The sequence below is a fragment of the Eumetopias jubatus genome, unplaced genomic scaffold (genome assembly GCF_037043125.1).
Source record: "Eumetopias jubatus isolate StellerSeaLion01/CBP00866 unplaced genomic scaffold, mEumJub1_p1.0 scaffold_8, whole genome shotgun sequence".
NCBI classification, from domain to species: Eukaryota; Metazoa; Chordata; class Mammalia; order Carnivora; family Otariidae; genus Eumetopias; species Eumetopias jubatus.
Window position 1 is genome coordinate 6,438,204 of NW_028274814.1, and position 125,270 is coordinate 6,563,473.

Here is a 125,270-nt window from a genome sequence, read left to right on the forward strand (position 1 = left end):
CACAGGAGACTGGTCCCAGCTCCTCTGGTAGTGGCCTGGCTCACCTCTCAGTCCTCAGGGAGCCCAAGGCAAGAAGCTGTCCCCCAGAACCCTTCCTGCCACTGGCCTGTTTCCATAAGCTTCATTCTGGCTCTTTCTGAAAGCAAATGTGACCCTGGAGTATTTTCCTTACTAGAGTCAAGTAAGCCACACGTCAACAATTCAAGAGGGCGCCACAAGGCCGGACTGTGAATGCAGCAAGAGGAATGTGGGTCATGAGCCTGAAATGAGCTACTGGTGAGTGTCCACTCCCAGAAAATGAGAACTTTGCTAAACTGCTGCCAAATTCAGAGCTTGTTTCCTTCCCAAGTGGCTGCTAACTGAAAATATACTGGCTATCAGAAAGGACACACACTTGAGGAGAAACAAAACAAATGCCCAGCATAGGTGTTAAACATAAGACCACTCAGGGCAGAAGACGGCCACTCTATGCCAGATGGTCGGAACACACACAACTCCAACTCACAAACCCAAGGCTTGCCTGGGTTGAGGGACCTGGGCCTGAAAACTACTCCCACCTTCATGAAAAGTTGGGGGCAGGAGTGGGAGAGCTGGGAGGGGAAGGGAGTAGGCCTCTGAGGCCACAGGCCGAAAGGGAGCCTGGCCCTTGCCAGGTTTGGCTGGGAGACTCATGTTTAAAATTTACTACATCATTGATATGCTTGGATAGTAAATTTATCTCTCTCCTTCTTTTTTTCAGGGTGTGGGAGATAGAGAAGGGAGGCCAATAACAAATAATGATGTCCTGATAATATTTGACAACACTTGAATTAGGTGTCTGCACTGTATTGGAAGAAAATATTTGGCTATTGGATTAAGACCTAAAAACCCTTAGAATAACAATAAATAAAGTACAATGCCGACAACACAAAGCTCAGTGAATGAGTACCCCAGGGGAGGTCTGAGCACTTGATCCAAAACTGCAAATGTAAGCTTGAAATCTCTTTGAAGTCTTATGCTTGGTCTTTGAAATTCATCCAATGGGCATTCTGCCCATTAATGTTTATTTTAATATGAAAATAATATTTTCTCCTCCAAAATTTTCAAGTAAAACCCAGTGCCCCAGGAAAGTGTGGCAGGGGAACACATGGCCCAGTTTCATATGCCCAGGGATATAAATAATCAGGTATCCAGAATCCATGTGCATTTAGAGCAACTGTTGGCTGACAATCTGGCTGCCCTGGGTGACAGAGACAGCATGTGCAGATCCAGGGCTCTGGGTGAAAAAGGGACTGCAGAGAACCCCTCTTCAAAAAAGTACGGTCAGAGACACTGCAGAATACCTTTCATAAGTCACACTAGAAAAAAGCATTCTATCTGGGGGTACACACACAGGGGTCTCCTGGGGTGCTAATAACCTTGGGGTCCTTGTTACGGTCTGCATTAGTTCAGGTAGGCTAGGCTATGCTAACAAAACAGACACAAACATGCAATGGCTCCACACAATAGAAATAGAACAGTCCCAAAGGTTCAGGTAGGTGGTTCTATTCTGTGTAGTTGTACAAGAACCCAGGCTGAGGGTGGCTCTGCCATCTTTAACATGTGACTTCCAAGGTCACCTGGGGGTTGCTGCCTCAGTCACCCAGAAGAGGAAAAGAACACACCAGAAAAATGAATGCAAAGTTTTTATAGGGCCAGGTCTGGTAGAACAGCCCCATGCTCCTGCTCATATTCCACTCATTGCCCCTCAGTCACATGATCACACTGAATTGCAAGGAGCCTGGGAAAGGGAACCTATGTATATGTTCAGGAAGAAAAAGGAAACACAGACTTTGTAGAATAGCAGTTTTTGCCACAACATCTGAGGCCAGAAAATCCCATGAAGCTCTGTACATTAATTTCAGATAGATTAAATAATGAGATAGTTCTACGTGGGACACCAGCCCATTTCTGGGGGATTCTAGGCCCTCTTCAATATTCTAGTTATGTTAAAGAGATTCTGCTCCAAATCAATGAGCTATTGGAAAGTTTACTGGCACTTTTTCTGAATATTAATTTGTTCCAAGCTTTGATCTTGTTCAGTCAATTCCAGGCCTTCTGTATTTCAATTAATAAAAATACTTGTTACTTTAAGACCTAATTTTTTTTCCTAAAACTGTCTCCATTTTAACCTTTTGAAATTAAGTATTAATAAGCGTTTCTCTGGAGCACAGGAAGTACCAATGAGACTAATTCAAAATAGCAAATAATCCCATGGTCCTTTACTTATGATCTTTTCTCATACTAAGTTTGCCTTCCTCACTTCATTGGTTGGAGTAGCATAAATGTGGCTTGTGGTTTTGCAAGTTAGAATAATTATTTGCAAAAACTTTTTTTCTTTTTGCAAAATACAGTTGACCCTTGAACAACACAAGTTTGAACCCGTGTGGGTTCACTTATACGTGGATTTCAGTAAATGCAGTGCAATATTGTAAATACATTTTCTCTTCCTTATAATTTTCTTGACATTTTCTTTTCTCTAGCTTGCTTTGTTGTAAGAAAACAGTGTATAATACATATAACATAAAAATATGTGTTAATCACTGTTTATATTATCCGTAAGACTTCTGATCAACAATAGGCTATTAGTAGTTAAGTTTGGGGGGAGGCAAAAGTTATACTGGATTTTCAACTTCAAGGGTGGTCAGTGTCCCTAACCTCCATGTTGTTCAAGGGTCAACTGTATAACAACAGTATGACAAAGTAATAACCAATGTTTCTCTGAACTGAAACACTTCATACTCAGGCTCAGAGCCAGGACTGATGTGACCTGTTAGGGCAACTTCTGCCTAGAAGGTGCATGTCCTGTACCTGCATCTCTCAAGCAGTGTCCTTCACTAGGCAGATTATAAAACCTCCCCTGTCCAAAGCCGAGGGACACCTTGGATTTGTAGTTTCCTCACAGTACTTTTGTTCAAAGCACTGGAGCTCAGAAAAGTTTGTCTGTCAATGCCTTTTCCTTCCTCCTAGTGACTTCGCAGCCCCACATAAAGTCCTGAGCTGCACCTTTTGATCTTTACCCAAGGCCACCACATTCCACAACTCCAGAGCACATAACTGTGCTTTCTGTGCAATGTGAAGGTCCCCTTTCTCATACAAATTCAAAAAGACAGCAGGTGAATTCAGGCCCCCAGGTCTTTGGAGAGCATGCACAAGTAGTTCTTCAAGCTCCAGTTACATCCTACAGGTTAAGTTATAACAGCTGCAATTGAACAAAAAGTGAGGGGACTTTGATTTTTAGGTAAATGGTTGAGAAAGCAAGCCATTTCAAATATTTGGTAATGCAAGATAAAATAGGACAAATACGATTTTAAATGCAGCTTGAAAAAAAAGTAAAGGAAATCCCAGATGTCAAAAATAAAGAATAAGCTAACACCAGAGCAGGGAGCATGTGAACTGACACTGTGACTACCCCAGAGGAAGGGTTGTCAGTCTCCATAATCTTGAGGCTTGAATTTCAATACTCCTGCCAAGAAAGGAGGCAGAGTTTTGGTCCCATATGAGTAAGGAAGTTCAAGATTCCCATAGCAAGTGGTGGCCCTTAAAGAACAACACCTTCAATAAAAAATTAAACTAGATAAATATCCACATAAGATCACAGAGACAGGAAAAACAAAAACAAAAAAAAAAGCTCATATGTTACTTACTGCCCTTGTAGTCAGAAGAAAAAAGAAATCTTTCCTGGGAAAATATATTACTTACATCATGCAGATTTTGGATTCTATTTCATACTAACAACATGGTTCAGGAAAACCTGATTTAAGAAAAGAATATGAAAATTGTTCCAGCCAATAAAACCCCCCAGAGGACTGAGGTCAGGCTGCACAATATTTTCAGAGGATGAGCTCACCATCAAAAGCCTTAAAATGTCTGACGAAATAACCTGCTCTAATCAAGAGCCAGCAGACATGATGAACACAAGACATTTGACATGAACAAAACATGATCAAAAATGAAAACCAAATAAAAGTTTCAGACATAAAAATCTAGTAACTGAAATTAAAAACTCAGTGGATAGGTTTCATCTGATTAGACACAGCTGATCAGAGAATCTGTGAACTGGAGAGAAAATGTAAGGAAATTATACAAATGTAATACACAGATCAAGAGGTGAAAAATATCAAAGAGAAGTTAAGAGATATTCAAATAAAATGAAAACATCCAAACATATCTAACAGAAGTTGCAGAATCAATAGACTGCAAAGAGCCAGTATTTGTGGAGAATGGCTGAATATTTTCTAGAATTCATTAAAAACATGAATCTGCAGATTCAAGAAGTACAACATACTCTAAGCAAAATAGGTAAAACAAGTCCACACCTGAAGACATCATGGTAAAACTGCAAATCAGAAGGCAAAGAGAAAACCTTAAAATGACCAGTGAGAGCATCCTTTAGACTGATAGCAGATATACTATAATAAGAGCAATAAAAACCAAGACGATGGAATAATATCTTCAAAATACTGATAAAATAGAACTCTCAATGTCGATTTTTACATCTGTTGATACTGTTGAAGAGTGAGAAAAAATTCAAAATATTTTCAGACAAACCAAGACTGAGAGCAGTTAGTTCATTAAAATCTCACTGAAAGAATCACTAAAGGATTTTCTTCAAGAAGAAGCAATCAAATCCAGAAGAAACGAATATGATATAAGAAGTAATGATAAGCAATGACATTGGTAAGCTTTCAGGTAAACCTAAACAAGACTCAGCGGTATAAAAAACAATGACAGATTTTAGGAAGGAGGCATAGTGGGATAAAATGCTAGACAACAATGACGTTTGATTGAGATGAGGGATAAAAAGTAAAGCATTCCAAGGACGGAGCATGGTGCAAGAAGGCAGAAAGAATAAGCACCAGACTTTGTTAACTGAGGTACAAGTTAAAAATTGGAAGGTAAGTGCTAAAAGAACAGAAATAAAATATATTACTTCTAAAGGAATAGCAGCAAAATAAGAAAGGGAACTAAGAAAACTCAATCATTCCAGCAGAAAGCAGGAAAAATTTTTAAAAATAAATTTACATATAATATGTATATATTATAAACAGAAAACACAATATGGTAGGAAAAAAGTTTTTAAATCACAGTAAATATGGGATATATAAAATATGTATTAAAATATAACAATAAGTAAATATGAATGGATTAAACTAATGTTAGATTTAATTCGACCCATGAAAAAGAATGTGACCTACAAAAGATTCAATACAACTAACTATAAACATATGGAAATAATTCTCAGCTTCACTAGTAAAGAAAAAATGAATTCACATATGGATTTTAAAATGACAATCCTTAGTGCGAAAGGGAGTGGGTAAATTGGCATTCTTTTAAAATGTTGACTGTAAGTGAATTGGTACAAATCTTCTGGAGTAGTTTGTAACATAGAGCAAAAGGCTTAAGATATGCATACCTAGCAATTACACTTTGAGGAAATAATCAGATGTGTGCAAAAATTTATCAATAAGGATATTCTAATGAATTATGTATAATATCAAAAACCTGAAATCTAAATATCCAGTAATTATTAAAAGTTGTTAAATTACTACCAGTGCAGCTACTACTACTAATAATAAAAGATCAAATTTAGGGGCGCCTGGGTGGCTCAGTCGTTAAGCATCTGCCTTCGGCTCAGGTCGTGATCCCGGAGTCCTGGGACCGAGCCCCACATTGGGCTCCCTGCTCAGCAGGAAGCCTGCTTCTCCCTCTCCCACTCTCCCTGGTTGTGTTCCCTCTCTTGCTGTGTCTCTCTCTATCAAATTAAAAAAAAAAAGATTTAAAAAACAAAAAGATCAAACTTATTAAGAGTTTACCATGTAGCAAGCATTGTTCTAAATGCTTTACTGACACATTTTAATCTTCATTATAACTATATAAGCTAGGCATTGTTATCATCCTCATTTTACAGATAAGGAAACTCAGGCACAGCAAATTTAGTGACTTGCCTAAAGTCACTCAGCAATCAAAGAGCCTCCCGTTTTTTTCTTTTTCTTTTCTTTTTAAGAAGGTTTTATTTTTAGTGGTTTGTCTCTTCCAATTTCAAAATATTTTTTTGGGACACTCATCACAGTTGAGAGCCAAAGGCCATGGGAACAGATGATGGTGCTGAAAATTTGGTAATAACCACCATAGTATGTACGCAGCCTCTCTGATTTTCCTCCCTCAATCTGAACTCAGCTGCTCTATTTTCATCGCCTGTGTTTAATCTTACACCATTCTGCTGATTAACCTTTCATAGAAGACAGAAGGAACTTGGAAAACAGGTTAAGATTATGTAGCAGGGGGCGCCTGGGTGGCTCAGATGGTTAAGCGTCTGCCTTTGGCTCAGGTCATGATCCCAGGGTCCTGGGATTGAGTCCCGCATCAGGCTCCCTGCTCCTTGGGAGCCTGCTTCTCCCTCTGCCTCTCTCTCTCTCTCTCTCTGTCTCTCATGAATAAATAAATAAAATCTTAAAAAAAAAAAAAGATTATGTAGCAGGTATGATAGCTAATCTAAACAGTGAACACTGAGTGGGGCAGATTTTCCATAAATGACCACCACAAGGTTTTCCCACTTCGTGCATTCTTCCAGAACCTTGCCACTCCCCCATCAAGAGAAGAAATCCATGTCCTCTCTTCATGACTTTGGCTGAGTTCTCCAAAACCACCATGGTATACATGTTTGTTACATTATGCGGTCAGCAAAAAAAAACATGTTCTAGGGAGTATTGTATTTTAATAACACTAACCATATGAAACAGCATGTATCCTAATATTGTAAACACACACGTATGTATAGTAGTATAAAAATCTTATTTATACAGAGGCATATTTAGATGCAGGAACAAGCCGGGATGCATCATATGCTGAAATACTAACAATCTATAATCCCAGGATTATAGAAGGCTTTTTCTGCTTTCTCTTCATATTTCTACAAGGAACATATATTTCTCATGCAATTTGAAACAAAGAAATTGTAATTTCAAAGATGAAGAAATCGATGTGGCTGATGGGGTGGGTGGGGGGAGGAGAAGACATCTTCCGCCTGCCCTGCCTGGTAGGAAGCTTCTTTGTTTCTGAGGCTTCCTGGTCCCTCCTAACCTGCGGCCACACTTCCCCAGCACCCAAGCTAGCCAGGTTCTTTTCCGTCAACCCCCGGTGTGTCCAGCTGTGTCTCTTGGCAGCTGTTATCCTGGGTCAGCTGCCTAGCCTCTTGCCCTTGATCTAATCCAAGAAGACACTAAATTACTTGGGGGGGGGGTCACATGGGTATTTCCTTTATGTCATGGGAGGAAATGGGCCCAGGTGTACAGCCCACAGCGGGAGACAATAGCAATTCATTAAATACATCAACAAATGTTTATTGAACTCCTATCATGTGACAGACACCATCTTTCAGGTCAAGCAACCTTGAATTCAAGGAAGTCCACTAAATAAGCCTCTTCCAATACACTCCTCTGGTGCCTTTTTTTTTTTTTTTAAATAAAGATCACAACAATAAAGTTCCTTTGACATAGATAAAATCATAATCTCCTCTGGCAAGATATAAAAGTTTTATGTCTGAGAGTAAGACTTCTCTGATCCATAGATAAGCTCATGCATACTAACAAATGTTCAAGTAATTATTTGATTGCAACTCATTTAGATTCTTAATTAAGTTCCTCAGTCTTTAATTAAACTCTCCAACATCCGTTCCTTCACTAAAATGAAATTAAGGCTGGGGCTCATTGGAACTGTTCACCTACAATATTACTTTCTAGTCTCACTTTTTAAGCAGCGAACTATCAGTGTCATTCGGATGGAAATATCCAGTATAATGGAAGTTTAGAAAATGCTTCCTGCTGAAAGCACATTTTTCATCTCCAAGTCACCCAAGTCTGAAGGAGGCTGACAGCCCTTTCAGGTTCAACCACACCCTCAGGAAATACCCTCAGCCTTTTTGGATGCAAACCTGAGGACATTCTCAGAGCATCCCCTTTTTTTCACCTTTTCAGGCTCATCTAGGACCTTGTAGCAGTTCTTACAAAAGCAGTAGATAGATCAAGAGCATCCAAAACTCTACAACAGGTGTGCTTTTCCTTGAATTAAAATGCTGCTCTGAAAATGGAGTTTAGCTTTTTATCTGTTATGAATTCTAGTCTATTTAATTGTTGAGATGCTCAGCAGACCTCACTTAGTAAAGCAGGGAAGCATTTCAACGAGAAATCGATCTGAGAAGATGCAAATAAAATGTATTAAATGATTTTTTTTCCTTTTCCCTGGGCCTGTGTTCTACATTTATCCTTTAATATTATTATATTTATTGACTGATTTCATTTAAGCAATTTAGAAAACATTGACATCATCATAAACTCTACTTTCTTAGAACCCGTACATTGGTCTAAACTGAGCTCTGAGTAGATTATTGCTTTTCTGGTTTTTTGTTTTTGTTTTTCTTTTGTGGGGGGGGCGAGGTGGGTAGTTCCCTATAATTATTAAGGATTCATATAAAGTGATTTTAACTAAAATAAAATTGGTTTTCTTACACAGCAAATACTGAAAGAAGCCCCATGAAGCCAAGTCCTGTGTGGTGTTTAACTGGGCTAAAGGATCAGGAAGCATGATCCTTGCTGACCCCTGTCTCCCTGTCTCCATTTCTCTCTCATATAAAGAAATGAACGGGCATCTGGAAATCAGACCCAGGCCTCCTGCTCGCAGTGGTCTAAGGGTCCACTCACTCAAAGCTAGAAGACAAACAGAAAACAGGTCACAATTGTCACGGGACTGGGAGGCTTCTGCATGTACTTCAATTCTCACCAGGAGACCACAAGGCTCAATTCTTTTCTAACCTCTAGTTTCCCTGAGGAAAAGAAATATCTCCTCCCTGAGAAAAGTGTGGGCAACAAGTTTTTGAACAATTCACATTTTTCTCCCTGGAGACATTAGCGAGTGCTAGCGGTATGGTCTCCACCCTGCTTACCTCCTCTACACAAGAGTGGACAGGCGGTATGGCACCGTGGGCAGTTGTGGTGGGTTGTGTCCAATGTACAGTTCCCAATGCAACATCTGTTGCCTCAAAAGTTAGGTGTGTCCTGCCATGTCACGTGGAACCTCAGGGTTGTGGCCAACACTGTGCTTTGCCATCATACAGACAGCATAAAGATCAAGAACTGGATTTCCAACATCTGGGTAGGACAGGCTGGGAAACTGAGCCACAGGCATCCCTAGAGCAAACCACTCAAACTCAGATCGTCGGCTGAATTCAGGGCACTGAGAGAGAAGGTTTTTTATTTTCAGTTAAGCTGAGTTCCAGAACCTTCTTGTGGATGCCACGCCATTCTTGCCCTGACCCTCCCCAGCTCAGGAAGTTTTCCTGACATGGATTTCAGTGGGAAAATGCTCATGATTTTTCAAGTAAAATTGCTCAGCCTAAAATGTTTTAGGCAGTAAGGCTTCTATAACGAGACTAGAACGAACTACATTAACAGGAGGTAGCTTTGGTTTGGATATTAAGAGTGACTCTTTTTCTTCTTCTGTAATGTGTTTTCAATTTTCAAAATTGTCTACAGCAAACATGTATTACATGTATAATTTTTAAAAACTAATTTAAAGGGCAGATGGCAAACTATACAGAAAGGGCAATGGCTCTTCTTAGAGACCCCAAAAATACTGAGGTCTCTGCAAGCCAGACTTCCTGTGGCCTATCCCTAGAAGAGAGATTTTCCAGAGCCTTTCAGAAGCTCTGGAAGCCTCTGGAGCACATTTGACTAAAACCCCGCTATGCGCTAACGCCCACTCCCAGGGTGGTAATCCATTACATAGGGAAGCAATAGGTGAAGCAAAAACTACCTTGACTCTCTAAAAATATATAGTTCATAAGTCACAGTGTGATGGATACACAGCTCTAAAATCTCCTACATTAACCAATAACAAGGGAGAAAAAAAAAAAAAAAAAACCACTGAGCTCCCTCTGCAGGTCAATGATAGAATTAGCTGGCCCGCTTTCCATTCTCGGTCTCCTTGAAAGAATAGGAGACCCTCATCAACAAAACTGCAGTTATTTTAAAATGAAATGAAATGTACTGATACCAAAATAATAGCAATAACAATAAAATTAAAAACCTTTCTCTTGTGCATTCTACAGTAGCAGAGCAAAACAGCATATAAACAGGTATAGGAAATAGAAACAGCCCTTATAATTTCAGTTCCATGTAAAAAAATTCAGCAGGGGGTGATTAAAATAGCATTACTAATTAGAAAGCCAAAATCAGGGCTGCAAGACATTATTTCCAGCTCTGACGGACAAAGGCCTCCCTCATGTTCTCAAGCTGCTTCACAGAGAAGGAACTGGTAAAACAGAAGTGACAGAATCATGTGGAATCTATTTTTTCTTCTTTCACCTATAAATTTTAGTCACCTCTTTGATAGCCCTGCATCATTCTCCTCATCGATAGAATGAGAGTGTGTTCGGTCATGCCTTGAGATTCTGGTAAGCCCTAACAGAAAAAAGCCAGATCTATGGTAATAATATATGTTACTAAGGTATATACTAAAGAATTGAATTATATTAAAAGGGGTAGATCTTTGAGCTCATTTCAGGAGCAGCGTGAGAGGTGGTAATTTTATATAAAATACATAACACACAGCAGGTGCTCAACAAAGGGTTGTTGAAGAATGAGTGAGCACTGCCATCTGGGATGGGGACTCTGCCCCTGGTCACAGAAGCGAGGCCTCTGCCTGTCTTTAATGGATGAAGAAAGTTCTTGAAGCTCTTTATGAGTAGCATTGGTGATATCTTGTTGTTCTTTGTCTAATTCATCACTCCAGGGATCATCTCCTTGCCTAGTCTTCTTATTTTAACTAGCTAAATCCTTTACATCTAAACCTTGATACTTTACCAAAAGCATATTCTGATCCTCTGGGATTTTCCTATTTGGAAGAGCAGTGATCTGTGGGACACATCTGGTTGCATGGAGGATACTGTAGGTTGAGAACTGAAACAGGACTCAGTGTGAGGTGCAGAATAAGAGCAGAATCTTCTTGCAAGTCCTTGACCTTTCTACTAGTTCCAGAGGTAGAAGAAGTTGAAGACATGAACACTGAACATACCATCTTGAGATGAGTTTTACTAAGAGATTTTATTAAGTACTCAGCAAGTTCAGAAATAAACTCAGGGGCATCTTGTACGTGTTTTCTTAAAAAAAATTCTCCAATCTCATCCTGGAACATAAAAGTGATCTCTGGTTTCTTCTTACCAGTGTGAGATGACTCATCATCGCTAGCATCATCTTTTCTTCTAGATGTTTTAAGTTTTGTACCCTCTGGCCCTGCCCCCACCATCTCCTCCCACACTTCCACAGCCCTCTGTTGCTTTTCTCCTTCATTCATCTTTTTTATTCCTTTTACTTGTATTAATGCCTTCTTTTTTTTTTTAAGATTTTATTTATTTATTTATTTGAGAGAGAGAATGAGAGAGAGAGAGCATGAGAGGGGGGAGGGTCACAGGGAGAAGCAAACTCCCCGCTGAGCGGGGCCCCGATGTGGGACTCGATCCTGGGACTCCGGGATCATGACCTGAACCGAAGGCAGTCGCTTAACCAACTGAGCCACCCAGGCGCCCGTATTAATGCCTTCTAAAATGGAGACCCGTTTCAGATCTTCTTCGGTGATTAAATGAACAGGATTATTTTTCATTTCCTTTTCAGTGTTTTGGTGCATCAATTCACTGACCAGTTCGTGCAGTTATTTTTAAGTTTTCCGCTGATGACAATGATGTCACTAACGGCCACCACCAAAGCCAGTTTGCTGAAGGCTCTCATCACCTGTGGAAGCGATGCTGCTGCTTCTTCAGCTGATAAAGAACTGGGCAACAGAGGTGCAATATTAACCATGTTCCGGAGCTGATGGCTTCCTCTGCTGATGTTTTTCTCGTGATCCGCAGGTCCATGACCAATACAAGCTGCTTTCAAAAAACAAGAGTTGTGTAGTCTTTTATCTTTTCTTTATGTAGCTCGTAGCACCTGGGAATCCAAGCTGAACAAAGCATCAAATTCTAGATGGCCATTCGGCCTGAAAAAGGACTCCACCCAAGTACTCTCTGTCCTGGAGTAAATGTCAGGGACAAACACTGCCGTGGCCTGTCTCTCACCTACCACACTGCCTCGTAAGCGTCCACTGTTAACAAGTTCCTCAAGCAGAGGGTAGAACAGCTGTTCCTGACATCATATTTTGAAATCAGAGAGTTCACTGCTCTACCCAGGTAAAAACACTGAATAGTCCACGGATGCACCTACAAAAGCTTCAATAAATATTACTCCTGTTATTAGGATTGCTGTGTCCATTAATTCTACCTAGTCATGGAGTTAGTGCCTGTGTCAGAAAGTTTCCAGGAAGATCATAGATTTTACACAGTTCTGACATGGTGACCTGACCACTTTCTTGCAACTTATCATTTACCTTTTTTGCTAACTGATCCAAATAGTTCTCATCTACCAGCTGTCCCAACACTAGCTGAACATGCTTTTCTGATTTAACAATGTCACCAGCTGTATTTTCACTATGAGTCAGATCCACATGGATCACCTGTTGCAGATCAACAATGCTTACTCAACCACCTCAGACATAGAGTTCATCCCTCATTTCTTCACTAATTTGTGCTGGAGTAATATATTCCTTGCCATCAAGCATGTGAACTACTTCTAGCTGTTTCTGAGCAATCAACTCATTCACAATCTCAATGCAGTTCCGCGCTGACAACCTCCGCAAGCTGCGTCCAAGGGACGGCAGCCACCAACCACCAGATCTCCTCACAGGTGTCCTTTCCCTACTCACCCAGCTGCTGAAGAACTAACCACATGTCAGCCTAAAAAATAAACCATTCCAATTAATGAGCAGTGTTATCAATATGTTTTTAAGTTTGCATTTCCCTAGTGATTCAGGATGCTGAGCATCTTACTTGGCAAGTGTATACCTTCTTTGATGAAAAGTCCATTCAAATCTTTTGCCAATTTGTTTTATGAGTTGTTTTCTTATTGTCGAGTTTTGAGAGTTCTTCATATATTCTGGATACTATTTATCTGTCAAATTTGGGATTTGCAAATATTTCTTCCAGTCTGTGGCTTGTCTTTTCTTCCTCTTGATAGCGTGGCTTTCAATTTTGTTAAAGTCTGATTCATCCTATTTTCCTGTGGATCATGTTTTTGTTGTCTTATCTAAGAACTCTTTCCCTAACTCAAAGTCATAAAGATTTTCTTATATGCTTTCTTCTAGAACTGTTATAATTTTATGTTTTACATTTAGGTTGATGATCCATTCTGAATTAACTTTCGTATGAGGTATGAATTATGGGCTTTTTTTTTTGTATATGGACATCCAATTTTTTGAGCCCCATTTGTTGAAAAGACTATCCTTTCTTTAACTGTTTTTGCATCTTTTTCAAAGATAGGTCTATATTGGGCTCTCTATTCTGTTCCATCGATCTATTTGCCTATCCTTTCATCAATACAACACTGTCTTAATGAAGTAGTAGTTTTTCTTGGATTTTAGAATTGTTTTGACTCCTCCCATTTATTTGCCTGTCAGCTTGTCAAAAAAAAAAAATCCTAATGGGATTTTGACTGGGATTATATTGGATCTGTCAGTCAAATTGGGGAGAACTGACTTTGTAACACGGTGAGACTCCCAATCCGTGAACAAGGTCCATGTCTCCATTTGTTTATGTTTTCTTTGGGTTTCTTTCATCAGTATTTGTAGTTTTCAGCATATATCCCCTGAACATTTTGATTCCAATTGCTAGGATAGAGAAATACAGGTAACTTTTACATGTCAACCTTGTATCCTGTGTTCTTGGTAAACTCACTTATTCTAGGGTTTTTTTTTTTTTGTAGATTTTTTTGTATTTTGCATATAGACAATTGTATTATCTGTGAATAGAGAGTTCTATTACTGCCCTTTTAATCTATAAGCCTTTTATTTCTTTTTCTTGCCTTATTGTACTGGTAAAAACTTCTAGTTAATGGTGAGAGGGGGATATCCTTGCCTCATGTCAGGTCTTATGGGAAAAGCATTCAGTCTCTGACTATTAAGGATGGTATTAGCCTCTGTAGATACCCTTCATCAGGTTAAGGAAATTCCATGCTATTCCTGGTGTGCTGAGAGTTTTTATCATGAATGAATGTTGAATTTGACAAGCGCTTTTTCTGCATCTACTGAGATGATCATCTGGTTTCTTTCTTCAGTCTGTTAATACAATGAATTATACTGATTTTTTTAAATGTTGCATCAACCTTGCATTCCCAGGACAAACCCCACTTGGAACGCTGTGTTTTATTTTTATTGAGTGGTTTTACATTTCTGTTTATGAGGGATATTGGTCTATAGCTTTCTTTACTTGTAACAACTTTGGTTTTAGTATCAGGGTAATGCTGGCCTCATATAATGAATAGGAAAGTGTTTTGTTTCTTAAATATTTAAAGAATTCACCAGTTAAATCACTTAGACTGGAGTCTTTTTTGCTGGAAGTTTTTAACTATGAATTCAACTTCTTTGATAGGATATTCAGGTTATCGATTGCTTCTTCAGTAAATTTTGGTAGATCGTGTCTTTCAAGGAATTGTCAAAATTATGGGCATAGACTTGTTCGTAGAATTCCCTCAATGGGATTCTATTGCCCCTTTCATTCCTGATATTGGTGATTAGTGTCTTCTATCCTTTTTTCATGGTTTGCAGGTTTATCAATTTTAATGACTTTTAAGGAATCATATTTTTTGAAAAGTGTCTTAACAGGTATATTATTTTGAGTTAACAGGTTTTTTTCTTTGAGCACTTTAAAGATTTCCATTCCATCGTCTTCCAGCTGGAGTGGTTCTGATGAGAAGTCCTGGGATTCATTGCATGGTCCTCTATACTAATGCATCTTTTTTCTCTAGCTGTCTTTAAGAATTTTTTCTTTGTCTTTGGTTTTCCGCAGTTTGAATATGAGAGGCCACAAGTGAGTGTGTATGTGGTGTGTTGGTATCTATCCTGCTTGATATTTTCTGAGCTTCTTGATCTGATATTTGTATCTGTCATTAATTTTAGAAAATTCTCAACCAAATATTTCTCTCATCCTTCTTGCATTCCAGTTACACATTTTAGATTGTTTGTTTCTGTCCCACAACTTCTGAATGCTCTGTTTTATTTTCCACTCTTCTTGTTTTAGTTTGGATAATTTCTATTGACCCATATTCATATTCACCTCTTCTTTCCTGAGCTGCATAAGTGTATTGGCAAGTCCACTGAATGTTTTCTTCATTTCTTTTACTGTTTTTTCACTTTTAGCATTTTCACTTAATTCTTTTTTATTGTAGCTCTTTCATAAAATTGTCCATCTGATCTTGAATGGTGTTAACCTTTTCCTTTCAGCCTTCAACATATTAATTATGGTCATTTTATTTTATTTTTAAATTTCTTGCTTCATTTCCTTAATTTATTTTTTAATTTTTTTAAATTTAAATTCAATTAATTAACATATGAAATATTATTAGTTTCAGAGGTAGAGATCAGTCATTCATCAGTTCTTATATATACTCAGTGCTCATTATATCACATGCCCTCCTTAATGTCTATCACTCAGTTACCTCATCCCCAACCCCCCTCACCTCCAGGAAAACTCAATTTGTTTTCTATGATTAAGAGTCTCGAGCGCCTGGGTGGCTCAGATGGTTAAGCGTCTGCCTTCGGCTCAGGTCGTGATCCCAGGGTCCTGGGATCGAGTCCCGTATCGGGCTCCCTGCTCCTTGGGAGCCTGCTTCTCCCTCTGCTTCTCTCTCTCTCTCTCTCTCCCTCTGTCTCTCATGAATGAATAAATAAAATCTTTAAAAAAAAAAAAGAGTCTCTTACGATTTGTCTCCCACTCTGATTTTGTCTTGTTTTATTTTTTCCTCTCTTTCCCTATGATCCTCTGTTTTGTTTCTTAAATTCCACATATGAGTAAGATCATACAATAATTGTCTTTCTCTGATTGACTTATTGCACTTAGCATAATACAGTCTAGTTCCATCCACATTATTTCAAATGGTAAGGTTTCATTTTCTGATGGCTGAGTAGTATCCCATTGTGTATATATATATATATATATATATATATATATATATATATATATATCACATCTTCTTTATTCATTCATCTGTTGTTGGACATCTGGGCAATTTCCATAGTTTGACTATTGTGGACATTGCTGCTATAAACATTGTGGTGCAAGTGCCCCTTTCAATCACTACATTTGTATCTTTGGGGTAAATCCCTAGTAGTGCAATTGCTGGGTCATAGGGTAGCTCTATTTTCAACTTTTTGAGGAACTGGCATACTGTTTCCCAGAGTGGCAACACCAGTTTGCATTCCCACCAACAGTAAGAGGGCTCCCCTTTCTCTGCACCCTCACCAACATCTGTTGTTTCTGAGTGGTTAATTTTAGTCATTCTGACAGGTGTGAGGTGGTATCTCATTGTGGCTTTGATTTGTATTTCCCTGATGTCAGGTGATGTTGAACATTTTTTCATGTGTCTGTTGGCCATTTGGATGTCTTCTTTGGAAAAATGTCTGTTCACATCTTCTGCCCATTTCTTGATTGGATTATTTGTTCTTTGGGTCTTGAGTTTGATAAGTTCTTTATAGATTTTTGGATACTAACCCTTTATCTGATATGTCATTTGCAAATATCTTCTCCCATTCTGTCAGTTGTCTTTTGCATTTGTTGGCTGTTTCCTTTGCTGTGCAAAAGCTTTTTATCTTGATGAAGTCCCAATAGTTCATTTTTGCCCTTGCTTCCCTTGCCTTTGGCGATGTTTCTAGCAAGAAGTTGCTGTGGCCGAGGTCAAAGTGGTTGTGCCTGTGTTCTCTTCCAGGATTTTGATGGATTCCTGTCTCACATTTAGGTCTTTCATCCATTTTGAGTCTATTTTTTTGTATGGTGTAAGGAAATGGTCCAGTTTCATTCTTCTGCATGTGGCTGTCCAATTTTCCCCACACCATTTGTTGAAGAGACTGCCTTTTTTTCCACCGGATGTTCTTTCCTGGCTTTGTTGAAGATTAGATTTGAGGGTCCATTTCTGGGTTCTCTATTCTGTTCCATTGATCTATGTGTCTGTTTTTGTGCCAGTACCATACTGTCTTGATGATGACAGCTTTGTAATATAGCATGAAGTCTGGAATTGTGATGCCACCAGCTTGGTTTTCTTTTTCAACATTCCTTTGGCTATTTGGGGTCTTTTATGGTTCCATACAAATTTTAGGATTATTTGTTCCAGCTCTGTAAAAAAAGTTGATGGTATTTTGATAGGGATTGCATTAATGTGTAGATTGCTTTAAGTAGCATAGACATTTTCACAGTATTTGTTCTTCCAATCCATGAGCATGGAACGTTTTTCCATTTCTTTGTGTCTTCCTCAGTTTCTTTCATGAGTGTTCTAGTGTTTTCTGAGCACAGATCCTTTGCCTCTTTGGTTAGGTTTATTCCTAGGTATCTTACGGTTTTTGGTGCAATTGTAATTGGGATCGACTCCTTATTTTCTCTTTCTTCTGTGTCATTGTTAGTGTATAGAAATGCAACTGATTTCTGTGCATTGATTTTATATCCTGCCACTTTGCTAAATTCCTGTATGAGTTCTAGTGATTTGGGGGTGGAGTTTCTTGGGTTTTCCATGTAGAGTATGATGTCATCTGCGAAGAGTGAGAATTTGACTTCTTTGCTGATTTGGAGGCATGTTATTTCTTTTTGTTTTCTGATTGCTGAGGCCAGGACTTCTAGTGCTATGTTGAACAACAATGGTGATAGAGGACATCCCTGCCATGTTCCCGACCTTAGGGAAAACCTCTCAGTTTTTCCTCATTGAGAATGATACTGCTGTGTGCTTTTCATAAATGGCTTTTATGATATTGAGGTATGTCCCTCTATCCCTACACTGTGAAGAGTTTTAATCAAGAAAGGATGTTGTACTTTCTCAAGCTTTTTCTGCATCTATTGAGAGAATCATATGGTTCTTGTCCTTTCTTTTATTAATGTATTGTATCACATTGATTGACTTGTGGATGTTGAACCACCCTTGAAGCCTAGGAATAAATCCCCCTTGGTCGTGGTGAATAATCCTTTTAATGTACTGTTGGATCCTATTGGCTGGAATCTTGGTGAGAATTTTTGCATTCATGTTCATCAGGGCTATTGATCTGTAATTTTTCTTTTTGGTGGGTCTTTGTCTGTTTTTGTGATCAAGGTAATGCTGGCCTTATAGAAAGAGTTTGGACATTTTCCTTCCATTTCTATTTTTTGAAACAGCTTCAGAAGAATAGGTATTAATTCTTCTTTAAATGTTTGGTAGAATTCTCCTGGGAAACCATCCAGCCCTGGACTCTTGTTTGTTGGGAGATTTTTGATTAGTGCTTCAAGTTCCTTGCTGGTTATGGGTTGGTTGGTATGTTCAGGTTTTCTACTTCTTTCTGATTCAGTTTTGGAAGTTTATACATTTCTAGGAATGCATCCATTTCTCTCAGATTGCCTAATTTGTTGGCATGTAGTTGCTCATAATATGTTCTTATAATTGTTTGTAATTCTTCTGTGTTGGTTGTGATCTCTCCGCTTTCATTCAGGATTTTATTTATTTTGGTCCTTTCTCTTTTGTTTTGAATAAGTCTGGACAGGGGTTTATCAGTCTTATTAATTCTTTCAAAGAACCAGCTCCTAGTTTCGTTGATCTGCTCTACTGTTCTTTTGGTTTCTATTTCATTGATTTCTGCTCTAATCTTTATTAATTCTCTTCTCCTGCTGGGTTTAGGCTTTATTTGCTGTTCTTTCTCCAGCATCTTTAGATATAAGGTTAGTTTGTGTATTTAAGATCTTTCTTGTTTCTTGAGAAGGGCTTGTAGTGCTATATACTTCCCTCACAGGACTGCCTTTGCTGCATCCCAAAGGTTTTGAACAGTTGTGTTTTCATTTTCTTTTGTTTCCATGAATTTTTTAAAATTCTTCCTTAATTTCCTGGTTGACCCATTCATTCTTTAGTAGGATGCTCCTTAGCTTCCATGTATTTGAGTTCTTTCCAAATGTCCTCTTGTGATTGAGTTTAACTTTCAAAGCATTGTGGTCTGAAAATTTGCAGGGCATGATCCCAATCTTTTGGTACTGGTTGATTTGTGGTCCAGTATGTGATCTATTCTGGAGAATGTTCCTTCCATGTGTACTCGAGAAGAATGTGTATTCTGTTGCTTTAGGACAGAATGCTCTGAATATATCTGTGAAGTCCATCTGGTCCAGTCTGTCATTCAAAGCCCTTGTTTCCTTGTTGATGTGTTTCCTGCTTAGATGATGTGTCCATTGCAGTGAGTGGGGGATTAAATTCCCCTATACTATTATTGTATTATTATTGATGTGTTTCTTTAATTTTGTTATTAATTGGTTTATATAATTGGCTCTTCCCATGTTAGGGGCACAAATATTTATAATTGGTAGATCTTCTTTTTGGATAGACCCTTTAATTATGATATAGTGTCCTTCCTCATCTCTTATTACAGTCTTTGGTTTAAAATTTGTTTTTTCTAGGGGCCTGGGTGGCTCAGTCATTAAGCATCTGCCTTTGGCTCAGGTCATGATCCCAGGGTCCTGGGATCAAGGATCAAGCCCTGCATCAGGCTCCTTGCTCAGCAGGAAGTCTGCTACTCCCTCTCCCACTACCCCTGTTTGTATTCCCTCTCTCATTGTCTCTCTCTCTGTCAGATAAATAGATAAAATCTTTAAAAAATTTTTTTGGTTTTTCTCATATAAGGATTGTCACCCCAGCTTTCTTTTGATGTCCATTAGCATGATAAATGGTTTTCTACCTCCTCACTTTCAATCTAGAGGTGTCTTTGGGTCTCAAATGAGTCTCTTGCAGACAGCATATCGATGGGTCTTACTTTTTTTATGCAATCTGATACCCTGTGTCTTTTGACTGGGGCATTTAGCCCATTTACATTCAAAGTAACTATTGAAAGATATGAATTTAGTGCCATTGTATTTCCTGTAAAGTCACTGTTTCTGTACTTTTGGGCTCTCTCTTCGCTTAAAGGATCTCTTTTAATATTTCTTGCAGGGCTGGTTTAGTGATCACAAATTCTTTTGGTTTCTGTGTCCTGAAAGCTTTTTATCTCTCTTATTTTGAATGACAGCCTAGCTGGATAAAGTATTCTTGGCTGCATATTTTTTCTCGTTTAGCACCCTGAATATATCATGCCAGTCTTTTCTGGCCTGCCAGGTATCTGTCGATAAGTCTCCTGCCAGTCTACTGTTTCTACTCTTGTAGGCTACGAACCTCTTGGCCTGAGCTGCTTTCAGATTCTTCTCTTTGCCTCTGAGATTTGCAAGTTTCACTATTATATATCGGGGTGTTAACCTATTTTTACTGATTTTGAGGGGGGTTCTCTGTGCCTCCTGGACTGGATTGTCTGTTTCCTTCCCCAGATCAGGGAAGCTCTCCTCTATAATTTGCTCCAATATACCTTCTACCTCCCCCTTTTCCTCTTCTTCTGGGATCCCAATTATTCTAAAGTTGTTTCGCTTTATGGTATCACTTATCTCTTGAATTCTCCCCTTGTGGTCCAGTAGTTGTTTATCAATCTTTCTCAGCTTCTTTATTCTCCACCATTTGGTCTTCTATATCACTAATTCTCTCTTCTCCCTTATTTATCCTAGTAGTTAGAGCCTCCATTATTTATTGCATCTCATTAGTAACCTTTTTTATTTTGACTTGATTAGGTTTTAGCTCTTTTATTTCTCCAAAATGGGGTTCTCTAGTGTCTTCTATGCTTTTTTCCCAAGTCCAGCTAGTATCTTTATAATCGTTATTCTGAACTCTAGTTCTGACATTTTACTTATATCCATACTGATTAGGTGCCTGGCAGTTGGTACTGTCTCTTGTTCTCTTTTTTGAGGTGAGTTTTTCCATCTTGTCATTCTGTCCAGAGAAGAATAGATGAATGAGAGAACAAAATATGAAAATGGCAACAACAAACCCAGAGAAATATACACTAAGCAAATCAGAAAAGACCCAAAACTGGAAAAAAAAATTAAAAAAAAAAAAAACAGAGAGAATATAATCAGACAGGTGAACAGAACAGAGCAATACACTGGATCCTGTGTGTATTTTGGTCTGTTTGTTAGAAAACCAGACCTCAAAATTGTAAAGAAAGAAAAACTTATTTATGTACAAAAATAAAATTAAATACAGTGAAGGGATAACATGTAACTGTAAAAATATGAAAATTAAAAAAAAAATGAAGGAATATAAACTGACAGGGGAACAGAATAAAGCAATCCACTATATCCTGAGTGTATTTTGGTCAGTTTGTTAGAAGAAACTGCATCCCAGAATTGTAGAGAAAGAAAAACTTATATATATACAAAAATAAAATTAAATACATTGAAAGGATAGAATGTAACTGTAAAGAGGAAAACTAAAAAAGACTTTAACAAAAAAAAAAGAAAGAAAGAAAGAAAGAGAGAGAGAGAATATAATCAGACAGGTGAAGAGAACAGAGCCATATACTAGATTCTGGGTGTGTTTTGGTCTGTTAGACAAAACTGCATCCCAAAATTGTAAAGAAAGAAAAACTTATATATGTACAAAAATAAAATTAAATACAATGAAAACACAGAATGTACCTGCAAAAATGAAAATTAAAAAATAAAGAGTTGATAAAATAAGAAATTTGTTGAAAAAGGAAAGAGAAAAAAATTAAAATTTAAAAACTAAGGAATCATGGGGGAAAGAACCATGAATTCTATATACTATTTTCCCTTAGTGCCAGAGTTTTACAGTTCTCTATGATCAGTAAACTTGTTCTTAGCCGATGTTCTTGCTGATCTTCTGGGGATAGGCCTATTGCACCAATTCTCAGGTGTCTTCACCCCAGGCAGATTTGCACTGCCCTTGCCAGGGGACCAGGCTAAGTAAGCTGCCTTGGATTGTTCTATGTGGCTTTTGTTCCCTGAAGGCTTTCTGTACAGCTTTAGAGGATGGGAATGAAAATGGTGACCTCCCAATCTCCAGCCCTGGAGCCAAAAGCTCAGGATCCCATTCTTTAGTGCACCCTCAGGGAAAAGCAGTCAATCACTCCTGTCTCCCTGGTCTCCTCTGCCCTCCATACTCACCCAGCCTGTGATCGAGCACTTCTAACTCAGGCATACAACCCTGTTTTGAGTCTCCAAAGCTTACAAACTCCTACAGCATGCACCCATGCCACTTCTCCCCAAGGAGGAAGGGGGGTTGGTCTCTCACAGTATATGGCAACCAAGCTGAGAGCCCACTCCTGGGCTCAATGATTGCAGCTGGCTTCCCTGTTCTGATGCCTGGGAACTCTGCCATACTCAGGCACCTCTGGTCTCCCTGTGACCCCAGGGATCCTGAGACCACACTGTCCCACCTAAGATTCTGCCCTGCTTCACCACCCAAGCGCCTTTCAGGCAGGGATGTCCCTTACCAGAGCAGACTTCTAAAAGTTCCGATTTTGTGTTCCCCTGCTATATCACTTTCTGGTAGCCGGCTTACAGAGGCTCCCTCTCCCTGGAATCTATCTTCCCGTATATTGTCTCAGATTCACTTCCGCACCTCCTACCTTGCAGAAGGTGGTTGCTTTCCTATTTGTAGAGTTGCAGCTATTCTTTTCTGAGATCTCAGGTTGAGTTTACAGGTGTTTAGAATGATTTGATAATTATCAAGTTTAATTCCTGGGACCAGATGAAATTAAGGTCTCCTACTGCTCCACCATCTTGGGCTCACTCCAATTATGGTTATTTTAAATTACCTGTCTGGCAGTTCCAACATCTGTGTCATATCTGAATCTGGTCTGTTGTTCGCTTTGTTTATTGACAGTGTGTTGTTTTTTACTTCTTGTTTTTCCACATGCTTTGTAGTTTTTCTTCTTATATTAGTAATGATTCAGATAAATTGTTTTTATGCCTGGAAATGGACGTGACTTTCCTTCCTCTAATCCTTTAGTGTGGGGTTTTGAGTCAATCTAGTCAGCAATTGAGCTGGATTTAGGGTTTGTTGTGCACCATAGTCTTCAAATTCTTCCATAAATACTTTGTTTTTAGGGTGGAGATCACTTGCCAATGTCTGTTCTTCCTCCAACTTTAAGCTATCCTTTTGGGCTGCACCTCTTGCTCCATATTCTTACAATTCTTCCAGCAATATTTCACTATTACTTGTAACTTGATACTTTTTAGCCATGTGGCAGAGGTCTAAGGGGAAGAAGCATTCTCTGTTGCTCTGATTAAGCTGCAGTCTTAGGCATGCACTATATCTCTGGGTCAAGGGATATGGTCTTCTCAGTGCTTCTCTGTCCCCACAGCTTAAAGTTTTGGGCCCAGCATGTATTACTGCCCTCCCAATGGGGAGATGTTTTTTTCTTTTCCCTTTCCCCAGCTGCAGTGAAGTTTCATCAATACCCCAAGAGTGAATATTTGTCTTCTTTCCTCTGTAGTTTAGGGTTCTGTTTAAGTGGGAACAGATCTTGGTAGGGTTTTAAACCATTCCCACATTGGCTGCTATTCCCATACTCCAGGCTGACACAATGAGGGATTCATTCTCAGAACTCTCATGTATCCTTTCTGTGAACACTTAATGAAGTTTGTGAAGAAAAGTATACAAATGGATACAATTTTCCCTTGTATCTGCACACCCAAATTCTCTCCCCAGCTCACACTTGGCCTCTACCAACTCTAAGAATTCTGGCTAAATTTTTCTTACTGATGTTTGGTTGCATCTTCCTCTCATAGGCAAGTGCTCACATCTTGTCTCTCCCTACATGCACTTGCTTCTCTTTAGATTTTGGTCTAGTTGGTTGTCCTTCAATCTCAACTCTCTAATGAGTTCAAAAAAGTTGTGAACTTGAAATTTGTCAAGTTTCTTGTTGTTGATGTGTTGTAATGGTGAGAGTAAAGATCTTTCTAGATCTCTATATCCTAGAATAGACCCAGTAGAACCTGGGTCATAGATTAAGCATATGTTTGGCCTTAGTTAATATTGTCAACTAGATTTCCAAAGTGGGCTATATCATTTTATACTCGCACCAAAAATATATGCGAGTTTTAGTTGTTCTACATTCTTGTCAACTCTTGGTAATGTCAATCTTTAGTTTTAGCCAGCACCTGATTATCTCTATTCTTTCTGTCTCTATGAATTGGCCTATTTTAGGCCAATAGGTAGAATCATAGAATATGTGACTTTTTGTGTTGGGTTTATATTACTTTGCATAATGCTTGTAACATACATCATAATTTCTTTTCTTTTAAGACTGAGTAATATTTCATTGCATATATATATCACTTTTGGTTTGTCCATTCAACTATTCATGGACACCTTGATTGTTCTGACCTTTTGGTTATTGTGAATAACGCTTTTGTAAACATTGGTATACAAATACCTGTTTAAGTCTCTGTTTTCATTTCTTTTGAGTATATACCAAGGAATGGAATTGCTGGTCATATGGTATAATCATCTTATATTTACTTTCTTAGAAACCACTAAACTCTTTTCCATAGTGCCATTCCATTTTCTTTTCCCACCAGCATCGTACCATTGTAACAAATTTCTCCACATCCTTACAAATACATGTTTCCCATTTTTTAAAAAATATAATAGCCATCCTAATGGGTTTGAAGTAGTATCTCATTGTGGTTTTGATTTGCATTTCCTTAATGACTAGTGATGTTGAGCATCTTTTTATCTGCCTATTGAAAATTTGCATAACTTCTTTGGAGAAATGTACATTCAAGTGCTTTGCCCATTTCTTAAGCTGTAGCAGTTTAGCAGTTCTTTATATGATCTGCATATGAAATCTTTATCACATATATGGTTTGCAAATTTTTTTTTCACATTCTGTGGGATGCCTTTTCACTCTGTTGATACTGTCCTATGATGCATAAAAGTTGTGGTTTTTTTTTTTAATTTTGATGAGGTCCAATTTATCTGGATTGTTGTTGTTGCCTATGCTTTGGTTGTCATTTCAAGAAATCATTGCCAAATATGATTTCATGAAGGTTTTCTCCTATGTTTTCTTCTCAGAGTTTTATGAATTTAGTCTTACATTTAGGTCTTTATTTGCTTTGAGTTAATGTTTGTAAATGGTATAGGTAAGGGTCCAACTTCATTTTTTTTTTTTTTTTTTTTGCATGTGGATATCCAGTTGTCCCAACATTTGCTGAAAAGACTCTCCTTTCCCCATACACTGGTCATGGCACTCTTGTCAAAAATAAATCGACCATATATGTGAGGGTTTATTTTCAGACTCTATTCCATTCCATAGCTGTATATGTCTGTCTTCATGCCACTGTTTTGATGACTGTAGCTTTGCAATAAGTTTTGAAATCAGGAAGTGTAAGTCCTCCAATTTTGTTCTTTTTCAAGATGTTTTAGCGATTCAGGGTCACTTGAGATTCCCTATGAAAGTTTAGAATAGATCTTTCAATTTCTACAAAAACAAAACAAAACAAAACAAAACAAAACAAACCAACAACCTCCCCCTGCCCAAACCCAACATCATTGGGATTTTGATAGGGTTCGAACTGAAGCTGTAGATTTCTTTGAGTAGTACTGACATCTTAACTATATGAAGTCTTCCACTCCATGAACATAGGATGTTTTTCCACTTATTTGTGTCTTTAATTTCTGTCAGCAACATTTTATAGTTTTTGGTGTAAAATACTTTTACTTCCTTGGTTAGATTTTTACTTAAATATTTTATTCTTTTTGATGCTATTATAAATGGAATTTTCTTAATTTCCTTTCAGATTGTTCATTGTTAGTGTATAGAAATCCAACTGGTTATTATGATGTCTATCTATAATGTCCTTGCTTCTTCTGTAAGCCTCTGCCTATGATGCTGTGTACCTAGACAAATCAGGGTGTTTTTGATACAAATTCTTCTCAAATTTGAGCAGCTTATCAAGATTCTACTTCTTTAACTAGTTTGTCCCCAAGGTTTTCAAAATTTTATTATCTTGCCTAATTACACTGGATAGGACTTTTAGGGTAATGTTTTAAGAGATTTTAATAGTCTACATTCTTGATTTGCTCTATAATGGGGGGGGCATATTCAATATTTCACCTAAGGATGATGTTGGATGTAGTTTGTTGTATCTATTGAGATAACCATACATTTTTTTTTCTTCTTTACTCTGATTTTTAAATGTAAAACCAACCTTGCATTTCTGGTATAAATACCACTTAGCCATAGTGCATTATAGTCACTTTTTTTTAAGATTTTATTTATTTATTCATGAGAGACAGAGAGAGAGAGAGAGAGAGAGGCAGAGGGAGAAGCAGGCTCCCTGCTGAGCAGGGAGCCCGATGCAGGACTCGATCTCAGAACCCTGGGATCATGACCTGAGCCGAAGGCAGACGCTTAACCATCTGAGCCACCCAGGCGCCCTATAGTCACTTATTATATTATACTTTTTATTTATTACTGAATTCAATTTGCCAATATTTGTTTATTAGTTTTTATATGGGAAATTTTTATGTACAGGAAGGGCTTATTTCACTGCTTTATCTAAACTCATTGGCCAGAACTCAGACCAAACTTAATAACAAGGGAAAGTGAGAAAATGGAACAAGTGGCTAGTTCTACCACAGAAATTAAGAGATATGGAGGATGGAAATGAGAATGTCCATTGTATATCTAAAAAATCTCATTAGAAGGAAGGGGCATACAAGGATAACAAAGAGAGACTATTTGGCTAGAAGTTGTTGAGAATTTTCCAGAATTGATAAAAATACATGAATCCACAGATTTGAGAAATACAATATATTCCAAAAGAGAATAAATTTAGGAAAAATTCATGCATAAAACTGTTATAATGGATCCATCTAAAACATCCATCTAAAACATCCATCCATATAATCCATCTAAAACAAATGGAAAGACAGGGAAAAACAAATCAATCAGTAAGGATTGGAAATATGACAAACAAATTTTTCAGTAGTAACACCAGATACTAGAATACCGTGGGATGTCTTCAAAATGCTGAGAGAATATAATCATAATACTCCAGAATTAAGCAAAATGATCCTTTCAGAATTAAGGTAAAATAGAGATACTTTCAGATAGTCAAACACTGATAGAATTCTATCAAGAGGTCTAGATTATGAAAGATGGAAAATTATAGCATTTCTGAAGTGCAAGCAGGAATGTAGAATAAGTAAAATAATAAACATGTTTTATAAATAAATGCCACCTATCTAAAATGATAAGAATTCATTTGTAGGGTTAAATAAGAATGAGACCTAAAATACTGGGTAACAAGAGTATAAGTTGGAGAAGAATAAACTAAGTTAAAGAGTTTGTGTATTTATATCCTATTTCTATTTTTTTAAGTTTACCCTTTTATATATTTATATATATAATATGTTTAATATTATATATATAAATATATATAATAAATATATTATATATATAAATATATAATATGAAATTACATTCCTAACTAAATTATACCTTATCAGGTAAGATAATGCTCCTTATCAGGTTAAGGAAGTTGCCTTGTATTCCTAGTTTGCTAAGAATATATATAAATATTAATATATATAATATATATATAATATATTTATATAAAAATATATTTATATATATAATATATATTAATTATAAATTAATATATATATTAATTTATTTTTATTTTATTATAAAATAAAATAAAATTTTATTTTAGCCAAAGCTAAACTTTGGGCAAGTTTAGATTTTGGCAAATTAAATATATGTGGCAAAACTGAAAGGGTAAACTTAAAAAAATAGAAATAGGATATAAATGCCAGAGTAGATAAAAGCAAATTATATTTAAAAACAAAGAACAAATACTCAATTTTTTAAGGGGAAAAGTAAAAAGAGCAGAAGAAATACAAAAACAAAATAATAGAAACAAGTTTAAATATATAACTAATCACAATAAATGCCTATGGACTAACTAAACTCATCAGTCAATAAACAGACAACAAGGTTCGAAAAAAATACAGCTGTCTACGGGTAATGTACTTAAAATACAGGGACACAGGAATATGGAAAATAAAAGAATGGAAAATTATATCCCAGTATAACACTGTTCAAAAAAAATTAAAAATTAATTAATTTTTTAAAAAAGAAAGAAACCCGAGGTGGCTATACTAACATTAGACAAAATACACTAGAACAGGAAGTATCATTAGGGACAAAAGCGAGTCACTACATAAAGGTAAATTTTGTATAATAATTCTAAAGTTTAAGCAAACTAAAAAGTGGAATCAAAATACATAAACAGCTTCTGTTTTCCAGTCTGTCATATAAGGAACTTGGAAGTCAGTGCCTCAATCTAATGACAAGTAAAAGATAGACAAACTAAAAAATCAACAACACTTCTTAGATCTGTCTGAAAAGTGAGGTCACACCAAACTGTTGCTCCCAAAAACTGAAGAGGAAGATAGGTGAATATAGAAAATTACAACTTACTGGAGCAGAAACATCCACAAGAACCAGTACTAGGGTACAAAAAAAATCTAAACTATAATTGATGAATTGCTGGAGGCTCAGTGTGGACAAGTCTGAGAATTTAAAACTCCATCGGGACCCAGTCAGCAAAGGGGCCCCCACACCTTGGTGATTTTTTACCTCCAGAAGCCCTACCAAGTTCCCATACTGAATATAAGAGAAAGAAAAAAAAAAAAAACTCCCTGTTTCTGACAGGGAGAAAGGAAAAATAATCATTTTGAAATACACCAGAGCATTTTATTTTTCATAATAAGGCCTGCCCTCAAAAGAAACTATTTTACCAAAGGCCAACCTTTTGGGGATTTCATCTCAGCCTAACTAACCTGGGGAAGGGAAATATTCAACTTCACCTGGCTCTAGCCTTCCTATGTGAGACAAGAGAAAAATCCAAATTGAGCCCCCCTATACTATTCCAAGTAGGGGATGCAAAATACACACCTTCAGACGTCTCAAACCAGCCTGTCCCTTCTAAGATGGGAAGGGAAATCTGAGAACTACTTGTAAATTTCACAGCCCAGGGTCACAAGCTGAGATCTAATCACAGGACTCTAGAACACCTTTCCTCCTATACTTTATCACTATATTGCTAAAAGACTATTTGCCAGAGTTCTTTTTACTCAGTACATCATGTCTGGCTTTCAGCAAAAAAAGTACTAAGTATAGTAATATGCAAAAAAACAGTTTTGATAAGTTCACACCTATCCTTGATAAAAATTCTTAGCAAACTAGGAATACAAGGCAACTTCCTTAACCTGATAAGGAGCATTATCTTACCTGATAAGGTATAATTTAGTTAGGAATGTAATTTCATATAAAACAATTTTATAAAAGCAACAAAAAATGTAACACACACATGAGTAAATATTACAAAAACCCTGAATGGAGAAAATTATTTATTTTTATTGAAATATTAAAGAAAACTTAAATAGATACACACTGTTCTTGGATGGAAAGGCTCAATATCCTAAAGATGTCAATGATTCTCCAAACTCATACATAGATTCATTGCAATTCTAATAAAAAATCCTCACAGGGCTTTTTATGGGATTTGACATGATTCTTAAAATCATATGCAAGAGCAAAGGGCCAAAAAGAGTCAAAACCTCTTGAAGAACAAGAAGCTAGGAAAGTATAATTCTTACTGATTTTTGGTATTTGATTGCTGAGAGCCTCACTCCACCTTCTTCCCTTGTGTTCGATATCTGGACAAGCTGATAACAAAAGAGCTGGGCACTCCCTCCTTTGTTGCTGGCAGGAGATTCAAACACGGCATGCCCCTTTCCTAGCTACTGCAGCCTTACCCCTTTCCATAATAAAAAAAATCCAGGCCAATCTCCTTTCCTTGCTCTTGAAAGCCACTTCAGATCTGCCTGAGAGGCTTGCCCTGCTCCCCTCAAAATCTCAGATAGGTAAGTGATAAACCCTGTTATACCTTCTTAGGATGTGTGTGTGTGTGTGTGTGTGTGTGTGTGTGTGTGTGTGTGTGTGTGGCATCATCTATTTGGACATGTGAACTGAATTTAGGGTGAGGAAGGTCTAGCGGCCTCTGCAGGTGACCAAACAGGGAGGATGCCTGATGATACATCAAGATGTACTGAAAGGAGTACAGATGAGGGTCTCTGCATTATTGATTCTCTCATGCAGGAACCATGACTCCTGGAGTGGTGCAATGTGGCCCTGGGTGAGAGGGGTAGACAAGGGGACATGATTATATAGAGTTTTGAAAGTCAAAGTAAGGAGTTTCAATTTTATTTTCAAAGTGATGAGAAGCCATTGGGAAGTTTTAAATAGGGAGAAACATGATCTGCTTTTAACTTTTTAAAGATTCATCTGTTATGGACTGAATTGTGTTCCCCCTCAAATTCATATATTGAAGCCCTGACCCTCAAGGTGACTATAGTTGGAGATAGGGCCCTCTAATTAGGATTAAATTAAATGAGGTCATGAGGGTGGGGCCCTAAACTGATAGGACTGTTGTCCTTATAAAAAGAGGGAAAAACACCAGATCTCTTTCTCTCTCTCTCTCTCTCTCTCTCCCCCCAAAATGTGAGGATGGAGTGAGAAGGCAGCCACCTACAAGCCAGGAAGAGAGCTCTCATTGGAAACCAATCCTGATGGCATCTTGATCTTGGACTTCAGAACTATGAGAAAAAAAATTTCTGTTGCCTAAGCTGCCTGGTCTGTGGTATTATGTTATGGCAGTCCTAGTAGACTGTTGTGGTAAGTGGAAAGGGGAAATCAATACTGGAAGTAAGGAGAAGAGTAAGATGATGGCAGCTTGAGCTAGGGCATAACAGTAGGGATCATGGGAAGCACACACATCTGGGCTAGCCTCTGCAGAGTAGCCCACAGGACATGCCAATGGATTGGAGCAAGAGGATGAGAAAACTAAAGGAAATCAAATTCTAGATATATATACAATCAAATAAATCGGGCCAACTTTCCATTTTTAGTTTGGACTTTAAGAAAAAAATCACTTGGCTAGAAAATAGAAATAAGCTTGAAGAGGCATTAGAAGATATTTTCAGATAGAAACAAAATTGAGGTTATATAGGTACTAAATTATCATTTTATAGTATTATGTGATATATTTTTTTATAATATAACAGGATCCTACAATCTCAAAGTACATTAGGGTAACAACACCTAAAAGATATATAAGCCATCTCCCCCTAACTCCCAAAATAAGGTCTCACCTACGTTTCCTCCACACAGTAACAAGTGTTTTATTACCTCAGAAGTTACATTCTGACATAGGTCTATATTGCTCTTAACTCACTTGGGCACATATGAGAATAATTATCATTTTAATGAACTCCCAGAAATCTCTGTGAAGCTATTACTTGGGAGCCTAATGACACCCCTAATTTTGCCATTGTATTTTCAGGGAATACCAGCCCTTTTAAGAATAAGATTTCTTGGGGTGCCTGGGTGGCCCAGTCAGTTAAGTGTCCAACTCCTGGTTTCAGCTCAGGTCATGATCTCTCAGTCATGAGATGGAGCCTTGCACTGGGCTCTGTACTCAGTGCAGAGTCTGCTTCAGATTCTCTCTCCCTCCACTTCTGCTTCTCCCCTCCTCATGCGCACTCTCTCTCACTCTCTAAAATAAATAAATAAATAAATAAATAAATAAATAAATAAATAAATAAATCAAATCTTAAAAAAAAACACACACACACGATAAGATTTCCAGTCCACAGAAGTACCACCAGCTTTAACAGCAGAGAAAAACAGAAGTAATTTTTTTATACAGAATTTTTCTATTATCAGAAGTTTGCTTTTGTTTTGGTCATGTTGAATAACTTTTGTAATGTAACACAACACAATTAACCTTCCAGATGCATTCTGACTTGCCTTCTCTGCCCAGAAAAAGATGTGTCCTTTTAAGTCTAATTCTCTTTCCTCCTGGCTAGGAGGTAGAAAGCCAAGACAGAAGAGTATCAAGGTTGGGGGAAGAGATGTACTAAGACACTCTTAAATGAAGCAATCTGCTATTCTCCTGTTATATGTCTGATTTGGCTCAAAATTCATTCACTCATCCATCCACGCACCATTCTAAAACTACCTAATCAAAACTGGAATAATAGCTTCAATTTGTCCATAAACTGACATTATGGATTCTGATCTATTGACCAATATCCAACCTTACTGTCTGCCCCAAAAGTAAGCTGTCAAAAAGCATAAAATACCATTCTGCAGGGATTTACTACATTATAACTCTTATTTGCAAATACTCTATTAAATTCATTTCTAAAATTTTCCTATCAAAGACTAATTATGTAAGTCATTTTCTTAATCACACCAAAAATTCTTCATAGTTTAATATTTATGTCAGGAAATATACATCACAATAAATATTATGTCAAAAATGTATTATGGCTGATTGATACAGGACCAAGTACTATTACTTTATAATGTACGAAGCATTATTTTTTTCTGGTATCACATCTAGAGTATATATAATCTTGTTATTCATCCTAACTGTAACTTCTACTGGCAAAATGAAAACAATATCCACCGTTGTTCTTGTATTCTTTTTCCATATCAACATTAGTTAGCCATCAAATTTCTACTTTGCCATCACTGAAGGCTAAAGATTTCATTTAAATGAACAGAGTATTCTAATCTAAAGCAACTTTCAGAGGGAGAGGTCAAGCATAGACATAGATGCACAAAATTACTTTGATTAAACCTAAAAATATATATAAAATTTCCAAATTTGGGAGTTTCCTGTTACCTAAATTAATGCTTTTAGATCAAAGCATTTTATTTTTTAAAGTGAACTTAGAACCACATTTCCAGCTGTACTGTTTCCAGGTCAGTAATTAGAATGCCTGATGAAGCTTTCTTTCCTTCCCACTGTAACTGCTGTAGTTAATATAAGTTAGAAGTCCATAATAGACAAGCACACACAATAGGTATTTTCTTGAGACATGAGAAACAGCTTATTGGCAATGAATACTTATCAAGACATCCAAATTAATTTTTTTCCTCTTATTCTTAAAGAGAAAAAAGACAGGGGCACCTGGGTGGCTCAGTCAGTTAAGCATTCAACTCTTGATCTCAGTTCAGGTCTTGACCTCAGGACTGTGAGTTCAAGCCCTGCATGAGCTTCATGCTAGGCATGGAGCCTACTTAAAAAATGAGAGAGAGAAAATGATAAAAAATGACTTTATTTATTAAGATCAGTTAAAGCACTGTTATTTTATATTATACCAAAAAAAAGACTGCGATGTCTTTTCAATTAACATATTTCTCATCATTAGAATGATTTTTAAAGGCCAAAGAAATACTTTTGTCTTGAACAATTATATGGTTATCAATATTAGTCTAGTTTGTAGAGTAATTGTTAAAAACCCAAGTTTACTAATAAAATCCAAATTTAATAGGTAAAAAAATTATAACCCTAACCCATTATGTGACTTTTATAAATGAATAAATTTTAATTAATAATGGCCTCTGCTTCCAGCCAAGGCAGAGTAACAAGGATAGGACTTTTTCCTCCCACTTAGAATAACTAAAATACCAGACAAACTATATGGGGAAAAACAAAAACAACAATGAAAAAAATAGTTTTTATGACTTCAGACCTAAAGGAAAAAAGAAGTGAGCTCTGAGAGATGGGAAGGATATGAAGTGAGCCCTAAGTTTTTCCCAGCTTACTGCCTTGAGAGTTTCCAGCCGAAGTTCTAGGAAAGGGAAGTCAGGCAGAAACATGAGGACCTCTTGAATCAAGGCACTACAGTTTACAGGGCAGAATACTTAGGTTGTTGGTGCACAGACAGCATATAGTTGGATCTTGTTTCTTAACTCATTCTGCCATCCCTGCCTTTTAATTTTCATTTAAAGCATTACTGATAAAGTACTTACTTCTGCCATTTTGGTATTTGTTTTATATGTCATATCTTTTTTTCAATTCCTCCATTACTGCCTTCTTTTGTGTTTATTTGTTCTAGGATACAATTTTTATTGTAGTCTTACTGACTTTTCTGTATACCTTTTAGTTGTTTTCTTAGTGGTTATCCTGAAGTTTAAAATTAGCATCTTAAAAATATAACTAGTTTGAATTAATACCAGTTTAGCTTCAATAGTAGAAGAGTAGCTTCAATCTCTGCTCTTATATAGCTTTGTCCCTTACATATTGTAATTGTCACAAATTATATCTTTAAATACTGTGTGCCCATGACATAGATTTATAATTATTATTTTATGCATTTGTCTCAAATCATACATAAAATAAAATCAAAATTACAAACAAAAAATATAATAACTCTGGCTTTTCTATTGCCCATCTAGTTAATCTATATTGGTGTTCTTTATTTCTTCATATGGCTCTGAATTATGTCTGGTATCCTTTCATTTAAGCCTTAAGTTTCCCCTTAGCATTTCTTGTAGGGCAGGTCTACAGGTGACTACCTGAGCTTTTATTTATCTAGGCAAGTGATATTTCTCCTTCTTCTTGAAGGATAGTTTTGCCAGATTTAGTATTCTTGTTTAACAGGTTTTTTTCTTTCAACACTTTAAATTAATTATCCACTACCTCTGGGTCTCCATGGTTTCTGATAAGAAATTAGCTGTTAACCTGATTGAGGGTTCCATCTACACAATAGGTCACATTTTTCTTGGTGCTTTCAAGACTGTCTTGGGCTTTGGCTGTTTAATTGTAATATGTCTTGGTGTGAATCTCTTTTGAGTTTATCCTACCCAAAGTTTGTTGACCTTCTTGGATGTATAGATTCATATCTTTTACCAATTTGAGGAAATCTTCAGTCATTATTTCTTCACATAATCTTTGTGCCCCCCCCCCCCTTTTTGGATTTCTATTATGTGTAGGTTGGCAATCATGGTAAGTTTCCACAAGTCAGTCAGATTCTGTCTCCTTTTCTTCTTCTTTTTTTTTTTTTTCTGCTCTCCAGACTGGATAATCGCAACTGAACCATCTTCAAGTTCACTGATTCTTTCTTCTACCTGATCAAATCTATCGTTATGCCCCTCTGGATAATTTTTATTTTAATTGTTATAATTTTTAAGCTCCATTTATTTGATTCCTATTTATGGTTTTTATCTCTTTGATATTCTCTACTTGGTAAGACACTTCTTCTGATTCCCTTTACTTCTTTGTTTATGATTTCCTTTATCTCTTTCAGCAGTATAAGGTGATTTAAAGTATTTGGTAAGTACAATTTCTACTTCCCTGGGGACACTTGCTGTTAATTTCTTTTCTTTCTAATAATGGGTGCTACTTTGTTTCTTTACATGCCTCATAATTTTTTGAACATGGACACTTTGAACATTATAATGAGGTAACTGGAAATCAGGTCCTTCTCCCTCCCCATGATTTTATTGGCTTGTTTAGTGACTTTTCTAAACTAATTTTGTAAAGACCTATATTCTTTGTCATTAATGGCCACTTTAGTCTCTGTTATATAAGCTTATTGGCCAGCTAGTGACTTGTCAGAGATTTCTGTAAGTGACTTTAGCCAGTAATCATCATCCCCATCCTCCTCATTTCCCAGTCTTTGCAGATTGGCTCCACTTGGGCACTCCTTCAATTCTTAGCCAAGCTGTATATAACTCTTCATTTTCTGCTTCTATGGAGCCTAAAGGTCAGCCAGAGATGAAAGTTCAGGATCTGCTCAGGTCTTTTATGAGCAAGCCTCCAGTCCTGTGCATGTGTGTGACTTTCTGTATACCTGAGAGCTTTCCATAGCTCTTATATACCTACATATCCCCTTTCCCAGTCTTTCCCCCAGGATTTTTCAGTATATCTACTGTTTGCCCTGACTGTTATCTCCTGCGCCAGGCAATTGTAGCTAGTATATTTGCTATTAAGTGTTTTGACAAATGCTTCCCAGATAAAGCTCTCAGGAGAATGAATGAAAGCCAAGCCCTTGAGATGATTCTTCAGGTAGTCACCAAACAAGGCTAAACACATAACACCACTCTTTGAGAGTAGGGTCCATAACACTCCCCCTGAACCAGGAAGCTACACTAAGAATGCAGGCTGCTGTTTTCATAGCCACTGCCAAGCTGAAGACTACAGAATGGCAAGCAGGTGAATTAAAATGTCACAGAGCTCTCTTACTGAAATTGATCAGCTTCCTTCTTTATTATGCATCCTTCAGTACATTGTATAAAATTTTTGTTAGATTGCAAACTTCCAGAAAAGTTGATTCTGAAAGTTTTCTCTAGCTTAATCACTGTTTCAGGAAAGGGATGGAGTTTTGGATTTCTTTACTAAACCATTTTAATGATGGTTGACCAGGAGTAATGTCACTCATGGACAACTGATTTTTGACAAAGGCACAAAGTCAATTTGATGGATATCGTAATGCAAAACAGTGAATTTCAATCCATACTCTATACCATAAATAAAAATTAAGTCAAAATGAAAGATAAACCAAGTTTAAAATGTAAAATAATAAAATATCTAAAAGAAAACAAATGAGAAAATCTGTTTCCTTGGATTAGGCAAAGATTACTTACCTATGACTCCAAAAGCATGATCCATAAAGGAAATATTTGTAAACTGGACTTCATCAAAATGTAAAACTTTGGCTCTTCAAAAGATAGTGTTACATAGTATAGGGAGTGATGTCAGCAACATGGTGGGATAAGATATTCCTGCTTTTTATCACCCTTTTAAATTAAAGACTTAAACATCCATACACCAACAAAAGTACTTTTGTGGGTATTTTTGGACCCAGTACTTTACCCCAAGAGACTCTTTAGGAATCTTGCCCCTGAGTACAGCCCAGCCTGTAAGATACAGACAAACCTCTGTAAGGGCTGCAGAACCATGGAGCCAGTGAGATGGCATAGACCCCTCTCATTGCTGTCAGGACAAAAACCAGGTTAGTGCCATCCTGGACAGGCACTGATGCATGAGAGAGAATCTACAGAAGTCCAGGCTTCCCAAAGGGAGACTGTAGGACACCACTGGGCAGAGGGTGGTTGTGGGGAGAAAGAAAAATACAAATTTGGTTGCAGTGGAGACAGTAAGAGAAACTTTCCCAGTGCCACCCCTCTCTCAAGGAAACTCTGACACGGACTGATTAATCAGGAAGTAACCTCTCCCACAGGGAAATAGGAAAGTGCTGAGTGACAGCTTAACTATACCAGTTGGGTGGAACTCAGCTGAAGAAACCCATTTCTCCCCCATCAATACCCACAGTACTAAGGTGGAAGCTCTAAAACGGCGGCGGGGGGGAGGGGAGGTGGAAGGGGAAGAGGGGTGGGGGGGAGAGAGCATATTGAGAAAGAGGCAGATATGAATTTCAAACAGTGTTAGAATTGTGCTCAGCAGAAAGTCCACCCACAAGCCTCTGGGAGTACCACCTCTGGAGATCTCTCTATTAGGTCCAGGGGTACCCCAATGCATGAAGTGCTGAAGTGCTAAACTCACACCTCCCCCTGCTCTGCTACCAGCTCTTTGTGCATGATCAGGAGTCCACCTGGGAGAACAAGGGCGATGGCTAAGAAAACAGGCCAAGGTTGGTGGGCAAGGGGCAGACCACAAACTGGAACTATAGTGCCACCTGATGGAAAAGACGAGAGGTTTCCAATATCCAGCAGGGTGAATTATAAGAACCAGAGTAGACATAAAAGCTTAAAAATTCGTCCACAAGAGGGGACAAGAAAAGTGAGGCAGATACCCTTTCACAGAGATAGAGAAGAAAGAAAAAAAAAAAAAAAACTCAGATAATAACAACACCATAGAACATAACACTCCATCTGCCAAAGGAAAAGGGCAAAGAGTTAAAGGTGTCTGCTACTTCCAATGCAAAAGCATAAGCACATAACTACAAAGAATATGAAAAATCAAGGTAATATGGCATCACAAAAAGAAAATGATAATTCTTAAGCAAACAAATTCAATGACACAAAATATTGTGATCTAACTGATTAAAAATTCAAAATAGTTGTTATGGTCTTGAATGAAACACTCCCACTTAGATATTTGGACTTTTTTCTGTTGTAAACCTTCAATTAATGTCTATCTTCTCCCCAAAAATTGTAAGTTCTATGACAGCAGAAGCCATGTTGCTTTTGTCACCCTTATATCACCCAGCACCTACAAGGTATGTGATGCATAACTATCTAAAAATGAAATAAAAATTCAATTATCTTTAAAATATGTATATGAATATATTATTAAAATTAATTTCACTTTTTCCCTCTTATCTTTTTAATGTGGCTATTAGAAAATATTAAGGGGAGTTAGGTAGGGGAGATGGGTGAAATAGGTGATGAGCACTGAGTGATGTATGGAAGTGTTGAATCATTATATTGTACACCTGAAACTAATATAATACTGTATGTTAGCTATACTGGAATTAAGATTAAAAAAATAAAAATAAATTTAAAAAAGAAAATTAAATAACCTTAATTATTTTTAAAGGTTGTTATGAAGAAACTCAACAAGCTACAAGAAAACTCCAAAAAACAATTCAATGAAATCAGGAATAAAGTATATTAACAAAATGAGTTCTTAAACAAAGATATTGAAATTATTTGAAAGAATCACACAGCAATTCTGGAGCTGAAGAATTCAATGAATGAGAAGACAAATATAATACAAAGTGCCTGTAGCAGGGCAGACCAGGAGGAAGAAAAAATTAAATGACTTGGAGAATAGGAATTTTGAAATAACACAAATAGAAGAAAAAAGGGAACTAAGATTTTAAAAGAGTAAAGAAAGCCTACAAGAGCTATGGAATTCCATCAGAAAGACAAAATAATAATAATTTGGGTTCCAGAAGGAGAAGAGCGGGGAAGTGGGCAGAGAGTCTATTTAAAGAAATAACAGCTGAGGGGACTTCCGGGAAAGATGGCAGAGTAGGAGGATTCTAAGCTCACCTCCTCCCACAAATACAACTAGATAACACCCGCATCAGTGTAAATAACCCAGAAAACAACCTAAAGACTGGCAGAACAGATTCTCCACAGCTAAATGTAGAGAATAGGCCACATCTCAGAGGGTAGGAAAGGTGGAGATGTGGTGGGGAGCTAAACAGTCCCATAGGACTGTCTGCAGGAGGGAGGGATGCTGTAGGCTCAGAGAGGGGAGAAGAGTAACCCCACAGGGGGCCCACACGGGGAAGATGAATCCCCATAACATTTGCCTTTGAAAACCAAAGGGGCCTAATAATCAGTGGGGCTTAACACCTGGAACTTTAAAAAATCAGTGAGTTCAGCTCTGAGAGAGCTGGGAAGTCAGAGTCCCTGCCCTTGAAGAGAGAGCACGACAAACAGCCCCACTAAGATGCAGCAGACCTGCCCCCCCTTCAATATGCCTTTGGCTAGAGCCCATCCGAAGCAGTGCCATAAGCCTGGCAGTGTGCAAATAGCCCTGACAGGGGCCAGCTCCAAAGTGACTCCTGCCCTGGGGAGAGGGAAAGATAATCACACGGCAATCCAACTTTGGCCCCAGCAGTGGGTTGGGGGCAGACATCTGGTCTGACTACAGGACCTGCCCAAAAACAAATGCTTCTCAAGGTACAATACAGGGAAAGCGCCTTGCAGTTCAGTGCTACTGCAACATTGGCAAACGCCTAGTCTGACACAGCTCAAGCCCAAGGTGGACCAGACTGACCCACTGATGACATAGGGACCAAACACTGCCCACAACAGGCAAAGAGAGCCATTGCAGATGACTGAACTGAAGGCAAATGCAGCTCAGCCACACACTGGGCACACACTACACACATAGGAGACACCCTTGAAGCACCAAGTTCTGGTGAAGGGGACATTCCACTGTAGGGCACTACAGGAACTCTTCATAGAGCCGCTACTTTCAAGAGCAGGAGACATTGCTGACTTTCCTAACACATAAAAACAGACACAGAGATTTAGACAGAATGAGGAGACAAAAGAATATGTCCCAAATGAAAGAACAGGACAAAAATCACAGCAAGAAAGCTAAATGAAATGGAGATAATAATATGCTTGATAGGAAATTTAAAATAATGGTCATAAAGATATTTACTGGACTTGAGAAGAGAGTGAAGACCTCAGTGAGACCCTCAACAAAGACATAGAAAACATTTAAACAAATCAAAGATGAAGAACTCAATAACTGAAATTAAAAACACACTAGATGGAATAAATAGTAGACTAGAGAAAGCGGAAGAACCAATCAGTGAACCTGGAGGACAGAGTAATAGAAAGCAATCAAGTTGAGCAAGAGAGAGAAAAAGTAATAATAAAAAATGAAAACAGACTAAGGGAACTCTGTGACGCCATCAAGCATAATAACATTCACATTACAGGGGTCCCAGAAGGAGAAGAGACAGAAAAGGGGGCAATTTATTTGAAGAAATAATAACTGAAAATTTCCCTAAACTGGGGAAGAAAACAGAAATCCAGATACAGGAGGCACAGAGAGCCCCCAACAAAATCCATACCAAGAAACATAGTAATTAAAATGGCAGAAAGTAGTGATAGAGAATTTTAAAGGCAGCAAGAGAAAAGAAAACAGTTACATACAAGGGAAACCCCATAAAGCTATCAGCTGATTTTTCAGCCAAAACTTTGCAGGCCAGAGAGAGTGCCATGATACATTCAAAATGCTGAAAGGGAAAAACCTGAAGTCAAGAATACTCTAACCAGTAAAGCTAGCATTCAGAATAGAAGGAGAGATAAAGAGTTTCCTAGACAAAAAAAGTTAAAGGAGTTCATCACCACTAAACCAGCCCTATAAGAAATGTTGAAGGGAACGCTTTGAGTGAAAAGGAAAGACCATAAGTAGAAGTAAGAAAAGTAGAAAGCACAAAAGCAGTAAAAGGCAGTAAAAAAAAAAAAAAAAAAGTAAGTATATCTATAAAAATCAGTCAAGGGATTCACAAAATAAAAGGATGTAAAATATGACACCATATACCTAAAATGTTGGGGGAGAGGAGTAAAGAATGGGTTTGAACTAAAGCAACAATCAACTTAATATAGACTGTTATATGCATAAGATGTTATATATAAACCTAATGATAACCACAAATGAAAAACTGGCAATAGATATGCAAAAAATAAAGAGAAAGGAATCCAAGTATATCACTAAAGAAAGCCAGCAAACTGTGAGAGAAGAAAGCAAGAGAATGAAGGAACAGAGAAAAAATACAAAAACAACCATAAAACAAGTAACAAAATGGCAATAAGTACATACCTATCAATAATTATTTTGAATGTAAATGGACTAAATTCTCCCATCACAAGATATAAGGTGACTGAATGGATACAAAAGCAAGATCCATCTATATGCTGCCTACAAGAGACTCATTTCAGAAACTAAAGACACACGCATATTGAAAGTGAAGGGGTAGAAAAGCACTTACATGCAAGTGGAAGTGAAAAGAAAGCCAGGGTAGCAATACTTATATCAGACAAAACAGATTTTAAACAAAGACAGTAACAAGAGACAAAGAAGGACAGTATATATCATAAAGGGAACAATCCAACAAGAAGATATAACAATTGTAAATATTTATTCACCCAACATGGGAGCTCCCAAATACATAAAGCAGCTAATAACAAACATAAAGGAAGTAATCAATAGTAATATAATAATAATAGGGAACTGTAACACCCTACTTACATCAATAAATAGATCATCCAAACAGAAAATCAACAAGGAAACAGTGGCTTTGAATAACACATTATTTAACAGACATATTCAGAATATTCCATCCTAAAACAGCAGTATACAAACTCTTTTCAAGGACACATGGAACATTCTCCAGAATGGATCACATAATAGGCCACAAAACAAGTCTTAACAAATTCAAAAAGATCTTAGTTATACCATGCATCTTTTCTGACCACAACCCTATGAAGCTAGAAATCAACCACAAGAAGAAATCTGGAAAGAATACAAATATATGAAGGTTAAATAACATGCTACTAAACAATGAATGAGTCAACCAATAATCAAAGAGGAAATCCAAAAACACATGGAGAAAATGAAAAAGGAAAACACAACAGTCTCAAATCTTTGGGATGCAACAAAAGCTGTTCTAAGAGGCAATTTTATGGCAATACAGGCCTACCTCAAGAAGCAAGAAAAATCTCAAATAAACAACCTAAACTTACACCTAAGGGAGTGAGGAAAAGAGGAACAAACAAAACCCAAAACCAGTAGAAGAAAATAATAAAGACTAGAGCAGAAATAAATGAAATAAAAACTAAAAAAACAATAGAGCAGATCAATGGAAAGAGGAGCTGGTTCTTTAAAAAGATCAACAAAGTTGATAAATATTTAGTCAGACTCATCAAAAAAAGAGAGACAGAGAGACTCAAATAAAATCAGAAACGAAAGAGAAGAAATAACAACCAACACCACATAAATACAAAGGATTATAAGAGAATATTATGAAAAATTATATGGCAACAAATTGGACAAACTAGAAAAAAAAAAAAAACAGACAAATCCTCCCAAAACTGAATCGGGAATAATTAGAAAATTTGAACAGACCAATTATCAGCAATGAAATTAAATCAATAATCAGAAAACTCATGACAAACAAAAGTCCAGGACCAGACGGCTTCACAGGTGAATTTTACCAAACATTTAAAGAAGAGTTAATACCGACTCTTTTCAAACTATTCTAAAAAATAGAAGAGGAAGGAAAGCTTTCAAATTCATTCTATGAGGTTGGCCTGATATCAAAACCAGATAAAGACACTACAAAACAAAACAAAACAAAACCTACAGGCCAATATCTCTCATAAACATAGATGCAAAACTCCTCAACAAAATATTAGCAAACCAAATCTAAGAATACATTACAAAAACCATTACCATGAACAAGTTGGATATTGAGATATATTACAAAGCTGTAATAATCAAAACAGTATGGTACTGGCACAAAAATAAACACATGTATCAATGCAACAGAATAAAGAGCTCATAAATAAAACCATGATTATATGGTCAATTATTCTTTGATAAAGGAGGCAAGAATATAAAATGGGGAAAGACAGTCTCTTCAACAAATGGTGTTGGAGAACTGGACAGCGACATGCAATAGAACAAAACTGGAGGGCGCCTGGGTGGCTCAGTTTGTTAAGCAACTGCCTTCAGCTCAGGTCATGATCCTGGAGTCCAGGGATCGAGTCCCACATCAGGCTCCCTGCTTGGCAGGGAGTCTGCTTCTCCCTCTGACCCTCCTCCCTCTCATGCTCTCTGTCTCTCATTTTCTCTCTCGCGAATAAATAAAAAATCTTTAAAAAATTTTAATTTAATTTAATTTAATTTTAAAAAAAGAACAAAACCTGAAAACATAAAAATCCTAGAAGAGGGCACAGACAGTAATTTCTCTGACACCAGCTGTAGCAACCAACATTTTTCTAGATATGTTTTCCTGAGGCAAGGGGGGGGGGGAAGTAAAAATAAACTATTGGGACTACATCAAAATAAAAAGCTTCTGCATAACAAAGGAAACAATCATTAAAACTAAAAGACAACCTACTTAATGGGAGAAAATATTTGCAAATGTCATATCTGATAAAGGGTTAGTATCCAAATACATAAAGAATTTATAAAACTCTACACCAAAAATAAAACAAATAATTGCATTTAAAAATGGGCAGAAGACATGAACAGACATTTCTCCAAAGAAGAAATCCAAATGGCCAACAGACACATGAAAAGATGTTCGACATCCCTCATCATCAGGGAAATGCAAATCACAACCACAATGAGATATCACCTCATACCTGTCAGAATGGCTAAAATCTAAAACACAAGAAACAACAAGCACTGGAGAGGATGTGGAGAAAAAGGAACACTTGTGCACTGTTGTTGGAAGTGCAAACTGGTACAGCCACTCTGGAAAACAGTATGAAGATTCCTCAAATAATTAAAAACAGAAATGCCACATGATCCAGCAATTTCACTACAGGGTATTTACCCAAAGAATACAGAAACACTAATTCAAAAAGATATATGCACCCCTATGATTATTGTAACGTTATTTACAATAGCAAATTATAGAAGCAACCCACGTGTCCATCCATAGATGAATAGTAAAGATGTGGTATATATACACAATGGAATATTACTCAGCCATAAAAAAAAGAATGAAATCTTGCTATTTGCAACAACACAGAGAAAACATATGAAAGTACACAACACACAGGTAAAGGTGAAAAATATACAGTCAGACTTAGAAAAATGTAACTCTTTATTAGGATAGTGTATTACCCACTCAACTATAGTTCAAATATTAAAAGAAAATAGTAGTAAAATTAACTATAGCTACTATAAGTTATTAACAAAAACACAACATAAGAAGAGGTAAATTGTGACATCATTAATACAAACACAAAGAGTAAAAGGCTGAAGCCTTTATAGGTGACTGAAGATAAGTTGTTATCAGTCTAAAATGTTATCAGTCTTTTCTATAAGATGCTTTATGTAAATTCCATGGTAACCACAAAACAAAAACTTAGAGTAGATTCACAAAAGACAAAGAAAGGGGAAACAGTATACCACCATGAAAACCAATTGACAAAAGTGGGCAGAAACAAAGAAAAAGAAACAATGGAAATATAAAACACTCAGAAAGTAGTTAATAAAATGGCATTAGTAAGTGCTTATATATCAGTAATTACTCTAAATGTAAATGGATTGAATTCACTAATCAAAAGACACAAAGTGACTGGATGTATTTAAAGAAAGCAAGACCCAACTATAAACTACTAACTGTAAGAGACCCACTTCAGAATTAAGGATGCATTTAGACTCAAAGTGAAAAAATAGAAAAAGATATTCCATGAACAAAAGAATCAAAACAATAAAATACCTAGGACTAAATTTAACCAGGGGAGTGAAGTATCTGTAGAATGAAAACTGTAACACTTTACTGAAGAAACTGAAGAAGACAAAACAAATGCAAGGACATCATGTGTTCGTGGACTGGAAAAATTAATATTGTTAAAATGTCCAGGCCAGCCAGAGCCAACTACAGATTCAGTACAATCCCTATAAAAATCCCAATGGCAATGTTCACAGAGAAAAAAAATCCTAAAATTCATATGGAACCACAAAAGACCCCAAAGAGCAAAAACAATCATAAGAAGAAGAAGAAAAAAAAAAAAAACCCACCTGGAAACATCACACTTCCTGCTTTCAAACTGTACTACAAAGCTATAATAATTAAAACATTATGGTTCTGGCATAAAAACAGACAGACCAGTGGAACCAAATAGAGACCTCAGAATTAAACCCCTACATAGACAGTCAACTAATATTGATAAGGGAATCAAGTACACTAATGAAGAAAAGATAGCCTCTTCAACAAATGGTGCTGGGAAACCTGGAAAACCACATACAGAAAAATGAAATTAGACTCCCACCATCACCATTCACAAAAATTAACTCAAAATGAATCACAGACTTAAATATAAGACTTGAAACTAAACCTCTAGAAGAAAACATGAGGAAGAAGATCCTTGACACTGGTCTTGGTAATGATTTTTTGGATGAGAAACAAAGAAGACAGGCAACAGGGACAGAAAAAAATTAATGAAGTGGGATTGCATCAAATTTAAAAGTTTCTGCACTGCAAAAGAGACAATGGATAAAATGAAAAGGTAACCTACAAAACAGAAGAAAATATTTGCAAACCATGTATCAGATAAAGGGTTAATATCCAAAATTCATAAAGAAATCTTATATTTCAATAACAAAAATATAAAAAAATCCAATTAAAAAATGGGGGAAGGAACTAAATAAACATTTTTCCAAAGAAGACATCCAAATGGCCAACATATACCTGAAAAATGCTCAACATCACTAATCATTAGGGAAATGCAAATCAAAACCACAATAAGCTCACCTCACACCTCTAAATATAGCTATCATCAAGAAGACACGAGATAACAAGTGTTGGTAAAGATGTGGAGAAAAGAAAACCCTTGTGCACTGTTAGTAGGATTATAAACTGGTTCAACCACTATAGAAAATAGTATGGAGTTTCCTCAAAAATTAGAAATATCATATGATCCAGTGATTCCTCTACTGGATATTTACCCAAAGAAAACAAAACCACTAACTCAAAAAGATATATGCACTCCATTACTGACAATAGCCAAGATATGGAAGCAACCCCAGTGTCCATCAATAGACAAATAGATTGAAAAGATGTGGTATGTGTGTACACACACACACACACACACACACACACACACAATGGATATTAGCCATAAAAAAGAATGGGATTCTTCATCTCAGGAAACAAACTGAGGGTTGCTGGAGTGGTGGGGGTTGGGAGGGATGGGGTGGCTGGGGTGGCTGGGTGGTAGACATTGGGGAGGGTATGTGCTATGGTGAGCGCTGTGAATTGTGTAACACTGATGAATCACAGACCTGTACCTCTGAAAAAAATAATACATTATATGTTAAAAAAAAAAAGATAGTAGGAAGGGAAAAATGAAGGGGGGAAGTCGGAGGGGGAGAAGAACCATGAGAGACTATGGACTCTGAGAAACACACTGAGGGTTCTAGAGGGGAGGGGGTTGGGGGGATGGGTTAGCCTAGTGATGGGTATTAAAGAGGGCACGTATTGAATGGAGCACTGGGTGTTATACGCAAACAATGAATCATGGAACACTACATCAAAAACTAATGATGTAATGTATGGTGATTAACATAACATAATAAAAGAAAATTTAAAAAATGTTTTGGGGAATTCAGATGTAAGCTAGAAATCTTCATACAGTAGTTTGTCAGGAAGTTTTTAGTGAGTGAAATAAACATTTTAATCCAAATGGTTCTGCCTTGGTTTCATTATTATTTTAAACTGATTTGAGGTTTACCTGTTTCCTTATCTATGGTGAAGGTACTGCACCAGAAGACCTTAAGAGTTCATCTACATTAATAAGCTATGAATCTGTACCTATTTTCAGTCATCATCGAGTGAACATTCTTAACTACTCAACTACTGTATAATAAAAACTAAGAGCAAACTGGTTATGGAATACAATTACTTTATTTGATTAGTGAATCAGAAGACATTTTGGATATTATAATAAGCTTTCCAATGAAAACAACCCCCCCCCCCCCAAAAAAAAAGAATGGGATCTTGCCATTTGCAAGAACATGGATGGACCTAGAGGGTATTATACTAAGTGAAATAAGTGAGACAGAGAAAGACAAATACCATATGATTTCACTTATATGTTGAATCTAAAAAACAAAACAAACAAAACAGAAACAGATCCATAAGGACAGAGAACAAATTGGTGGTTGCCAGGGAGGAGGGCAGTGGAGAGATGGGCAAAATGGATGAATGGGAATGGGACATACCTCATGGAGATAAAATGTACAGCATAGGGAATATAGTCAGTGGTAATGTAATAACACTGTAGGGTGACAGGGCAGATGGTAACTACATTTGTGGTGAACATAGCACAACATATAGAGTTGTCGATTCACTACGTTGTACACCTAAAGCTAATGTAACATTTAAAAAGATACTGTTAAAATAATGCAAACATAAGGTACAGAATGGGAGAAAATATCAGAAGCTCATGTATCTGATAAAGGACTATCCAGAACCCAAAAATAAAATACTTAAAACTCAATAATATGAAAACAAAAGGTTGAAGGTTGCTAAGAGTATATCTTAAAAGTTCTCATCACAGAAAAAAAATTGTAAGTATGTTTGGTGACAGATGTTGACTAGACTTACTGTAGCAGTCATTTTGCAATATACACAAATATCAAATCATTGTGTGGTACACTTGAAACTCACATATTATAGGTCAATTATACCCCAACTTTTTAAAATGTAAAGAACTTAATTTTTTAATTGTAAAATATTTGGCCAAACACTTTAATAAAGAATATATATATAAAAATAAAACAGATATAAAGATAAACTAAGTATAATTTACATAATAATAAGAATAAAGAAGATAGAACTAGGATATCAGCAACATGGTGGACTAGGAGGTCCAACCCAAACTCCTCACACAAACAGTCATTTAACAACTACTCACAGATTAATGAAGATCTGGGAGGGATCTGGAGTACAATTAAGAAGCTGCAGTAACCCAGTGAAACACAAAAACACAGGTTGGCTGCATAGTAAAGTGTAGAAGGAATTTTACCTGGCCACTTCATCCCCCAAGCCAGTATAACTTGGCACCAAGAGATTGCCTCAGCCATGACTTTCCTCTGCAGGAGAAAGGGAGAACAGGAGAACTCAAGCAGCCTTAGCCACTGAGGACCCTGGCAGCTTTTGATGTTGCTATACCGGTCTGAAATCTTCATTGTCAAATAATCCCTCAGTCTTTACTGATGCTGACCCCAGCTGACAGAGCTACCCAGAGCCAGAACCACTACTGCACTCCTGAACCCAGGGCCAGAGACACTGCTATGCATCCCCAGGGTCAGAGATGTTATATCCCATACCTCAGCTCTGGTGCTTCATACACACACTATGGACCTGGAAATACTGCACTTACCCCTGAAACAGACAACTTCCCCCTCACCCCCCACCTCCAGGACTGGTGCCCTCATGCACTCCTGGAAGCAGTGTCTTCAGACCTAATACTGGACCCGGTACTGACCCACTGTCATGCACACCACCTAGCCAAGTCCCTCATGCTCACTTGCAGGGGGTCTTTTTCCTACCAATGTCAGTCCGTAAAGTCTGAAAGAGGTGACTGTTACTTCAAAAGTAGAGACACCAACACAAGGCTACAGAAACATGAAAAGACATTAAAAGGAAACATGATGTCACCAAAAAAACACAATAAATTTCCAGTAATTGACCCTAGAGAAATAGATTGCCTGACTAAGAATTCAAAAAATTGATTTAAAGAAGCTCAGTGAGCTACAAGGGTACATGGAAAGACAACTGAATGAAATCAGGAAAACAATACATGAACAAAATAAGTTCAGCAAAGAGAGAGAAGTCCTAAAAAGGAACTAAACAAAAATTCTAGAGATGAATGAAACAAAAATGCAATAGAGCTCTTCAACAGCAGAGTGAATCAAACAGAAGAGAGAATCAGTGAACTCAAGGATATATTTGAAATTATCCAGTCAGAGGAGAAAAAAAAATTAAAAGAGGGAAGAAAGCCTATAGGATTTATCAGACATTAGTAACAAACACAATATACAAATTATGGGAGTCCCATAATGAGAAGGGAGAAAAAGGGCAGCTGCTTATTATAGAAATAATGACCCCCCCCCAAAAAAGTCCCAAATCTGGGGAAGACAGCATACATCCAGATTTAATAAGCCCAAAAGATGCCAAGTAGGTTGAACACAAAGAGGTCTGTAATGAAACATATTGTAATTACATTGTCAAAAGTCAAAGACAAAGAGAATGTTAAAATCAGCAAGAAAAGAAATGGCTCATCACATATAAGGGACCCCTGTCCCCATAAGACTATCAGCAGGTCTCTCAACAGAAATTTTGCAGGCCAGGAGAGGGGAGGAAGATATATTCAGAGTACTTGGCAAAGCCATCTTTTAAAAATGAAGAAGAAGGGCCCCTGGGTGGCTCAGATGGTTGGGCGTCTGCCTTCGGCTCAGGTCGTGGTCCCAGGGTCCTGGGATCGAGTCCTGCATCGGGCTCCCTGCTCAGCAGGGAGTCTGCTTCTCCCTCTCCCTCTGCCTCTCCCCCTGCTTGTGCTCTCTCTGTCTTTCTTGTAAATGAATAAATAAAATCTTTAAATAAATAAATAAATAAATAAATAAATAAATAAAAATAAAAATGAAGAAGAGATAAAGTCTTGCCCAAACCAACAAAACTGAGGAAGTTTGTCACCATTAGATCTGCCTTACAAGAAATGCTTAAGAGAGGTCTTCAAATTGAAGTGAAAACACACTAAAGAGCAATGCAAAAACATATGAAAGCATAAATCTCACTGGTAAGGTAATTATATGAACAAACACAGAATACTGTAATTGTGTAATGATAGTATGTAAATTACTTTTAACCCAAATATAAAAATTAAAGGATAAAAATATATTAATGAATACACAATATAAAAAGAAGGAATCTCTGAGTAGAAGAACACAAAATGTGTTGGGAAGAGAGTAAAAAATGTAGTGTTTTTCTACAAAAATTAAAATAGGTGGTTATAATGACAAGATTTTTATGCAAATCTTGAGGTAACCACTAAGAAAAAAACCTATAATATATACCCAAAAGATACAGAGAAAAGAATCAAAGCAAATCACCACACAAAAAATATCATCAAACAACAAAGGAAGCTAGTAAGAGAGGAAGAGAAGAACAAAACCTCTCTAAAACAGACAGAAAACAATTAATAAAATGGCAATAGTAAGTTTCTACCTAACAAAAATTCCTTTGAATGTAAATAGATTAAAATCTTCAACCAGAAGACAATGGATAAAAAACAAACAAATAAACAAAAAAAGATCCAGTGCTATGCTATCAGAGACTCATTTCAGACTTAAGGACACATATAAGCTAAGAGTAAAGAGGTGGCTTAAGATATCCTATGCAACTGGTAACCAAAAGAAAGCAGGGGTTGCTATATTTATATTAGACAAAATAGACAGTTAAAAACTGTCTCTAGGGGCAAAAGGGTCAATTCAATAAGAAGATATAACAAATACACACACACACACACACACACACACACACACACAACATCAGAGCTCCTAAATACATAAAGCAAATATTGATAGATCTGAAGGGAGAAATGAACAGCACACAGTAACAGTAGGCAACAAAATCACCTACTTTCAATAATGAAGAGAACATCCCTACAGAAAATTAATTATTAAACAGTTGATTTGAATAACATTATAGACCAAATAGACCTAAGAGACATATATAGAACCTTCTACCCCAAACCAGCAGAACACACAGACTTCTCAAGTGCACAAAGAACATTCTCCAGGACAGATCACACATTAGGTCACAAAACAAGTTTTAACAAATTTAAGAACATCAACATCATTCCAAGTATATTTTCTGACCACAATTTAATAAAACTAGAAATAAAGAAAATAGGAAAATTTTAAAATGTGTGGACACTAAACAACATACTGTCAAACAACCATTAGGTCAAAGAGGAAATCAAAAAGGAATTTTAAATATATCTCAAGATCGATGCAAATTAAAGCACAACATACCAAAATATGGGGTGTGCATCAAATGCAGTATTAAGAGGACGTTATATAACAATAAATGCCTACATTAAAAAAGAAATATCTTGAATAAATAATCTAACCCTATACCTCAAGGAACTAGAAAAAAACAACTAAGCCCAAAATTAGAAGAAAGAAGGAAATCATAAACAGTAGAGCAGAAATAAAAGAGAATGGAAAAACAATAGAAAAAAATAACAGAAATAAGAATTCGTTTTTTGAAAAAATAAACTCAAAGATCTTTTAGCCCTGTAGGTTAAAAAAGAGAGAAGGCGCAAATAAAATCAGAAAAGAAAGAGGAGACATTATAATAGATGCCTTGGGGGGGGGGAATGATCATAAAGGACTATTATAAACAATTATATGCCAACCAATTAGATATTCTAGAAGAGATGGATATATTCCTAGACACATACGACCTATCAAAAATGAACCAAGAACCAAGAAGAAATAAGAAAGTCTGAGAAGACCAATAACAAATAAGGAAATTGAATCAGTAATCAAAAAAACCTCCCCAAAAAGAAAAGCCTAGGACCAGATGGTTGCACATGTGAATTCTACCAGATATTCAAAGAATTAATACCAATCCTTCTTCAATTCTTCCAAAATATAGAAAGAGAGAACACCCAGCTCATTTTATAAGGCCCAATCAACCTGACACAAAAGTCAAACAAAAAAATCACAAGAAAACTAGAGGCCAATATCCCTGATGAACACAGATGCAAAAATCCTTAATAAAATACTAGCAAACGAAATTCAGTAGTACATTAAAAGGACCATATACGATGACCAAACGGGATTTATGCCTGGGATTCAAGATTGATTCAACGTATGCAATCAATCAATGAGATATACCACATTAATAGAATGAAAGAAAAAGGCTATACGATCATCTCAATAGACATAGTATTTGACAAAATTCAACATCCATTCATGATAAAAACTCTCAACAAAATAGGTATATAAGGAATTTACCTGAACACAATAAAGCCATATATGAAAATCCCACAATGAATATAATCAATGTGGAAAAACGGAAAACTCTTCCTCTAAGATATCCCCTCTTACTACTTCATAGCACTGAAAGTCCTAGACAGAACAATTAGACAAGAAAAAGAAAGAAAAGTTATCTGAATCTAAAAAGAAGTAAAATTATGTTTGCAGATGACACAATCATAGATGTAGGAAACCCTAAAGACAACAATAATAACAATAACAGGAGCTCCTGGGTGGCTCAGTCAGTTAAGCATCTGACTCCAGGTTTCAGCTCAGGTCATGATCTCAGGTGAGTTAGATTAAGCCCTGCCTTGGATCCGCACTCAGTGCAGAGTCTGCTTGAGATTCTCTCTCCCTCTGCCCCTCCCCCCACTATTGCTTGCTCTCTCTTCCTCTAAAAATAAGTAAAATCTTTTTAAAAAATAACAACAAAAACTGTTAGAACGAATAAAGCAATTCAGTAAAGTTGTGGACTACAAAATCAGCATACCGAAATCAGTCACATTTCTATATACAAACAATGAATTGTCTGAAAAGAAAATTAAGAAAATCTCATTACAATAGCAACACAAATAATAAAATACTTAGAAATAAACTTAGAGGTGAGAGACTTGTACACTGAAAATTATAAAACACTGATGAAGAAAATTAAAGAAGACACAGATAAATGGAAAGACATCCTATGTTCTTGGATTGAAAGAATACTATTAAAATGTCCATAGTACACAAAGTGATCTAAAGATTCAATGAATTCCTACCAAAATGCCAATGCCACTCTTTACAGAAGTAGAAAAAAAAAATCCTAAAATTCATATGAAACCACAAAAGACCTTGGATAGCCAAAGCAATCTTGGAGGAAAACAAAACAAAACAATAACAGCAACAACAACAATGTTGTTGTGTCCCCCCACTTCCAGATTTCAAAATATATTACAAAGCTACCGTGATCAAAACAGTATTGCACTGGCATGAAAACAAGAAAACAGACCAATGGAACAGAATAGAGAGCCCAGAAATCAATTCCTAGTTACTAGGAAAATACAAACTAGCACCAAAATATCATTGCATGATCATTTGTAATCCACACATATGGTCAACTGATCTTCAGTAAGTGTGCCAAAAACACACAATGGGGAAAGGATAGTTACTTCAATAAACAGTGCTGGGAAAACTGGATATCCACATGCAGAAGGATGGAAGTGGTTCCTTATATCACACCATACACAAGAAATGAAATCAAAATGGATTAAAGATTTAAATGTAAGACCTGAAGCCAAAAAACCAGAATAAAACAAAGGGGAAAAGCTTCCTGACTTTGGTCTGGCAATGGTTTTTTTGGATATGACACCAAAAGCAAAGGAAACAAAAGCAAAAAGAGACAAGTGGGATTACATCAAACTAAATATCTTCTGTACAGAATAGGAAACAATCAACAAAGTGAAAGGCAACCTACGGAATGGGAGACAGTATATGCCTACCATATATCCAATAAGGAGTTAATGTCCAAATTTTATAAGAACTCATAAAATTCAATAGCAAAATTAAAAAGGGCAAAGGACCTGAATAGGCATTTCTCAAAAGAAGACATACAAATAGTCAATAGGTATATAAAAAGGTGCTCAACATCAATAATCATCAGAGAAATGCAAGTCAAAACCACAGTGAGATATCTCACACCTGTTAGAATGGCTGTTAACAAAAACAAAACATAATAAGTGTTGGAGATGACGTGGAGAAAGAGAATCCCTTGTACACTGATGGGAATATAAACTCATACAGCCATTATGTAAAACAGTATGGAGAGTCCTCAAAAAATTAAATAGAATTACCATATGATCCAGCAATCCCACTTCTGGATATATATTCAAAGAAAGACAAATACTGCATGATCTCATGTATATGTGAAATCTAATATAGTCCAACTCATAGAAGCAGAGAGTAGAATGGTGGTTCTCAAGAGCTGGAGGGAGGTGAAAATGGGGAGATGTTCAAGGGGTGCAAAGTTTTGGTTATGCAAGATCAGTAAGTTTTGAAGATATATCTTCAAAGCGACTATAATTAATACTGAACAGTATACTTGAAATCTGCTAAAAGAGTAGATCTTAAATATCCTCACCACAAAAAAGGAAGGAAGAATGGAAAGGAAGGAAGGACAAGAAGGAAGGAAAGAAGAAAAGAAGGGAGGGAGGGAGGCAGGAAATAGTAACTATGTGAGGGGATGGATATGTTAACTAGCTTGATTGTGGTGATTATTTTGCAATGTATATGCTTATCAAAACATCAAATTGCACACCTTAAATATATACAATTTCTATTTGTCAAATATATCTCAATAAAGCTGAAGGGGGGAATAAAACGAGTTGTAAAGAAAAAAAAACTGTTTAAAAAGAAGAAAATAAAGAGGTTGTATTAAAGGAACTTCACCAGGGGTGCAACTTCAAGCATAAAACCTAATTGTAAATTCAAATGGCTCACCAATTTTTTTTAACTATAAATATGGAATGTAAGCTCAAGTTAAACATCATTAGTTACTAGGAAAATACAAACTAGCACCAAAATATCATTGCATGATCATTTGTAATAAAACACCTGACTCCAATTTTGATGTTTGATTGCTAAGAGCTTTCAAGCCCATCCTTTCCTCTTCCCTTTCTGCCCCACAACTGGGAAAGTGAATTTAAAGACAAAAACCCAAACAAAACAGGTGTTCCCAGAATTAGTGCCAGCAGGAAGTTTAAACCACACAGCCACAGCCCATCTAGAGAAACGTTCACCCCAACCCCACCCTTTAACATGCACTAAAACCCCAAGCCACTCTCCTTTTTTTGCTCTCTCAAGCTAATTTTAAAGCAGCTTAGGAAGCCTGCCCTGGTCTCCTCAGAAAAGTCTTATTATGTGATAAACCTTTTCCTACCTCCTTGGTCTGTCTGTGTGTGACACCATCAATCATGAAATCCAAACCAAACTTTAGCTGGGGGTCCATCCTACCAGTACAGGTGACCAAAACACCATTAGAGTGGCTAAAATTAGAAAGCCTGACTATATTAAATGTTGGTGGGGATGAGGAAGAAGTGGAGCCAACACATATGAGAAAGGAATATACAACTGCTTCAGAAAATAATTTGTCAGTTTTTTACAAAGCCAAATAGATATTGACCATATGACCCAGCAACTCTATTCTTAGGTATTTGCTCAAGAGAAAAGAAAGCATGCATTCAAATAAAGACTTGTACATGGAATGTTCATAGCAGCTTTATTTATAATAGTCCCAAACTGGAAATGACCCAAATAGTTCATAACATGGAATACTAGTGGGAGCAGCCAATTATATAAGGCAATTAATAACAAAAGCAAAGAAACACATTGACAACAATACAATAATAGTGGGGGACTTTGACAACCCCTGACTGAAATGGACAGATCATCTAAGCAAAAGATCAACAAGGAAATAAAGACTTTAAATGACACACTGGATCAAATGGACTTCACAGACATACTCAGAACATTCCATCCCAAAGCAACGGAATACACATTCTTCTCTAGTGCCCATGGAACATTCTCCAGAATTGATCACATCCTAAGTCACAAATCAGGTCTCAACCGCTACCAAAAGATTGGGATCATTCCCTGCATATTTTCAGACCACAATGCTTTGAAACTAGAACTCAATCACAAGAGGAAAGTCGGAAAGAACTCAAATACATGGAGGCTAAAGAGCATCCTACTAAAGAATGAATGGGTCAACCAGGAAATTAAAGAATAATTAAAAAAATTCATGGAAACCAATGAAAATGAAAACGCAACTGTCCAAAATCTTTCGGATACAGCAAAGGCAGTCCTGAGAGGAAAGGATATAGCAATACAAGCCTTTCTCAAGAAACAAGAAAGGTCTCAAATACACAACTTAACCCTACACCTAAAGGAGCTAGAGAAAAAACAGGAAATAAAGCCTAAACCCAGCAGGAGAAGAGAAATCATAAAGATCAGAGCAGAAATCAATGAAATAGAAACCAAAAGAACACTAGAACAGATCAACGAAACTAGGAGCTGGTTCGTTGAAAGAATTAACAAGATTGATAAACCCCTGGCCAGACTGATCAAAAAGAAAAGAGAAATGACCCAAATCCACAAAATCATGAACGAAAGAGGAGAGATCACAACCAACACCAAAGAAATACAAACAATTATAAGAACATATTATGAGCAACTCTATGCCAGCAAATTAGATAACCTGGAAGAAATGGGTGCATTCCTAGAGATGTATCAAACTACCAAAACTGAACCAGGAAGAAATAGAAAACCTGAACAGACCTATAACCACTAAGGAAATGGAAGCAGTCATCAAAAATCTCCCAACAAACAAAAGCCCAGGGCCAGATGGCTTCCCAGGGGAATTCTACCAGACATTTAAAGAAGAATTAAAACCTATTCTCCTGAAACTATTCCAAATAAATAGAAATGGAAGGAAAACTTCCAAATTCATTTTATGAGGCCACCATTACCTTGATCCCAAAACCAGACAAAGACCCCATCAAAAAGAATTACAGACCAATATCCTTGATGAACATGGATGCAAAAATTCTCACCAAAATACTAGCCAATAGGATCCAACAGTACATTAAAAGGATTATTCACCACGACCAAGTGGGATTTATCCCTGGGCTGCAAGGCTGGTTCAACATCCGCAAATCAATCAACGTGATACAATACATTAACAAAAGAAAGAACAAGAATCATATGATCCTCTCAATAGATGCAGAAAAAGCATTTGACAAAGTACAGCATCCTTTCTTGATCAAAACTCTTCAGAGTATAGGGATAGAGGGTACATACCTCAATATCATAAAAGCCATCTACGAAAAACCTACAGCGAATATCATTCTCAGTGGGGAAAAGCTGAGAGCTTTTCCCCTAAGGTCAGGAACGCGGCAGGGATGTCCACTATCACCACTGCTATTCAACATAGTACTAGAAGTCCTAGCCACAGCAATCAGACAACAAAAAGAAATCAAAGGCATCCAAATCGGCAAAGAGGAAGTCAAACTCTCATTCTTTGCAGATGATATGATACTTTATGTGGAAAACCCAAAAGACTCCACCCCAAAACTGCTAGAACTCATACAGGAATTCAGTCAAGTGGCAGGATATAAAATCAATGCAAAGAAATCAGTGGCATTCCTATACACTAACAACAAGACAGAAGAGAGACAAATCAAGGAGTCGATCCCATTTACAATTGCACCCAAAACCAGAAGATACCTAGGAATAAATTTAACCAAAGAGGCAAAGGATCTGTACTCAGAAAACTATAAAAGACTCATGAAAGAAATTGAGGAAGACACAAAGAAATGGAAAAACGTTCCATGCTCGTGGATTGGAAGAACAAACATTGTGAAGATGTCAATGCTACCTAGAGCAATCTACACATTCAATGCAATCCCCATCAAAATACCAACCACTTTTTTCAAAGAAATGGAACAAATAATCCTAAAATTTGTATGGAACCAGAAGAGACCCCGAATAGCCAGAGGAATATTGAAAAAGAAAAGCAAAGCTGGTGGCATCACAATTCCGGACTTCCAGCTCTATTACAAAGCTGTCATCATCAAGACAGTATGGTATTGGCACAATGACAGACTCATAGATCAATGGAACAGAATCGAGAGCCCAGAAATGGACCCTCAACTCTATGGTCAACTTATCTTTGACAAAGCAGGAAAGAATGTCCAATGGAAAAAAGACAGTCTCTTCAACAAATGGTGTTGGGAAAATTGGACAGCCACATGCAGAAGAATGAAACTGGACCATTTCCTTACACCACACACAAAAATAGATTCCAAATGGTTGAAAGACCTAAACGTGAGACAGGAGTCCGTCAAAATCCTAAAGGAGAACACAGGTAGCAACCTCTTTGACCTCAGCCGCAGCAACTTCTTCCTAGAAACATCACCAAAGGCACGGGAAGCCAGGGCAAAATGAACTATTGGGATTTCATCAAGATAAAAAGCTTTTGCACAGCAAAAGAAACAGTCCACAAAACCAAAAGACAACCGACAGAATGGGAGAAAATATTTGCAAATGACATATCAGATAAAGGGCTAGTATCCAAAATCTATAAAGAACTTATCAAACTCAACACCCAAAGAACAAATAATCCAATCAAGAAATGGGCAGAAGACATGAACAGACATTTTTCCAAAGAAGACATCCAAATGGCCAACAGGCACATGAAAAAGTGCTCAACATCGCTCGGCATCAGGGAAATCCAAATCAAAACCTCAATGAGATACCACCTCACACCAGTCAGAATGGCTAAAATTAACAAGTCAGGGAATGACAGATGTTGGCGGGGATGTGGAGAAAGGGGAACCCTCCCACACTGTTGGTGGGAATGCAAGCTGGTGCAACCCCTCTGGAAAACAGTATGGAGGTTCCTCAAACAGTTGAAACTAGAGCTACCATTCGATCCAGCAATTGAACTACTGGGTATTTACCCCAAAGGTACAAATGTAGGGACCCGAAGGGTACGTGCACCCCAATGTTTATAGCAGCAATGTCCACAATAGCCAAACTGTGGAAAGAGCCAAGATGTCCATCGACAGATGAATGGATAAAGAAGAGGTGGTATATATACACAATGGAATATTACGCAGCCATCAAAAGGAATGAGATCTTGCCATTTGCAACGACGTGGATGGAACTGGAGGGTGTTATGCTGAGTGAAATAAGTCAATCAGAGAAAGACATGTATCATATGACCTCACTGATATGAGGAATTCTTAATCTCATGAACAAACTGAGTGTTACTGGAGTGGTTGGGGGTGGGAGGGATGGGGTGGCTGGGTGATAGACATTGGGGAGCGTATGTGCTACGGTGAGCGCTGTGAATTGTGCAAGACTGTTGAATCACAGATCTGTACTTCTGAAACAAATAACGCAACATATTTTAAGAAAAAAGAAAAAGAAGAAGATAGCAGGAGAGGAAGAATGAAGGGGAGTAAGTCAGAGGGGGAGACGAACCAGGAGAGATGATGGACTCTGAAAACCAAACTGAGGGTTCTAGAGGGGAGGAGCGTAGGGGAATGGGTTAGCCTGGTGATGGGTATTAAAGAGGGCACATTCTGCGTGTAGCACTGGGTGTTATGAACAAACAAAAAATCATGGAACACTACACCAAAACAAATGATGTAATATATGGTGATTAACATAACAATAAAAAATTTAAAAAAATAAAAGGGAAAAAAAAATGGGCAGACGACATGAACAGACATTTTTCCAAAGAAGACATCCAAATGGCCAACAAACACATGAAAAAGTGCTCAACTTCGCTCGGCATCAGGGAAATCCAAATCAAAACTTCAATGAGATACCACCTCACAGCAATCAGTATGGCTAAAATTAACAAGTCAGGAAACGACAGATGTTGGCGGGGATGCGGAGAAAGGGGAACCCTCCCACACTGTTGGTGGGAATGCAAGCTGGTGCAACCACTCTGGAAAACAGTATGGAGGTTCCTTAAACAGTTGGAAGTAGAGCTACCATACGATCCAGCAATTGCACTACTGGGTATTTACCCCAAAGATACAAATGTAGGGATCCGAAGGGGTACGTGCACCCCAATGTTTATAGCAGCAATGTCCACAATAGCTAAACTGTGGAAAGAGCCAAGATGTCCATCGACAGATGAATGGATAAAGAAGAGGTTGTATATATACACAATGGAATATTATGCAGCCATCAAAAGGAATGAGGTCTTGCCATTTGCAACGACGTGGATGGAACTGGAGGGTGTTATGCTGAGTGAAATAAGTCAATCAGAGAAAGACATGTATCATATGACCTCACTGATATGAGGAATTCTTAATCTCAGGAAACAAACTGAGGGTTGCTGGAGTGCTGGGGGGGGGGTAGGAGGGATGGGGTGGCTGGGTGATAGACATTGGGGAGGGTATGTGCTATGGTGAGCGCTGTGAATTGTGCAAGACTGTTGAATCACAGATCTGTACTTCTGAAACAAATAATGCAATATATGTTAAGAAAAAAAAAAGAAGAAGAAGATAGCAGGAGGGAAAGAATGAAGGGGAGTAAATCGGAGGGGGAGACGAACCATGAGAGACGATGGACTCTGAACAACAAACTGAGGGTTCTAGAGGGGAGGGGGGTAGGGGGATGGGTTAGCCTTGTGATGGGTATTAAAGAGGGCACATTCTGTGTGGAGCACTGGGTGTTATGCACAAACAATGAATCATGGAACACTACATCAAAAACTAGTGATGTAATGTATGGTGATTAACATAACAATAAAACAATTTAAAAAAATTAAAAAGGGGAAACCCTCTTACACTGTTGGTGGGAATGCAAGCTGGTACAGCCACTCTGGAAAACATATGGAGGTTCCTCAAGAAGTTAAAAATAGAGCTACCCTATGACCCAGCAATTGCACTACTGGGTATTTACCCCAAAGACACAGATGTAGTGAAAAGGAGGGCCATACGCACCCCGATGTTCATAGCAGCAATGTCCACAATAGCCAAACTGTGGAAAGAGCCGAGATGCCCATGAACAGATGAATGGATAAAGAAGATGCGGTCCATATATACAATGAAATACTACTCAGCCATCAGAAAGGATGAATACCCAACTTTCACATCCACATGGTTGGGAGTGGAGGAGATTATGCTAAGTGAAATAAGTCAAGCAGAGAAAGTCAATTATCATACGGTTTCACTTATTTGTGGAACATAAGGAATAGCAGGGAGGACATTAGGAGAAGGAAGGGAACAATGAAGGGGGGTAATCGGAGGGAGAGACGAACCATGAGAGACTATGGATTCTGGGAAACAATCTGAGGGTTTTAGAGGGGAGGGGGTGGGGACATGGGTGAGCCCGGTGATGGGTATCAAGGAGGGCACGTACTGCATGGAGCACTGGGTGTTATACAAAAACAATGAATCATGGAACACTACATCAAAACTAATGATGTACTGTATGGTGACTAACGTAACATAATAAAAAAAGGTTTATGAAAAAAATAAAAAACTGAACAGATAATAAATGTTAAAATATGGATGAATGTCAAAAAAATTATGCAGATTAAAAGATGAGTACATACTGTAATTTCCCATTTATATAATTTCTACTTGCAAATATCTACAGTGATAGAAAGCAGGAAATGGTTGCCTGGAGACCAGTTTGGGAATGGAACAAAGGTGCTATTTGGGTGAGGGGGGGGGGAGACACAGGAGGAAAGGATTGCAAGGATGCAACGTGGAACTTTTGGAAATGATAAATATATCCAGCATCTTGATTTTGGTGATGGGTATATGTCTATATCAAAACTTATGAAAATTTACACTTAAGATGTGTGCAGTGTTTTATATGGAAATTGTTCAAATAAAAAAATAAAAAGATTGAAAATTTCACCTTGAATACTTGTTGACAGAAAAGAGTTCTAAGCTGTTGAATCACAGATCTGTACCTCTGAAACAAATAATGCAATATATGTTAAGAAAAAAAAAGAAGAAGATAGCAGGAGGGGAAGAATGAAGGGGAGTAAATCGGAGAGGGAGACCAACCATGAGAGACGATGGACTCTGAAAAACAAACTGAGGGTTCTAGAGGGGAGGGGGGTGGGGGATGGGTTAGCCTGGTGATGGGTATTAAGGAGGGCACGTTCTGCGTGGAGCACTGGGTGTTATGCACAAACAATGAATCATGGAACACTACGTCAAAAACTAACGATGTATGGTGATTAACAAAACAATAAAAAAATTTAAAAAAAAAGAGTTCTAAGGATTGTGCTTTGGGGCATTTCGTGGACGTCCCCCAACAATCATTCCAGGTATTCTCTTCAATTTTCTCCTGTTTTCGTTCTTTTTCTGAATCCTGTCTTCCTCTTTCTTGGTTTGCTCCCTCAGGTTATGGAAGACATACTTCAGGGGTACTGTGAGAAGGGACAGTTCCGTAAAATTACCTCAACAATATGTAGATGACAGCTTGGGTAGGCACAGAATCCGGGTCAGAATTCCTTTTCCATCAAAACTTGGAAGGCATTGGCTATTACCTTCCCTTTTTGCTGTTAAAAATATCAAAGCTATTCTTATTCCTGATAATATTCCTTTGTAGGGATACATTGTTTTTTGTACTGATCTTCCCTTTTCTTCACTCCCTCCATCTCTCTGGAGGCCTGTAGGATTTTCTAATTGCTTCCATCAAAGTTTATGATAATGTGCTTTAGGATGAGATTGAGTTTATCCATTTTGTAAACACCTTCAACCTGAAAACTCATGTCCTTCAACTTTGGCAAATTTTCCTAATGATTTTTTTCCCTCTTTTTTTTCCTCTCAATGGACGTTCTACTCTTCAGGTTTTGGACCTACAGCTTTAGCTCCTTTAATTTTCTTACGCTTTCTTTCTTGTTTTCTATTTTTTTTTAAATCTTTCTGAGCAATTTCCTTAACTCTACCTACCAACCCTTATATTGAGTTTTAAAATTCTATTATATTTCAATTTTTAAGATTTTTTTTTTGAGTGTTTATATGTATGTGTATCATTTTGTTCTTTCATGGATGTACACATACACTTGTTTCTAAAGGCCTGTTAGGGAAAGTTTCTATCTTTGAGGTGTCCTTCCTCCTGGATAGGGGTATGTTCTATAAATCACTGTTTTGGTTTCTCCCACTAGGAAGTATTTCTCAGATACCTTGTGTATTACTTTCCTATTGCCGAACAAATTACTGCAAACTTCCTGGCTTAAAACAGCACAATTGTGGAGGTCAGAAGTCCTAAAACAAGGGTGGCAGCAGGACTGCATTCCTTGTGGAGCTCTAGAAGAAAATGTTTCCTTGTCTTTTCCAGCTTCCTACCACACACCTTGGCTACCTACACACCTTGGCTCACGGCCCCGTTCCTCTATCCTCAAAGCCAGCAGTGTATCATCTTTAAATACCTCTGATTGCATCATCACATCTTCTTCCCTCCATCTGGCCCTTCTGTCTCCCTTTGGTAAGTGATTATATTGGACCAACCTTGTGATTTTATTAGACCCAACCAGATAATCCAGAGTAATCTTACCATCTCAAGACCTTTAACCACATCAGCAAAGTCCCTTTACCATGTAAAGGAACATAATTAGTTTCTGGAGATTAGAATGTAGACACAGTTGCGGCCATTATTCGGCCTACCACATCTAATAACCTTTGTTTACTGATGAGACCACCCATTCAATCTTCATCTTTTCACTGCTGGTCCTGAACATAGATATTTACAATGTTAAGATAATGATTCAACTTTCACACACACATACACACACACACAAAAGAGAGAGAGAGATTTTTCTAAATATATTAATTTTCTGTTACTGTATAACAAATGACCACCAATTTAGCAGTTTAAAACAATGTGTTTATTTTCTCACAATTTCTGTGGCTCGGGGCTCAGAGACTGATTTAACCAGTCTTCTGCTCAGGGTCTCGGAAGGCTCAGTAAAGTCAAGGTGTTGTCCGGGATGTGGTCTCACCTGAGGCTTGGGTATCCCCTTAAAATCTTATTCATTCATTATCTCACAGTCTCTTCTTGTCTGGAACTGAGGTCCCTGATTTCTTGCTGGTTGTTGGCAGGGATAGCTTTCAGCCCTCAGAAGTAATTTTTAGGTCCCAGCCATGTGGCCCTCCACAACATAGCAGCTTACTTCTTCAAAGCCAACAGGAATCTCTCTCCAGTCGGCTAAAGGATCTTAGATCATATAATAACAGGCACAATGCAACCATCACCTTTGGCATGTAATGTAACCCAACCAATTCACAGGTCTGATCACACTCAAGGACACAGGGTAATACAGGGTGTATACTCCAGGGGGTGGGAGTCCTGGGAGCCACAAAAGAATTCTGCCTACAACATCATGTATTAATTTTGAATCTTTCTTTTAGAAAAAGAAGTTTAAAGATTTAAATGGAAGCTGAGCTCTTCAATTCTTCTTGGTACCGTTTTTATATCTTAACACATTTAAAACCAGGGCTAAAATGTGTGTGTGATGGGGGCTGGGGGGAGAAAGTAATTTACCGATTACCAAATACATGCCAAGTAGGGTGCTAGATTCCTTTACTTTATAGCTTACTTCCTGTCTGAGAAAAGAACAGCATTTGAACCACAGAGGCACTAAAAAAAGCATGTAGTCAAATCAATTATTAGCATGTTCTTAAGGCTTTTAAGTACAGAGAAGAAAATTAGACAATGATAGTAACTGTCATTAAGTTGAAAGTTCCAAATTTTCCTAAATGAGGAACTGAGCATGCTTTTGATGGTTTGGAAAACAAATACTCCACATTTCCCAGCAAATGAACTTTTTTTTTTTAAAGCAAAACAGATTTTAGTTGCACAGAATTTAAAACAGACTGTAGCTTATGTAACGAAATTTAATGGCCTAAAATATCTTCTCCTAAATCATGCCAGACAGATTTTATTAATCTATGAATTAAATTTACTCTAGGATGGCACTGCACATATTTAATCATAGTCAAATCTTTCTTCATCTAGAAGATCAAATACAGCTAATATTGCTTCGAAAATAAAAACTACAAAGGACCACAGAATTAAGAAACATTTTAAACCACATTTAAACTCAAATATTGCTTAACCCGACTTTCATCCTGAAGCATCAAGGGGAAGTATGAAGTATGGTCTTTGTGCAGAGCAATCAAGATAAAAACATCAAATAATTTCAGTTTTCAAAATGGTTTTATTAAATATTTAAAGACCTGTATGAAAGTCTTTGGTAATATAGTAATGTTAGAACATACGCAGCAAATCATAAACACAAGTTGAAAACCAACTCAAAATAATAATGGCTATTTTTAATAGCTAGTTCTGTTACTACACAAACACAGGCTGATATGATAGTTGAAAAACAACAAATATGAAATGGCCAAACATCAGAGAAATAACTGACTCATAATAATATAGAACACCTAAATTATTTCACTGATATAAAAATGCACTGAAATGTTTGTGTTCACGAATAAGATATCATGATAATAACATATGCTTGAAGGTCAAAAGAAAATTTCTTCTTATAAAATCATAAAAATTTTAAGAAGCCTTTTGGCCAAAAATGCCTCATTGTTGGTCTCAACCCAGAGAAATATTTTGGAAAACTGGAAGAAAAACTATTTCATAGTTGTTGAGGTGTCTCAAGACGGTTGAAAAAGAAGATATTTTCCCCATTCTTATTTGGGCATTTTTCACGCATTCACACATGGCATAAATTTAAACTTTGAACTGGCATGTAGAAAATCCTGTATGAGGAAATCACAATCCAGATATAATCACAGTCCAGAAATAAAAGCAATTTCTGAACACAGCACAAAAGAATATTTGCAGTGCCCTGTCTCCTTACTGGTGAATTAGGCATTCACTGCAGAGAGGTGTTCACACTGTGACCCAAAGACCAAATCAACACATGTTGGTAAGTGAGACAGCATTTGGAAGCTCCTTACAAGGAAGCAAATGAAATGAAGAGTATATATCATTTCTATAAGTTAAATATATATATATATATTATATATGTACATATATGGGGATGGGAAGCTGGAATCACAAAGAAGTCAATGTAATGGCACACTAGGTAATAAACACCAACTCTGAACACTAAAAAAAGGTGGGTGAAACCGAGGGCAATTACTTGAAAGCATCCAAATGCCAACAAGCCAGTGAAAAATTACAGGACAGCGAAAAAGTAAACATACACAGGTAAGCCCAGCATCTGGGGCTACTATTCTCATAGGGACATCTGCTGAGGAGGCAAGCTGAGCAGGGCTTTCAAAAGACTCACAGGAGGGCGCCTGGGTGGCTCAGATGGTTAGGCGTCTGCTTTCGGCTCGGGTCATGATCCCAGGGTCCTGGGATCGAGTCCCGCATCGGGCTCCCTGCTCCTTGGGAGCCTGCTTCTCCCTCTGCTTCTCTCTCCCTCTGTCTCTCTCATGAATAAATGAATAAAATCTTTAAAAAAAAAAAAAAAAAGACTCACAGGAAAGGGGACAAAAAGTTCAGGGCTTATCAAAGAGAAAGGACTCTGGTAAAGGCTTCTGGCTTTGGATGGGGACTGAATCCAACTTCAAAATCTCAAGCCCTTGATTTAAGGTAATTCAAGATCCTAATTACCCCTACCTGCCTTCTGAAAGCAAAACTAAATCAATTCTGAATCTCCCGGAAATAACCTCTGCTCTCTCTCACATACATTCAATGTCAACACACAAAATAACAAGTAGGTGTACTAGGAGAGAAATCAACATCACGAAAAACAGAACCACAGGGCAGCAGATATCCAATTATCACACACAGACTTTAAAGTGACTGTTTATACAAGAAAATCAGACAAGACTGAGAATTTTGTCAGAAAATTTTTCCAAGTACCAAGTGGATATTCTAGAACTGGGAAAAAAAAAAAACCTACTAAAGATGATAATTTAGTGAATGGGTTTAAAAAATTAGACATAGCTTAAGAAAAAAAATAGTAAACTGTAACACAGTTTCAGAAAGAAATATCCAGAATGAAGATAGGGAAAAGGATAGAAAATACAGAATTAAATATGGTTGAAAGTTTTCGAAAACTGACAAAAATTATTTTTAGGTCATTAGTTAATGCTGAACAACTCCATAGCACATAAGTATATGTGCTGACATATCCACACAATCCATGATGTGGGAAACTTCTTAAGACAAACCATTATCTTCAATAAATTGCAAGTAAGAAGAGAGATGAAACAGAAACCCAAAGGTTAAAGAGACTTCAGAACCAGAGCAACCAATCACAGTATGTGGACAGTAACTGGATCCTGACTCAAACAATTGTCCTAGGGAAAAAAACAACTGTGAGATCTGCCAGACAACCTGAACACTAATTGGATGTGATGATATCAGAAAAAGTATCTTTTGGAGATACGTATTTACAGATGAAACAGAATGACTGAAATCTGCTAAATACAAACAGGGCAAGTAACAGGGTTATAAATTAAACACAATTTGCCGTAAGTATTGAAATAAGTGATAGATTCATGCAAATTCATTGTACTTTTCAGTTTACTTTGTTCAAAATTCACCATAATAAAGTTTTATAGACTTATTTTGGTACTCTTGATCATCTTTACTATTTACATGTGCATTTTAGTTGGTTCTGTGATCTTTGTCTTTGTTTTTGCCTATTACTTAGAGATTTGTAGATCTTATTATGTATTAGAAAAACTAGCCCTTTCTCATTAGTTGCCAGAATTCTTCATTTTGTTTATGGTTGTTTTGTGGCATAGCTTTCTATTTTAAAGTGGTGAGATTTACCAAAAGAATACTTTTATCAGTGTATGTCATACTTGAAAAGACATACTTTCCTACTTCACATTTATAATGTTCATCCACGGTTTCTTTTGGTACTTTGATTTCACTTTTTCCGCCTCTACATTTAAAGTCTAACTCAACTGGAATTTATAAGAGTGAAAATGGGACCAAACTATTCTTTTTCCCAATAGCTATCAGCTGTCCCAACACAAATTACTGAATAATCCATGTTTCTACTGATTTGAAATGCTGCGCTTGGGTTACTGAATTCCCACATACATCCTAAATGTTTCTGGGCTATTTCATTGACTTGTCTATTGCAAACCAGTAGCATTCTGTTTCACTTACTTATGTCTTATATTGTAATAAGTTATTTACCAAATTAAAAAATTTCTCCTAGCTATTCTTGTATGATTATTCGAGATATACTTCTGATGATTTTCACATTTAAAAATCCTCATAGGATAAATATGAATAAAACTGCTACCCTTATACTAAGCCTTTCTAGTCAAGAACAAAAATCATTTTTTCCAGTAATTCAAACCTCTCATATCTCTTAGTAAGCAGTGTGTCTTGATTTATGGTGTCTGGTACATAGTAAACATGGTTACTGAATGAATGACTCTATTGAACCAGTATTTGGGGATTAAGTATCATTATTCGAAAAGTCTGAAAACTTTAAGAAATCAGTGGAGCTTATAAACAGAGTACCTTTTGGATGTTACAGAAAAAAATCCTAACTAATTAAAACCTTTAATCAGTATCTTTTTTGTACACCTGTACAAAAATTTTCATGGATATTCAGAATGACCTTAAAGCTCTGTACAATTCCAAGGTATCCTCAAAATCACAACAAACACACACACACATAATTTCATATTCACTTACCATAACATGTACTCTCTTAAATCCTACTCATTTGAAAATTAACAGTTTAACTGGGTAGCTAAAGAAGGAAATCATTAGGTTAAAAAACAAGCTAATAGATTATTGCATTAAATTAGGAGAGGTAATCAAGACATGAACTAAGCTAATGGCAACAGAACTAGAAAAAGATTAACCAAATAAAGGGGAAAAAACAGAGTCTAAAAGGATCCCAGCATTTGAGCTGTGGTGGCAGAGAATAATGGCACTAACCACAGAAATAGGCAAATTATGAGGTTAGTCAATTTTAAGGAAGATGATAATTTTAACTTAACGCAGGCTGAATTGGAGGCGAGGAGCGACAGGGCAAAGTCCAGTGCACAATCAAGATCAAGTACTAGCGGGTGGGGCTGAGACAATGATTTGACAGTCATAAGCCCAGAAGTGATGATGAAGCTATGGAAATCAATGTTATCTGAAAACTGTTTATTTGAACCCATCTTACTGGTTAACAAAAGATAAATGAAGTGCTACAGCTCACCCTTATTCTAAGCGTAGTTACTTCTTAAAAAAAAAAAAAAAAAAGGTAAATGATGATGTGTCTGGGTGGCTCCGTCGGTTAAGCGTCTGCCTTCGGCTCAGGTCATGATCCCAGGGTCCCAGGATCAAGTCAGGCATCTGGCCACTCGTGTGCTCTCTCTCTCAAATAGTCTTTTTTTTTTTTTTTTTTTTTTAAAGTGAATGAGTAAAATAGAAAAATATGCAAAAGGTATTATGGTTCTCTTTTTAAAAAACTCAATTACATAAAGTTAAAAAGGAAACCAGTCAATATTGATAACTGAATTTTATAATCAGTAATGCCTAGCAATCAAGCAGGGAAACTCCAAAGATATTTACTGTTGGGTCTATTAGAGAATGGGAAAGAAGGGGATGTGAAGGGACATTACCACATAAATCATTAATTAACAAACAGCCCTTCTAAATCACCAAAATTAATCGTTAACAAAGAATAGCAAGTTGAAGCTTGGCTTAAATGCTGGGATCCTTTTAGACTCTGTTTTTCCCCCCCTTTGTTTGGTTTAATCTTTTTCTATTTCTGTTGCCATTAGCTTAGTTCATGTCTTGATTACCTCTCCCAATTTAGGTGAAGCTTGTGTGAGTTTTACATTGATATGTGTATTTATAGAGTTACAATACACATTTTAGATGGAATAAAAAAAACAAAAAACAAAAAAGAGTCTTTGAGTTTCAGATTCCATCTCATGACATCAGTCGGCTTCATAATCCACCTTTTACTGTTAAACTTTGGGACAGAGAACATGTCAATATGCTATTTTACACCACGCTCCAAGTCCAGGTGTAAACTCAGCAAAGATTAATTAAAACCCTAATCATTAAGCTGCATTAATCTAAGCCAAATACCAGTAACTCTGTAACAGGAAAAGCTTCAAAAATGTAAGACTTTCATTGTACCTAACAATTTAATAAGTTAAAAGAATTCTGGTAACCCAGAACATAATACAGACATGATCTGTAATCTTTTTGTTAATTGGAAGCCATTTTATTTGACAGCATCCATCACAGTAAGTTTTCAATTTATAACCTGTATTTTTTTGTTAATTTTGCCTTGGCCTATTCCAAATTAGGTATTTTGCCATGTTATACTGGCTTCAAAGTGTAACATTTACTATTCAAGTTGAATCTTTCCAATACCCTCATTTAAAATGTTTTAGCACTACATGTTAACAGCTTCGAAACTTTACCAAAGGGGGACGGTAAGTTTAAGTGCATTTATCTAAGAGTAGACAGAAAAAGTGAATAATGCCTTTAATCTAGCTTTGACTCCACTGAGTTCTTAAAGGTGGGTGGGATACACATACCACAGATAACATATGAACAGTATATTTTTAAATAATTTGTGGTGATTTTATATATCCTGTATTATACATATTACAGATTAAAGATTCTATCTAAAATAGACATTTTCTGGGAGTTGCTCCATGGGAATTCCAGAGGAGCATTGTAATGTTTATATTGTTTGGAATATATATCCACAAGTAACTGAACTCTGCATGAAACCAAAATAAGCCTTTCAAGTATTTAAAATAAATTTTCCAACATCATCCTGAGGTGAAAAGTGATTTTTGGTTATGCTTTCATTCCAAGTATATACTGTAAAGAATTTCTCATTAATAAGGCTTTACATGAAATTGTGTGTCATGACCTGGTATTTCCTGAATGATGACTTTAAAAACTACTTAAACCTTACTTCCTTATTAAATATTAAGAAGAAAGACTCCTCAGAGGTATATGGGGGTCAGCTTCTGGACCTTTATGGAAAATTTAACAGCCAGATTTTATCTACCCTTAATGATGAGATCCATGGAACTCAAATTTGCAAAAAAGGAGAAGTGATCTAAAACTACTTGGTATGAACAGACTGTCTAAAAGCACTGCCTTAGTTTTTATTATTTTTACACAAAAACCTTCAACAGCTTACCACTGAAAATACACTCAACTTCCTTAAATTGCCATTGGCAGTCCTTCATGATCTCACTCAACCTTAACTCTTTTTGAGTATCACGGTAAAAACTATATCCCAACCCACCCAAACTGCCAGTTCTCCAAATACACTTCCCTCTTCCTGACTCTTCCTCAGGCTGTCCTCTTTTCCAGAACAATAAACCCTATGCCGCTCTCTCAGTCCACCTATCCTTTCAAGATCTACCTATGCTATTCATCAATGAAGCTTTCTCCGATCATCTCAGGCAAAAATGGTTTATTCATTTCTATGGTGTTTTGAATGTTGCACTCCTACAAGATTTCCTGAAAGGACTGAATGGAGACCTGAGGACAGCTACTCACCAACCGAATGCCAAACTCTGGCAAGTGCAGGGTTGCTATGTGGACAAGCTGTGACTGCTTGGTTGCTCTTCCTGCTAGCTTCGCTGTGGATGTTCCCTGTGTTGGCTTAAACGACACATGCAAATGTAGCTTTTCCCTACTGTGGTACCAGCAAGCTGTAAGTAACTGAATAGAGCTGTACTTTAAAGGCCAAGAAATTTCTAGGAACATGACGTAACTTGAAACAATTCTAATTCTGTTCTCACCTGACCACAGCCCCTGAGCAAAAGGAAGAGGCACGTAGTAAATGACAGCAGGAAGTCCTACTTCGACTGTATTTTCTCTTCTCCTCTGTGATCCCTAGAGATCTGTGAATGAAATAAGATTACAGAGTTTTTCCTAGAATGCCTCTGGCCAATTCTCTAATTTCCTAAGGATTGATAGTAACTCCAGGAATTATACTGGTGGGCCATAAAATCCGGAACGATGTAGAAGTGAAATCGATCTGATCTAGGTAGGCTCATATCCAAATTCTTTCACATACTGAGCAAAACTCATTGTAGATAAAGGCTACTCAATGGAAGCTTAGTAACAAACAGCTAGAAAAGAAACACCTTGAACTTTTTCCCAACCTTATTGCTGCAATCAGTTTTAAGTAAGAAGTGGCAATGACAAGTTAAGTGTAGATTATCTCTAATATGTAATAGAAACCACGTTTTAAAAATTTGGGAGGTGAAAAAGAAGTTATGAGAAAACAGTAAATTTGTTTGTAGTCTACGTTCATTTGACTAGAACTAAAAATTTTAGATTAAAATATCTTTGTAGATTAAAATCCATCACATAATTAAACCTCAGCCTGAAAAGTAACACAAACCTACAGTGTCCAAGTTGTTCTATAGATTACAAAAAAAAAAGAAGAAAGAAAATGCCAACACATATTTTATATGCCTAAATGATCGTTTTAGACTTAACATCAACCTAAAAAAGAAACCCTCCAATCAAATATCTGGAACAAAAAAATCACCTCATTTAGGGGCACCTGGGTGGCTCAGTCGTTGAGCGTCTGCCTTTGGCTCAGGTCATGATCCCGGGGTCCTGGGATCAAGCCCTGCATCGGGCTCCCTGCTCCGCGGGGAGCCTGCTTCTCCCTCTCCCACTCCCCCTGCTTGTGTTCCCTCTCTCGCTCTGTCTCTATCAAATAAATAAATAAAATTTAAAAAAAAAAACACCTCATTTAGAAACTCTACCATAATTATGCTTTTTAAACCTCTTTTTAATTCTTGGTACAGATTCTAGCCCAGCAGAATAAACCTAATTAAAGAACAAATGAAAAATGGCTTTTAAAAGAACTGTATAGGGGTGCCTGGGTGGACCAGTCGTTAAGCGTCTGCCTTCGGCTCAGGTCATGATCCCAGGGTCCTGGGACCGAGCCCCGCATCGGGCTCCCTGCTCCGCGGGAAGCCTGCTTCTCCCTCTCCCACTCCCCCTGCTTGTGTTCCCTCTCTCGCTGTGTCTCTCTCTGTCAAATAAATAAAATTTTAAAAATAAATAAATAAAAGAACTGTATAGAAGAACACTGCTACTTGTTTGTATAAAAGAACGCCGTATATGTATGAAAAATACGGATACTTGTCTGTTGGTTTCAAATGTGAAATCAAAACAGCAGGGCCACACGAGCGCAGAACTCTGCTGCTTCATAACAATTCCATTAGTGAGTCCCCCGAAAGATCCCAAGCAGAGCTCATTAGAGTTTCTGACCTAAAATTTAGATGGGAAGCTATTTTGAAAACCACTATGAACTGTAAATCTGAATTCTGAGTAGCAAGAATAACTTACATGCCACAAAAAATAAAAAATAAAAGTAACATGTATAACGTGCCAGACTCCTGACCTAGCACTTTCCAATGTACCCCACGTAATCTTCACAAAAATCTGAAGTAGGCACTATTATCGCCCCCCTTTTCCAGAGAAAACAACGGGGGCCCTGAGAGGCTGAGTAATTTACTAGGAAGCCAGTCTGGCTCAAGTCCCCTGTTTTCAAGCACTATTCTCTTGGCTTCTAAAACCGAAAGTTACTCCACAGGCAACGTATGGAAATTATATTTCAATACGTATCTATTTTGAACAGGAAGAAAGGTTTCAAAAGATAAGAAAAAGAATACTGGGAATATCATATAGTAGAAACAGGGTTTTATTTTTGAAAGCAGAAAAAGTACCTAGCATTCTAGAATACAATGTACCAATATTTTTATATATCTGGCTTAGAATACCTAGAATGTGGTGAATGAAGTGTCTGCATTCCTATCTTTTAAAAACATTAACGTTTTTGCAAATCTGTTTTAATTTATATGTGAAATAAAACAGGAAAGCCTGTTTTAACTTATATGTGAATACGAGTACTTCACTTGAAGAATACAAAAAACACATACTAGAAGAGTACTAGCAAATTCTGAAGGTTTATTGTATTCGCTGACTACATATGTACATACCCAGAAGTTCCTTTAAATGATTTCCATCCAGGGCCTCATGTAGATATCAATAATGGTTTGATTCTAAAACTGATTTCTACCACTTGCTTTGCATAGTTTATTTAAAGTAAATTCCAATCCTCTGTCACCTATGCCTTGTGGCACGGGATCTGAGGCTTATCAGACTGAACATGTCCCAGAACTTCAGACCAGAAAGAGGCCCAGTGAAAAGATCATGAAAACAGACAGTACCTATGACAGTGGGTACCTGTGAGAGAGTTTCACACCAGTTCTTCCAGGCGGTCGAAAGAGCAATGTTCTCGGGGAAAACCAGTTCTTCAAGCAAAGGAGTAGCCACTAAGCCTGAGTACTAACTGTTCTCTTCCCATTGGTGTGTGTGTCATTTTCTGGACTGCTACTTTTTATGGATTCCAGCAAATTTTTAATTCGCTCACTTGCAGGCTTCTTCCTTTTCTTCTTGGCAAGAGACACACTGCTTAGCACTGAAGGCTGTAGCAGTGACGCCAGCCCCCAGGGCTGATGACTTGATGGGGAAGGGCGGTCTTTATCTTCCTGACTTAAAATCCAGGCACTTTCTTGGGCCAGATCTACAAATTTTTGTAGCTGGCTTTGATTTACGTTTTTGCTGATGTTGAGAGACGTTTCAAAAGGATTCTGAATGTGCAGTGGAGAAGACTCTGGTTTGTTCTGTTCCCTTCCCTATAGATTATTGTAAGGAAGAGAAAATGTATAAATATACGAAAGGCTCAGCTATAAGAACGATTTCGTTTAACAAAATGTCAAAAACAGGGCAAATCCCAGCATTTACAGAGTAAAGAACTGCTTTCCTAAGAGAATTGGGTATGTATGCATATTATGTATTTGTGTGTGTGTGTGTGTGTGTGTGTGTGTACTTCTGGCTGATTTTTTTACCACTGTAGTTCTGTGATTATTCTTTAGAGAAGAATAAATTAGGTTTATGAGCTATGGATGATGATGCTCAGATGAGAGGTATCTAGACTAACTCAATCAACAGAAGTATTTTTGAAGTATCAACTTTGACCTAAGAGGATAAAGCGAGGAAGGGGAAAAAAAATGAAAAATAGCAGAAAATAAAATGAAGACACTTATTTTTGAGACTTGCTAAAAACAACAGAAGCACACAAAATTAGAATCCTTAAATTAAATACAGTAATTAATGTTTCCCAAGAATAAAGTCAGAAAGGAAGAGAAGGAACAAAGGATTATTCATTATTCATTTTAAAACACTGAAAGTTTCCTATTACATTCCTAAAGATCCAACTTACATAAGGCCCTGACAGGTTAAGACCACATCTCATAGAAATAAAAAGAAAAGCTAAAGCTGTGATTTATATGACCATATCACATGTACTATTAAAATATTAACAAAACGCATGTCCAAGATTCTCCAGTGTGAGCAGCACCTCTTTACTCCCTAACTTCCGTCATGCCATGCCCATCAGGGGTCCTGCCTGTCCAGCAACTCTGCCGTCTAGGGCTAAGAGCACCGAAAGGCTAAGGAACTTCCCGTGACCAGTGACCTTCTCATAGGGAATCTAATGCCACAGGAGCTTGCATCTCAGGGCTCTGGGTCCCCTCCTCCCTTCCCCACACTGTGTTGTTGTTGTTGTTGTTGTTGTTAAACAAAATCTCCACGACCAGGATTAAGAGGCAAGGATGAAAAAAGGACGAGCTGAGTAAGACAACAAAAAAGAGTATCTGCTTACGTGTTTTACGTAGCCAGTCTTACAATGGTTGTAACCAAGTACCCAAATGCTAAGCAGAATAAACCCAAATAGAGAGCTCTCTCAAATCCCCCACTTGGTAACAAATTTTGCCTAGAATTCTGCTCTGGATTTGCTTTTTAAAAAAAAAAAAATGTCTATTATTCCAGCTGAAGCAAAATCATAAATTCATCTGCCTCAACAAATTTAGAACTCAAACTGAGAGAATCACTAAAATCGATAGGGCTGTGTATCCTACTTCTTCCATGGACAAAAAAGCAGTTTAACAAGAACTGTATATAAAATTTTTTCCAGAAAATTTTTCAGAAGAGTCCACATTTTGAAGGATGCTGTATTAGATGCTGAAAGAGCTGGCTTCTGCTCTTCCAAATAACTAGATGAATGATCGCATGCAGCTCCTCGAGGCATCAATTTCCTTATTAGTACCTATTACTGTGCAGTTGAAATACCCTAACATGTTAGAGCACTCTGAAAACTAATTAAATACTAGTAAAGCAGAAGACTAGATACTTCGTCATCAAATATTATTTACCTGTCGAATATTTATGGAATTTTTATTGAAAGCGAAATTGCCAAAATATTCAAAAAATTCTTTCAGTAGTGATTCTGCAAGAAAATAAAATGAGGAAAATAAGAGGAAGGTCTGTTTCAATTAAAAACAAATGAACAAAGGGAAAAAAAAACACCTACCTAGTGTTTCTGTGTTTCCTGAAGGTTTAATTCTATTCAAGTCATGAATAAATGTACAGTTGTGGCCTTCTATTATACATTTATCTTCTGCATCTTCAAAAAACAGAAATGGAAAACATTTCACATTTCAAAGATACTGCCTACTTCAGAAAAGGAATCTATAAGTAACTAAATCAAAGTTACAGACTAATGTGTCCTATTATTAGTCAGCGTTATAGATATTTACAGTTAATAGGATTTAAAACTCCTTACCAAAAAGATTTGAGACTAATTACAGTAGAGCGAAATTAGCATTCCATTTTTTTTAGCATACTAAAATTGTCTATCAAAAACCCAACGACTCTTAATCTCTCTTTTGAAGTCATCAGTTTTTCAGTTATAAATGAGAATGTGGATGGTTCCCATCTTTCACCAACTCAAATCTTGGCAGTATCCTTGATCAAAATACTTAATTTCCTCTCCACTTCCATCCTTATCACCCCGTCATGCATATATTTGCAACAAGTCATCCAAGACACAAACTGAATGCTCTAAGAGTTTTGAAGAACTTCTGGTAATTTCTAAAATGCAGTACTCTAAGCAACTAGAATTCACTACCACAAAGTAAACGGCAGCCTGGACTTAAGCATTCACCTTTTCTAATAGTATTTGTCACTTCAGAAGGAATCATTCCCCTCATGATACACAGCCAGCATGAAATTCCTCACCCATTCTAATCTACCTTCCACTGTACAATAAGCAGGCAAATCCTCACTCCTCGAAAATCGAATTAACAGCCAATTCATCTGAAAGCATTTCCTAACTCCAAGTTGGTCATCCTCCGTTAGTTATTTCACACTCCATGAGCACTTATCTGACTGCATTGTGATTGTGTATGCATGCTGCCCACTCCCCGACCCCAGTCTGGGATTACAAATGTCCCATTCACTACTCCCCCTCTCCACATCAGTCTAGCCACAAGTGTCTAGCACACAGCAGGCACATAACCAGTAATCTGAATGATCAATTACATTTTGAAGGTTATAATCCCCAGCAGGGGGATTAAATATAGAAATCAGAAAGAGATAAATAAGGGTCCTTCAAATTTTTGTCTCCCCTTTTTTGTCGTTTTTGTATTTTTTGTTAAGACCTGGGTTACTAATGTAATTTCTCAAAAATTACTCTAGATCCTAACATATTAATTTTAGGTATTTTTTAAAAGATTTATTTATTTAGAGAGGGAGTGAAAGAACACGCGCATGGTGAGAGGCAGAGGTAGAGGGGAAGCGGACTCTGTGTTGAGTGTAGCCTGATGTGGGGCTCAGTCCCAGGACCCTGAGATCACGACCTTAGTGGAAACCAAGAATCGGATGCTTAAGAAACTGAGCCACCCAGGCACCCCACATATTAATTTTAATACCAAATTTTATGTCCTCTATTATATAACTTATAGTACCCTGAAGAACTTATACACAGTTACACTTAGATCTATTTTTTTTTTAAAGATTTTATTCGATTTGAGAGAGGGAGAGAGAGAACGTGAGAGAGCATGTGCAGGAGTAAGGGGAAGGGAAGAGGGACAACCTTGATTTCTGACCGTGGAGCCTGACACTCTGCTCAGTCTCAGGACCCTGAGATCATGACCTGAGCTGAGGTCAGACGCTTAACCGACTGAGCCACTGAGGCGCTCCACACTTAGATCTATTTTTTATGAGACCCAGACACATGTGTTACTCTTTCAAATTATCAACAGTTGTATTTCTTGTGACACAGTGCCAGTCACATATATTGATGTTCTTTTAGCTGCTGTGTCTTTTTTCAGGAACTTATTTCCAATTAAAGCATTACTACCATAGAAATTTGAGATCCACGTTAAAATATTTCTAGAACTGTACAATAATGAAAACCTGAGGCTGTCTCTGTGACTGCTGCTCTTCCCTAAAAGTTTTTAACAGAAAGTATTAAAACTTGAAGGAAAAAAAAAGTATCCTCTGATTTAAGATAGGGCCATCTTTGTTTCTTCAAAATCCCTAAGGCATTCAAACCTAGCAGCTTGGCTGTCAAGTCCTGCCCCTCCTAACCTCTCTCCCCCATTTGTCTACTCTAACATCCAGACAACATCCATACCGTGCAATATAATAACCACCAGCCACATGGGGCTATTAAAATAAAAAATTCAGTTCCTCGACCACACTAATCGTACTTCAAGTGCCCAAGAGCCACAAGTGCCCAGTGCCTACCCTACTACGTACAATATGGATATAGAACACTTCTATCATCATAGAAAGTTCTACTGGATAGTGCTGCAATAGAAAAATGATTCTCAACCTATTCAGACATATGAACCCTATCGCTATTAGTTTAAACCTGCGTCACTCTTTTCTTAAAAGTATTGTATGAAACCGTGACAAAAATCTGTAAGTAAATACAAACTCTCAGTCGTGAGGAAAAGAGCCAGGTAAGCACCTTAATTAACTCATACTGGAGCTTGAGGCCACATTCCTTCCTTCACCTTCACCTTAAGTGAACTTAGAAACTATGAAAAAGTAAGGTTATATATTTACTAAATTTGATTTCCTTGCTTCCTTTGGAAACCTCAGAGCCTCATGGATTGGTACGTCCATTACTCTTTTTCAGCAGAGTACACATGACAAATGAAATTCACTGAGTAATGTTCTCACAGACACAGCCAGATTGATAACTTACCCACATTTTTCCAGGGAACTGATAGTCACACTAGAGTAATTCATAATTAGTCACAGAGATCACTATTGGCATTCTTAATAGATTACTCAGGGGCTGCAGTACAGATAATCATGTCTATGGGTTGTATAATTGTTTAGGTTAATCTTTCCGGTCAAAAGAACAAAATCTACACTGTGCCAGCTACACGTATGTCTAGTAAGTCACTTGAAGTTGATAGGCACGTATGTAAGGGGCATAACAGGAATAAAGTTCATATGAAGGCTTACTATTTTTTTCTTTGATGACAAATCTTTTATGATGTCCCATTTTTGTAAGGAGCTTACTGGAACAAAACTTGAATAGCTAAAAATCCTATAACTATATTCAGCTTCTATTGTAACTATCCAGTATGCCATGGATCAGTAGTAATTAAGTGGGAGAAGCCAACAGGTGATCTCTGCCGTACTAATTAATGCAGACTGTTTAATACGAGGGGGCGGAGGTGCTATACACTTAGACACATCGCCATTTTGTTTCCCCCTAACCCACCCAGCCAGAATGCTTTCTGAAATGCACATCCAAGCAACTGCCTCTCAAGTACTTGGATCTAACCTTGTGAAGAATGTAGGTGTTATGGTTATATCCATGTTTCAAAGGAGCTTTATTTATTGCCTTGTAGTTCACTCAACTCCAGAATGTGACTCAGATACTATTCTTCACATATACACATCTATAATACAGATTGTTCCCTATTAATCACTTACGCTCATCAACAGACAGGATAAAGTTCTACCTGCTTCTCCCACCAGGCCATATGCTCCAATAACACTCAGCCTCTCCAGGACGGAGCCTATGTACTGATTAAGAGCACATGCTATGGGGTAAAGATGATGAAATGAACACAACCACCTACTTTCACCCCCTCCCAAAACACCAATGAAACGACAATAAAATGACAAAAATCTTAAAGACGGAGAACAGAAGAAATAATAACAACAAAAATTTTTCAGTTGAAGAGCAGATAGACAAGTAGCTAAGACTTAGGAGATCGGAAAAGACTGAATCCTAAACTAGCAGTAAAGAAAGCCAAGAAAAAACCCATCTACAAGGCAGAGATCCCAACAACTCAGGAACCGCAAGCACCAGGTCTAACTGGAAGCACCAAGACTGGAAGCCTGATGGTTGAAGAAGCAGTTAGATTCCCCCAGATCTCTTCTTCCCTGACAGAAACCTTCGGCTTACTTTGGAGAGGGTAAAAGAAAGGATATCCACACAGGAAGAAAGGAGACACAGCTGAGGGTAGGAAAACTGTTCTAAACGCAACAGTAAGTGAACAAAAGCACAGTAAGCGTCAAAGCAACAGCATGCTAGTAACAGGGTCTTTACTTCCAGAAAAACATTAAAAAAATCATGACTGGGGAATCTGAATAGCTCAAGAAGAATGACCTAGAGATAGCGACATAAGAAGCGCCTGCCAATAAAACAGTCTAGTTACATTACCCTACGATAAAGCTCACAGTCAACAAGCCCCACCTAAGCTCAGAGATTCAAATGAACTTTTTAGTTCCTAACTCAAACATGACCAAGAAAATCAAAGACTATCAGATACCTGAAGAAGGCCTCTAACATGACAATAAACTTAAAATGAAAAATGCAATGAAATGAAAAAAAAAGATTTAGAAAAACAGAGGCTACATAGTAAGAATTAATTAATATTTGATGACTGACTGTTTTGACAAAAGATTTAGACAACTAGTAGCAAGCTGGAGATTCAAGTAATGTTAAGTACATAAAAAACTAAGCAAGCAAGAAAATAAGTAGTATTAAAAACTATAAACTCCAAAGAGTAGAAAAAGTTGGGCAGAAAAGGAAATTAATTTTAGTTTACTCCATGGATTAGACAGGAATAGCATTTACACAGTCATAATAGTATAAAGAGCACATAGCAAAATTAAGCCATAGCCATATTCAGAATACGAGGGGTGGAAGAGATATATGTATGATGAGGATAAAAGATAATTCCTCTTCTTCCGTAAAGGGAAGTCATACACAATGTCTAAAACTAAAAATCAAGAAACATGGTCATCATTTTGCAAAATATACAAATACGGAATCATCACGCTCTATACATAAAATATAATGTTGTATATGCCTATTACACTCCCCAGAGAAATACAAAAATTAAGACACTTTATTTTGAAAATATGTTTTATAACAGCAAACAGATCAGCTAAAGGAGTTAAAAGTGGTTGCCTACAGAGCGAGGCAAAAGGAACAGAAGGCACAGGCTGAGTGTGAGTTACTGTTAGCAAGTTTGTAGAATATTTCACTCTTTACCAACTATGTACAACTGTACTTTGATAGAACTGAACTTTAAAAATCAGTTCTTTTCACCAAACACCATTAAGAGAGTGAAAAGGGAACCACAGTATGTATTTATTTGAGATATAAAGATATACACATAAATCCATAACATGTGACAAAGGACTCATGTGGAATATATAAATTCCTACCAATGAATCTTTGAAAAAGGCCAAGAGAAAAATAGGCAAAAGACTTAAAGAAACATCACAAGAATTACCCAAATGACTGATGTAGATATGAAAAAGTGCTCAACTTCATTAGTCATCAGGGAAAAGAAAACCAAAACATGCCATGATGCCACTACACATACATTTAGAACAGCTACCATAAAAAAAAAGATAATACCACATGTTGGCAAAGATATAGAGCAATTAGAACTTGGCCATAATGCCTATGGGAGTTTACACTTTGGAAAACTGTTTGGCAGTGTCTCCTGAAGCTGAATATACCCAAATGCCAAGACTCAGAAATTCTATTCCTAGTTTATACTTGACAGATAGGAGTGCCTGTGCTCACCAAAAGAAACATGCTAGAATGATATTAGCTATTACCTGTAATGGTCCCAAACTACAAATCATTTACATGCCCATCAAAAGTAGAAGTAAAAATATTTTTTGGTATGTTGATGTAAAATAGTACTGTGCCACAATGAAAATGAGTGGTCCACAAATACACGAACAGTAGGAATGAATCTTCTAACCATAATGTTGAGAGGGAAGAAACCAGACGCAAAACAATACACACTGTATGAGACATAAACAGGTAAAATGAATCCATGCTGTTGAAAGGGGGCGTGGGAAGGGCGTGGAGGGACCAGAAGGGAAGACAGTTAGTGCTTCTACAGTATTCATTCAGTCAGGGTGGTGTTTCCATGGGTGTGTTCAGTTTGTGAAAACTGACACATATTACACACATGTATTTCTAGGTGTACATTTCAGTTACCTTAAGAAATTTGGAAAACCTCTCAAAGTTTTCTCACCTATAAAATGAAAACAGTAAATGTGCCTCATAAGATTTGCTGGGAGGACTGAATGAAACGGCGTATAAGACTTTCTAGCCAATGCCTGGCACTGAGTTAGCACCCAATAAATTGTTACTGCGTCACACAGAGCTACCAATTAAAATTCTCTTCCATTCTGGGGTTTCTGCATCAACGCTGCCAAAGATACTATACCCAGTCATTTCTTCCTCAAACCTTTAATTCATCACAGGAAGGAAGCACAGGGATCCTAAACAAAAAGCTGTAATCAAACAACTGTTTATGAAAGGAAAACGCCACAGAAAGCACCAAGCGCAGAAGTAAACGTAACAAAGGCGGCAGCCAAACAGGAGAGAACACACAGTAAGAGACACAGTGGGGAAAGGAGTAGACATTATAAGAAAACATAAAGAAACAGAAATTCAAGAGTAACCAAAATACGAAAGTTGCCATCATGCTCAGTACAAAAAGCTTTCAACTGTAAAACGTTCAGCCAATCCTCTGAAATCTATTTACTGAACTTCTCCTATGGACCCAATACTATGCCAGGAACAGAAGATGCAGAAATGAGTCAAAGACCGCCTGCCCTAGAAAGGCTTGGCCAACACAGGCAGGGAAAACAAGTCGGCAGCGTGACAGCTGTTACAACACACGTGTGTACCAGGTGCGTGGAGACCAACAGAGCACCACCTCCCGGGAGGAAGGCAGGAGGAAGCCAGCCAGGAGTGACCTAACAAATGGGATCTTGGACTGGGTTTATCTTCTCTTCCCTGGCATAACCCTTAAGAGCTTCCCTCCATGGGAAAAGAGGAGGTACGGAGAAGAAGGCAATTTCAGGCAAAGAAAGAGAGGTAAACAAGAATTGAGGATCAGCAAAATGCTGAGCCTCCAGATTTGCACACAAAAGTGAATGTAAGAGAAGACAAGGAAAAGGAAGATCAAAGAGACCCTAAATATAACTCCATAACGCTGGATTTATTCTAGGTTCCAACCAGGTTTATAAAGCCCTAGAAGTGCTAGAAGGTGTTCCAGAAATTCATGCCGCCTTCTATTAATAAACAAGCAAGCAAGCAAGTAAATATTTTTCTTTTTTAAAAAAGACAAATTGAGAGCCTCTATCTGAATATCAAGGGAGAGATCCAACTTAGAAGAACAAAATGATTGTATGCAAAACTTAACTCACTCAGCCAATCAACCATAGAGCACTCAAGATGGTTTTACTGTTTTTTTTTTTAATTTTTTTTTTAATTTATTTATTAGAGAGAGAGAGAGAATGAGAGATAGCACGAGAGGGAAGAGGGTCAGAGGGAGAAGCAGACTCCCTGCTGAGCAGGGAGCCCGATGTGGGACTCGATCCCGGGACTCCAAGATCATGACCTGAGCCGAAGGCAGTCGCTTAACCAACTGAGCCACCCAGGCGCCCGGTTTTACTGTTTTGGAGTTTAACACTGTTTTTATTCTTAGTCAGATCCTGTTGAATATACACCAATGTGGGACCACTGGTTAAAATCAGAAGTATAAAAAAACATGGAATTTGAAAAATACCTAAATGAACAGAAAAAAATATTTTGATAAATTCTCCTTAAAATAATCTTCACCACATCCTTAATATACATTCATTTATGAAAAATTCTTTTATAAGAAATTCAAGGTATTGTCAGAACTTCAAAAATCAAAGACAATGCTATCAAATTTGCTTTCTCATTTATTGGAAAGTCACACCCACAATGTGCTATGTGTAGAGAAGTAACTGCAAAAAACCACCTGAAAATTTCTTACAGTATTTAAAAGCTAATGAAAAAAACTATTGTAAACAACCAATTTGGTATTTTAAAATACAAAATTAAAGAATTCCAAAACGAGTTGTGTCTGTTTTGATGCCATTAGATGTGAATAAAGTTAAATTGTTTTAAAAAATAGATTTGAAATAAAAACTCAACGTGTCATTTTAAGTTTGTCCATCAATCACATTCTTTTTCTAAAATAATTAGAAATTTTTTTTAAAAAGATTCTAGGAGGTTACTGAAGGATTTCAAGAGAGAATAATATAATGAGATATGAAGTTGTGACAATCGCTCTGCTAGTTACAAACAGACTGGTGGGAAACAAATGGAGGTAAGGAGAGAAGGTAGTATAAATGCTCCCAGGAAGGGAATGTCAAGGGCCCAAATCTGGCGGGAGTGACAGTACGTATGAGACTGGAAAACAGCAACAAAGTGTCAGGAATAGTTTGCCCCCAACATCAACTTGTCTTCGTTCTTCCTCCTTTTTATAGCTTCTGCTTTCCTTAGCTTCTAAACTCCAAAAGTTCCATGATTTTTCCCCAAAATGGTCTCTGTGAGGGCAGTCTTAAGCATGAGCTCACACAGCAAAGGTTGAACAGGAAGTGCTATTTACAGGTTGTTTATTGTGAGGAAATACCCACATTTTCTGTCTGTCTGTCTGTATGTGGGTCTGTCTTACGCCTCTACCAGAATGTGAGTTACCTGAGAATATCATCCATATCCAAAAATAACACCCAATGTAGAATGAGTAACCAATAAATATTTAGTGAATGAATGACACCAAACAATGAATGAGCACAGCCGTGGCTGTTGCCCCTTCACTGCAACCGAGATACATGACCACTACCCTACCTTCTGAAAACTTCCTCCTCTCCATTACCCTATCACACAGAGCTTTTTTAAAGCTCGGTTTCAAGCTATACTAGTACTTAACAGTGTTCACAGGAAGGAATTACTTCTAATTTGGATAATGAGAGAAGGTGGCACAGAAGAGAGAATTGAGAGAAGTCACAGTACAGGCAGAAAAACAAATAGTGTGAACAAAAGAGCTAAGACGGAATGTGACGAGAGGCATCACGGTACTGAGTGCAATGTAGGAACGCATGAGAAGAGGCTGGGAAGTCACGTATGGCTAGGTAAGTGAAGATCTTCAATACCGGGGCGCCCGGGTGCCTCAGTCGTTAAGCGTCTGCCTTCAGCTCAGGTCATGACCCCAGGATCCTGGGATCGAGCCCCGCATCGGGCTCCCTGCTCCGCAGGAAGCCTGCTTCTCCCTCTCCCACTCCCCCTGCTTGTGTTCCCTCTCTCGCTGTGTCTCTCTCTGTCAAATAAATAAATAAAATCTTAAAAAAAAAAAAAAAAAGATCTTCAATACCAAGCTAAATAAATGGAGATTTATTCCATAGGGCATAAAATCCCCTTTAAGGTTATTTTAAACTGGGAAGATTCAGAGATATACTTTAAAAGTATTATCTGGCAGCAGTACACAGGATGGGTAGAAGATACAGTGTCTATACATTTTGAGCGTATCCCTTATTTATCTTCTTTTTAGAATTCAGAACTGTTAATACTTTAGTATCTCCTCCAGCAGTCTACCAAAATGTCAATTCATTTATGACATAAATAATATACTAATTTTAAAATAATTCACCTAAGATTGCTTGTAAACTTTTAACTAAAAAACACATTTAGGCTCTTTAAAGCATTATAAAACAGTTTTTAGCATCTTTAAAAAAAATCTGGAAATAAATTCAGATTTGGAAAGCCATCACCGAAACTGTGATCCACTCAAGAGCTCTATCTGGGATGTTTTTTTTTCCCCAAGGTCATTCCAGGCTCAGTCAACTCAAGAGCGGCTCCAGCTGTCTCATGATAGCTGTAAACAACCCTGCCAACTGACACAAATAGCACAGAACTCTAAAGGCCTCAGCATCGCAAATCATCTGCTCTCATGACCCCTAGCGGGCATTTAAAAAATAAAAAGCACTTAAATTTTAGATTCACCAAACTTTTTAAAAAAATACAGAAGACAAATTTTATGACTAGTAAACACACATGTCTTTGACAATACATGGTAGTTATATTCATTTAAAATGTCAGAAAGAGAAAATAGACTGCTTCTAGTCTTACCTGCTAGAGTTTTTAGGTAGTCAAGTGTTGGAAGAATAGGGGGTGATCTCCTCTGGAGAAAAAAGATTACCATCATTGTAAGAGAGAAATTTGTAATCCAAGAGCCAGGAATACTACTCGTTAATGAATGTGCTCGAGCCCAGCATCGAATACTGAACACCAAGGCTCTCACTCTTGAGTCCAGAGTACCATATATATAAAGGAGTTCAGAACTTTTCAAGGCAATCCTTCAAAAGAAAAAGAAAAAAAAAAAAAAAAAGAATTTTCAAACCCCCAAATTATGGCTCCAGAGTAGAGTAAAACACATACCTGGGAACATACATAAATATCTTACTATATCTAAGCATATTCAGAACACCATGATCAGATAATCAAAAGCATTATGTATTTGCAATATAAAATTTAATGTGAATGGTTGAATATCAAATACATTCATTAACATTAAAACATTCTTTTAAATGTTGACAGTCATTATGTAGTTGTAAAACTTAGATTTTTTTAAATCAAAGTTCCTAAACATGACTTAAATAATAAGGGAAACACAATATATACGTGCTCTTCAGTAACTATCAATAAAGACACTGACACATCTGTAAATGAGAGGCTCTACACCTCACTTCTGCACTTTAGTTATCTAGTCCTTTGGCAAGCAAGGAAAATATTCTACTTATTTTATCAAGAGAGTATCTATCTATACCTTAAAATTCAGCCAAAATTACATAAGTCTAACATTTATAAAAACCCAAACCATGAAGATAAAATACCTTTTAAAGATATCAAACTTCAGAACCTATTTTCAGTAAGTTTCCTAGTCATAATCTTATAATGCAAAAAATTATTAATCAGAAATATTTTAAAATTAAGCTCCTACTGATCAAAACATGTCTTGTAATTTCCCAAAGAACTGACAGAGGGCACAAAACCATTAACAGTATCAACTTCAAACTATAAAGTTTCATCATGGCATTTACTTCCTGAGTTTAAAGAGAACAGAAGAAATGGCAAATTAGAAATTCAAGGTGATTAAATGTTTTATATAAATGAATCTAAATAAGCTGAAAATAAATATCAAATAGTGCAAGATATTTTATATAAAGAAACAATGCAGGAGTATAAAAACCTGAAGGACAGTAAGACAAATTTTTAAAAACCTATCCCAACAAGACAATAAACGTAATACTACTAAAAGGTGTCATTTTGTTCTATTTTACATACTATAAGAAAAATGTAATAACGACAGGAAGTGTATTAGGTATTTTTATTTATTTTTACTCTCTGAACTACTTGAGAGAAATCCCAAAGCACTCAGCACCGACTTGTTAGTGAACACGAATTGAAGCAAAACTGCTCTGGAATGTATTTTCTAAATCCGTTTTGAGTAATGATTATTAATCTAACAGATAATATAGTGAAATCTAATGCATGCGATGAGAATACTAGAGTTATGAAATAAACGCAGTTGAGAAGTTTCCCCGCCTGAGAACAAAAGAAATGGAATCAAAGTATAAAAGAACCTATCATTCACACCCTATTTTTTTTTTTTTAAGGAAGCAGGTTGCTAGGATAATAAAATGAAAATATGCTAAAGGAAAAAACTATGCAGTCTGAAGCTGCGTACACCATTTTCTGATCTAAGCAAACACCATACAGGTTTAGGACCCAAAGTTGACACTATCTGGAGACGACTGAGAGGTCAAACTCAAGGTGCTACTTTATTTTCTAAATATACTTGGAAGACTACATACAGAAGTTCTACTACAGTGCTTTCATGTTGTTACCAGGCTACATAAGTTAAGAATGATGAAACAGTTCTCCTCAGAAGATGATGTTATTTAGGTGTGATAACACTTTAAACACAATACCCTAACATTTTATTCATGAAGACCAAAAAAAACAAAAGATAAGTATGAGAAAATATTTCCAATTTTTAAATCTAACTGTTCAAAATTTTTAAAAGTTATTATTATTAAAGCATGTATAAGAGTCCAAAGCCACTGTTTCTGTACAAGAAAAACTATGTTAATACCTTATAATATTCACATTTAAGATGATAAAATTAAGAGATCATACCTATTATTAGTAGTCAAATCACACTGAAATCCAGAGGCCTGGTGTGAGAACCTCACAAGAGGACATCGAGCATTTAAGATTTTTTGTACACCCACACAACCAGGGCCAAAGTGGTCAAGGCATTCTCCTATCACAGACAGGATCTTCTGAGTTGCAATTCTTTCTGAAGGAACATTTTTCACTTGAAATTCCATCAGAAAATTTCCTGAGGTCTGAATAATAAAAACAGTTGTAAATGGGAGCTTTTTATAAGAAGGAATTTCTTAAACTTTCTAGAAGGACGCTCTACGTCATTTTTGACACAACAAAAACCAAAAAACAAGGAACACACACTCAAAAAGTTCTTCATGAAATCACAGCCAACAGCAGACTTAAAAAATCTCCAGTTGTCTTCTGTTTCTCCAAAGAACTAACCTAAAAAATCCCTGGTTTTTTATAATTAATTTATATGCCACTATGTATTATGTATCACAAATATTACATGTAGAACCACTGACTCCATAAATTCAGTGACCATACATCTGCCTTTTCCTAGTTAGCCATTACATTTTAATAGATGTTATAAGCCCACAGTAGTTAGAATAGGGAAGTACATGTACAAATCAAATCAAACAGCAAGTCAAAAGAAGAAAACAGAGTATAATCAGACTTTATATACAGGAATTTAACACAATGGACTCCAAAAATCACCAGGGTAAAATTACTATGTAACAAATGAGTCAAGTGGCCATTGAAAAAAATAAACTAGATCCTGATTTTAGCTCTGAAACCAAAGTAAATTCAACATAAATCAAAGATTTACACACAGAAAGTTTTATCAGTAAAGTACTAAAGACAATGAATGTTTTTACAAATAGTGAAGGATTTTCTAAGCATTACACAAAATTCCAGAAGATACAAAAGAAGAAATACGATTGAAACCATCTCAAGGTAAAGCATATATTCACTACTAGATAAAAGACAAAAGTAAAACAATAATACATATATCACATAAATGACTAATTTCCCAAGTTTATGAAGCGTTTATATAAATGAAAGGGAGAAAAACTCACCCAATTCTAAAAACAGGCAAAAAAAACTTGAATAAGAAATAACGAAAGAAATAAAAATGGCTAAGAAAGACAATAAAAGATACTCTTGTTTTCTAGAAACTAAAGAAGAAATTAAAACAACATTGGGACTTTTCATTTATCAGTCTGCCAAAGACAAAAAGGCTGCCAGGATCACTATCGGTGGGTGCAGGGAAACATGTATATACTGTCGGTGGGAGTGTAAACTAGGACATATTTGGTAGACAACTTCAGTATCTACTGAAACTTTAATTGTATACTTGGACAAGCTACTAAAATTCTAGAAAATTATCCTAAAAAAAAACCACTTGCATTGATGAGCCAATTTACAAAGCTGTTCACTCACCATAGCATTATTTGTGCGGTATACACCCTTTGGGAATTCTAGTTAGCTTAATAAGGCTACCTACCCTCGACCACCGCATTTTCCAGAACCCATTCCTAGGCCCTAACAATGTTTAACCTAGAAATCCACCCCCTTACTCCCAGCTGAGTTGGACCAGGCATGGCAGCTGACGTAAGCACTAGAGGACTATACCATATAGTCATCCAGAGATCTCTCCTGGGAATTGGAACTGAGGTTCAGAGTCAACCATGCGGCTGAAATATGTATCTCAGAAGCTTTGGAGCAGGCACATTCTACATCACAAGGACAAAAATGTAAAGAAAATCAGTGGGGGTGCAGAGAGTGGAATGAGGAGGAGAAAGAAAAATAAAGCAACTAAAGTGGAAAGAAACCGAATACCTCATGGGCTCTTGATAATTTACACTTCCTACTTCTAGTTCTTTCCTAAGACTCATCCACATTCCTGGCCCTGGGTTCAATGAAGCTAGTTTAAGTTGGTTTCTGTGAACAACCAAAGAGTATTAACTAATACAGTTGACAATAAAGAAGGGGGGAAAATACAACACCCTGTCTAACAAATAAAGGACTGGTTAAGTAAATTACGGTACATTCATTTGGTGCTCTGCAGCCACCGAAAAGGATGCAATAGACTGAATTGCCATGACACTATTAACTGGAGGGGGAAAAAAAAAAAAGATCAAATTATAATCTGTAAAGATTAAGGAGTTTTTGTTATAAAAAAGAATTTCTACATGTAAAGGAAAAAGTCCAGAACAAAATACATTAAACAATTCACAGTAGTTACCTCTGGAGGTGGTGGGACCATCAGAGATATTTACATTACACATTTTTCTAACTATTACTATATAATCATAAAAGAAAACTTTATATAGATATGACATATATACAATCTCCACAAATAAATATGTTGTGTTTTCTCTACTTATTCTGTAATCCAGACAGATTTTTGTATTTAAAAGATTTCCTTTAAAAACATTAAAACTTCAAAAATCTAGCTTAGCCTCTTTGTTAAAACACCTTTATAACTTCTGGTTCCCTAGTGTATTTGATTTTAAAATTCAAGTACATACCAATTTACATGGGAAGCAGGAACCCAAACAAGAGTAACCAACAAAGAGAGCATAGAGCTCCTCAAAGAAAGAGAACCATCTCTGTCAGAATTAAGCAGTACCAGGAGAAAGAGACAGATCTGGGGTCAAATAATCTCAGGATGGCAAAAGAAGAGCAACTGGGAGAGTGGTATCAGACCAGACAGTAGAGGAGTCATGTTGAACTCAGATGCATGGGAAAGGTTAGGAATACGCAGAAGAACAGGGATAATGAGATTTTTTAGTTAAATACTATAAATGAGAGAAAAATAAAATCACTGAAGTAACGAGTGAAAATGACACCAGGGAAAAATAGATCTGAGTAAAGGAATCAGGGCCAAGAAATTGTCGAAACTGTGAACTATAAGCGGGAATGTGCCAGTTATTGAAGCTATTCACCAAATATTCTGCACATCACCTTTCTGATATTTAGTAGGATTATCAGGTTCCTGTCCGAGTTAAGCGCAGTCACGTGATGACCTGCTTTCACCAATGAAATATGAACAGAGGCTTTATTACAAGCCACTTCCAGGCAGAGCTTTAAGAACCAGCAGTCAGTTTCTCCACGTGCCTTTCCACTGCCTTCAGTGGTAGAAGCACAGGCGTGGGTGGTGAAAGTTCGTCAGCCTGGGAGCTTGAGTGCCCCCTGCCGACCTGCTTTGGCTACACAGCCGCGGGCAAGAGAGAAAGGGTGATGTGCTAAATCACTGAGATTTGGGAGCTGTTTATCACCAAGGCATAACCTGGCCTAATCCGGTCAATGTAAGAAGCAAGAGATCCAGAACCACACGAGGTAATTCTACTTACATAAATGCACTCTGCAAGGAAATAAAACACTACAATTACAGAAGACGCAGATTATGAAAACCATACCTATTGTGAGCAAAACGAAGATCCTCCCCAAAATTACACTTCTCTAACAAATAAAACTTAGAGAAATTCTTCAGACACCTAATCAATAAACATTTACTAATTTTGCTGTACCTCTGGCACTATGTTTCAGATAAATTTTTAAAACATTACTACATGTTCTTCCTAATTGCTCAGGTATTATGCCAATATCTAATAAAAATAAAACACAGGGTAAGCACCTTGTCCACAGCAATGATTTAGACAACAGAACAGGACTTAGCCACCAATTTTTATTTCTGTTACCTAAATCCTGTCAGATTTAAACCCTTTAGAAAAAGAAAAACTAAAGGAAAGAGTAAAGGCAGATTTTAGCTTAAAATTTTGTACTAAAATGATCCTTGTGATAAGTTAGGTGGCACATTTCACTTGAAAACATCTTTCACACATTAAGAAACTCACCCAAGTTTACAAGTGTAGTTGGCAAATAACTTTGACTTATTCATTAGCAAAACATCTGTTTACTGCCTGTGGTGCAAGGATATTCCACATAGTGCCAAAAGACATACAAGGGTCTAACACCCTCTTCCTAACTCCCCTCAATTCGGGTCGAATAAAACAAACACCCGGAACTATAGAGCAAGGTGGTGTGCCAAAGGAGACACACACCAAGAGGAAAGAGGAAGGAGAGTTCACAACTGCACAAAACAAACAGGCTCTTTTATGAAGCTGATGAATTTAAAAGTGCTTCTGGGGGCAGCTTTTCCTTCTCCCTCCACTCCCCCTCCCACTCCTGTGAGCACACGCTCTCTCTAATAAGATCTTTAAACAAAAATGCTTCTGTTTTTCATTATAATTCATTTTTAATCTTTCTATTAGCAAAGCTGTTATAATCTTAAACAAGCACATATTTCAAAGTATACATTTTTTACACATTCTTTAGTTAAACCTACATACCAAATAATGTCAAATTATTTAGTGAGACTGGAGTACTGTCTTTTATTTATTTATTTTAAAAGATTTTATTTATGTGAGAGAGAGAGAGAGAGAGAGAATGAGTTGGGGGGAGGGGCAGAGGGAGAAGCAGACTCCCTGCTAAGCAGAGAGCCCAATGCAGGGCTTGATCCCAGGACCCTGAGATTAAGACCTGAGCCAAAGTCAGATGCTTAACTGACTGAACTACCCAGGAGCCTCTGAAGTACTGTCTTTTAAAATATCTTTTCAGAACGCCTCTATATTTCAGAAATCTAAGAGCCAACTAAAAGTTTCCAACCCCTCTACTTTCAAAGAAAAAAACTGTGCTTCCTATTTGCATATTAATTAACTAGTAATACTGTTGCTGGTAGTGATCAACATTTGACACTTAACATGCCAAGCACCAGCCTAAGTGTCATGTGTATTAGCTCAGTGGGCCCCTCCAGTGCTCCATGAGACAGGTGTGATAGCACTATCCCAATCTCACAGCTAGAAAAATGTCAGCACAGAGAAGACAAATAAATTACCAAGGATCACACAACTGGAAAGTAAAAGAATTACTCTTCTGCAATTTGGCTCTAGAGCACAAGCTTTAACCATTACAATACATTATTATGCACCTTGATTGTTTTCCAAAGTCTTTTCACCTACCTTAAGAATAACTCAGCACAATTTAAGTGTCCCTGCCAGGAATTTAATACATGCTAGTCTTACTAGAGGAATGATCCATTTCATTTTGATGTATTTTGTATTCCTTAGCCAGTTTTAATTCAGTAAGTATATACTGAGCATATTAAGTTATGCCAGGCACTATGTGGGATAAGACAATGAACAGACATGGCTGCTGCCCTGCCCCAGCTTATAATATAGTGGGAGGAATATATCAGCCACTAACTAAACATAACACAGAAGGGCTGTGGAGAGAGAGAGAAACATGAGCAAGATACTGTGAGAGTTTACAAGGAACTGTGTGACTATAGCTTTGAGGATATACGTAAAGGGAGAGAGAAAAAAAATAACTTAAAACAGAATTAAGATAGCAAATGTCAGGAAAACTAAAATGCCACTAATTAACATATGAAACATATACAAGAACTTTTATAAAAACTTACAAAGAATATTTGCAAAGAATGAAAAAAGTTTTGTTTTCAAAATGGCAGGCTGAAGGGCCGCCTGGACATCCACGTAGACAGGACATCCACATAGACAGGATTACTAGTTTGAAATACATAAGATAGAGTCATAAAAATCTACATTTTATAAACACACAGAAGCCTTTTCAAAGTTTTAATTAAATTAAAGCATCCTTTATATTGTTTGGGAGGATGGCAGAGATACTGGTTAACTTTACCTGTTAGACATGCATATTCATAAGTACTAAATGGAATATATAATTTCCAAACTCTAAGAGGAAAAAGTGGAATGAGGCAGGAATAAAGCGGTAATCCACAGGAATAAAAGGTACAGCACAGAGAATATAGTCAGTGGTACTGTAACAACATTGTATAGTGCCAGACGCTACAAGACAAACACTTGTGGTGAGGACAGCATAACATACAAACTTTTCAAATACCGCACACCTGAAACTAATGTAACAATATGTGAACTAGACTTCAGTTTTGCTTTTTTTTTTTAAAGCAGTAATCCAATAAGAGTAAGGGAAAGGAAATGAAAAGCAAAGAAAAAGTACAGAAAAAAACATAAATAAAAAATAAGAGTAGAAATGAATCCAAAAATCATCAGTAATAATGAACAAATACATTGACTTCAAAGACTCAAAGCTCAGAATTAAAGCACAAAATTCAGTGATCTGCTGTTCATCAGAGAGACACCCAAAGTATAACAGCATATTTAAGGTCAAAATGAAGATACAGAAGAAGATACGTGAATCAAATAACCAGTGGTTATCTTAACAGGCAAAAAAGAATTTAAGGAAAAAGCATATGTAGAGATAAAGGACATAATTTAATGATAAATGAACAGTAAGAAGACATAATAATCATATACCTATATACCCACATGTAGCTAACATAGCCTTTGACTAAAACAAAGATAAAAATAATTCCTAGGAAAACTTAGCAAAACCAAAAATCGTGAGATTTCAAAATATTTCAATGACTAGATCACACAGATAAAACAAATTAGTTAAGATACAGACAATTTGAATAACACAATAAATTACCTTGGCCTAAGGGAAAAACTTCAGAACTCTTGGAAAAAAATATTCATTTTACTGCATATGTGTAGAATATTTACAAGAAATGATCATATATTTTATCAATACAAAGAAAGACTTTATAATTCCGAAGAATCAATATCAAATAGATCATATTCTTTAGCCACAATGTTTATTAAAGTTTAGAAACCAACAGTTACAATTTTATTAAGTCCAAATATTACTTTTAAAACCTCTTAACTTTAGTGATCTAAAGAAACAGAATTACCTTGTTGGTGCTGAGTTTTCCAATTTCATCTAGATCCAAAAACATGTCCAAATCACATCCTAATTTCCCAAAACTGTTCACTGAGGAGCCAAAGGGTCTCACTGTACAGTCCTGAAAATACGCAGCTGCTAGGTCTTCAATAAGAGAACAGGTGAGATATCGGAGCTTAATGTCCTCCTCCGTTAACTGGAACTCCTTCAGGAGAGTGTTCAGCTGATCATCCATCTAGCTGGCCAGAACAAAACCAACAAAATACAGAAAATGTACAGGTCATATAAAGTCGCTGTCATTTTACTTCGAGAGATCTGATGGCTTTGGAGACCTACCATAAATACATATCCCTTTTCCTTCAAACATAAAAGTTGATTAAATTTTTTTTTAAAAAGATTTTTTTAGGGGCGCCTGGGTGGCTCAGTCGGTTAAGCGGCTGCCTTTGGCTCAGGTCATGATCCCAAGGTCCTGGGATCGAGCCCCACATCGGGCTCCCTGCTCAGCGGGGAGCCTGCTTCTCCCTCTCCCTCTGCCTGCCTCTCTGCCTACTTGTACTCTCTCTCTATCTCTCTGTCAAATAAATAAATAAAATCTTTAAAAAAAAAAAGATTTTTTTTAATATCCCTTTTAAAAGAACTGAGGAATGATAACATCGGCAAAATCAAAGTTGGCCAGAACTAAAATCACTACTTTACAATTAAAGTATTGTTTTAGGAAAATGAAAATAGTAAAATAAAATGCTCCAGAAAGAGATCAAAACAACCACAAAGCTAGACATTTTTTTTTATTACATTTTAAATGAAGTTGGGGGGAAGGAAGAAGCAATGTTAAAGGCAAGAAACACTAGAAATAAGCAATGCTTTAGGTAATGAAGGCCCAAGATCCCTCCACTCCTCAGAATAATAATCCTTATCTTCACCAGAAAACTGGTGTTAAAGGCATCACATTTTGAAACTGTGCGAGTATTTAAAATAAAAATCATAGCCTCAAATGCCCTTATTTGGAAATAATATTGAAATTAACTGAACTACATTCAACTCAAGAAAAGTAAAAGAAGGAAATGTAGAAGGTTAGAAAATCAAACCAAAAAATATCATTTTGATAAAAATCATGAACTGATTCTTTGAAAGGACTACTAAACTAGCTAAACCTTTGACAAGCCTTTGTAAGAAAAACTAAAACTAATATAAACAATGTTAGGGCAGCAAAACAGATTAAATCAGAAATGAGATGATTTTTTTTTGAGATATTTTTAAATTTACAGAAAAATGCCAGGTACAACTATATGTCATTATGTTGACTGGAGAAAGAAAACCTGAACAGTCCAAAGGCTGAAAACTCTGGAAGAAGGTGGTTACTTGGGAGGAGTATAAGGTGGGTGGGGGGGTGGGCATCGGGGAAGGATTACTCTCACTTTTCACTCAACATATTCTGTAGTCTATTTTATGATAAGAACCTACAATACACAAACTAATATCATATATACACACATATTTTTAGAAATTGGGGAAGTATACCTAAAAACTTACACTTTCTGCATAACAAAGTAATTCAGAAAGCTTCTTGTTTGAAGGAGGGGAATGATTACTGCTTTGTACACAGGACTGTTCTGAAGTCTGGCTTGATGGATTCTTCATCTTTAAATTGAAGAAACGTGACTTGAATGGAATTGCAGCCTCTGTCTCCATACTCGGAGTTCGAGTTACATTCTGTAGTGAAGTGACGCTTTCCTTTTGAGAAAACTCTACAACAGCATAAAGACCCTATGCCAAAATCATAAGGAAAAACAGAAGGCATCTCAGAAGGATATATTTTACATATTTACATAGTGTTTCAGTTCAAATTTCCAAATGATTACCATAATACTAAAAAAGATTCATTACAAATGATACACTTCTAACACAAGCACTGGTTTTAATCATTATAAGCAGACTAAGAAAAGGAACACCATAAAATGATATTAGTCAACAGAAGCTGGAAACAATGATGAAACAGAAAATCATAAGGCAAAACAAAAATCCCCTCCCCCTGGCCTTTATCCCTAAGATAACAGACTACTTAAAGTATTCAAATAATGGAATCAGTCAGTTATAAGTTACATATAATTCTGTAGTAATGCCATAATGATGTCTATTCTCATACAAAAAAAAAGATTAAAGAAATTTAAAGAAAGATGTAAGATATCAAAAGAGAATCTAACTTTACCATATTGCAAATAACAAATGGGACCTTTATCTTTCAAAAGCATGAATGTCAGACTGTTTTCAAATACTTACAAAACTCTCATAGAAGAAATGACTATTAATAGGTCCATGTTGGGATAAATATTTCAGAAACTTTTTTTCACTGATTTTATTTGGGCAACGTATTAGAACAGTTCGCTGTGCCTGTTCCCGTCTTTCTTTCTGCACCTCAGAGAATTTCTTTTTGGGAGTCCTGCCTTCAGAGCCTATGAATGAGACAAAAATGTTTGCAGCGCACGCACGCACAAGCACACACACACACACACACACACACAGATATAAAATTTAAAGCATATTTCAATAAGGTATATAAAGATTTTATAGTTGACTAAATGAATCCAAATCTCATCTTCTTTCTTCTTTCCCTATGTAAGAATGAAGCTATACTACTTTTGATTTTCACTTTACCATTCTTCTGTAATTATCATTAATACTGTCCACTTTCCCAGTTTTGATTTACTGTATTCAATGCATAGCACTGAAAAGAGATCCACAAAATTATAAAAGCAAAATCAGGAATGTAAAATCACTCGTGTAACACCTCCCCAAATAAATACACACACACAAAATCTGTATAAGCTGTAACATTCCAAAGCCTAAAAGAAATTATTATAAGCCTGAGTGTAATGAGTTTAGAACTTTAATGTATTAAAGTAAGTTATTACAGTTTTTCTTTGTCGTGGGCCTTGATCTGGCTGAAACAATTAACAGTGAGTTACCAACTACCGTGCTGTGTATCACAGGGAAATCAAAGAATTTAAAATCGAGTTGCTGCCCATAAAAGTTCATGATAATTTTACTAATGAAATACATGATTATTTCTTTTTTCATAAAAAACCACTCCAGGGGGCGCCTGGGTGGCTCAGTCGGTTAAGCAACTGCCTTCGGCTCAGGTCATGATCCCAGGGTCCTGGGATCAAGTTCCGCATCAGGCTGTCTGCTCAGCAGAGACTGCTTCTCCCTCTCACTCTCCCTCTGTGCTCACCCTCCCTTATCTATCTGTCTCTCAAATAAATAAAATTTTTGGGAAAAAAAAACAACAATAAACGCTCCAGGGGTTGGGGGTTTTACAAGCACAGGAAATGAAGAGCTGTGAAAGTCAAGAATTAGATATTAATAAATCAAATGACCACAAAGGAAAGATCAACAACTAAGTATAAAGCCAAACAGTGAGTTTTAGCAACTCATTTTTCCTCCAATATATTTAACTTCTAGTTGGGTGGCTTAAAAGTGTTTCCAGAACTCTGGAATGGTAGATTCTAGAGATTATAAACCACCAAGTCTGATATCAATACTCTAAAGAAATTCCAAAGAGAATAAAATAGTACAGAAAATAGAATCAGCATGTGGAAATTGGCAGATGCTTTTAGACTCCTCTTTTTTCAAAAGGTTATAAAACTAATGGATCAAAGAATACTACAAACTACAAAACTACAAACACACTTAATTTATCTAAATTTCAGCAAACTCCAATACATCTTCACAGACCAGACAGACAAATGTGCGTTAATGCCAGTAAGGGCTTGCTAAACCCTAAACTGTGTTCATCAGTACAGACCTAGAGGCAGTCTCTAATGGCACACCACAGAACTCTTGGCCCTGACACAGTCCACATTTCCAACAACTGATCAAACAGGTACTGAGTACCTTTCCTACATTTACTGTACTAAGTGCTAAAAACACATCTCTTAAATAGGGGTCCACATCTCCATTCTGAATGCCAGCTCTTTAACATCAATCTCTTATTTCAAGGCCTGATTCCTAAACGGGTCTCATTCACACTAGTCTTTTCCTTCTCAAGCAATTCTTTGCTGCCAAAGTGATCTTTATAAATTAATCTTTTTAAAAAGTCTTTTTTTGACCTCCCTGCTTCAAACCCTTCAGTACCTTCCCTACTGCATTCAAGATCAAAACCTGACAGCGTGGGTATAGTTATCGGCATTTTGTCCCACCGCTCCTCTTCAATGTCAATTTCTACCATTTCCTCCTTTTGCACTGTTCACTTAAGGTACTCCATACACAATACTACCACATACTGTGAACTTTTAAAATCTTCCTGTCTCTGAATGGAATGCCCGCTTTCTTATTTTCTGCCTCGAAAACTCCCATTCACCCTCCCAGAGGTGTGTGAAGACTTTTGACTTTCCAGGACAGACTCTCCTCTACCTCTGTATTACCTTACTTCAACATCTGTGAAAGAAGGTAATTCATGGTATTGTATTTATTTAACAATATGGAAAAATATGTCTTCCATATTGAGGACAGAGACTATTATTATTCACTTTGATCTCAGTCTATTGACAGTCCTCCCAATTTGTCCCTATTTTTTTTTTTTTTGATACAGGCTCTGCCTAGACCACTTCACCCGCTTTTCTTCCCTTTGTAACTACTACCTATATATCCTTGTCTCTAGTTTTTACTGAGTCTAGACTGATGTCCAAGTGCTTACTGTAAAAGTAAAGTCAAATTGTTAAATTTTATAAAGTAAAAGTATAAATCCTTCCCTAGTTCTCTTCCCCTAATAACACCCAACCATTAAGTTTGGTTATTTATGTTTCCAGACATTTTTAAGGCATATATAAACATACACATTTGTATTTCTCCACAAAGAACCATTTTTTACATAATTAAAAAGTACTGAAATCATACTATACATTCTATTTTATAATATGCTTCTAAAGACTTAATACATTGGCAATATCTGTGTTTGTATATGTTTACCTCATTATTTAAGCAACTGTGTAAGTATCCTTGTTAATTCATCATAGGTTAGTCAATCCTCCACTGATAAATATTTGGGTGGTTTTCCTTTCTTCACTATTACAAAAAATACTGCAGTATCATCTGCATACAATGTCTTTGCACCTTTTTGCAAGTATATCCCTGCAGTTGATCACTAGGGAGGAGAGACTGAATTTAAGATCGATAGAGAAATCTGATAAAAGATGAAGAAATGTGCTTGAGAAGATAGGAGAGGTAGAATCCAAAGTATTAATAGTTCTGGCCTTGAACAACAGTAGGTAAAAATGATGCAGACAAGACAAAGTTGTAAAGGAGGGGACAAAGAATTCAGGCAGTTTATTATCTCACAAAAGGCTTATCAAATCTACCAATGACACAAAGTTGAGAGTAAAAAGTAGTGAGTGCTCATATTTTATGACCAACTCAATTTATGGCATTGATGACATAATCTGGTAAGCATAAACTTAACACAAAAAATAAGACTAAATACTGTCCTGCATCTAAAACTAAAAACAACATAAAGATACAATGACATAATGGGGAAGAAACTTAACCTAGGAGTAGTTGCGTATAAGAGGCCCAAAAGTTTAATTTGATCAACGCTCAGAATTAGTCAAAGAAATGTCTTAATTTCTGTGATATGGATAGGGGGAGAATAAACATATATAAAACTCCAAACTTGGGGCGCCTGGGTGGCTCATTTGTTAAGCGTCTGCCTTCGGCTCAGGTCATGATCCCAGGGTCCTGGGATCGAGCCCCACATTGGGTTCCCTGCTCCACAGGAGCCCTGCTTCTCCCTCTCCCACTCCCTCTGCTTGTGTTCCCTCTCTCAATGTGTCTCTCTGTCAAGTAAATAAAATCTTTAAAAAACAAAACAAAACAAACTCCAAACTTTATTAAAACAAATGTTTTCAAAAATCCAAATTCAAGGGATAACAGAACTTCTTTACTATTTACTGGCAAGGCCACATATGCAGTATATGTTCTACTCTGGACATAATGGATATAAAGGATTTTAAAGAACCAGAGAGGGGCTCCTGGGTGGCTCAGTAGGTTAAGTGTCTGCCTTCGGCTCAGGTCATGATCTCAGGGTCCTGGGATCGAGTCCTGTATCGGGTTCCCTGCTCAATGGGGAACCTGCTTCTTCTTCCTCTCCTCTTCCCCCTGCTTGTGCACTCTCTCTCTGTCAAATAAATAAAATCTTAAAAAAAAAAAAACCAAACAGAGAACATCTGGAGAGGGTAGTAAAAGGTCTAGAAACTGACAGAGAATGACTGTAAATAAAGTGGGATTTATAGCCTGGAAAAAAAACTAATGAGAACTCAAATGCTGTCTTCAAATATAACAGTGAGACCTCCATTCGTGCAGCACTTCAGTTTTCCAAGCACCTTCACATATACACTCTATTTAGAATCTCACAATAATTTTTGAGATAGAGTGGGTCTATAACTGGTGGAAAAACGGCACAAAACCAAACATCTAATAAGCTAAGTAGCCACTTACAGAATTAATCTGTTGTCTGACTGCCTAACATCTGTCTCCCTTGTTCAAGTAACAACACATCCTGCTTGTAGAAAATCCCTATATGAGTTGTGGGGGGGGGGGCGCAGTCAACACAGTTATCCTACCTGTGACACTGACCCTCACCCCATTAGATAGGCTAAGATTATTAGACTATTTTGGATAGCTCCTCTGGGTCCAAAGGGTGGGGGGGGGGGGCGGGGTGCGATCAATCAAAAGTTCTTTCTTCAAATTCAGGTAAAAGATGATCTTATTCTTCCTTTTGGCGAAGGCTACAAGCATGTAAACATGAAGCTGCTGTGGCTATGCCTCTGTGTAGAAGAATCTGAGATAAGGAGGCAACCAAACAGTAATACCCCACATTGACCATACCTATCCACCTTAACGCATCTAGCTCTCTCTGAAGTTTGGTTACACGGGTTGGTATACCCTCCCCCCTCTACTTAAGCTAGTTCAAGTTAGCTTCTGTCACCCGTACCCCAAAGAGTGCTGAATAACACACTGCATATTCTTACTCTTAAAACTGGGGGTCTTTTCTACTACCTAAATGAAAGCTATGTCAAGGCTAAGCTTACGTAGCTCATTACAAACATTTTCCAACCATTAGAGCCTGACCAAAAAATGGATTTGGTTGATTTATGAAATACTGTGTTCCTTGTTACTAGAAAATATTACTAGAAACGTTTTCCAACAAGTTCTCACACTAAATGGAAACCTCAACTGGAAATTTCTCAAGTTCCTTCCAATTATAAAATGTTATGCTTCTGAGTGTAAAGTGCAGTTACCTTCTTCTCTTTTAAAAAATGGAAAATAAATTCAGACGAAGATTTTGTTAGGCACCACAAAAGTCCCTGAATATTTAGCCAATTATGATACAAAATGAAGCACATTTCCTAAGAAAAACAACAAAGCCATACGAAACGAAGAGTATAGTCTTGGAATCACGTTTTTTCCTTATCTTTGCTACTTCATAGATGGGTAAGTTTCAACTCGCCACTTGGACTAGCCTTTTTCCTCATCTATAAACTGCAGTAATAACTCCTTCCATACCAACTTTACAGTTTTATTTCTCAAAGAGTGTAAGAAAGAACTCCCAAATCTAAACCACTGTACAGATGTCAAATTACAATAGCTTCTTTGACAGAATCCTTACTTAAATTTTCAGTTACTTGAGCATTTTTTTTTTAGATTTTATTTATTTCTTTGACAGAGAGAGACAGTGAGAGCAGGAACACAAGCAGGGGGAGTGGGAGAGGGAGAAGCAGGCTTCCCGCTGAGCAGGGAGCCCGATGTGGGACTCGATCCCAGGACCCTGGGATCATGACCTGAGCCAAAGGCAGACGCTTAACGACTGAGCCACCCAGGCGCCCTTGAGCATTTTTAACAGAAGCAGTTTCTACCAAATACAATCCAATCAGTATGTCAGTGAAATGTCATATTAAGTGACAATTCTCACTCCCTGTCAATATGAACCTTTATTTATACAGTCTGATAAGAAGAGCAACCCTACTATTTATTTTAGGGGGAAACATTATACTTGACTAGCTTCCTACAAAAATATTCCCAGAAATAATTTCATCTCTTAAAACTATAGCCCCAATAAATGGCAGAAATCAACATATTTCTTAATACTTTGATTCCAAGTCTAAATGAACTCAGCTATGTAACCTTGCACAAGTTACTTAGTTCTTTGAGCCTCTCTGTACACCTGTTAAGTGGAGACAGGTGATACAGTCTTTGCTAGATTGTTTTAAAATTTGTAAATAAGATACATGCAGCTTTTGGGTCACAAGAGGGGTTCAGTAATAGTGGGCTTCTCAATACACAAAGAAGCATATACATTTAGAACGTTTACGGGGCAGCAGCCTGTTCCGGTGAATGCACATCTGTTACCTGGTTACCAAAATGGCCAAAAGAATAAAGCAAACGGCAGTAATGTCCACATTTGGGAGCCGCGAATACTGTTATTCATTAATGCTTCACTACTCGTCCTCCATCAATAACTTGTAAAATCAGATACGTTTGTAAATTTAGCAACTGACCGATGTGTGGCATCACTGTTTTCATTGGGAACGTTGTTCTGCCAAATTATAAAATATTAGCAAGCCGTTCTCTTAGCCTGAACTTCACAAATATTTAAATACTTTCATTACTGTACACAGGCGTCCTCAAAGAAACACCACCCACCCCACTACCACCATGAGCAAGGAGCGGCCCTGCGTTCCCCTGATGAGATTAGAGGAGGACGGGACACAGCCTCACCCTATTGCCAAAGGCTCCATGCACAAACCACGCGCTCGCCCACGATCCCAGTCTCTCTCCCCTTCCCTCGCCCGCGGTGGGTCGCCGATACAGAGCAAACCGAGAACACGGCGCCATCACCTGTCTCCACGTTCCTCGAGGACTGCTCTTCTCTCTTAACGTCTGCGGCCACAGTTCCTGGGCAACTGAAAAGCCTGTGAGTAGGACGCAGGACTTGACTTCTCTGAGCACATAGGGGTAAACGGGCCAACATCCCCACGCCGCGAGCCGCCATTGTCAAACTAACAGAAGCAGGAAGGCGAAAGGGCGCGGGCTCCCGCGCATGCGCGCTGGAGCGAAAGGAATGGGAAGCCTAGAGGGTCAAACTAGGCGAAAGCTGCCGACTAAAGATGCCTTTGCTTTTTTGGACCTGTTTCTTTTCCGCTCTCCCGCAGTTCTCTAAAAGACTCCCCCAATAGAACGAGCCCACCACCTGCTCTTTAAAATAGTCCTGAAAATAGAACCAGAGAGCAAGGTCATGAGGAAGGAGCACTGACTTCGGAATCTATACTTAGAGTATAATAAATGACAACACTTTGTCTTTAACAGACACTGTTGAGTGCTCTATTTGTATTGACTCTTAATCCCTACAACAACCCTGTGAGATAGGAACCATTATTATCTCCATTTATTTATGGGGGAGATTAGGACATACGGCAGTTAAGTAACATTTCTCAAGTTACATAGCCAGTCGGGAGCAGAGATGGGAGTTAAACCTAGATTATCGGGTACAAAGTTTTTCTTTTTTTCTTGTAACAAGTTTATTGAGATTTAGTTCACATGCTACACAGCTCATCCCTTTTGGTGTACCATTCAGTGGTTGCTGGTATATTTACAAAGTTGCACAACAATCACCATAACCATTTTTAGAAGCTTTTCATCACCTCCAAAAGAAACCTCCTGCCCATTAGCTATCACTCCCCCAATCCCCTCACTCCCCCCAGCCCTAAATAACCATTTATCTCCTTTTTGTCTCCATGCTGTTGCCTATTCTAGTCATTTCGTATAAATAGAATCATGCAACATGTGGTTTTTGGGACTGGCTTCATTCACTTGATGTAATACTTTCAAGGTTCTTCCATGTTGCGGTATCTATTAGTACTTCATTCTTTTTTTTTTTTTTTAAGATTTTATTTTATTTATTTGACAGAGAGACATAGCGAGACAGGGAACACAAGCAGGGGGAGTGGGAGAGGGAGAAGCAGGCTTCCCGCGGAGCAGGGAGCCCGATGCGGGGCTCGATCCCAGGACCCTGGGATCATGACCTGAGCCGAAGGCAGAAGCTTAATGACTGAGCCACCCAGGCGCCCCAGTACTTCATTGTTTCCTGTGACCAAAAATAACATTCCATTACATGGTGTTAAAAGATAAATTGAGGCATATTAAAAATTTTAAGAGATTATTTGAGGAAAAAAACAATTCAAATCAGGCAACGTCCAATCCAGCAGATAGAAAGGACTCTTATAGCCTGAAGACTTGAAAGTAAAAACAAAAGACTTTTATAGGCAGACGAGAGCAGGAACAAGGAAGTTAAACTAAGCAAAAAGCCTGTTGGTTATTGCAAAGTTACTTTCCTTTAGGGGATGTCCCAGTCCTATCAGGCAAATTAATTAGCTAGTGCTGATCCGGTGATTCCTGATTGACTGGCTTAAGATTCCATTTCTGGGAGAGTTGAAACAAATTAAGTCTTGGTTTGGTTACATGGGGTTTAAACAAGTGACTGGGGCCTGTTGTCTTATTTTTAACCATGGATATGCTGCATATGGTTGTCCATTTCTGCTGTTTCTACCTTTTGGCTATTATAAATAATGCTATTATGAACATTCATGTAACAGTTTTTGTGTGAACATATGCTTTCACTTCTCTTGGGCATATACCTATGAGTGGAAGTGCTGGGCCACATGGCAACTCAATGTTTAATCTTTGGAGGAAATCTCAGCCTCTTTTCCAAAACAGCTGCACCATTTTCATTCCCACTAGTAGGGTAAGAAGTTTCCAATTTCTGCACATTCTTGCCAATATTTGTTATTTTCTGGTTTTTTTTAAAGATTTTATTTATTTATTAGAGAGAGAATGAGAGAGAGAGAGAGACAGCATGAGAGGGGGGAGGGTCAGAGGGAGAAGCAGACTCCCCCCCCCCCCCCCCCCCCCCCCCGCCAAGCAGGGAGCCCAATGTGGGACTCGATCCCGGGACTCCAGGATCATGACCTGAGCCGAAGGCAGTCGCTTAACCAACTGAGCCACCCAGGTGCTCCTTCTGTGTTTTTTTTTAATATATGTGCTGCCGAAGCGAGCACCTGTGTTTTTTTTTAATAGCCACACTAATGGGTATGAGTAGTATCTCACTTTTGATTTGTATTTGATGAATGATGAGCTCTTTTCATGTGGTTATTGGTTATTTGTGTATTTGAAGAAATATCTATTCGGATCCTTTGCCCATTTTTAATTGGATTTTTACTACTGTTTTAAGAGTTCTTTATATATTCGGGATATAAGTCCTTATCAGATATACTATTTGCAAACAGTTGATCCTATATTGTGGGTTGAACTTCACTTTTTTGATGGTGTCCTTTGAAACATACAAGTTAATTTTGATGAAATCTAATTTCTTTATTTTTTTTTCTTTTGTTGCTTGTGTTTTAGTGTCATATCTAAGAAACATTGCCTAACCTGAGGTTGTGAAGATTTACCCCTATGTTTGCTTCTAAGATGTTAATATTTTTAGTTCTTACATTTAGGTCTTTGATCAATTTTGAGTAAATTTTTATATATGGTATGAGGTAGGCCTCCAATTTCATGGTTTTGCTTGTGGATATTCAAATTGTCCCAGTACTATTTGTTTAAAAGACTCTCCTTTGCCATTAAATGGTATTGGCATATTTGTTTAAGTCAGTTGATTATAGATACCCGGACTTATTTCTGGATTCTAAATTCTATTTCATTGATCTATATGTCTGTCCTTACACCAGTACCACACTACTTGATCAATGTAGCTTTGTAGTAAGTTTTAAAATCAGAAAGTATGAGTTTTCCAAACTTGTTCTTCTTTTCCAAGATTGTTTTGGTTATATCAGGTCCCTAGATTTCCATATGAATTCATGATCAGCTTCTCAGTTGCTGCCCAAAAGGCAAATGAGATTTTGATAGGAATTGTGTGGAATCTGTAGATCAATTTCAGGAGTATTGTCATCTTAACAACGTTAAACCTAAAACATGAACATGGAAGGCCCTTCTATTTATTTAGTTCTTTAATTTCTTTCAACAATGTTTTCCAGTTTTCAGTGTATGAATCTTATTAAATTTATTTCTAAGTATTCTTTATGATGCTACTATAAATGAAATTGTTTTCTTAATTTTGTTTATGGATTATTCATTGCAAGTAGATAGAACATTCAATAGAATGTTCATTGCAATAGAAACACAATTGATTTTTGTATGTTAACAGTGTATCCAGTAACCTTGATAACTCAGTTTTAGTTCTAATAGTTTTTTGGTAGCTGCATTAGATTTTTCTATATATAACTTCATGCCATCGGCAAAGAGATAGTTTTACTTCTTCCTTTACAGTTTGGAAGCTTTTATTTCATTTACTTACCTAATTACTCTGGCTAGAACCTCCAGTACAATGTTGAATAGAGGTGGTAAGAATGCACATCCTGTATTGTTCCTGTTCTTAGTGGAAAAGCATCCAGTCTTTTCTTATAGTTTATGATATTAGTTGTGGGTGTTTTGTAGATCCTTTTACCAGGTTGAAGAAGTTCCCTTCCCTTACTGTTTGTTAAGCATTTTTATCAATGAAAGGGTGTTGGATTGTTTTTTTATTTTGTTTTGTTTTTTTCCTGCATCTATCAAGATGATCTTATGCTTTTGTCTTGCATTCTTTTAATATGGTATATTACATTAATTAATCTTCAGGTGTTAAACCAATCTTGCATTCCTGCAATAATCCCACTGGTCATGGTGTATAATCCTTTTTACATGTTGCTGTATTCAGCTTACCTATATTTTTGCTCTAACCTCTTAACTGTTTGCCTCTTTCTACTGTACTCCATATAGTCTGTTCTCAGCCCTCTGGCTACAGTGTTGTGATTATGTCATTCTTTTCAAAATGCTCCAGGGACTTCTTTCCCACTCCATAGTAAAAGCTAAAATCTTACAAGATCTGATATAAATGAGCCTCCCAATTCTTCTAGGTCACATTTCCTGGCACTCTGTGCCTCATCTACTCTGTTCTTCCTATACCAGTCTCCTTGATATTTCTCAGAAATCCAAGAAAATTTGCACCTCAGGGCATTAGCCCTTGCTGTATTCTCTTCCTTGGTTGTTTTTCTCCCATATGGCTTATTCCCTTCTTCCTTCAGGTCTCTGTTCAAATGTTGCCTCACTAGAGAAACATTTTTGGATCACGTTATAAAATAACAATGCTTTTACCCCCAAGTATGGCATAGTATTCCCCATTCTCCTTACCTGCTCTTTCTTGATAGCATATTTTACCATCTGACATTATATATGTATCTGTCTTTCCTCAAGTACAGCATAAGCTCAAGTAAGTATATTTATTGGGCAGGTATTATTGATTTATTACTATGGGCAATGTTCTAAGTGCTGGAGATAAAATGAAAAAAAAAATCCAGATAAAATCCCTGCTCTATGGAGCTTATCTTTTAGTAGGGAGAGACATTCAGTAACTAAAATATGGAGTATGTCAGTAGTGATGAGTACATAGAGAAAGATTTTGCAAGAAATATGGAGGTCACTAATATTCTTGGTAAAAGCAGTTTTAATGGAAGATGGGTATGAAAACACAACTGGAATTGGTTCAAGTATGAATGAGAGGAGAAAAATTAAAACAGATAGTACAGAAAATTTATTTTAGGGATCTTACTACTAAGGTGAATAGAGAAATGGGGTAGGAAGAAGAAATAACATATTTGTACATTGATCCAAACAATCCCAGTAGAGATAGAAAATAGGTATTATGGGAGACAGAAGAGAAAATTGCTGAGCTATGTCCTTTAGTAGTTCTTGAGAGAGGATGTAGTCTAGTTCCCTACTGAAGGGACTGGACTAGGAATATGGACTATATGGAGATGATACAGGTAGGTGGTATGTTTGTTAAATGAACTTGTTAAATTTAACTTTGTTAAATGATCACTGTTGATCATAATAGTAAAGTACTTGCCCCAGGAAATTCCAGCAAGTGGCCTCGCATCATGGGGCTTTCCCTGATCTCCTTTGTGAACTGAGATCATCTTTGTATGTGATATAGTCAACTAGGTTACAGTCCACAATATTAAATCTGGGTTCAAGTGCTGACTTGTTCTCATTTTCTGAAGACTGGTGCAACAATTCTTTTACTTGGAAGCATTTTAATGTGATGTATCAAAAACTAACTCAAATTATGTAAATTTAAAAAACACATTCATGACTTTTACCAACATTTCCACTTCTAGGAATTTACCTTATAAATATACTTGCACAAGTGTGCAAGGTTATATATACAAGGAAGTTCACTGCAGCATTAATTGTTAAGGCAAAAAAATGGAAATAACTCCAACATCAATCATTGGTTACATCAACTAGGGTACAGACATACCATGAAACTCTCTTCCTTTATTACAAAGAGTGAGTTACTTTGTCTAGAGGGTACCTCTGGCTTGAAAAGACTTCAAATTTTTACATCATAGAATTCTAATTATATACAATTTTTGTTTACAATAAGCATGTGTCAATATATTAACTTTACCATTAAAAAATCCCATATAGGACATTTCAAAGATATGGTAATGTTTTATTTTTTAAACTGTGTGGTCGGGCCACAGGTGTTCATTGTATTAGAATTCTTCTTACCATACACATATTTGTAAATACCATTTTGTATCCATTCAATATTTAATAAAACGTTATACCCATGATATCTGATTATTTTCTTGTTAATGATTTCTCTTTTGAAAAGGCTAGCGCAAATAAATCTTTGTCAAAGAGTTGGAGGTTCTACTAGCTGAGGTCAGTTCATTCAGCTTTCTCTATGTCTATCAAGAATTGCCCACATAGAGTCTCTTGAACATGGGAAGAAAGAAATCAGACTTCTGGATATCACTGAATATTTGTTACAGACGGTAGCCTTAATTTTTTCATTTACAAAGTTTATTGACTGCTAAGGACTGAATTGTGTCCTTCAAAAAAGATATGTTCAAGTCCTAGCCCCTGTAGCTCAGAATATGACCTTATTTGGAAATAGGGTTGTTGTAGATGTAATTAGTTAAAGATGAAGTCATACTGGAGTCCTGTGGGCCCCTAATCCAATGCCACTGGTGTCCTTATAAGAATATGGACATGTGAAGATAGAGACATAGAAAGAATGCCATATGTTGACAAGGCAGAGACTGTAGTTGTGTGGCTCCAAGCCAAACAATGCCAAAGGTTTCCAGCGAACCACAGAAGCTAGGGAGAGACAAGGAAGGATTCCCCTATAGGTTTCAGAGGGAACTCAGAGCCAACACTTGAGTTTGGATTTCTAGCCTTCCAGACTGTGGGACAATACATTTCTGTTATTTCAAGCCACCTCGATGGTGCCATTTTGCTAAGAGCAGGACTAGCAAACTAATAAGCCTGCCCTATACTGATAGTTATTATCAATATTATTGTGACATCAGACCATAGTCATCAATCAGATTCAATGCATTTCACATCATGAAGCCAACAGGCCCATCTCTTGTTTGAGAGATCCCGTGAAATATAGCGTTGGAAATGTCTGGAAGGACACTCTCCAAACTGTCAGCAGTGACAGCTCCCTATGAGGAGGCAAATCAGAGGCTTAGGTGCACAGAAATGAGGGACTTTTAACATATTGCCATCTTAAAAAACAAATATATTTGTTGCATTATTAAAAAGAAAAAAGATTCCTACGCAGATTGGGAAGCCAATAAGAAAGGAGCAAAATATTGTGTGTACATTTCACATGCTACTAAAATACTTACTGTAAGTTAAGCTAGTCTTTGATAAAAAGTGAACATGTGTGATTTAGGGCTCAGAGACCATATACATTGTTTGTGACCATGTAATTATTGAAACACTGTCTTGGGGCACCTGGGTGGTTCCGTCGTTAAGCGTCTGCCTTTGGCTCAGGTCATGATCCCAGGATCCTGGGATCAAGCCCCGCATCGGGCTCCCTGCTCAGCGGGAAGCCTGTTTCTCCCTCTGCCCACCCCCTGCTTGTGTTCCCTCTCTCACTGTGTCTCTCTCTGTCAAATACATAAATAAAATCTTAAAAAAAAAAGAAAAAGAAACACTGTCTTTCACTCTCAAAAGTGTTCCAGTTGGACAATAAATTATATGGTTACCTTACCTCTTTTCAGATCCTAGTTTCCTGTTCGAGTCACCAAGAAGGATTTTCATGTTCAAAGCCAAATATATCAGCTAAGAACAGCTCAGCAAACAGAGGTGCCAGGGAAAATTTTACTAGCAGAGAAAAGCAAACTCAGGAAAGCAAACACTGGGACTTTAGAAAGATATGCACCAATGCAATTTTTCAATTTCTGTGAAATCGTATCTTTTATCTTTAAGATCAAGGAAATTTTGCATTCTCTAAATATTTATATATTTGGAACAGTAGAAAAATAATGCTTTTCTCACCATACAGTTGAATTACTTTATTTTTCCTTTCAAATCATCTTTAAGTAAAATTGGATTGGCAGTCCATGAATCTTATGCTCTCCCCTCGTTCCCAGATGCCCGAGATTCCTGCCTTCTCATCTGAGAGATACAGCTCTCATCCCCCGGAGACTTCTTGAGCTCCTTTATTAAATGCCTGGGTGTTCAGTAGAAGACTTAACTGAACGTTTTCACTGCTTTCTAGTGCAATCACATCATCTAATAAGGGGAGACCCCTCTGGATAAATGGCTCTTGGTAAATGAAGTGGTTGACTTTGCCCAACCTTTTATTTCACATGAGCGAGGAAAACTCAGAAACCCCTTTCACTTGCTTTAGACAAATACATGTAGAAAAACTGACTTAGTTATCAGGTAAACAGAGATATATATTTTTATTCATTCATTCAGTTAGTCAGTCAGTCCAAAGAGCACATCTCATAGCTCTGCACCTCCAGGCTCAGCCTAGCACCTGGCACAAGGGCAGTCCCTGAATGTGAACTGAAGATCAGGCACAAGTGTCAAGAGAGACAAAGAGCACTGACCTGGGAGTCAGGAGGCTGGATTCTAGTCCTACCTCTACCAGGAACCTGCTAGAGGCTGATCAGGCACAAGTGTCAAGAGAGACAAAGAGCACTGACCTGGGAGTCAGGAGGCTGGATTCTAGTCCTACCTCTACCAGGAACATAGGATCTTCTGTTTCATCATAACACAAAGACTTAGAATTCAGACCTATTCCCTTAAAATTATGTGCCAGTACTATAAGGTTATACAAGACTTACATCAAGAGTTTCTTGGGGTGCCTGGGCGGGCTCAGTAGCTTAAGCGTCGGACTCTTGATTCCAGCTCAGGTCATGATCTCGGAGTCCTGAGATCGAGCCCCACATCCAGCTCTGTGCTGAGTGTGGAGCCTGCTTGAGATTCACTCTCTTCCTCTCCCTCTGCCCCTCCCTCTGCTTGTGCACTCTCTCTCTCAAAACAAACAAACAAAAATAAAAATAAAAAAAACAAAGAGTTTCTTAAAGCAAGTGTTTCTGCCCTCATGGAGTCCATTCTCTGCTGAGGAAAATAGACTAGTCAGTAGATTACTTTGGTCTAGAGGTAAAATGCTAAAAGGGATAAAGAAGTAGAAAGCAGATGTTCCCCAAAAGGTATGCTGCAGTGAAGAGGGAAGGAGGGAGCCAGTGTAACTGACAAGAGTGGTAAACACACAGGCACACCCACTCAAGGTTGTGAGCAATTTTTTTTAAAGATTTTATTTATTTATTTGAGAGAGAGAGAGAATGAGAGATAGAAGGCACGAGAGGGAGGAGGGTCAGAGGGAGAAGCAGACTCCCTGCTGAGCGGGAAGCCTGACGCGGGACTCGATCCCGGGACTCCAGGATCATGACCTGAGCCGAAGGCAGTCGCTTTGACCAACTGAGCCACCCAGTCGCCCCTGGTTGTGAGCAATTTTTGACATTAGGGACTGTGACTTATTCATCCTGTTTCTCCAGCAGTAAGAACAGAGTAGGTTCACAATTCGTTGAATTATGAACAAGAAAATTTTAAACATACTTGTTCTGACAAAGGATGTATATTCATAAGCTTGCTTGTCGCTTCGCATTTCAACCAGTCTGATCATCCTTTTCTTCCATTTGCCCCCTTAAAGAAAGCAGACTTTTTATTATAATTTTACGTGCTTTAAAACTTAAAGAATTTATAAATATTCTACCAATTTGGAGTTAAGATAGTTTGGACAGAGATTGAGACTACAGTTACCTTTCTGTTATACGAAACCAGGATTTGCAGTGAAAATTAAAATGCAACTCTTGAGTTTCTTTCAGGTACTTAAAGAACAACTTTTTAAAGCGTCCTTCAGATAGTTTGGCAATACTTACCAGAATTGCAAATGCATGAAACCTTTGATCCAACAATTCTACTTTTATAAATGTATTGTATATACTTGCTTGATCTTGCAGCTGCTTTCTTACAGCAAGAGATAACAAAATAACCTAAATGAATGAGGAGCATCTTTATTTACTGATCTGAAACTATCTTCAAGATACATTGTGTAAATGCTAACTAAAACAAACAAAGGGTAGGACACAGTATGCACACACACACACTTGGCTTGTATGTGTACAAACTATTTGTGGAAAGATACACAAAAAACTGGTGGCTTTGATTGACTTTGGAGATGGAACCAACTGTGAGAAGGGGATTACTTATACCTTTTGTTCCTTTAAATTTTTATATTTAAAAAATGTTGTAATTCTGAATTTTATTTTAAAGATTTAAAACACTTCTTAATTAAAAATGTAAAATGCTTTCAGATCTACCATTTGCTTCAAAAGAGAGAAATTGAATATCTAATTATCAGGGGAGCCAGGGAGAATTACTTTTCATCGTTTACATTTTTGTCACTTTTAGATTTTGTATCATGCATATTTAGGGGAGAAAAAGGAAGTACCTTTGAACATGTTAGACCTTCCATATCACTTTGTTAATTAAGTGATTATATAAATTCCTAAATACAGTCAAACTAAACTTAAAAATCATATAAACCTTTATAATTATAAATTCTAAATTTATTATAATTCAAACTGACCATCTACATCTATATCTTTGGGGTTTTATGGTTTTGCTACTGATAGTAATTTTTCAAAACTGTCACTTATAGCTCTATACTTCTAGATATTCATATACTTAAGATAGTAAAAGCTTATTTTAAAATCATATTTCTCTTATTTGACCTTTAGGAGTAAGTTGTAGAAGCCACAGAATTAAGATTGACATGATGTTCTCTGAAATAAAATTAATGAAATATGTAAATCTATTACCTGACAAGCCAGTTGTTGAATATATTCAACGTGATCATTATATGATCACTTCTAATTGTCTTTCTAAGCTCTAAGCATCCCATTTATCCAGAAGTTCAAGCCCAGAGGCCTTTCACGAATAATAGCTTGGATATCAGTATGCCAATCCCAACCATTCACTAAAATTCAGTCTTAGAGTTCGCCAGGATTTATATGGCCCAAATAAAATTGCCAAAGTGATTTTTTCATGGTTATATTATTCAGAGAGATAAGCTGTTCCTATGATGTATCCGTAGAAATGATGCTGAACTCTTCATCAGTTCATATATGAGATCGTCTTTCAATATTTAAAGCAATCGCTTAGGCCCTCATATTCAGATTGGCAACATTCACTGTTTCCTGAGTCTGTCTATCTTGGATCACTCACGAATCCTAGGCTCAGGCTTCTGCCTTCCAAATAGACAGTCCTGTCAACACCACCAGAAGAACTGATGAATCTGATCATTTCTGACTACACACAATTTTCTGCTGCTGCTATTTCCATTATGGCCACAGGGGGACACTGTTGAGAACTGGTGGTCCTATTCATCCAAAGCTAGAATGCCACCATGTAATGCTACTGGTATCTCAATGTCTTAATAAAAATTGCTTGCACTGAATTGGAACTCACTATGAGCCTATGCTGTATTATGTCTAATCACATCATCTTATTTAAACCTCACAATATGCCTGTGAGTGTTATTATTATCCTTATTTTATAGATGCAAAAACAGATGTAGAAAGATTAAGTAAAATGACCAAGATCACAAAGTAGTAACTCTAACCCAGGCTTTTGTTTGGTTTTGGCTTTCCTTTTTTTTCTTCTAACCCAAGTTTGACTGACTTTCTAGTCACCGTGATTATAAGTCCATCCCTTCAATATGTTCATGCTTGTTGACCTCATCATTCCACTTCTAGGATTAGAGAGGCACATAAAAGTTTACGTTCAATGCAGTATATAATGTAGGGATATTATTGGAGACAATCTAAAGGTTCAACAAGGAGACACTAGTTAATTTATAATCCATCCACAGATTATAATGCTAATAGATTAATTTATTAAGTGGATTAAGCTAGTCATGGTTTTAAACATTTTGTTTCTTGACTCAGTTAACCCCCCACAAAACCCTAGGATAGAGCTATTATTATCATATTTCATCCAGTCTAAGATACCATTGTTATAAAACACCCCCTTATTTTATGCACCACTAACAAAAATGCTGCCAATTAATCTAGGATACAATGCTTTCTCATCGTCACGGTGAAGTACACTTTGATTTCAGAGATTTTAAAATTTGGGGAAAATGTTTATCTTAAATTCGATAAAATAAGCTATTATCATGTCTCATTTTATGGGTGAGGAAACTGAGGCAGAGCAAAATTAAATAATTTGTCCGAGGTTAAAAAAAAAAAAAAGGCTGTAAGTAAAGGTAGATAGGTAGAATAGTGATCGGGGTGACCCACGGTCCCAGTTTGGTCGATCTCTGTGTGTCTGTCTCCTCCTCGGTCTGAAGGAAAAATATAATATTTTAACAATATTAAAAAAAAACCCAGGGACGCCTGGGTGGCTGAGTTGCTCAAGTGTCTGCCTTCGGCTCAGGTCATGATCCCAGGGTCCTGGCATCAAGTCCTGCGTGAGGCTCCTTGCTAAGCAGGCATCTGCTTCTCCCTCTGCCTGCCACTCCCCCTGCCTGTGCTCTCTCTCTGACAAATAAATAAAATCTTTAAAAAATAAAAAATAATCTCCCCCCCCCAAAAAAAAACTATCAAAGATCCTCAAAGAGAGTAATTCAGGCGCCTTAGACTACACAGAGGACTTTTGGTCAAGCCTGAAATCATAGGAAACATTTCCATCAGGGCTATAAGAACACCTTCTATTTGGTGAATTACCTAGAGCTCTGAGCTACAGAGTTGCAATTCAGGGAAAGAGCTCTGTATCTTCTTCACCACTCTCTGAAATGTTTTATGTAAATGAGTAGCATTGACAACTTTTCTCTTTCCTGTAAGATTTGTTTTTTTCCCTAAGCGATTGCTGCTCTTTTGGGAACTTGAATGGTCAATTAGATTTAACCTCATGCACAAGGGCTTGCAAATAAATGTTTTGAAAATGTGTGAACACCAGCTTTTGTGGCTGCAGTTTGACTTCATATATTCTAGCCTGAGTGTTTTTTCTCTTTTTGGGAGGCTAGGCTTTCTAAAGTTGGTCCAGGGACCTGATTCTTTCCTGAGAAGCATTTGGCGAGATTATTACAATACAAGAGTTCTGGGCTTTACCTGCCGACTTATTGAATTGGACTATGTAGGGGTGGGATTCAGAAATCCGCCTCTTTTACAAGCTCTTAGGTGTGCTATAACTGGAGAACCTCCCCCGAAGACCATCACCACGTGTGTGTGATGCCATGGAAGTCTACACTTTTCTGAAGAAGTTGTTTTACCCCATGAAAAACACCTCACGTGATCTAGTTATTGCTAGAGTTACTTTTCTCCCCGGAGAACAGGTTAGTACTTTTTTTTGCCATATTCAGAATAATAATAATAATAATAATAATAATAACTGTTTGCTAAATTTGCTTATACTATTTTTTTTTTACTTAGGTTACAAAGAGTTCTATGGATTCACATAAATGTGAATTTTGATTGTGGAGCCAACTTTAATATTGAGTTCTATGACCTTAGACCCTAACAGGCCCACATACTCAGACTCATAGTCACCGGTGTAGAGATACTCATTTCCCTTCTTGCCACATTTAATACTAACTCATATCTTCTTTTCCTTAAAAAAGGAAAGGAAGAAAGAAGAAAGAAAAGATCCCTTGAAGAGGCAAGAGGGAAGGGAGATGGCTTTGCCATGTTTCTTTCCTCTGAGTGTTGCTCCCTTTCAGAGCCTGTGTCACTGGTCCCTTTGCCCATCCCTCTGGAAATGCCGCTACTACCAAGCTATAGGAAGACTGTCTTCTTATGGGCAGAAATGCCTTCCCCAGGGCTGCAAGACAGAAGAAACCAGCTTCTAGTGGAAGAGTGGTATCTGGGAACAGTATGATCTTACCCCTCTGGATGGAGCCAGCATTTTCTCCCCAGATCAAGCCACTTCTGCTTGGTCTGTGGCAACCCAGCTGGGTTAGAAAAAGAGAAGTCTGCCTGATGAGCTTCATAGCTAAAGGCTCCAAGACATCAAAAATTAAGCTTATTCCAGGGGCGCCCATGTGGCTCAGTAGGTTAAGCATCAGCCTTTGACTCAGGTCATGGTCCTGGGAGTTTTGGGATCGAGCCCCACATCAGGCTCTCTGCTCAGCAGGAAGCCTGCTTCTCCCTCTCCCTCTGCTCTGCCCCCTACTCATGCTCTCTCTCTCTCTCTCTCTCTCTCAAATAAATAAATAAATAAATAAATAAATAAAATCTTTAAAAAAATAGGCTTATTCCAGTCTGTTCCAGTGTTCTAAAAAATAAGTACTTCATGCAGTTCCCTGAGACATGGAATAAGCCTTTAAATTGACCTTTCCAAAGAGACAGTTAAGACCTTCCTAAAACCTCTACAAGCTATGGAAAACTTTCAGTAATTTCTTAGTTGGGTTTTTCTTTAAAAATGTCCTGCTTCTTATCAGTTTTAGATATTTTTCCAAGAACCCCAGGGAGATTTGCAGTGGGATAATCCAGTTTCCACGGTAAAAATGAAACCACAACCACGTAGCTTATGATGCAACAAATAAAGTATAGTAGAAGAAGCACTGAAGAAAACCGGAAGGTTTGGTATCTTTAAAAGAAAAACCACAGCAAGATGGCTTTGACCCGCTGACATGGTTCTCCAGGTTTCTCCACGCACTGACCCGGGGTTTCTGTTTCTAACCAGAGCCCTCTTCAGGTGAAAGAAAAACCCAACCACCACCAAATACTACTCTACGCCCCATGCCTACAAGATGTGAAATTTTATCACTGGATGTGCCATTTTCCCCCTGTACTCTCTTACTACTTTCTCCATTCAAACATTGGAATAATAGCCATATTTACTAAGCATCCTCATTTCCTAAATAAGGCAACTACAGCTCAGAAGGATTAAGCGGCTTTTCCAAATTACACAGCAAGTGAAAGGAGAAAAAAAAAAGACATCTGGACATCACATAACACTAAAACATGTTCTTTATTTCGCCCTAGACTTGCATCAGGAAAAAAAAAAGATCATGCAGGTGATTATATTTGATTACAGTGTATTTATGGGAGTTCCCATAAGCAATATTTCTTTATATTACTCTCCTCTAAAAGGAGCTGTGTGTTACAATGGTAAGAGACAGGATCTGTGGGTCAAAAAAGCTAGCCTCTGAACATGGTTCTGTTATTTGTCAGTAACATGACTTTGGCTAAGTCACTCCCTTGACCTCATTTTCATCATTTATAAGTTGAAGGTGTTGGGTGAAATCACCTCTAGGATCTTTGCTTACTTTGAGAATCTATGCACATCAACTAATAATACAACTGAAGCATGGATTTAAGTGACAAACAGCTATTCCTACACAGCAACTTTGATGTGTACCAGGTTGCATCAGACATCATTCTCTTTATGTGAGGGCTACATTCTCAGAAAAGTCCTCTCTGACCTACGCAAGGTCTAGTCCAATAAGCGTCTCTCACACCCCCTAACTTCCTCCACTCTGTTTGTTTCCTACAGGGCACTTGTCACAAACTGTGCTCCTGTATGTGCCTCTTTCTCACCTAGCTGTAGGCTCCCTGAAGGCCACTGAGTTTGTCCACTGCTATTTCCCAGAAGCCAGAACTGCATAAACACACACTCAAGGATGTGTTGAATGAATGAATGAGTGAGCAAATTGCCTGTAAAATAGTGTGGTGGTTATTCTTTGTTTCTCACTTGTCAAGTTAATCTTAGGAGCAGTTACGCAAGATAAAGGCAACAAAATCTTCATTTCTGTGAATGACAAAGAAAAGCAGAATGATGTTCACCCAAACGTTGACTGTCCTTATCTCTGATCCAGGATGAGGGGAAAGGAGGTATAAATTTCACTATCTCTATTTTTCGACAATGTTTTGACCGAACATAAATTGTTTTGCAATCAGATTGAAGTTTTAAGAAAGTACAAACTCTTGGTGTGCGCTCTAGTTTGGTGTTCTTCTGGGAGCAGGTAATGCTGTAACCTGTGCATTGGGACGGGGGATTTCCGGGGAACCATGTGGTACCCCTGGAGCTTCCCCATCTTTAAATCACTGGGGGCAAAAGGATGCATCTCATTATGCCAGCCCCCCCTTAAAGGCCTGTGTCCCAGACTATGCTCATGAATCCTGGATCTGATGGGTGAGGTGGGGAAGCTGACCTGACAGCAATTCACTTAGCTAGGACCCCTCGTCGTCATTGTTAGTAGGTCGTAAGCAAGCAAGGAGGTGGGAGCAAGTGGGGGTGGACTCAGAGCAGGGCTGTAGCCGAAGTAGAGAGTACTGGTCTGTGGCTCCATGGACAATAAATAGCAGCAGCTGGACAGGGTGAGTTGTCCCTGGAGCTCAGTGATTCCCATAAGTTCTCTTGAATGAGTGACTTAGCCCCTGCTAAGGCCAAGAATATAATAATCTAATGGCTACGTAATTCTGAAAGCCACATATCTGGGTCAGAATGTGGGCTCTGTATATTGTCTGAGTGATCTAAGTCACTTTTTTCCAGATTTCAGAGCCTACATGTAAAACTGGGCTAATTACAGCAACTTTCAGGGTTACTATATTAGTAAAAGCTAATAAGTAGACGAAATTATTAGGTTTTTCTAAAGTATTATAAAATGGTATAAATTCACATAATAATTGATTTAACTTTTCTCCTAATGTCAAAGCTGTGTGTTGTTATCAGCTTTTGAAATTGTAAAAAGTCAGTCATTAAAAAGTAAAATGAAAACAAAGTAGCTTTTGTTTTCCTTTCCATAAAACAAAACAAAACAAAACAAAAAACCAAAGCTGGATGAATTCAAGTGATTAGCACTGGGTCACATGGACAGAAAGTGACAAAGCAGAGGTTTGAATCTCAAAAGTACTCTTTCTATCTACTTGCCCAGTATTTCCCAGTAACATTCTCCTGGAGTTTTCTGAAATTCAGATCTTAGGGCCATCATCTACTGAATGAGACTTCCCCAGGTAATTCCAATAGGCCAATATGGAGTCCGGATTCCAAACCCAGCCAGGGTCAGCAGAGGAGTTCAGATTAGGAGTGACAGTGTCTCCTCCCACTGCTCACTGCTGGGTGGCCAGACTCACTGTGCCCCGTGCCCCAGGGGCCTGATGGCCACTGATGCCCTTCTCCCCTTCCTGGCTCTGCTGTTAGAATAGGGATGGAGCTGGACAGGAAAGCCTCCACTCATAGCAGGAGGCCCACCGTCAGCCTACATCATTGAAGAATTTTGCTACTTGGGTGGAAATGAGGTATTTAGATGTATCATGGAATATTAGGAAGGTGAGGGTAGGGTGCAAAAACAAAGTCAATAACCTCAAACGTGTCGAAAGTACCTGAAAACATAAAATTTATCTGTAGGCCATGGTGCGCTGCTAACTATCTAAAAACCAGCCTTCTCAAAACCCTGCCCCGGTTCGTAGCATTTGCACTTTTCTGTGGTGTGACTACTCCCACCGTGGCCTATTTTAAGCTACCAGTGTGAGGCCACTGACTGCAGAGTTGCAAAGTGTAGTATTTCCACCACACATACACGTAATAGACGTGAGTAACCTCGGGAGCCCGGGAAATGATAAAATGCAACAAAATAATCAGAGGTAAGTTTTCAGTATTTATCTTAGTATTTATTACCTTCGTCTTTAATATCTATTTTACTTGTGATCCCATATAATTTTATTTTTCATAATGACTGTTTAGCAAGCAGCTCTCACAGATCCTGCAAAGTTCAACACTGGCTCTGGGAGCTGGTAAAAATGGGCTCCATCTATCATGTTAGTGCCTGTAGGGGTCTGGGCAAAGGACTCTTGTTTTGGGGGACAGTGCTGGCCTGGGGACTGTGTATCTGTGCCAGAGGTGGGTGGGCGAGTGGGAACAGTGCTCACCCGCCATAAGAACATCTTAGACCCCAGCAGCACCTACACAAGCCTATGTTCCACCCCAGCACCGGGGTGAGAGGCGCAGAAAGTCCCTCTGGGTTCCTGCAGACCCCAAGAGGAATTAAAGCCAGTTTACCATAAGGACAAGCAAAACTGGTGTTCTACTTTGGAGGCTTCCTGGGGCTCAGCTCTCCCCCTCATCTCGACTCCTGGAATATCACTGAAATTCCTTCGAACCTCTCCTCTCCCAATGAGAGATCAAAGATTAAAAATATAAACACCTGGCTGAGGTACGCCTGAAATCCACTCACGTCATGAGGAAGGGTGCCAGAGGTGAGAGGAAAGGAGAGGCCAGGATGGGAAAGCAATCCAGGGCATTTCACAACTGGCCTATGGTCAGTCCTGTTTTCCTCCAATGCCGGACATGCACTGAGCTGCTTTTGCCGTGGGAGGCACCCGCGTGTGGGGTGATGCAGGAAGTTATTATTTGGGCTTGGGGTCAGACAGGCATGGATTAGAATCCAGTTTCCTTGGACACACTACTTAAGCTCTTTAAACACAAGTAAATCCGCCCCCGCCCCCACCCCCCCCCCAAAGGAGACATTAGAACCCACCTCGGGACTATCGTGAAGTAATCTGGCTAAAGGGAGTGCCTGGGTCATGGTAAATCCTTAAAACATAGTAGCTATCACTGTTATTTTAATATGGTCAAAGTGTACAGTGATGCTTGGTTATTATGAAATGCATCCATCAGGGCATCTTGATACTAAGAAAAAAAGTTGTGATGAACAGTAATCCATGGCTTTAATTAAGAAAGGAAAGAGTTGACCCCCTCCCCCAACACACACACACTAAAAAGTTGGAGTCTGGGGGCACCTGGGTGGCTCAGTGGGTTAAGCGTCTGCGTTTGGCTCAGGTCCTGATTCTGGGACGGAGCCCTGTGTCGGGCTCCCTGTTCAGCTGGGAGCCTGCTTCTCCCTCTGCCACTGTCCCACCTGCACCCCTCCCCCGCCCCAGGCTTTCTCTCACTCTGCTCTCTCTCTCTCTCTCTCTCAAACAAATAAATACAGTCTGTAAAAAATAAAAAAAAAAATTAAAAGATGGAATCTGTTGGCAATTGTTTCTAGCACTGTAACATAACTGCAAGGGCAAACCACAAAATGTGCTTGACTCACTTGACTTAAAACAACTCACGTGAAGATAAGCACACCACGACTTTTATAGGCTGCTGAAGTAATGCGACCTGTTGCCCCACATGTTGTGTGTGAAGAATACCATCTCAAAGGAGGAGAGTTAAGTTCATTATTTGGGGAGGGTGTGCTATTCTAGTGTGATTTTTTTCCCCCCTACTATCCATTTACATTTGCAGTTATCTATTTTTTATTTTTTAATTCCAGCATATTTTTTTAAAGAGTTTATTTATTTATTTGACAGAGAGAGAGAGACAGGGAGAGCAGGAACACAAGCAGGGGGAGTGGGAGAGGGAGAAGCAGGCTTCCCGCTGAGCAGGGAGCCCCATGCGGCTCCATCCCAGGACCCCAGGACCATGACCTGAGCCGAAGGCAGAAGCTTAACGACTGAGCCACTCAGGCACCCAATTCCAGCATATTTAAAAAAAAAATTTAATTGCAGTATAACTAGCGTACAGTGTTACATTAGCGTCAAGCGTACAAGGCAGTGACTCAGCAATTCTGTGCATTACTCAGTGCCCGTCACTGTACTTAACTTTTTGCAGCAATGCCTCCCCTCAGCAAACAATACCTTGCCAATACTTACTTCCCTCCCATCCTGGGCAGTCCCTTTTCCATGCACCACTGGCAAGTGATTGCATAGTATTGGGGTGGGGGCCTGAGGTTAATCAGGAGTGACAGGAGGTACCTGAGGTTGCACATGGATAAGCTCCACAGTCCATGTGGGACTGCTCTGGGCAATGTGGGAGAGCCCCACGGCTGGGCCTTTCTCCTCCTCTAAAAATGTGAAAAATGAAAGCACTTGCCCAGGCCCCAGGCCAGAGCCTTGCACAGTTTCTGGGGGGCAGCCTGAGCCGTGTGGCAATTTTGGAAGCCCGAGATTAAGAAATGCTGTACCAGGCAGGACTTTCTATTTAGGAGGTAGAAGAGAGAAGCATAGAGTAGTTTCTCTTTTCAGAGGGTGGCTCAAGGACCTCAAATTTGAGGAAGTCATAGCACAGAGCAATTAATAAAAACATCATAGAGATCACACAGAGCAGTGCAATTTAGGCACTTTGAAAGACCTACGTTTTAGCTCTCTGCACATGAGAACAGGAGATCTCTGATTTGCATACAGGCCCAATTGACACACAGCCCTCCTAGATAAACAGTGGCCACAGTTGAGAGCATTCCGGAACTTCCCCTCCCTTCCCAAGGCTTCCAGGGGATTTTTCTCCCCTTCCCCCCATGTGAGGACTCCATCTCTGCCTCAGGCCCCATTTCCCTTGTTCAGTTGCTGTTCCCACTTTGCATAGTGCTGACAAAAGTTTATGAGTACAGTGTCCCAAAAGGAAGGAGGACAGAGAAATTGTCCCTTTCATCCTTGGCTGCACCCCTCAGACAACAGTCCTAGGGAGCATCTGAAGTGAGGGCTGTAGGAGCAGAGGGCATAGTCTTGCACACAGATGTCCTAGGAGGGCATTATAGAGACTCACCCCTATTCCTTAAGGAAATCAGGTGGGGCCAGGGGCTCTAGGGCCTGCCCCTCTGCAATCTCATCTGGGATGGGTGCCGCTGGGGCAGAGAAGAATTTAATGATATACCATGTGGTCTCTACAGATCTAAGGGACATCCCTAATCCACCTCCAGATGGTGAGTGAGGCCAAGCAAGTCCATCAGCCAGCAGCTGCCATGACCCAGGCCCTGCTGGAGGAAAGGTACCAGAGAAGCATGGCCCAAGGCCACGGAGAGTTAGCAGTGGGGGTGGGGCACGAGGGAGGCCTGGTGGTCCTTGAGCAGGGGGAGTCCGCCCTGAATCTCCTCCTCCACTGGATACTTCCATCCTCTGGACTAATGTGTCTTTTTAGTGTTGTCCAAGCTAACTGCTATAACAGCGCATGCATGTTCTGCAAAATAAAGCTTTGTCATTTTGAAAGACTTAAATATGAAAAAGTCCGATTGTAATTGAAACTCAGGTACATTAGCATAAGAAACTTGTGTGCCCGAAAGAAAAGAGCTACTGGATTTTCTAAACAGCATTTCAACTTTAAAAAATTTTAAAGATTATAATAATGATTCTAAATTCATTACCCACATGTCTACCCGTACAGTGTCTCATCTGAAGGTTATTATCAGAAGTTTGGACAGATCATTATTCAAATATGTTATTTGGTAAATATGTATAGTTGTTACAACAAACACCTGCAGAAAAAAGTTATGCTCATGAAATCAGCCTCAAGTTCCTCTTAACTTTAAAAATATTTTATTTAGGGGCGCCTGGGTGGCTCAGTCAGTTAGGTGTCTAACTCTTGATTTCCGCTCAGGTCATGATCTCTGGGTTGTGAGATTGAGCCCCTGCTTAAGACTTTCCCTTTGCAAGCTCCCCATTGTGCATGCTCTCTCTCTAAACAAACAAACAAACAAAAAAACCCCGAAACTTTAAAGCTTTATTCAAATTCAGTATTTAATTATCATCTTCAAATACTTCATATTTTACTGTTAAGAAAACAAAACACATTTTTCACCAAGCTACATACAGGTATCTCCCAGCTTATTCCAGTTTATTCCAGTATTCTCTAAGCATCATATTTTTTTTAAAGATTTTATTTATTTATTTGACAGAGACAGCGAGAGAAGGAACACAAGCAGGGGGAGTGGGAGAAGGAGAAGCCCCCTTCCCGCAGATCAGGGAACCCGATGCGGGGCTCTATCCCAGGACCCTGGGATCATGACCTGAGCCGAAGGCAGACGCTTAAGGACTGAGCCACCCAGGCGCCCCTAAGCATCGTATTTTATGAACACACACAAAAAAACTGGAAAGCAGCGTCTCATATTCTGTTCATTAGTGTAGAGCCCCATTTGGGGTTACATAAGTTCAATGTTCTGCCCCCTGACCTACCCATTGTTAATTA

At 37.6% G+C, this 125,270-nt stretch overlaps 1 protein-coding gene, 1 long non-coding RNA gene and 1 pseudogene across 2 annotated transcripts; all 3 read right to left on the bottom strand.

The window, feature by feature from the left end:
* Nucleotides 1-10,908: 10,908 nt before the first annotated feature.
* Nucleotides 10,909-22,817, bottom strand: LOC114222411 (E3 UFM1-protein ligase 1 pseudogene; annotated as a pseudogene).
* A 40,696-nt stretch (nucleotides 22,818-63,513) lies between these two features.
* On the bottom strand, nucleotides 63,514-71,777 carry LOC148163630 (uncharacterized). The gene is made up of 2 exons (XR_015768795.1): nucleotides 71,431-71,777; nucleotides 63,514-71,350 (listed from the first exon to the last, which is right to left on the bottom strand). It is a non-coding gene; the product is annotated as an uncharacterized LOC148163630 (long non-coding RNA).
* Nucleotides 71,778-73,601: 1,824 nt separating this feature from the next.
* Nucleotides 73,602-103,920, bottom strand: MTPAP (mitochondrial poly(A) polymerase). The gene is made up of 9 exons (XM_028120932.2): nucleotides 103,752-103,920; nucleotides 97,140-97,312; nucleotides 96,393-96,626; nucleotides 94,873-95,097; nucleotides 88,080-88,291; nucleotides 86,010-86,236; nucleotides 76,089-76,181; nucleotides 75,931-76,004; nucleotides 73,602-74,352 (listed from the first exon to the last, which is right to left on the bottom strand). The coding sequence occupies exons 1-9, from the start codon at nucleotides 103,903-103,905 to the stop codon at nucleotides 73,990-73,992; spliced, it is 1,755 nt and encodes a 584-aa protein (XP_027976733.1). The 5' UTR covers nucleotides 103,906-103,920; the 3' UTR covers nucleotides 73,602-73,989.
* Between the last annotated feature and the right edge of the window lie 21,350 nt (nucleotides 103,921-125,270).

What these genes read in the sequence shown, in the direction of transcription:
- MTPAP (XM_028120932.2), bottom strand. Translation starts at nt 103,905, where the DNA reads ATGGCGGCTCGCGGCGTGGGGATGTTGGCCCGTTTACCCCTATGTGCT. An exon ending in ATTTCTTCTATGAGAGTTTT is followed by an intron (nt 96,627 to 97,139) that starts GTAAGTATTTGA and finishes ATTTTGGCATAG; the next exon opens with GGTCTTTATGCTGTTGTAGA. An exon ending in TACTTTGTTATGCAGAAAGT is followed by an intron (nt 95,098 to 96,392) that starts GTAAGTTTTTAG and finishes CTGGCCAGCTAG; the next exon opens with ATGGATGATCAGCTGAACAC.